Raw genomic sequence first — 144,179 nt, 5'->3', positions numbered from 1 at the left:
TTACCTTATTTTGGTTTTTCTTAAATTATAATACCATGGCACGTACAATATCCCTGTAAAACTGACGTACGGATGATTAAAATTACTATTGCTACTGCGTGCTTGCAGTGCTGAACTCAGTGTTTCATAGACGGAAAAAACAACGCAGTTGAAGGATGTATTAACAACAAAAGAACAGGTCGTGAAGTGATCGCTGAGAGATGATTATATTAAGAAGTAAAGAAACATGTTAAATCTGTAATTCAGGAAGACTTTGCCTGGAGGAACTACTGAGAATGTAAGGAAACTTTAAGTTCGAAGTAAAGATGTCCCTTCTGAAGGGGTCAAGGTTCGGTTACAGGCTAGGCAGGAGATTTTCTGTGCTCATGGATTGGGTACTGTGTTGTCCTCACGTTTGTATCGTCGTAGTTGATATTCCACTATTGAGGTAGAAGTATGGTCACGTTCCGAAAACAAAAAAAAATCCTACACATTACCAAACAATAATAATAACAAATATGGGCTGGTGGAAATATTTGTTACAGACGCAAATGTTGATAGGTTTTGTTTTTGGTGTCAGTTTCCTCCGCGAACGAGTGGACAGAGTGACAAAAACAATATGCCTCCTTTCAGAGGCACGGCTGTAAGAACTAGTTAGTTCCCTGACTCGCTTAAAGTGAATGGTGCTGGGGTGGTTCTTTTAAAGGACAGCACCTACCTCCTTCCTCGGTCTTCACTGACCCGTCCAGGTGCTCTCTTGGCAATGATTTCCAGACGTTCTGACTTAGTTTGTAATAAAACCATGATACAGCATGTGTAAGTAAAATTTTTTTATTAGCGCCTATAATCACAAAATTTTTTAGTTCTTTGGCCACCAGTTTCAGTCAGGGGTGACTATCTTCAGATCTGTTTTAAAACATGTAATATAATGAAGCCTTAGTGGGATCGTGAAAAAATGCGCACAATATCATCTCACCATCGTCCCACGTATTTAAAATATTGTGTAATAATGATCTCGTTGGCTATGTAAACTCTTATCCTCCATTTTTCGAATCGCTCTTCCTATTATTCGTCCCACCTGACTCATCTTTAGCACTTGCTCCAAGTTGCGTTGCTCATTTAGTTACACATATATTTATTCACATTTCCAAAAATTCCACTTCAGGCTGAAATACTTCGCTTGTTTTGTAGACTGAATTCGCATAATGTATTTTCTAAAATGTGCTTATTATACTACGAGCTGTCAGCCCACTTAGATGGTCACACGATGTGGAGCATGCAACGGGAAGAAGAGCAGATATTTCCTTCGGTGACTGAGGACGGGTTACAGGTCGACACTACACCTGTTTTTTCGTCACTTGCAAACTAATAACTGTAGCTGTTGCTAGTCGTATACTTTATGTTGGTTAGTATCTCCAGCCACGTATGGCAAGAGTTGGTCATTAATGCTTACTGAAATGTTGATGCGTGGACGCAAAACGGTTATTGTATACCGACAGACGAAGTCGAGATAGTGGTGCAGCTGCGACCATACAGAAAACATCAGGTCGTAAAGATGCTGACGTGTTTGTCGAAAGACTATTCAATGAAGAGAAAAAACGACCACCACACCAACAGCACCTTGTACAGTAACGCAATAAATGATCAAACTCTCATGAAAACGACGTGTTAGAAAAAATCAATATGTTGACCATTACAATATACACTAAAGAGCAGAGAAAACAGCTACGCCTGCCTAATATCGTGTAAGGTCCCCGCCAGAACGCAGGAATGCCGCATCACGACGTGGCATGGACTCGACAAACGTCTGATGTAGAGATGGAGAGAATTGACACCATGAATCCCGCACGGTTGTCCATAAATCCGTAACACTTGTTGATGGTCCAGCAAGGAAATCTGCAGTAATTTGCGGGAGGGTTGCACTTCGGTCATACTGAACGATTATCTTCAGTCAGCGTCTACTTCTTACAGGATCTTTATCCGGCCGCAGCGATGTCGGAGATTTGATGTTTTACCGGATTCCTGATATTCACGGTACACTCGTGAAATCTTCTTACGGAAAACCCCCTCTTCATCGCTACCTCGGAGATGCTGTGTCCCACACGACGTTCAAACCCACTTAAATCCTGATGACGTGCCATTGTAGCAACAGTAACCTATCTAAGAACTGCGTTAGGCACCAGTTATCTTATACAGGCGTTGCCGACGGCAACGCCGTATTATGCCTGTTTACATATCTCTGTATTTGAATACGCATGCCTGTACCAGTTTCTTTGCCGATCCAGTGTAGAAAGTACAAGGGTACCACATACTTAAGAATTTATTATGGCTACGGAGCCATACGAAAAAGCACCTGAAATTTATTTTATCATATTCTCCTGTTGAAAGCTTAAATACCTAAGTTTCTGCATCAAAGTGTACATTTATACCCAGGAATACATCGCAATGTATAGCGGGGAGAACTTTGTGTCCCATTTTCATTTACCCTCAATCCTTTTCCATACATACTGGAAATACATACTATCGCTACAGATCGGTGCAATCCTGAATTTCTTAGACTTTTTCCGTACTGGTCATTCAACGAGATAAGGATATGTATGGAGTAGGAAGTAACTTTATTTTTCTTTCAAAAGCGATATGTTTCGTCACAGATCCATCATTCGTGACTGCCATTCGTGATTACTGACTGTGGTTACTGACCAACCCCGATGAATTATACTAATTATATCTTGTAACTACACCCAAATAGCAATTACAAAATAAATTTTTCATTGGTAGTATAACGCATATAACTCGTAATGGGCCAAACTGGCATGTGAGTGCTTTCTCTTAACGCCAGGAATTTTGGTGTTTTCCGATACCGTTGAACCGTGAACCTCGTTCACGAACGCCACCGGTGCAGCTATTTGACATCGTAAAGCACCAAATGCGCAGAGATTCGTGTTTAGATCCAGTGTGCCGAAGATCACAGCAGCGAACAGGCCGCCTGATAAGCTCATCAATGGAGCATACATCGTAAAGGGGGCAATGATGGTCCGAAGGATATCCCATTAAACGCACCGGTGGCGCTTTATAATCTGCGTTTCTGACGCTGAATGTGACTCGTGAAGCGGCTGTTTCAGTGCTGCGTCGCCAAACACAGCAAACCGCTGCAGACTTACAGCTCAATTTGCGGCCTGGACAAGTTGCTGTGGGCGGATGTTACATCCCTCCCGCAACTCGGACGCATGGTAGGGATACGTATACACTGACTGCTGAAATTTATCCCCCAAATCAGAATCATCAGCCTTACATGTGACAGCTGTTGTAATTCGTCCTGAGAGAGAGAGAGATAGACAGCTTGATCACGATTTAAATCTGTAGAACGACTGGCACAGAATTATTTAGTCAATGAAATTTTCACTAGACACATTTGTGACAGAAGAACAGCATCGGAAGAATCCTTCAATACAAGTAACATTTATTTCGTACTCTGTAGTTCTTTGTTATCATGCGTGTTAGTTCTGCTTTCTGGTCTTAACACAGCTAGGCAGGGGACAAAGAATTTTACAGTTTTGTTCTATCAGTACTGCGAAAAGTACGACAACATGAGAGAAAAATTGAAAACAAATATATGTGGTTGGGAATGACGTTCTAGTGTTACCTGCTGGCACGTCGGTTTGAAGTTATTCTCTTCCTATTGAAGAATATCTTGCGTGATGAGTGAGTTCAACAAGGATAGCAACTACGTAGAATCTCATTCCACGGTTGTTTATAATGTAGAACCACGTAATGGAGCAGTCACCCTGGATGGTGTCTTCTGATTATGGTTCTTAAATAATAAATCACAGATAGTACTGTTTTATTTTATGTAAGTGAATTGATTATATGCAACCCCGTTGCTAGAAGAAATGTAAGCTAAGCCATTAGTATCTCCCACTCTGATTTGATAGTGGACAGGGAACAGTTGAATAATTTATGTAATACCTCGAACCATGATTATCTTCGGATCAAATCGGAGTCTGACACCTGAACTGGAAACGTTGGCTACAATGTATACGTTTCATCAGCCGGCCGCGGTGGCCGTGCGGTTCTAGGCACTTCAGTCCGGTACCGCGGGACTGCTACGGTCGCAGGTTCGAAGCCTGTTTCGGGCATGGATGTGTGTGATGTCCTTAGGTTGGTTAGGTTTAAGTAGTTCTAAGTTCTAGGGGACTGATGACCTCAGATGTTCAGTCCCATAGTGCTCAGAGCAATTTGAACCATTTTTATACGTTTCAGCCTTATCCGCGTGCCACGTATTGGCATTCAAAAACCATTGCACGAAGGCAACTAGAATTTTCACCGCCTGTTCAATTGTTTCGATAATTATGCAACACTCCTGATCAAGCCACTTGGAAAAGGCCTGTTTGTTAACGTGACCAGTTGAATACCTCACACGGCAAGAGCATACAGAGCTAATGAGATGATGAAACACTGTATATCAGTTTCACAGGCCCATTTGGAAATGGAGGCGATCCAACAGTGTGTATGGCCTTTTGGGATGCGATGTTGCCCGATGGGAAAGTCGACAAAATACGAATGAAATTTTCCTACGTCTTGACCGTTGTGATATGATCAAAGTTAATCACCAGTTTGTCAATAAACATTTTCCTTCGAGAAGGCGTTAGACAGGATTTTATAAAGCAACTACTGGGATACTAACTATTCAGAGAGAAGGGATCACCTTATTTGATAGCTGTCAAGTGGCCTCCGATCATGGTGATATGCCCAGGAACATTGCCGTTTAGCAAGAGCCACCCTTTGCTCTGGTAAACAACGAAACACATACGGTTGACACCTGACAGGAAATAACGTCTCATGTCACTGAGGTTCTTACCCCAGCCGTCTGTCTTTTGGGCACGAAATAAGATGGTAACGTGAAAGTGGAACAAGATGAAGAGCATCCTTTTGATCTTAGATTTCGTCACTTGTATAGCTTCCTCCATAGTCGTCCGCTAACTGCAGTGATTAGTGGAGGGAAGTTAATGAAACAAAAGAAAGGACAGCTTTAATCTATTTTTTACTGATCTGACCGGCAGAGACTTTCTCTCCTCTGTCAACTTCTTCGAGTAGCATCTGGATGCTTTGTCCTTTATTATTTGTTCCATTTTTTTTTCAGTCACTACCTTTCCCCACACTTTCTGCCTCTACATCGCCTCCCACTCTTGCATCACTGAAATTATTACCGATGTCTTAACACATATGCTGTCACCCTGTCCCTTGTTCTTGTCAGTGTTCTCCGTGTTTTCCTTCCCTCGCCGATTCTGCTGAAAACTTCCTCATTTCTTATCTTACCCGTCGATATAAGGTTCAACATCCTACCACAGCTCCATGTCTGAGACTCTTCGAATGTCTTGTTCTCCAATTTTCTCAAGAACCGTGATTCATTTCCATACAATGCTGTGCTCAAAACGTATGTCCACAATAATTTCCCCATCCAGTTGAGGCCAATGATTGATACGAATTGACTTCTGTTGGTCAGGAATACCCTCTTCGTCTACACCATTCTGATTTTTATGTCTTCCTTGCTTCATGCATCATGTTTTATTTGCTTGCAAAACACCAGAATTTCTTCATGGTCACCATTTTTTATTTCAAGTTAAGCACTGATATCATTTCTCAAACGCCTATTACTTTCGTCTATCAGTCCATATTCTGTCCTTGTTAGATTGTTGAATGAATTTTACTGGTCATCACTTTCATTGAGAATAGCAATGTGGCCGAGCGTGGTAGCCGCACTGTCTTAGGCACCCTGTCATGGTATGTGCGTCTCGCCACGTCTGAGGTTCGAGATTTCCGTCGCACATGTGTGAGTGTTGCGCATAGCGTAAGTCAGTTTATGTTAGATTATGTAGTCTGCAGGCTTAGGGACCAATGTACACAGCAGTTTGATCTAATAAGACTTTACCCTTACCACAAATATATATATATATATATATATATATATATATATATATATATATATATATATATACTCCTGGAAATTGAAATAAGAACATCGTGAATTCATTGTCCCAGGAAGGGGAAACTTTATTGACACATTCCTAGGGTCAGATACATCACATGATCACACTGACAGAACCACAGGCACATGGACACAGGCAACAGAGCATGCACAATGTCGGCACTAGTACAGTGTATATCCACCTTTCGCAGCAATGCAGGCTGCTATTCTCCCATTGAGACGATTGTAGAGATGCTGGATGTAGTCCTGTGGAACGGCTTGCCATGCCATTTCCACCTGGCGCCTCAGTTGGACCAGCGTTCGTGCTGGACGTGCAGACCGCGTGAGACGACGCTTCATCCAGTCCCAAACATGCTCAATGGGGGACAGATCCGGAGATCTTGCTGGCCAGGGTAGTTGACTTACACCTTCTAGAGCACGTTGGGTGGCACGGGATACATGCGGACGTGCATTGTCCTGTTGGAACAGCAAGTTCCCTTGCCGGTCTAGGAATGGTAGAACGATGGGTTCGATGACGGTTTGGATGTACCGTGCACTATTCAGTGTCCCCTCGACGATCACCAGTGGTGTACGGCCAGTGTAGGAGATCGCTCCCCACACCATGATGCCGGGTGTTGGCCCTGTGTGCCTCGGTCGTATGCAGTCCTGATTGTGGCGCTCACCTGCACGGCGCCAAACACGCATACGGCCATCATTGGCACCAAGGCAGAAGCGACTCTCATCGCTGAAGACGACACGTCTCCATTCGTCCCTCCATTCACGCCTGTCGCGACACCACTGGAGGCGGGCTGCACGATGTTGGGGCGTGAGCGGAAGACGGCCTAACGGTGTGCGGGACCGTAGCCCAGCTTCATGGAGACGGTTGCGAATGGTCCTCGCCGATACCCCAGGAGCAACAGTGTCCCTAATTTGCTGGGAAGTGGCGGTGCGGTCCCCTACGGCACTGCGTAGGATCCTACGGTCTTGGCGTGCATCCGTGCGTCGCTGCGGTCCGGTCCCAGGTCGACGGGCACGTGCACCTTCCGCCGACCACTGGCGACAACATCGATGTACTGTGGAGACCTCACGCCCCACGTGTTGAGCAATTCGGCGGTACGTCCACCCGGCCTCCCGCATGCCCATTATACGCCCTCGCTCAAAGTCCGTCAACTGCACATACGGTTCACGTCCACGCTGTCGCGGCATGCTACCAGTGTTAAAGACTGCGATGGAGCTCCGTATCCCACGGCAAACTGGCTGACACTGACGGCGGCGGTGCAAAAATGCTGCGCAGCTAGCGCCATTCGACGGCCAACACCTGGGTTCCTGGCGTGTCCGCTGTGCCGTGCGTGTGATCATTGCTTGTACAGCCCTCTCGCAGTGTCCGGAGCAAGTATGGAGGGTCTGACACACCGGTGTCAATGTGTTCTTTTTTCCATTTCCAGGAATATATATATATATATATATATATATATATATATATATATATATATATATATATATAGCAAGTCGAGCGCAATTACATGCTGCCAAACCCCGAAAGCGCGGCAACTCGCGGAAGCGTCACACAACACACCTGCTCCACCACCCTACTCCAGTGAGACTCCCTCTGCCCGCTCTCCATGCTTTGGTTCTCCACACGACCTGTCGATGTAATCGTTCGATAGCATAGTTTTCCCTAGGCAAGACCCGTCTACTGACTGGTTTGATGCGGCCCGTCACGAATTCCTTTCCTGTGCTAACCTCTTCATCTCAGAGTAGTACTTGCAACCTACGTCCTCGATTATTTGGTTGACATATTCCAATCTCTGTCTTTCTCTTCAGTTTTTGCCCTCTACAGCTCCCTCTAGTACCATGAAAGTCATTCTCTCATGTCTTTGCAGATGTCCTATCATCCTGTCCCTTCTCCTTCTCAGTGTTTTCCACATATTCCTTTCCTCTCCGATTCTGCGAAGAACCTTATCAGTCCACCTAATTTTCAACATTCGTCTATAGCACCACATCTCAAATGCTTCGATTCTCTTCTGTTCCGGTTTTCTCACAGTCCATGTTTCACTACCATACAATGCTGTACTCCAGACGTACATCCTCAGAAATTTCTTACTCAAATTAAGGCCAGTATTTGATATTAATAGACTTCTCTTGGGCAGAAATGCCTTTTTTGCCATAGCGAGTATGCTTTGGATGTCATCCTTGCTCCGTCCGTCATTGGTTATTTTACTGCCTAGGTAGCAGAATTCCTTAACTTCATTGACTTCGTGACCATCAATCCTGATGTTATGTTTCTTGCTGTTCTCATTTCTACTACTCCTCATTACCTTCGTCTTTCTCCGATTTACTCTCAAACCATACTGTGTACTCATTAGACTGTTCATTCCGTTCAGCAGATCATTTAACTCTTCTTCACTTTCACTCAGGATAGCAATGTCGTCAGCAAATCGTATCATTGATATCCTTTCACCTTGTATCTTAATTTCACTCCTGAACCTTTCTTTTATTTCCATCATTGCTTCTTCGATGTACAGATTGAAGAGGTGGGGCGAAAGGCTACAGCCATGTCTTACACCCTTCTTAATACGAGCACTTCGTTCTTCATCGTCCACTCTTATTATTCCCCCTTGGTTGTTGTACATATTGTATACGACCCGTCTCTCCCTATAGCTTACCCCTACATTTTTCAGAATATCGAACAGCTTGCACCATTTTATATTGTCGAACGCTTTTTCCAGGTCGACAAATCCTATGAAAGTGTCTAGATTTTTCTTTAGCCTTGCTTCCATTATTAGCCGTAACGTCAGAATTGCCTCTCTCGTCCCTTTACTTTTCCTAAAGCCAAACTGATCGTCACCTAGCGCAGTCTCAATTTTCTTTTCCATTCTTCTGTATATTATTCTTGTAAGCAGCTTCGATGCATGAGCTGTTAAGCTGATTGTGCGATAATTCTCGCACTTGTCAGCTCTCGCCGTCTTCGGAATTGTGTGAATGATGCTTTTGCGAAAGACAGATGGTATATCGCCAGGCTCATATACTCTACACACAAACGTGAATAGTCGTTTTGTTGCCACTTCCCCCAATGATTTTAGAAATTCTGACGGCATGTTATCTATCCCTTCTGCCTTATTTGACCGTAAGTCCTACAAAGCTCTTTTAAATTCCGATTCTAATACTGGATCCCCTATCTCTTCTAAATCGACTCTTGTTTCTTCTTCTATCACATCAGACAAATCTTCACCCTCATAGAGGCTTTCAATGTATTCTTTCCACCTATCTGCTCTCTCCTCAGCATTTAACAGTGGAATTCCCGTTGAACTCTTAATGTTACCACCGTTGCTTTTAATGTCACCAAAGGTTGTTTTTACTTTCCTGTATGCTGAGTCTGTCCATCCGACAATCATATCTTTTTCGATCTCTTCAAATTTTTCCTGCAACCATTTCATCTCAGCTTCCCTGCACTTCCTATTTAGTTCATTCCTCAGCGACTTGTATTTCTGTATTCCTGATTTTCCCGGAACATGTTTGTACTTCCTCCTTTCATCAATCAAATGAAGTATTTCTTCTGTTACCCATGGTTTCTTCGCAGTTACCTTCTTTGTACCTATGTTTTCCTTCCCAACTTCTGTGATGGCCCTTTTTAGAGATGTCCATTCCTCTTCAACTGTACTGCCTACTGCGCTATTCCTTATTGCTGTATCCATAGCGTTAGAGAACTTCAAACGTATCTCGTCATTCCTTAGCACTTCCGTATCCCACATCTTTGCGTATTGATTTTTCCTGACTAATGTCTTGAACTTCAGCCTACTCTTCATCACTACTATATTGTGACCTGAGTCTATATCTGCTCCTGGGTACGCCTTACAATCCAGTATCTGATTTCGGAATCTCTGTTTGACCATGATGTAATCTAATTGAAATGTTCCCGTATATCCCGGCCTTTTCCAAGTATACCTCCTCCTCATGTGATTCTTGAACAGGGTATTCGCTATTACTAGCTGGAACGTGTTACAGAACTCAATTAGTCTTTCTCCCCTTTCATCCCTTGTCCAAAGCCCATATTCTCCTGTAGCCTTTTCTTCTACTCCTTCCCCTACAATTGCATTCCAGTCGCCCATGACTGTTATATTTTCGTCCCCCTTTACATACTGCATTACCCTTCCAATATCCTCATACACTTTCTCTATCTGTTCATCTTCAGCTTGCGACGTCGGCATGTATACCTGAACTATCGTTGTCGGTGTTGGTCTGCTGTCGATTCTGATTAGAACAACCCGGTCACAGAACTGTTCACAGTAACACACCCTCTGCCCTACCTTCCTAATCATAACGAATCCTACACCTGTTATACCGTTTTCTGCTGCTGTTGATATTACCCGATGCTCATCTGACCAGAAATCCTTGTCTTCTTTCCACTTCACTTCACTGACCCCTACTATATCTAGATTGAGCCTTTGCTTTTCCCTTTTCAGATTTTCTAGTTTCCCTACCACGTTCAAGCTTCTGACATTCCACGGCCCGACTTGTAGAATGTTATCGTTTCGTTGATTATTCAATCTTTTTCTCATGGTAACCTCCCCCTTGGCAGTCCCCTCCCGGAGATCCGAATGGGGGACTATTCCGGAATCTTCTGCCAATGGAGAGATCATCATGACAGTTATTCAATTACAGGCCACATGTCCTGTGGATACGCGTTACGTGTCTTTAATGCAGTGGTTTCCATGGCCTTCTGCATCCTCGTGTCGTTGATCATTGCTGATTCTTCCGCCTTTAGGGGCAATTTCCCACCCCTAGGACAAGAGAGTGCCCTGAACCTCTATCCGCTCCTCTGCCCTCTTTGACAAGGGCGTTGGCAGAATGAGGCTGACTTCTTATGCCGGAAGTCTTCGGCCGCCAATGATGATTATTTATCAAAATTTAGGCAGTGGCGGGGATGGAACCCGGGACCGAAGACGTTTTGATTATGAATCAAAGACGCTACCCCTACACCCCGTGTATTTTTAAACGAATTATATATCGGCATAAATGCATATTATATATATACACACTTAGTAAAGCAATTACAATGTATAAAGACATAGAAACGTCATATCTTCAAGTAACAAAATAAGGAAAAAAAAATTAGAGTACAATAGATGGAAATAGGAGGATATGCAATTCCGGCGTTACACCTTTTTAATCAGAGCACTCCCTTTTTGATATCCAAGGTATAATAATGGAAAAAGATCAGCAGTCGACCGAAAAATCCGTCGTTTTCGTCGTATTTAGACATTAATCTAAAGTATTACGCACTAAACAGTATTGGTTGGTGTATTGTTTAGTGCGCGATATTTGGGCTAATGTCTCCTGTAATTATATGCCCCGAAGATGACTATGTAATAGTTTAAATCTAGATCCGTTGTCACAAAAGACAGTGATTGCTGCTCTTTTTTGCACAGTCCATTCCAAGATCGCTGCACACAACGGGGTCATATGGTTTCCGATCTGATTCGAGGTATAATATGTAGATGCGCTGACAAATATATTGTTAGTTCTTCCCCAGAAAAGCCTATCCAGATCCTTTGCAGATGGGCAGATGGCATTCGTAATACGCTTATATGAAGACACCGGCACTAAACATTTTGAAACTGCGTAACTAACTATCAAGACTTAACGTGAAGATCAAGTTGTTACACACTCAAAACACCTAAACACCTACTTTGCTTGGGATAGGTGGCAGGTAAGAATGTAACTTCTTCTGTTATGTGTGAACGTACTAATAATCCGATGTTTGGTGACAAAAACCGTGACCATAACGAGAGACGAGTGTAAGCTGAGATGTTCAGAGGGGCCGTCGCATTCCTGATGATGGAAAATTAAGTGGAATCGTAACTGGAGCCAGTCTGTAGAACACGTGTCCGTCCTCCTGTCCAGTCACTTCAACATTTTGGGTAAAAAAACGCCACTGGTAATAGTGGGCGGGACGCGGTGCTTTTGTGGGTGACATCTGATGAGGCGGTCCAGTCCGTTCTAATAAAGCCACGGCCGGGGAAGCCCCTGCAGTTCCGGAGGACGCAGTGCGCAGTAATTGGCAGTCCTGGCGGCGCACCGCCCAGCCACTGACTGCCGCGTCTCGGGTTCCCTCGTGTCCTCCGGTAGCCGGAGGCAGCCCGCCAGCCAGCCAACCGGCCAGGTGGGCCGGAGCGCAGAGGCAGCGCCCCTCTCCTCATATCCTGCCAGTGTGCAGCTAGTGGCGGGACGAACCTGGGAAGTCTTTGGCCATTATCCGTTGTGCGTTCAAAGAGCGATCCATGGTTATCAAAGAACTGAAAAGCGTACTACGTCACTGTATGCAAATTATTCCGTCGGCGACAACGTAAATAAGTCGATAACGTTAATCGTAACAAATGTGTGATAAAGTTCGTCGTAGCTAACGGAGCTTTCTCTAAGTCTACAAATGCTAGAAATGTAGGTTTGCCTTTCCTTAATCTGTTTTCTAAGATAAGCCGTAGGGTCAGTATTGCCTCAGGTGTTCCAATATTTTTACGGAATCCAATCTGATCTTCCCCGAGGTCGGCAGTTATAAGAGCCGAGGAACATGAAAGGGAAGCAGTGGTTGGGAAAGGAGTGACATAGAGTTGTAGCCTCTCCCCAATGTTATTCAGTCTGTATATTGAGCAAGCAGTAAAGGAAAGAAAACAAAAATTCGGTATAGGAATTAAAATACATGGAGCAGAAATAAAATCTTTGAGGTTCGCCGATGACATTGTTATTCTGTCAGTGACCTGGAAGAGACGTTGAAGGGTATGGACAGTGTCTTGAAAGGAAGATATAGGATGAACATCAACAAAAACAAAACGGGGATAATGGAACGCAGTCGAATTATATCAGTTGATGATGAGGAAATTGGATTAGGAAATGAGACACTTAAAGTAGTAAATGAGTTTTTCTATTTTGGGAGCAAAATAACTGATGATGGATAAAGTAGAGACGATATAAAATGTACACTATCGATGGCAAGGAAAGCGTTTCTGAAGAAGAGAAATTTGTTAACATCGAGTATAGATTTAAGTGTCCGGAGGTCGTTTCTGATAGTATATGTATGAAGTGTAGGCATGTACAGAAGTGAAACATGGGCGATAAATAGTTTGGAGAAAAAGAGAGTAGAAGCTTTCGAAATGTGGTACTACAGAAGGATGCTGAAGATTAGATGGGTAGGTCACATAACTAATGAGGAGGTATTGAATAGAATTGGGGAGAAGATGATTTTGTGGCACAACTTTAGTAGAAGAAGGGATCGGTTGGTAGGACATGTTTGAGGCATGAAGGGATCACGAATTTAGTATTGGAGGGCAGCGTGGAGGGTAAAAATCGTAGAGGGAGACCAAGAGATGAATACACTAATCAGATTGAGAAGGGTGTAGGTTGCGGTAGTTACTGGGAGATGAAGAAACTTGCACAGGACAGATTAGCATGCAGAGCTGCATGAAACCAGTCTCAGGACTGAAGACCACAACAACAACGGCTGACGGTTCTCTGTATGTCGAGTATTAATTTACATAAAATATCGGAAGCGAGCGTCCGCAGTACCTCAGTGTAGTTATCATTCAAGACATGTGAAAGACCTAGACTACAACGTCTCTAGTTGCATACGGCAGTTCGCTGACAACACAGCTCTGTGCAGAGGGATGATGTCGATTGGAAATTGTTTCGCATTGTAGGAAGACCTGGAGATTGCTCCGCACAGAGGTAGACAGCTCACGCAGGATAGAAACAAACATGGTTGGTTGGTTGATGTAGGGGCTGGGGGGGTGGGGGGGAGGGTGGCGTGGATGGGGAGGTGGGAGGGACCCAACAGCGAGGTCGTCGGTCCCATCGGACTAGGGAAGGATGGAGAAAGATGTCGACCGTGCCCATTTCGAAGGAACCATACCGGCATTTGCCTCAAGCGATTTAGGGAAACTACGGAAACCTAAATTTGGATGGGCTGACGCTTGTTTGAAACGTCGTCCTCCTGAGTGCGAGTCCAGAGTGCCCACTGCGTCACCGTGCTCAATGTAAACAATCATGACAGGCTCAAGTAATTGGCAAGTTGTCGTATATACAGAGTTGACCGAAGTCATGGGTTAACAAATGCAAGTCGACCTGATGATGGAGGTTTAAACCTTTGAAACGCGTCGTGGAGATAAATAAACATTGAGTGGTAATGTCAATAACAGTCACGGTAAAGCTTAACCTAAAATGTTCGCATTTAAAGTCATGGAATAGTATTACACACATACACAGATGGCAGTAGTATCACGTACTTTAGTTGTAAAAGGGCATTACGCTGCCAGGATTGTCATTTATAGTCAGGTGATACTTGTGAAAAGTTTTCCAACGTTATAATGATCGCACGACAGAATTAATAACTTCAAACGTGGAATGGCTTTTCATTGCAGAAATCGTTAGCGATTCAGTATTCCAAGATCCACAGTGTAAATAGTGAGCTGAGGTTTCTATATTTCGGGCAAAACCTTTCACCACGGACAATGCAGCGGCCGATGGCATTCACTTAACGACTAAGAGCAGCGGCGTTTGCGTAGAATTGTCAGTGCTAACAGGCAAGTAACACTGCGTGGAATATCAGCAGAAATCAATATGGAACTTACGACCAACGTATTCGTTAGAACAGTGCGCCGAAATGTGGCGTTAATGGCCTATGGGAGCAGACGACCGTCGCGAATGCCTTTGCTAACGGCGCGACATCGCCTGGACCGTCTTTAATGACCTCGTTGTCGTCGGGACGTTAAAGGCTAAACTCCTCTTTCCCTCCTTCTCCTCCTCCTCCTCGTCCGCAGCGTTTCTTCTCGGCTCGTGACCACAACGTGGGTTTGTCAGGTGATTCCCGATTTCAGCTGATAAGAGATGATGGTAGATTTTTATTGTGGCGCAGGCCCCACGATATCATGGATTCAAGTTGTCAAGGCACTGTGCGAGTTGGTGGTTGCTCCATAGTGGTGTGGCATATGTTTACATGAAATGCACGGTGTCCTCTGCTCCAACTGAAGCGATCATTGACTGGAAATTGTTATGTTGCGCTATTTTGAGGCCATTTACTGCCATTCGTGAACTTCATGTTCCATAAAGAGGACGAAATTTTTAAGGATGATAATACGCCATGTCAATGAGCCACAACGGTTCGCTATTTGTTAACATTCTGCGAATTTATCGTGACAGTTAGCTCGTAACCTTATCGTCTAAGTCATCAGGAGATCAAAACACATTGCAAAACGTTTTAGAAATGACATGTATACGGTGCAAAAATTGGCAACTGGCCCGAAATAATGAAAAGTTTGCGGTCATCCACATGGGTGCTAAAAGGAATCCGTTAAACTTCGATGACACGATAAATGAGTCGAATCTAAGCGCGGTAAGTCCAACTAAATACCTAGGAATTACAATTACGAATAACTTAAATTTGAGAAGAACACATGGAAATGTTCTGCGGTAGGCAAACCAAGGACTGCGTTGTATTAGAAAATGTAACAGATCTATGAAAGAGAATGTCTACACTACGCTTGTCTGTCCTCTTTTGCAGTACTGCAGCGTGCTGTGGGATCCTTTTGTATTATTGCGCAATAGGGGAGAATATGTCACTGACATGACACAGGATTCGGGACGGACGTCATGAAAACAAATGCGTTTTTCGTTGCAGTGGAATCTTCTCAAGAAATTTTAATCACCAACTTTCGCCTCCGAAAGTGAGAATATTTCAATGATGCCTTCCTACATAGCGAGTAAGATCATTATAATAAAACAAGGGGAACCAGAGCTCCCATGGAAAGATATAGGTGTTCGTTGTTCCTGCGCGCTTGGAATGATAGAGAATTATTGTGAAGGTGGTTCGCTGAACCCTCTACCAGGCACTTAAGTGTGATTTGCAGAGTATTCACACAGCTGTAGATGTAGATGTAGACCTGCTGCACCAACTCCGGCGGACTTAACTGCAGCCAGTTTTGTTGGACCATGGTACTTCTTGCGCAGTGGTTCTTTCTCCGAAGGCTATCTCTGTTTTCATTTGCCATGTCCTTTTCGTGCTTGCAGAGTGGCTGTGATATTCTGGATTTGAATTCCGATATATTGGTTTGTTTATTAAAACGAATTGTGAACTGTCACAGTCCCTCTCTGCAGATAGCACAAGAGTTTTGAAATTTCAGTTTGCATATTTTACAGCATACCTAATAAAATAAAAGCTTCAGAGTATTAGCATTTCAATGTAGCTCCCACATCGTAATGAAAGTGATATGCAAGCAGTCAAATTCGAAAATGTACATTATAATTGATCAATGAAGTATTCCGGTCAGCAACGTAAATATAAGCTTTTATGTCATAGGATTTAAACTTTGTCATGCAGTGACAAAGGGACAAAAATACACAAGTGGCTAATGATGCGTATCTTACACAAATAGTGTTTTCGAACTGACTTGGACGTGCAAGTAGTATATTGCATCGAAATGTGTTTTACATCACGTCACAGATACTATAGAACAAACAAATAATTTTCAGAACTGAACTTTGTTATCAAGTTGTAATTGTCCCAACAATGACGATAACTCTTCGTGTCTATGTGTCGTAAACGAAGATGCGAAGAGCAAGTCACTCTAAAACAATAGTAGTTGACCTGGTTCATGCCGTTCAGTAATGGACGTTTCTCCTTCCATGGTGGACGGTAGGCGGTAAGGTGTTATAAGAAGATTTTCTTTATTGTTAAATAAAATTTTGAAATAACAAATTTGGTAGGTAATTATTATTGTTTGCTTTAGCTCTGGTTAACAAATTTTATAAAGTCACTTCCCTACTTTATGAGCCACCATTGCGGTGGAACCGATGATGAGTTACAACATTATACTACTAACTGAAATAAAAAATAGGCTGCCCTAGAAGAACCCAAAAGGCTCAGGTGGTGAAATGAAGAGCTAGAGGCGTTGGCAGCTTTGTACTGAAAAAAAAAGATCAGGCCTCAACAGCAGCAATATATTTGCAGAAATCCATGATACACACAGTGCCGTCTAACAGTACATTTATACACTGCCGGTTTCGATGGTGGACCATCTATACCGTGGAAAAATATATATTGTTACAAGTAGTCGGAGGTTTCTTACTTAGCATATTATTTATTGAGCCTTTTTTGTGGTGTTGAAGTTTATACACCGGTATCCTCACGGGAGATTGTTAAGGATTGGGCTGGGTTCAGGTCCTGTGGTGGTATGCAACGAAATGGTTGCGATGCAGTGACGGTGTCGATTCAGCTACAGTGCTACTCCAGAACACTATTGTACGAGTGGTACGCCCAGAAGGGTAAATAGATTAATTCTGTTTGTTAATATCAAGTTGTTCTAGTTTAAGTGTTTCAAGTCACGTGATTGTTGTCCACGCCGAGTCGAGAGAATGGTTTGACATATGAATGAGTTGAATTCTCTGTTTTCGAATTGTATCGTGCTTGCAACTTGAAAGTAACGGAAGGTATTGTCCATAGAGATGTTTCTGGATAGCGTGGCACTACTTGCAAATTGGGCTACCCAAGCTGCGGTGTCTGAGGTCTACGTTGTAGGTACCGTCCTTCAAGGACAAACGTATCTGTTAAATGGCTTGGTCTTGCTATACTACATTCAAGAAAATTCAGGAAGAGAGATTTCATGGTATTGACATATGTACCAAGTGTAAATTGAAGAAGTGGGTTAGTGTTACGCCATTCAGTATGAGTACTTAAAATTGTCCTATTGCATTTAAGCAATCAAATTACTTTATCATGAGAGCTCATTTATTCGCTGTTAAGTTTCATTGTGAATTTGGTGGCTACAGCTATTATTGGCTATGGGGCTTTGGTCGTTAGCCAATCTAGTTAAACTGATGTCTGGAACGTCCATTTGGGGCATAAGTTACAGTGCTGAGTTTTTTAATAGTTTATTGAAATTTATGAGCGTTATGAGGGGAACTAAGTAAGAATTTCTAACACTGTAATTATTTTACCTCTGTTTTGCTGGATTGTAATGACTTACTTTACAAAACAAGAGATTCATGTTATTGCTGAAAATTTTGAAAGATGTATTCCTGTGTAAGCATGTAGGTAAAATAAATGATATGTAATTACCTTCCAATCTACACCAAAATGCTGGATTCAAGTCTGACCTACTAAAAGGGTCAGACTCCTGTATCCCGATTTTGTGAAAGAGGGGCTTCAAACTGCAGTCGTCGTGCATAAAGAAAAGAGTGTTGAAACATCAACTTTGTTTTGAAAATACACTGTAAAGAGGTCTACAACCAGTGATTATTCAGTCGATACGGAAACGTTATAAAGTACGTTTGATCATTTGCAAACTTATACAGGTTGTTACAAAAAGGTACGGCCAAACTTTCAGGAAACATTCCTCACAGACAAATAAAGAAAAGATGTTATGTGGACATGTGTCCGGAAACGCTTAGTTTCAATGTTAGAGTTCATTTTTGTTTCGTCAGTATGTACTGTACTTCTTCGGTTCACCGCCATGATTTCGTACGTGATACACTACCTGTGCTGCTAGAACATGTGCCTTTACAAGTACGACACAACATGTGGTTCATGCACGATGGAGCTACTGCACATTTCAGTCGAAGTGTTCGTACGCTTCTCAACAACAGATTCGGTGACCGATGGATTGGTAGAGGCGGACCAATTTCATGGCCTCCACGCTCTCCTGACCTCAACCCTCTGGACTTTCATTTATGGGGGCATTTGAAAGCTCTGGTCTACGCAACCCCGGTACCAAATGTAGAGACTCTTCGTGCTCGTTTTGTGGACGGCTGTGATACAGTACGCCATTCTCCAGGGCTGCATCAGCGCATCAGGGATTCCATGCGACGGAGGGTGGATTCATGTCTCCTCGCTAACGGAGGACATTTTGAACATTTCCTGTAACAAAGTGATTGAAGTCACGCTGGTAAGTTCTGTTGCTGTGTGTTTCCATTCATGATTAATGTGATTTGAAGAGAAGTAATAAAATGAGCTCTAACATGGAAAGTAAGCGTTTCCGGACGCGTGTCCACATGCTCCCTGCCGCCATTGGATAAACAGCTGCAGCAGAAAGTCGTATACCCCTAGCTTACTTAATCGTTACATAGTTTAATTCTTAATTTCTTTGCGTGTTTTTGGGTTCTTGCATTGTTTAATTCATAAATTTTGGGCGTATTATAGTATTTGAGAGTTGCAGCATCGCGCTTTAGTGTTTACTTCGTAGATTCTTACTTTAATTGCGTGTGAGTTTCGTATAGGAGGTGTAATTTCTAGTTTTAGTTTCAGTAATCGTAAATTCAGGCAGATTGTAGCGCAGTCGTTAGGCATTTGCACAGATTAGTTAATACATTCTTTGCGTGTATCCCTTGCGTTATCTAGGCACGGACTCGTGTTTCAGTAACGTTCAACATCGATTAGAATGGACAGGGACTGTGATTGCTTTGTTCGGATGAGGGCTGAGTTGGCATCCCTTCGCTCACAGCTGCAAGCGGCGCTGACTTCGGTTGCGCAGCTTGAGGCTGTTGCCAATGGGCACCACTGTGGGGAGCCGGACTTAAGTATCACGGGGATGTCAACCTCGTCCGGTCTGTCCCCAGATCGGTCTCCCGCTGTGGTTGCCCCGGTTGCTGCCCGCAGTGGGGCTGAGCAATCGCCTGTGGTTGTTTGGGAGGTCGTTCCACAGCGTGGCAGGCAGCGAAAGACGTCCCCGGAGGCTGATCAGAAAGCCTCCCCGGTGCGTCTGACAAACAGGTTTCAGGCACTGTCTCTGGCTGAGCCAGATGCAGCTGCCTGCCCTGTTTCAGAGGATGATTCTCAGCTTTCAAAGTCCGGGCAATCACAGACAGTGGGCTTATTGGTAGTTGGGAGCACCAATGTTAGGCGCGTAATGGGGCCCCTTAGGGATATGGCGGCTAAGGAGGGGAAGAAATCCAGTGTGCACTCCGTGAGCATTCCGGGTGGAGTTATTCCTGATGTGGAAAGGGTCATTCCGGATGCCTTGAAGAGCACAGGGTGCAGCCAGCTGCAGGTGGTGGCACAAGTCGACACTAATGACGTGTGTCGCTTTGGATCTGAGGAAACTCTCTCTGGATTCCAGCGGCTATCTGATTTGGTGAAGGCTGGCGCTCTTGCTTACGAGATGAAGGCGGAGCTCACCATCTGCAGCATCGTTGACAGAACCGACTGCGGACCTTTGGCGCACAGCCGGGTGGAGGGTCTGCATCAGAGGCTCAGACGGTTTTGCGACCGTGTTGGCTGCAGATTCCTTGACTTGCGCCATAGGGTGGTGGGGTTTCGGGTCCGCTGAATAGGTCAGGAGTTCACTACACTCAGCTGGCGGCTTCACGGGTAGCGTAGGCTGTGTGGCGTGGACTGGGCGTTTTTTTTTTTTTTTTTAGGTTAGAAGGCCTCGGGAAAGTACGGGGTGGGCTGCAATCTCAGTGAGTGCATGGCAAATGCAGGACGTGCTTGGATCAAGGAACAGTCGGAATTGTAGTTGTAAATTGTTGTAGTTGTACTGGGAGAGTCCCTGAGCTTCAAGCGCTAATTGAAAGCACAGAAGCTGAAATCGTTATAGGTACAGAAAGCTGGCTAAAGCCTGCAGTAAGTTCTGCAGAAATTTTTACGAAGTCTCAGACGGTGTTCAGGAAAGATAAATTAGACAGAATTGGTGGTGGAGTATTTGTGTCTGTCAGTAGTGGTTTATCTTGTAGTGAAGTCGAAGTAGATACTCCGTGTGAATTGGTATGGGTAGAGGTTATACTTAACAGCCGAACTAAGTTAATAATTGGCTCCTTCTACCGACCCCCAGACTCCGATGATATAGTTGCTGAACATTTCAGAGAATTTTTGGGCCTCGTAACAAATAAATACCCCACTCATACGGCTATAGTTGATGGGGACTTTAACCTTCCCTCAATATGTTGGCGAAAATACTTGTTCAAAACCGGTGGGAGGCAGAAAACATCTTCCGAGATTGTCTTAATTGCTTTCTCCGAAAATTATTTCAAGCAGTTAGTCCACGAACCCACGCGAATTGTAAATGGTTGCGAAAACACACTTGACCTCTTAGCCACAAACAATCCAGAGCTGATAGAGAGCATCATGACTGATACAGGGATTAGTGATCACAAGGTCGTTGTAGCTAGGCTCAATACCGTTTCTTCCAAATCCACCAGAAACAAACGCAAAATAATTTTATTTTGAAAAACGTATAAAGTGTCACTAGAAGCCTTCCTAAGAGACAATCTCCATTCCTTCCGGACTGACTATGCAAATGTAGACGAGATGTGACTCAGATTCAAAGATGTAGTAGCAACAGCAATTGATAGATTCATACCTCATAAATTGGTAAGAGATGGAACTGATCCCCCGTGGTACACAAAACAGGTCCGAACGCTGTTGCAGAGGCAACGGAAAAAGCATGCGAAGTTCAGAAGACCGCGAGATCCCGAAGACTGGCTAAAATTTACAGACGCGCGAAATTTGGCACGGACTTCAATGCGAGATGCCTTTAATAGATTCCACAACGAAACATTGTCTCGAAATTTGGTAGAAAATCCGAAGAAATTCTGGTCGTATGTAAAGTACACAAGCGGCAAGACGCAGTCAATGCCTCCGCTGCGCAGTGCCGATGGTACTGTTACCGACGACTGTGCCGCTAAAGCGGAAATATTGAACGCAGTTTTCCGAAATTCCATCACCAGGGAAGACGAATGGAATATTCCAGAATTTGAAACACGAACAGCTGCTAGCATGAGTTTCTTAGAGGTAGATACCTTAGGCTAGGCGCAAATTGAGACGCGTATAGCGCGTGTGGCGCGAAGCAGAGCAGCGCGCGTTTTTGTAACATCACAGGGTCAAATGGGACCGCGCAAATTGCGACGCGACGCGACTGGGACGCGACACGCGCCTGTGCCAGGTCGCGCGGCGTTGTGGTTGAGGCACAGTTTCTCGCGCAGCTCGTCGCGCGTGCCTCGCTAGCACCGTGAGAAATTTGAGGAGGGGAGCGGAAAAGAAGCCAGGCCATATGTTCACATCGGAACGACGCATATGAGCAGTGGTAGTATTGCCCATAGGATAAATTTTGCCTTACTGTGTGCTAAATTTTATTGCCTTTGGGTAGTGTTTAGCTTTTCGCCATTTAAACGCTCCAGCTTTCTACATTATACTTTACTGTTGTTTATATCTGTATAGTTTTGTTTTGTTTTTCTTCTGTCAAGAAAAATGCATACTTCAGTTACTGATGAGCAATTGGCCGCTGGAATTGAACCATATGCGTCCGCGATGTTTTAAAAAAAAATGGTTCAAATGGCTCTGAGCACTATGGGACTTAACATCTGAGGTCATCAGTCCCCTAGAACTTAGAACTACTTAAACCTAACAAGGGAACCTCCCGATCGCACCCACCTCAGATTTAGTTATAAGTTGGCACAATGGATAGGCCTTGAAAAACTGAACACAGATCAATCGAGAAAACAGGATGAAGTTGTGTGGAACCGTGAAAAAAACTAGTAAAATATACAAATTGAGTAGTCCATGCGAAATATAGGCAACATCAAGGCAAATGCGAGCTTACAAGCGCTGTGGTCCCGTGGTTAGCGTGAGTAGCTACAGAAGGAGAGGTCCTTGGTTCAAGTCTTCCCTCAACTGAAAATTTACTTTCTTTATTTTCGCAAAGTTATGATCTGTCCATTCGTTCATTAACGTCTCTGTTCACTGCAATAAGTTTAGTGTCTGTGTTTTGCGACCGCACGGCAAAACCGTGCGATTAGTAGACGAAAGGGCGTGCCTCTCCAATGGGAACCGAAAACATTTGATCGCAAGGTCATAGGTCAACCGATTCCTCCACGGGAAAACACGTCTGATATGTTCTATACGACACTGGTGACGGCATGTGCGTCACATGACAGGAATATGTTGTCGACCCACCTAACTTGTACACTTGGCGAATGGGTAAAATGATTCTTCTACCTTGCCCGATTTAGGTTTCCTTGTGGATGTGATAATCACTCCCAAAACAGTGATGAAAACATAAGAGTTTGTCACATAAACTGAAAATGAAAAATTAAAATTTACACTTGAGGGAAGACTTGAACGAAGGACCTCATGATCCACAGCTGCTAATGTTAACCACGGGACCACTGCGCTCCTGAGCTCACATTGTACTTGATGTTGCATATCTTGCACATGGACTAATCAGTTTGTATATTTTGCTTATTGTTTCATAGTTCCAGACAACTTCTTCCTGTTTTCTCGATTGATCGTGTTCAGTTTTTCAAGGCCTATCCACTGTGCCAACGTATAACTAAATCTGAGGGGGGTTCGAAGGGGAGGTTCCCTTGTAAGTAACCTAAGGACAGCACACACATCCGTGCCCGAGGCAGGATTCGAACCTGCGACCGTAGCAGTCGCGCGGTTCCTGACTGAAGCGCCTAGAACCGCTCGGCCACAGCGGCCGGCGGATGTTTTCAGATCGCAAGAAGGGACAGAGGGTGGTGAATAAGGAAGAAAGGAATATTATAAAATCATGTGATTAAGAATCAAGGCAGGAAAGCAAAACAAGGTTATCTTCTCGCTGCCTAGTATGCTGGCTTATCTGTACGATCTGTTACAAGAATTTAGAAAGGGATAATCTCCACAGTTGTGATCTCTTTCTGCTTGTGGTGAAAAGCGTCCAAGAAGTATAGAAGTCTCACTGTAATTACTCTGATATGGATGTAATAATGTAATACGACACACTGTATTACATTCATGTGAACATCACATTTCCACTGCAACCTAGAAATAATCGAAGAGCAGTCACAAAAAACAATGTTTTAATTGGTTCGGCATGATGAGAAAAAGCATTTCAGTTGTTGCATGCACATTATCAGCATTAATAAACTAATTATACAACAGGCTACACAAATGAAGAAAATGATCGGTATATTTACGAAAGTAGGAATATCCTAAAAGAGTGTCATGATTAGATATATTTAATTTGTTGAAATGTACACATGACAAAGGCAGATCTACTTTCAAGACAATGTTTTTCGAACTCCATCTCACAAGGCACACATGGCTAGCTTGTGCATTCCTGTCGCGCGCATTATCCTTCGCTGCTGACAATACACTGACCATTGTGTTGTGCGACAGACCAATTGTTTATTTTTGTCAATAACAACTATTTTATTCGCGATCACGCATTGTCAGTTTGACAAGCCCTAGGTGAGTAAACAGTATCTGGAATGTGCGAATCATCCCGCCCGAAGGAACGCTCGTCATTATTTTAATACTGCTCAGATCAAGAGAAGGAATAAAATCCTTTGATAAATTTCCATTCCAGTCGCTCAGTGTTAAAAATACGATGGGTTACGGGGATTCCACCAAAATTTCAACATAACTGCGAATTTGTTCTTGTGTGAGTTGTTAACGTTTTCTCATTCGAAGAAGCATCACCATTTATGAGTAAAGGCCACATTTCCCTTGGTGACTGGTTTAATTGTACTTCCTTTGTCACAACGTAATTTGTCCAACTCATCTCACAGCAGGTATTGAGACAGAATTCCGAAACGGAAGGTCTCATTAAACAAGTAATTGGCAATCACAGAGCTCAATAGCTTACGAAAAACCTCGTAGTATCGGTTTGCAGTAACATAAAAGAAGAAATTTCATGTCTATTTTCCTACTAGGAAGCTCTTGTTTCGCTAGCTGTCGATAACTCTTAAAAAATTACAGTCACTGGAGTGAAATAAATAAAAAAAGAGGTATAAGTAGTGATCTATCGCCATAGATAATGAAGTTCCGTGTGTTTAATAATTGGCAAAACACTCTCCTCCTTGTGTGCTATCATTCGCCAAACTTTCGATGTCTCGAGCGGTTTAGGAGATACGAGAGATGATGCGAGTATTTCATTATCGCGGGCGTGACATCGGAAGTGAGCGCGCTACATGGGATCCATTTTCTCGAAATCGGAGGCAGATAAAGATCTCCTCCCAAGTCTAAACAAAAATTCAGCATGTCACCTAAATTCCATACGCAGCGACATATGGTGTAATACGCACCAAACGCAAAATCATACCTACCTCTAATTTTCGTTGCAAACTTTTTGAGTTTTGCGCAGTGTCTTACTAAAATGTGTACATCACAGTAAGAATGGTCATTAGCGAGGTGATCGGCACTTCGTCACGTAGATGACGTATAACGCTACAAGTAAGGCAAAATCAAATATTTTCAGAGAATAGTTTCTGTAAAATCGTTTGAGAAAGAGAAGAGGTTGCGCACGCAACGGTTCAGTCAACGCAGAGCGTCGCCAGTCGGCGCGTGCCAAGTATGGAGTACGCGTCGTAAAAATGTGCGCTGGACCTGCGCTACCCGTGCGGCAAGTGCGGGTCGCGCTGTAGTGTTGTGTCACGTCACACGTGCTATACGCTTCTCAATTTGCGCCTAGCCTTAGGGGTTGCGAAACAACTCACATCGCTTGATACGGGCAGGTCCCGATTGTATACCGATTAGGTTCCTTTCAGATTACGCTGATACAATAGCTCCCTACTTAGCAATCATATACAACCGCTCGCTCACCGACAGATCTGTACCTACAGATTGGAAAATTGAGCAGGTCGCACCAGTGTTTAAGAGGGGTAGTAGGAGTAATCCATCGAACTACAGACCTATATCATTGACGTCGGTTTGCAGTAGGGTTTTTGAGCATATACTGTATTCAAACGTTATGAATCATCTCGAAGGGAACGATCTATTGATACGTAATCAGCATGGTTTCAGAAAACATCGTTCTTGGGCAACGCAGCTAGCTCTTTATTCGCACGAAGTAATGGCCGCTATCGACAGGGGATCTCAAGTTGATTCCGTATTTCTAGATTTCCGGAAAGCTTTTGACACCGTTCCTCACAAGCGACTTCTAATCAAGCTGCGGGCCTATGGGGTAGCGTCTCAGTTGTGCGACTGGATTCGTGATTTCCCAGGAAGGTCGCAGTTCGTAAAAATAGACGGCAAATCATCGAGTAAAACTGAAGTGATATCAGGTGTTCCCCAGGGAAGCGTCCTGAGGCCTCTGCTGTTCCTGATCTATATAAATGACCTGGGTGACAATCTGAGCAGTTCTATTAGGTTGTTCGCAGATTATGCTGTAATTTACCGTCTAGTAAGGTCATCCGAAGACCAGTATCAATTGCAAAGTGATTTAGAAAAGATTGCTGTATAGTGTGGCAGGTGACAGTTGACGCTAAATAACGAAAAGTGTGAGGTGATCCACATGAGTTCCAAAAGAAATCCGTTGGAATTCGATTACTCGATAAATAATATAATTCTCAAGGCTGTCAATTCAACTAAGTACCTGGGTGTTAAAATTACGAACAACTTCAGTTGGAAAGACCACAGATAATATTGTGGGGAAGGCGAGCCAAAGGTTGCGTTTCATTGGCAGGACACTTAGAAGATGCAACAAGTCCACTAAAGAGACAGCTTACACTACACTCGTTCCTCCTCTGTTAGAATATTGCTGCGCGGTGTGGGATCCTTACCAGGTGGGATTGACGGAGGACATCGAAAGGGTGCAAAAAAGGGCAGCCCGTTTTGTATTATCACATAATAGGGGAGAGAGTGTGGCAGATATGATACGCGAGTTGGGATGGAAGTCATTAAAGCAAAGACGTTTTTCGTCGCGGAGAGATCTATTGACGAAATTTCAGTCACCAACTTTCTCTTCCGAATGCGAAAGTATTTTGTTGAGTCCAACCTACATAGGTAGGAATGATCATCAAAATAAAATAAGAGAAATCAGAGCTCGAACAGAGAGGTTTAGGTGTTCGTTTTTCCCGCGGGCTGTTCGGGAGTGTCATGGTAGAGAGATAGCATGAGTGTGGTTCGATGAGCCCTCTGCCAAGCACTTAAATGTGAATTGCAGAGTATTCATGTAGATGTAGAACATATTTTCTTCCTTTGTGTGTGAGGAATGTTTCCTGAAAATTTGGCCGTACCTTTTTGTAACACCCTGTATAGCTTCTATGCTTCCCATTCCCGATGAAAGAAAAGTTTATGATGCCATTGCCAATTGTAGTTCCACAAATCACATTAGTCTATAGTTTAGGTTAGTCTGCAATCCGAAGTTTTTGGGTCTGCACTTTCGTGACGAGGTATGAGAGTAACTTCATTTTTACGCGCATTGACTGTTGACACAAGAAGGGTCAGTTAAGATGAAAATGCGCTATGAAAAATTCCAGACACATATTTCTGCACCCCTTGATTCTTTGATATCCCCCCCCCCTTCCGTTCCAACGCATTAGTTGCCTGGAATCAGAAGTAGATTTAATTTATATGTGCTCTAGCGTTGACTGTCATCTGTGGCTTACTTCCATGACAGCAGTTACATTATCTAAACATGGTTTTTCGGTTCCTTCATAATCGTCGGCTCTTGAATGAACAGATAATTAGCACCAAAAGTTCTTCCTTCATACGTTTGTTTGACCAAAAATTTTATTAAAATATGACGGAAAAGGTGTTTGTCAGGAAAGAGTTTCGTTCCACGCAGGTGTCAAGACTAACAACATTGTCGGAGCTTTCCAATTCATGCTCACAACACGCATATGACATGTACAAAGAAATGTACGCTAAATTTGTTCGATGACTCTCACCATGAATGACTCTCAGCGAATCCCAGATGGGGCGCGCTCCTATGTTACATGCCATATAGCCTGCTTCGCTGCTCAAATATCTTTCATTTGGCGACCAACCTGCTCCGTTTGGACGAAGCAGGTCACTGAAATCTTTCTAACGCCCCTATTTCACCTATTACTTTGTCTAATTTCTATTATCTTCCAACGCCCTGTCTGCTAGCTACAAATGAATAGCGATAGCTCCGTAATCGTTGTCTTGTGTGACAAGCAGTACATTAATTTTCGATTCCTTTCAGCACTATATGTTTGTCGCTTAGTTTCCTGTACGAATGAAGATCTGTTCATGTATGAAAGGAAACTACTTCTCACGAGTAAGAAATTTCCTGTAAATTTTTTAACTGCAGAGACATGTGAAATTAGCACTTTCCGTATATAATAAAAGCGTAAATCTAGAGTTTTAAGGAAATGTTCGCAACAGAGAGTGTGGATATTAGAAAGAACGCACCATTTGCACTCCCAGACGTTACAAGGGTAAGAGGTATAGTTGGTGCCCTGTCAACTGCCAGAAGTCACAGATGTGTTTATCGGCATTAAAGCACCCATCATCTGAGTACTGTCCACGTATTGACACTGTCTAATTTTCCCCACGACAATGCATTGGTCTTCGTTTACGAAGTCGGGCAGCGCCTACCGTGAACATCGGTGGAAAATCTCACTCAGTACCTGTACTCAGATGTGAATCTTATCCAATGACGCAGAGAAAATTTAAAACTTATGCTTTTTAAAAATTGTGTCTTTCAACTGTTCCTGGCGGAAACCATGATTGAGCTATTTCGGTGCTGGATCAGTAGATTAACAACAAAACATACTAAAACCTTTTATTGCCAGTGTATAAATATGCACAATTCTCGTCGAGAATTTAATCAAATTTACACTGTGCCTTAAATGCATTCCATCTGAGTTTCCGCCATCGAACAATGTAATTTTCATTATAGCCTGAAATTTCGTGACAGTGGCTCAATTATTGAAGTGAAAATATACCTGTTTACACCTCTGTAGAATTATCTTCATGTAAATGAATTAAAGGTTTTGGTAACATAAATGCATGAATATTACCCTATTTTATTTCTGCTTCCTAGTTTCTGTGATTCATCTACCTTGCGAATGTGGGATTGTGTTACATGTTCATTGCAACCGTGCTGACGAGTAATTTATACTTTGATGTACCTGTGTTTTAATTTGTGGAACAATGTTTCTGCACTTCTTTATTGTGATAGTTGTCATGCACTAAGTTTGATGGGAAATTTACCTCAGTTGGCCCACAAATGGTATGTGGTAAGGAGTATACTGTCCTATTACACCGTTGTTAATCTCAGCCGTATTCAGTCCGATTGCTGTTTGATTAGAGTATTAGGTTTACTTAGCGGCGAGATCAATGCTAATGCGTGTCCCTGCACTGCAGTTGCTGCACAGCAACTAAATAAAGCGGCGCAGCTACGGAATCAGGAGCAGTTTGGTGTTTACACTGGCGGGTGGATAACGCCATGCTCCGTTCCTAGGCACAAAACTATAGCTTCGGGATGACATTGTACTTTTCTGTTGTACTTTCGGAAGAGAGTGATGTGGCAATTGCACGACGAGCCTTCTCGTCGAATGCACCACCGAGACACTGTTCGCCGATCTACATCTCCAGTGTATATTGTGAGTGAACACTTCGATTATATATTGTGTACATTATGAGGTTGACGAAGTGGTGATGGTTTGTTGTTATTATAATTCTATTATATATATATATATATATATATATATATATATATATATATATATATATATATATATATATATGATGCTGGAAAAAGTTAATAAACTCTAACAGAGGTTTCCACTTCACTCAAGATGAATTTTTGCAACAGGGTATGTGGAGTACATGGATATATTACATTTACAGATCAGTAGCACAAGCGGTTCTGAAGTACTAGGTATTAACCCATACTAAAACAGCAATATTATCCATTTGATCGTACACATGGTGAATACTACCTTGGGATACGTTATTGCAGGCATGATCGGCATATTTACGTAGTCCTGTAAGAGTTGTTGGTTGATTAGTTGCAGGAGTCAAAATGGTTCAAATGGCTCTGAGCACTATGGAACTTAACTTCTGAGGTCATCAGTCCCCTAGAACTTAGAACTGCTTAAACATAACTAACCTAAGGACATCACACACATCCATGCCCGAGGCAGGATTCGAACCTGCGACCGTTGCGGCCGCTCGGCTCCAGAGCAGGAGTCACATCTCGTCCCATAGTATCATATATGTGCTCGATTGGAAACGAGTCAGGAGGTCATGCTGGCCAGAGAAGTTATAGACGTCCTGTAGAGCACGTTTAGTTTCACGGGAATTGTGTGGGCGACCATTATCCCGTTGGAACACCACATCATCTTCTTTTAGCTGAAACGGCAAAAGAACAGGTCTAACGAGATTCTTTGTGCACTGAGCGCCGGTTAGTGTTGCATCCATAAACTCCAAAGGTGAATGAGAATTGTCGCTTCTTGCACTGCAGACCATAAGGAGGAGGCAGTGTGTATTTGACCAATGCAGTCCATGGGACAGCGCTCACCAGGTTTACGTCGTACGCACAAATGACCATAAATTGTGTGCAGTCACAATCTGCTTTCATCTCTGAAGACCACGGGTCGCCACTCTGTCTTCGGACTGATCCTCTGACGGCACCATTCGAGACGTGCTGCACATCGATGCTGTGGTGTGAGTGGCAGACGGACTAGAGCTGTGCGTGCCAGTAATCCCTGTGATCTCAGTGCTAATACCTGCTTTGCCGCAGTTCACGTTGACACGTGTGGGCCCACATGGCCTCGTGCCTATGCTATGATAGCTGTACGATCTGCCACCGCTTTCTTTACAATACGACGGCTCTGTCGGACGTGTGAGCTGCGTGGACGTCTGGAACCTCGTCCATGGATGTGAGAAAGGTCACGTGATCACTGATACCAGCATCGATGCACAACTGACGCTGCACGTTCATCTTGTGTGGCAGTTCCGCCATTCCGAAGGCCTCAGCTTGACGTCTTTCAAACTGCCTCAGTTGGCTGTAGAAAGCAAGAGCGTGTCTCCATGGCGTCGTTGCCTGCTTGCTTCACCCGTTTGCACCGGACAGGGCGTTCTGTCAATGTGCATTCCTTACTAAAGTTCAGTCTGGTACAGATTGTACTTTGGTAGCAATGCCGCTATGCTGTCTGTTGGCAGAAGACGTGGAAATAATTATCAGTACATCTACAGTCCCCAAGGTGGCATTCCTGACAATGGAGCAAGTTGGACGTCGTCTTTCCAAGTGTACTACTTTTTTCCAGTAGTATATTTTTCTGAGTTACAATTTCATGGACGTGATGCTGAAGCATTACACTATACATTGAGGTAACCAAATTATACTATTCCATTATACATTTTATGTACGTTCAACAATCTATTATTACTACACAAAACGATTGTACGTATATTTCGGTGTCATTATGTTAGAATGTTAACCGTTCACATCTGTGACACGTTGAAAAAAGGACTGATGGCGATTTATATTTGTCGACGGGGGAAGGAGGTGGTATGTGGAAGAGACAGAAACAGTAACAAACTTTGCCATCCCTCCCCCTTCCCCACAATCAAACCCAGGATCCGCAAATGTATTTGAGGAGATATTCTATGTTGGGCCAATCTAGTCCTATGTAAGGAGTCGCCTTTGCAGACTGATGGCATTTTCCAATATTCTACTAATTTGCTGAAAGCTGCCACCTAGTGACAAACGACTGAGCCTAGGTTATCATTCTATTTCATACACCTACATAAATTGTACCGAGTTATTTCTATAAGTTTACAGATCTTGTGAATCTTAAAAATATTTCATGTAAAAGCTCTGCTGAAGGTCACACACTGGACACTGAACAACTCAGGGCTTAAGGCCTGGATAACAAGAATTTCAGATAGAACAACTTTCAAAATTTAGTTTTAAAACAAATCAGTCATCAAAATTTAATTTATGTTGGCTGAAGGCCTTATTTTAAAATTAAAACAAACTAAATTAATCGATGGCTGAAGGCCACACACAGTACATCACACTAAAACGAAAATTAAAATCTAAAACCAACAGAACATTGGTGCTCAGAAGTGTTCCAAGGGTGGGCCTGAGGAGGTAGCTCTAACATACGGTGAGGTAAGACAGGCAGCCAAGAGTAAGGTTAAACAATGGGATGGCAACCCGACCCAGGGACAGCTGAAGGACCGACCAACAACCCAATCAATTCCCTTCCGCCCGACCAATGGTACGACAACAGAAAGTATCAGCTGAGGACGAAGATACCAGCTGCAGTACGTCTTCAAAATAGTCATCTAAAAAAAAAGTGAAGCCACAATATCCACTCTCAAGAAAAAGTATGAACGAACAACTAAAAGGCTGTCGAACTACGCGCAGTGCCAGACAACATCAACACCGGGAGGAAAAATATACCTCCTGAAAACTACGCTAACGACCATGGCAGGTAACTGGGGCGTTAACGGCCACAAGGCAGTAAATACCGCTGGTGCACTTCACTGATAAGTAACATCCAATTTAATAGTTAAAGATCATACAGGAAGATGGCTGCCAAATTTCACCAACTCCAACACACCATATGTTGCTGCTAGCCGGAATGGCCCAGGAAGCAAATACCGGCATTGAAAAAATAGATGTCATAGCAGTTGAGGTTTCGTGACAGATTAACTGATCACTCCAGGCCAGCCGCTGTGGCCGAGCGGTTCTAGTCGCTTCGCTCTGGGCCCTCGCTGCTGCTATGGTCGCAGGTTCGAATCCTGCCTCGGGATTGGATGTGTGTCATGTCCTTATGATACTTAGGTTTAAATTGTTTTAATATAGGGGACTGATGACCTCAGATGTTAAGTCCGATAGTGCTTAGAGACATTTGAATTTGATCACTCCAGGTTCGGTGGGCAACGAACCTTGTAGCTCTTGCAGCTAGCGCCTCATAATCGGACCGCGCGTGCAGGCAGCCAGCAGTCCTGGCCTGACCCCACGCCGTGGAGACTTACACACTGCTCTGTCACAACCGACCGACTGCCACACACACCACCACACTGAAATATAGCGATCACACCAAAGATGGCACAGCAGTACTAGTATCGATAAGCGCTGCTGCTCCCACTGACGGAAGCAAGTCAGCAACTTGTTATGGTAGTAACTCTGGGAGAAATAAGACGCCCTTCGATTGTGACAAAATGCCAAAGTACAAACAGCATCAACGCAAGCCTGCCACGGCTCACCTTTGACACTCTGCTTTTTGTGATCTAAGATGAGTCAAATTCGAGACGGGTTACACTAATTGCATTGCTTACTATCAACAATTGTTGACGTTAAGAAATGTAGATAGTGATCCTTTCGTGACACTAGCATAAAATATCCGATCTCACGCCTCACAGCCAGTTCTGTTCTTGTAGTGGGCGGACCTGCTTAGACGACTGTTTTTCTACTCTACATCCAGATGTGGCACATATGGGTCTGTGCTGTGTACACATGCTAAGCCTGCTTTAGTGCGTGTAAGATACCTAACAGGTCTAGTACTTTATCTTTTTTAGATTTCCACCCATTATTAATATTAGTTGGTTTTACCTGTCTATTTTTACTTCCCGTGTAGACCCTATTAATTTTTTTTCTGCTGTCTCCAGATGATCCGATGCCGCCTCACAATAACGGAACGCGAAATTTTTATTAACAAAAATTGTTTAAAAACCCTGTCTATTTTCATTCAGGGAAGCAATTACTCCGTAACTAGCCACCAGAAACCACAAGTTCCTTCTATCAAAATATTCACAAAATATTTGTGGCTGGAGTTCTGGTTCACAGTGTATATACCTTGGAAGTTTTCACCCATCATAAACGTAAATACGGTGATTCTTATTAAAGTTTGAAAATCCTGAAGGTGATGTAGATGACGCTGAGACAAGTATTTTAAGACAGGTGGGGATGTAAATGACAAGAAATACCCCAAAACTTGGACTTTTTACGTCACCAGATGAAGTACCTCGCAGCCCGTGCAGAGATTTAGCTTGTCGAGCCTGCCCTCGTCGGTAGGGGCAATGCTACACATCGCTCCACTAGGCTACTCGTTTTGGAACGCCTTCTGTAAACGTGATCTGTTTTAAGCTTTGGAGGTCCAAGATCATTGTCCACGCTGTAACCGAGCAAAAGCAGCTCTTATTGCCGGCCGAAGTGGCCGTGCGGTTAAAGGCGGTGCAGTCTGGAACCGCAAAACCGCTACGGTCGCAGGTTCGAATCCTGCCTCGGGCATGGGTGTTTGTGCTGTCCTTAGGTTAGTTACGTTTAACTAGTTCTAAGTTCTAGGGGACTAATGACCTCAGCAGTTGAGTCCCATAGTGCTCAGAGCCAGAGCAGCTCTTATTTGTGATCTTGTGTTTCTTAACTTTTGTCCTCTTTTCTTTTTACATACTTACTTTGGTAATGTACAGGTAAGTCATTGGTCATTTACTGGCCGCAATGCACTTCGGAAACATAAACATATTATTTACTTGACTTATGACACACTACGGTAGGCTTTTGTTGTACTGTACTTTTCACTTCACCAGCGGAGACGACGATGCCGGTAAATAAAATAATAAATCTTATATATGAGGGTCACTCCAAAAGAAATGCAGACTATTTTTTTTAATCTATCTTTTATTCTACATGTTTGAAAGTTTTACAGTGTGTAGATACATCTTTTAGGAACAATATTTTCATTTCTCCACATTATTTCCATCCATGTCAACTGCCTTACGCCATCTTGGAACCACTGCCTGTATACCCGTACGATAAAATTCTGGACCAACCTATTGGAGCCACTGTTTGGCAGCGTACACAAGGGAATCATCATCTTCAAACCTTGTTCCACGAAGATAGTCTTTCAGTATCCCAAAGAGATGATTGTAACATGGAGCCAGGTCAGGACTTTAAGGCGGGTGTTTCAGTGTTGTCCATCCGAGTTTTGAGATCGCTTCCATGGTTTTTTTACTGACATGTGGCCGTGCATTGTCGTGCAACAGCAAAACACCCTGGTTTTTCCGATGTGGTCGAACACGACTTAGTCGAGCTTGAAGTTTCTTCAGTGTCGTCACATGTGCATCAGAATTTATGGTGATTCCACTTGGCATGATGTCCACAAGCAAGAGTCCTTCGGAATCGAAAAACACCGTAGCCATAACATTTCCAGCAGAAGGTGTGGTTTTAAATATTTTTTTCTTGGGTGAATTTGCATGATGCCACTCCATTGATTGCCTCTTCGTCCCTGGTGAAAAAAGATGGAGCCATGTTTCATCACCTGTCACAATTCTTCCAAGAAATTCATTTCCACCATTCTCGTACTGTTCCAAATTTCGCTGCATACCGTTTTTCTTGTTTCTTTGTGAGCCACTGTCAACATCATGGGAACCCACCTGGCACAAATATTTTTTAACGCCAACACTTCCAGTATTCTGCAAGGACTTAGTTCCCCCATCCCAACGTAGCGTGACAATTCGTTCACCGTGATGCGTCTGACAGCATTCACCAGTTCGTTAACTCTCTGCACATTGTCTGGAGTGTGTGCAGTACGAGGCCTGCCACTGTGAGGACAATCCTCAATATTGCCGTGCCCGCTTTCATCACGTAACCTGCTTGCCCACCGACTAACTGTACTGCGATCGACAACAGCATCTCCATACACCTTTTTCAATCGCTTGTGGATGTTTCCCACTGTCTCGTTTTTACAGCACAGGAATTCTATGACAGCACGTTGCTTCTTATGAACTTCAAGTGTAGGAGCCATCTTGAAGACATGTTGTGACGACGCCACTCACGGGAACAGGTTGAACTAAGTTTGAAAACAAGCGGGAAGGATGTATTTACACAATGTAAGACTTTCACACATGCAGAATGAAAACTGTATTTTTACAAAAATAGTGTGCCTTACACACAATAGTGTGCCGTACTCATAACTGTCTAGCGCAGCGCAAAAGAACACTGCCTGCTACACGCAAGACTAGAACCCTGAGCCCCACGCTCTGAAATCGTGAATTGAGCCCCGCAGCCCTACCGATGTGAATACATGACTTGCTTTAAAATGACCAGGTGCGACAGATCCGTAGGCTCCACAGACGCACGTGCTGCGAGGAACGTCATCTTGTCACGTCACACGTTCAACATTTGTCATCCACTTTTGGGGTATTTCCGTGCACTTGAGGCCGCATGTATCTCATATTAAATTACTTGTGTCAGCGTCATCTACGTCGGGAGATCTTAAACGTTACTAAGAATCACTCCCTATATCCAGTATATATGTATCCAGTATTTGTCAACAGTTCCCTTAAATTTAAGAAACAGCTCCATTGTATGTTCATATCCAGATATAAGAGCTTTGAGTTCCTCACTGAGATGTAGCACTGTACAATTTAATTAATTTTGCGTAGCCGGCTATTTTAATAACTAGTAGAGCTCATACATGTCAGTCGTATTCACTCCAACAAACAAGCCTTAACCACACACGCCGTAACAAAAATTACCTCAGCTAACTCCATTATTAAGGATTGATACTGTTAATAACTGGGGAAGTATTGAATAATAACAGTTTACTTTTGGAATTTATTATCATATGTGGTCGTTGCGATTTCTACCTCTTACACACTCAGTGGAAATCACAATCCCACATCAAATACACGTAAGTCCATTAGCAGAGATATTTCTCCCGGCTATTTGCTGCAATTAGTGTAAGATATTATTGCGCCAAATAATTCGATATATAGTTTCGTGTCTCCCCCGTTAACTAATTGTATTGTATCTCTTTATTCGTAGCAATAACGCTAAAACCAGCCTCTCGCCCGTGCTCCTGTCTCGACTCGACAGTCTCGCATAGGCCTCATTAGCCGTGCTAAAATTCAAGAAGAACCGACAGAGGGAGAAAGTGTCGGCTGCCGCTGGCTAACGTGTTTGATACGCCTACAACACAACGCCTCTTTTTCTCAATAGCGAAAATTTAAGTCTTTCTACTTCTTTTATTTCCTGTGTTTACCTGCGTAATCACACTTTGTTGTATCCACTACTCTGTCACAGGCACCATTTTCAACATGGACATCCTCGCAGACGCCAGGTCTCTCTAATATTATTAGATGTATTTGCATCGCGAGCGCGCTTAAGAAATATCTCTGCAGGGAACAGATTTAGTACTCTTTCACAGAATCTCTTGTTGGGTTCACGACTTAAAAACTTTAACACTTCCAATTATTTTCTGGATCATTAGCGCCTCTTCATTTGATTTCAGTTTGCTTTGGGAACATAAAATTAGATACTTGCGAGGTGACGAGTTTTTAAAAGTTTTCGGTTACGTCTGAGAGTGAGTCCGGTGGTCGATACATGGATCCAGTTAAAATTTCATGTACACGTTATGTACTGAATCTAGCCCAAGCGGTCTTGCATGCAGCTTCAGTTTCTGTGTCGTTGGATTTGAGATTCCTATCTACTGCAACAAATATACGTCTCCTTTTCAAGTTTGTCTGAGCTTTCGGTACATACTCATACTTACTGAAAAATGTCACAGGTGTCAGTTTCAGATTTTATCTAGGTTTCTGCATTTACTATTATCTTATGTACTTGCTTTTTAATAGCGCTTAGAACTTTGGCCCTCTGTTGCAAATGCCTAGGCAGGTGATGAACTGAACTATAATAGTCTTGTCGTTGGTATTTACACCGATACGTCAGGGTTTACTACACGTATCTTTATCTGGACGGGATGGAAAAAAATCTTAAAAATGCTTTTGTTCACTCCACACACGTTGAGACAACTGCGCGACAACATTTGAGTACAGCGTACTCCATACCATTTACATTTTATTTCTGTCTGTTACCGTAATTAGATTGAGTTAACGGGAAAGAGAAAAAGAAAACAGCAAAGATGACCAGCACCATTCCTCTCGTGTTTGTTCAGTCAGCCCGACGGTATGTCGGAAACGCCGAAAGAAACACAGTGAGACAAACCACAAGAAGGGCAATATGAATCTCGCAAAGGATTCCACAATTCCGGTACCTCACAGCCGAAATAGAATGAAGATATAAATTTCTTCCTCGAAAATTTATTTTGAGTAATTACCACGACGCTAATATTAGAATACTTTAAGTGCAGACAGTAGAGCACAAACAGTATTTTGTTTCGCTGTACCACCCACAAATGCAATGGGAAGAGGAAACAAACTGATGCGACGGACATAAAAGTAATTTCCGGAGTACGCCAAAACATTGTGACAGGGCCTTACTGTTTACTATGCATGTAAATGATCTAGTACAAAACGTCAGAAGTTCATTGAGAGTGAAACTTCCTGGCTGATTAAAACTGTGTGCCCGACAGAGACTCGATCTCGGGACCTTTGCCTTTCGCGGGCAAGTGCTCTACCGTCTGAGCTACCGAAGCACGACTCACGCCCAGCCCTCACAGCTTTACTTCTGCCATTATCTCGTCTCCTACCTTCCAAACTTTACAGAAGCTCTCCTGTAAAGTTTGGAAGGTAGGAGACGAGATACTGGCAGAAGTAAAGCTGTGAGGGCCGGGCGTGAGTCGTGCTTCGGTAGCTCAGATGGTAGAGCACTTGCCCGCGAAAGGCAAAGGTCCCGAGTCTCGGTCGGGCACACAGTTTTAATCTACCAGGAAGTTTTATATCAGCGCACACTCTGCTGCAGAGTGAATATCTCATTCTGTATTCATTGAGAGTGTTCGCATATGATACGGTCGTCTATAAGGAAGCAGCCAAATCAGAAGCAGAACAGATGTGCAGAATGACCTGCAGAGGATTAATGAATACTCCATGTTCTCGAAGTTGACAGTCAACTTAGATAAACGTAACGTTTTGGGGGTACATCAAAAAGGAATTCCGCTACTGTACAACTACATTATTGTTGAAAAATTGTTGGAAGTAGTACCTACCGTAATATATACAGGAATATCTATCCAGAGGGACCTTCAGTGGAATGACAACGTATAAGACAGAGTAGTGAAAGAAGATGCCACACTACGATTCACAGGAAGGATCTTAAAAACATGTGACTTATTCACGAAGGATTTTATTTACAAGGCCCTTGTCCGTCCGATTATTGTGTATTGGTCAATGGTGGATCCCTACCGGTTAGGAGTGATTGAAGAGATAGAATAGATCAAACGAAGAGAGGTGCGTTTCGTCACGGGCTTGTTTAGTCGCCGAGAGAACGTTGCTGAGATACTCAGTAAACTCCAGTGACAGAAGTTGCAGGAAAGGAGAGCATTACACTTTAATTTCCGGTTCAGCACTTTCCAGGAACAGTTGGAGAACGTATTAATTCCTCCCACATACATCTCGCGATATGACTACGACTAAACTATTCGAGAAATTAGAGCTGTAACAGAGGCTTCCCAACAATCGTTCTTCCCACCTACCATTCACCAGTGGAACCCGGAAGGGAGAATCAGTTAGTGGTGCTAGAGGTACCCTGCGCCACTCTCCATTAGGTGGCTTGCGGTGTAGGATGTAGATGCACATTAGCGTCCGCCTCACACCGTATGATGGCATCGCAGTGATGCAGTCTGTGTTGCCGAGATAGGTGGCGAAATATCAGTAGGACAAAGTCACTGCCTAGTCAGGAAATGTTGTGCTTACTGGGCCATCATATCGATCAGTGTACGACGCATTTGATCGCTGCTAACGGAGTTTGAATACCATGAGATTCTGCTTCGGTTTTGCTGTCTTGAAGGGGCACTGCGAATACCCGCGGTACAGCCACGGCTGCAGGGTGGCCATTTCGGCAGACGCAAACAGCGCACCCACACAAACTTTCATCACAGTGGAGCTCATAGAAGGCGGTAACTCTGCCGGAGTGTGCCATTACGGCCACACTACTTTGTAAAGCCAGTCACTTGCACTGAGCTGGAGTTTCTACTCGTCGGGTATTTACGCGGCTGTACTGCCCAACGACAAATAGTTATCTTCGTGTAGTCTTCAAATATCTTCGAACGTCCATGAGTTTGTATAGCTGTCACCGAGAGCTCTTCAGAGGTCCATGAGTGTACACGTCCTGAACGACACCCCGTGATCCAGTATCCCCCGAATGGATTTAGATTCTTGGACGAATGACCAACTTGGTCCAAGACTTCGTTAGTGAACATTAGTGTTCATTTATGTTTTAAGTTGATACTCTTCACATTAGAGCTCTTTTGCTGTACTTGTTATAGATACAATGGACTTCAATTCAGTTCTGTCGCTGAGTAATTGTGTAGCTACCTTTATAAACGGAGTCTAAAACTTTGTGTCTAATTCAACACGTGGTAAAGACGGTAGCAGCAGGTCTGATAGTTCCTCAATTGTGTTGGACTATTTGTTTCGGCCACAGACTTTTCTATATGACCTTCTCACACGAATTAAAACCCATCGGAGATGGGCACACAGTGATTGTTTCCTCATTCTGTCACTGTGAAAGAAGTGAAAGTATAGACACGTCAAAAGGGAAAAGCATGATGCTGGAAGAAGCACTGAAGGAATGCCAGAAGTTATTGGACACACAGGTGAATACCGAAGATTTCATTTGTACAGTTGAACAACATCCGGCAATTTCAGACACCAGTTCCGAACCTTACAGTAATAAACAGTTAAAACGAAATACAATTTATCGGTTTACTTACCTCAAAGTGACTACGAGTTTTTCTTCTGGTGAGATACACTTTCTCATTTTCGTTCCTTTCCCGGTAATATCAGCCTTTATTAACGGCAATAACTCAAAGAAAGACGATTTAAACATTCGTAGGTAATCAGAAAACTCGTAGTCTGAACACAGTTCATCAAAAAGAGTATGATACAACACTTCAGATTCTCTTAACGAAACCATACGCAGCACATGCATCTTCCTCTCCTACGCTTCTCCTTTTCATTAAATGTGCTAGGAAGTGCACGTATGTATAGTTGTTGTCCGACATGTTCCCTGGTCACTAGTGCACAGCAAACTAACGATCTGGTGGCAAAACCGAGTGACGGTGGCAGGACTGGCGACTCAGTGTAGCAGGCTCCGTTTGAAACGTCAAGCGAAGACTCCCCGCGACCAGTGGCGGGGCAAGGCAGCCACTCGGCAGCCAGCTTCTGGCGGCATCACTGGCTGCCCTAGTCTGATAAGGTCCATAACAATCCATTCCCAATGACGAGCAGCGCCACCGGCGGCGTAGCTGGCTGCGCCGCCTGGCGGCCTGGTGTAGCAACGGCCTAAGTACCAGTGTTCGATTAAGACAACTACGTTTGATGGAGTTCATAAGCAGGGATGAGGACCATTACACATGAGCTATGAAGAGTTGTTTCAGTCACAGAAGACAAGGCGATACACGGAATATTTGAGGAAACGCTAAACAACAATTTCGAAATTTTGTCAACTCCGACAAATCAAAAATTACAATTACAAAATCAGCAAATGATTACAGAACTGCTCACGCCACGGCCACAACAACACTTGAGAGAAACTCGTGGCGAGCCCCAATAAATATCACGGAAGACTGAAATGAGGTTTCACTGCCGGCACCAGTGTAATCTCTGGCTGCAGTAGGCGCTACACCACTGACGCCTATACACAAAAGCCGAAATGTTACGACCACTGCGTATTGCGGGACTGAATGCTTCCTGCTGTGGTCGTAGGCGCGTGACGCAATAAGGAAAGCAGGCTGGCTGGGGAAGTTTTGTACTATGGTGGGGAAAATTCATCTGGGCTACCGTGGGACTGGTGGCACATAGCGAAGACATTATGTGAACATTACTGCGAACCACCTGCTTCCCCTCACACGTGAAATATTCCAAATCCGTGATGTCTTATCCCGGTAGGATAACTCTCCGCGTTTCAAGGGCAGAATGTTGCTACAGTTGTATGAGAAGAATAATAGTAAACACACATTGATTGTAAACGCACATAGATTGCTTGGCCACGAAATTCGTTTGATAGAAACTCTATGAAACACGTCCTGGACACTGTCAGGTGCTGAATGAAATACCACGAACCACTGGACTATAATTTATAGGAAGTGAGTAACTTGTTCGTAGAAATATGCTGCAACATACCTCCGAAAAACTTCAAAATAGCAGTCGAGTGCACACCTACCTGAATCACTCCGCACTGCGTTCCGCAGTTCCGCTGTCACGAAATTAAGCAGGTCGTCGCAGTGTCTTTCTTCATCAGGGTATATAACAAAGTACACGTATAACACTCTGAGACCCAAGAATGTGTAAGAATACTTCAAAGTTTTTCGCAATATTTACCTTTATCATCACAAAATGGCTGAAATGGCTGTGAGCACTATGGCACTTAACATCTGATGTCATCAGTCGCCTAGAACTTAGAACTAGTCAAACCTAACTAACCTAAGGACATCACACACATCAATGCCGAGGCAGGATTCGAACACGCGACCGTACTAGTTGCGTGATTGCGGACTGAAGCGCCTAGAACCGCTCGGTCACCGCGGCCGTCTTTTCATCATAATAAGCAACGATTATAAGAAGAAATTGGCAAATAGTAAGTAGCCAGTTGTTTCAACATAGTGATTTCACTTTGGAACCACAGTGACATACACATTTCAACTACCCAGCACTTCATGTGACATATTTGAAGGCAATTCCGCTCTTTTCCTAGACACAGGCTCACATCTCGAAATTTCCACGAACTCATAATGTCTAGACAAATTATACTCTCCAATTACAAGAAAAAACGGGCCTAAAATCTAATAAAATTATATAAAAAGTACATAGCCCCCCAATGGTCTCATTATGAAGCCAGTCGTAAAATTAAGATATTGTAGTGTCTGTGTTGTTCACAATTACGATTCAGCGCGATATACTGAGCGAGGTTGCACAGTGGTTAGCACACTGGACTCGCGTTCTGAAGGACGACGGTTCAAATCCGCGTCCGGCAATCGTGATTAAAATTTTCCGTGATATCTCTAAATCGCTGCAGGCAAATTCCGGGATGGTTGCTTTCAAAGGGCACGGCCGACTTTTGTCCCCAGCCTCCGCCAATTCGATGGTACCGATGACCTCGCTGCTTTGTCCCGTCCCCCAAACAAGAGCCAACCAATCCAGCACTGCGGCGACTGCAGCCGCTATGTAATACATGAGATGTATTGGCACTTGCGAGTAGGGACAACCATCAGCTGTGTAATGGAATGATGACAATGAGAATTTGTCCGCAGCTCGTGGTCGTGCGGTAGCGTTCTTGCTTCCCGCGTCCGGGTTCCCGGGTTTGATTCCCGGCGGAGTCAGGGATTTTCTCTGCCTCATGATGACTGGGTGTTGTGTGCTGTCCTTAGGTTAGTTAGGTTTAAGTAGTTCTAGGTTCTAGGGGACTGATGACCATAGATTTTAAGTCCCATAGTGCTCAGAGCCATTTCAACCATTTTTGAACAATGAGAATTTGTGCCGGACTGGGACTCGAACTCGGACATCCCACCCGGTCCAGCACAGTTCTTCACTGCGGTCATTCCATTATAGAGCTGATGGTTGTCAACATTTGCAATTACGAATACATTTTATGTACCCATACAAGCAGTATTACAAACACAAATTTACATTACAGTAAGGAAAAAAAAGAAAAATTAGGAGTAGGAATTAAAATCCATGGAGATGAAATAAAAACCTTGAGGTTCACCGATGACATTGTGATTATGTCAGAGCCGGCAAAGGACCTGGAAGAGCAGCTGAACGGAATGGACAGTGTCTTGAAAGGAAGATGTAAGATGAACATCAACAAAAGTAAAACGAGGATAATGGAATGTATTGTAATTAAATCGGTTGAAGCTGCGTGAATCAGATTAGGAAATGAGACCCTTAAAACGAGTTTTGCTATTTGGGGAGCAAAATAACTGATGGTGGTCGAAGTAGAGAGGATATAAAATGTAGGCTGGCAATGGCAAGGAAAGCGTTTCTGAAGAAGAGAAATTTGTTAAGGTCGAGTATAGATTTAAGTGTCAGGAAGTGGTTTCTGAAAGTATTTCTATGGAGTGTAGCCATGTATGGAAGTGAAACGTGGACGATAAATAGTTTACACAAAAAGAGGATAGAAGCTTCCGAAATGTGATGCTACAGAAGAATGCTGAAGGTTAGATGGGTAGATCACATGACTAATGAGGGGGTATTGAATAGAACTGGAGAGAAGAAAAAATTTGTGGCACAACTTGACTAGAAGAAGGGATTGGTTCGTAGGTCATGTTCTCAGGCATCAAGGGGTCACCAATTTTCGTAGAGGGAGACCAAGAGATGAATACACTAAACAGATTCAGAAGGATGTACGTTGCAGTAAGTACTGCGAGATGAAGAACCTTGCACAGGATAGAGTAGCATGGACAGCTGCATCAAACCAGTCTCTGGACTCAAGACCACAACAACAACGAAAACTTCAGGTACAATTACTTTCACTGCCAGTGATCTCCTCTGCAGAATCACGACAGACGAAAACCCTAGTACACCCTCTTCTAGTAACTTACAAGACATTTCCCCCAGCTGTTTCTTTGAACGCTGTAAATGACTACTACGGTGCACTCCATTTGTAGACCTTGGTGTACCACTAGATGTTTCTGTCTCGTCGTAGCATCGTTGGTGCGATGCGAAAGGCACTGGCACAAAAGATATTAATGAATATGTGGGCTGAGGCAGAAACCGCTGGCGCAAACGGGTTTACACAAGAGCGCTGAGAATATTAAATGCTACATATCCGTTGTAAAGACTTGGGGACGGGTCAAATATTCGAAAGTGACAGTGGCGGCCCGTTGCTGGGGCAAGCAGCTGGCAGAGGGCGTGGGTGTCAGGAACAGCGGCTGCAGATGCACGTGCAGCTGGGGCCGCAGCTGCAGCGAGCGGCCGCCTCGCCCGCAGGCAGCAGGCGTTTCATTATTTGGCGTAATGGCGCAGCGTGTGCGTGTGGGTGCGCGTGGGTGGGTGCGCGCACGTGTGTGTACACACACGGCACAATGCGCTGCTCGTTTCGCGCTGCCTCAAAGCACCACGGCAGCTATTTGCGAGTGCCTCGTGGCTCGTAAAAACCAAAACACGCGAAAATTTCCTTTTTTTAGAAATTTCGGCCAACACAACAAACATGCAAGTTCACTGCGTCTGAACGAAGGAGTAGTTCTCCCCCTTCCTCCCCCCCTCCCCCCAGCTATTTCGACGTTACCTTTGTTCTGTCTTGTGGTCTCTCGAGCAGTATTTGTTGCTGCGTGCGTTACTCACACTGAGTGCTCGGAAACAAGTAACGTACTGTCCTCATTATTAGACTACTGTGATTCTGGGTAGTGATGGTGGATTTACGTCAGTCTCGCTGGAGCAGAAGTACGTCCGATATCATGCATTCATTTTCATCAGTGAAGCCCTATGATGGAACAACATAGAGTACCAATAAAAATTTTAGATAATCGTAATTTAACACTCAACTTTATGAGCATGATCGTATCGTTAAGAATAACACTGTTCGGCATACAAATTTTTGTAAAGATGAAATATGATTTCATTGTTTAGCTCATATTGAATCGCTTTAGTCTTCAAATTATGGCCACATTTATCATAATGCTATTTCATTTAAAATCGAGTCCTACGAGTAAGCAGATAGCAGCACTCACAGGGCTTGTAATTCTCACTGATAGATTATATGCCCTGCTCGTGTTCATAGGTGATTAGTAGCGATGTGGCCGGATAATAGTCTTCTGCTGTTGAGAACTGTCAAAATAATGCGGTCGTGTTTCGACGCTTCTTAAGTGCTTTCGTGAGAGCAGAATTGTGATGTACGTACAGATGGCAATTTACTAGTAACAGGTACTAACAACAACTTCTCGTAATTATGTTAAGATTGCACACTACTTCGATAATCGCGGTGAAGTAACATTTGCTTTGTAGGAATGCTTTGTTATGCTTTTTTATAATAAAGCACATTTCTTGTATTTTGGCTGTGAAGCTGGAGCAAAAGAAAGAAATGTACATGACGCGTACACTGGACTACGTTTCCGTACATCCGTCTTTTAATGGATAGTGGGACAGCACTTATTTCCTTTTATGTGTAGCAAGAATATCAATATCAACTGGGTGTAATAGGTCTATTTAGTTACACGTATACAGGTGTCATTGTCGTACACATAAACTGTAGTAGGCGCTCGTCCAGCCTAGTGAAGGAATGGGAAACTATGTCGTATGCCATTTGAACTGCTGCTGAGTTGCCTTCCCAGCCACGCTAATGATGCTTTTCTGTATGGTCTCGTCCGCTGGCAATAGTGCTCGCACAAAGAAAAACAAACCCAGGAATTGTGTACACTAATACGAATATGGCATCTGGAATTCGCCATGGAGATTGCGACAGGGAGCATCCTCTTTCTTACTGTACAGAGTAGGGGTTTGTGAGAGCTAGTGATTCTTGAAATGATCACTTAGTTCGGGAGGTGAACACTTTTCTCCAGGCTCCTTCTCCTCTGCCCACAAGATGACAAGAGGAGCTCAGTGACCTTGTCGGTGATGTAAAACTTCCTAAAAATAAGCTGTAGCTTTTGGCATCACTTTTTAATCAGTAGAGGTGTTTTCATGACTCCGTGAAGATATCCGCATTTTTCAATAGAATACCTAGATTTGACGTTTTATTTGAAACACACGAGTAACGTTACATACTGGTGTCATACATACACAGATCTTATCAATTACGACTGTGCAATAACGCTACGAAGACAAGAGCTAGCAGTAATTCTACATGATAAATAGGTTTCTTTCTTTTCCTGTGGAAAATGCCACCAACACAAAATAAAATATCGAAAAGACAAAGTCAGCCTAACATGGGTAGGCAGTGTGAGAGAGTAATGAAACCCTTGTGATGATTTTTAAACTACCCCCTATTACTACTCCTGCAATCTGTTTACACTAGGTGCTGTTGTTACCTGTACGGGCAGGAAAGCCCTGTTATGAACAGACGCTATTCGCAGAAACGTTGATGTAACCACGAATGTCATTATCACGTGGATCAAAAAATGTTCTAAAACAACCATTTCTACAACAAAGCGAACATTTGCTTCCGCTACTACACTTGAAGTACGGACAAAATAAGAATTTTATAAAAGCTTTAGATGAAACTGGCTCTAGATTCAATTACAACAAAAATTCTCTAGGCTCTCTTAAGGACACACTGAATTAATGCCACAGTATAATTAAAAAGACATTGCGAATGTTTCGGCTAGTTTCCTAGGAATCAAGGCATTTGCTTTACATAGTTTAGAGAAAGCAGGGAAAACCTAAACCTAGATGGCCGGACATTGACAAAAAAATCACCGTTCAGTCGCATATGAGTCTTGTCGCTTGCAACTCCGCTACATCGCCTGATAATAAACAGAAAAGCAATGTTAATAAATGGAAACGCGTTTCCAGAGTCACGTATTCATCTTATCGCTGTCCACGTTTAAATCATGTCAGACGAAATGTACACAACCTGATAAGTTGCAGTCATACGTACATCTTGACCATAAGTGTGACTCTGGAAACACGTTGTTGTGTTTTAATATAGCTTCAGCTATGCTTTTTTCAGAACAAATATGACGACTGGCTTGTAAAACACCAGTTCCTCTGCAAGTGGCGTCGCTGTAATTGTTTTGTACTATGGTCTTCTTATTATTATTCTGCATCTTCTGCACATCATAGAGAAGGGAAAATTGACTTTTCCTTCCCCTAAACATATCCGACCATTGTTTCCTCGGTCTTTCCCGAAGTCTTATTCGGTTAGATTTGTGGTACCACACTGTTCTCTGTAGTTTAATATTTTTGTCGAAAGAATTTATTCCTAGTTAACCCCTTATTTATTCATTTGCCATTTCATCTGAAAGGGTGCATCTTTTAACTGTTCTTAAGAAACAAGCCTTTATCTTGGTTTCATCAGATTTTGAGAACATTTATGTTTTTAGATCCGTAGAGATAAGCAGGCACAGCTATTACTTTACGGAATTTCATTTGTATAGCTCTTCTGGTTTTAGTTATTGAATTGTATTTTTTGTACTCTATTTTCACTACAACGTAGCTAATATGTTTAGAAAATTCATTTCGTATTTATAACTCACACGTGTTCGTAATTAACGTAAGGTCACTGCAGCTCGTCCTCAGCTTTTTATAATAATCTCATCGTCAATGGATAGAACTGTGTTAAACGTAAATTTGGTGAAATACAAATGCCTCTATTGATTTTGTACGTCCATTCTCTAATCAGAACATCTACATATGAATTGCAAACAAAACAGGCGAAAAGCTGCAACTCTGTCTTACACTTTTCTTCATACATATATTTTTACTATACCTCGCTTTCCGCGCGGGGTTGCCTGTGGTCTAAGGGCACCTTGCCACGGTTCGCGCGGCTTCCCCCGTCGGAGGGTCAAGTTCTCCCTCGGGCATGAGTGTGTGTGTGTTGTCCTTAGCGAAAGTTATTTTAAGTTAGGTTAAGTAGTGTGCAAGCCTATGGACCGATGACCTCAGCAATCTGGTCCCATAGGAACATACCACCGCCACCACCACCACCACCAACACCACCACAACCACCACTATACCTCCCATTTACAACATGTATGCTGATCGTTGTAACATTAGATACACCTTTTAGTACTTTAAAGTGGTTACTCTAGTATCCTCTTTGAACCATGATTTCCCAATTTTTTTCCTACTTACTCAGTAGAATGCTTTTTATTATCAGTGAAAGCTGTATGAGTTTCTAGGCTACATGCCATTTCTCTTCTGTGATCCGCTTGACTGTGAAAGTGACATCTTCTCAGGGTCCAACATTTCCAGAGCAGTTTCGTACTCTTATTACTAAATAGTCTATGATGACTCATACTATTTGCCTTAATGTGTTTACAAATACTTTATATCCTGTACTCAAAGCATTTACTTCCCTATTATCACACCCATGAGTTCTAACACCTTTTTTTATTATTTAGGTGTAACTAGGGAACACGACAACGATCTGGATATCTGATATCCATTCGAGCATCTATTAACTAAATTCATAAACCTTCTGAGTAAGAACTTGGCCACCTATTTCCATATTTCAGAATTTGTGCCCTTTTTCTGCTGTATTCGTGCTGTTCCTCACTTATTTTTATGCCATTTCTAATTCATCTTAGGTAATGTGATAAAAATGCTCATAGTACCATGGTATTTGTCATACATTGCTGCTTTCCGTTGTTAGAGAGCTGTGGGAAAAGATGTAATGATTTCGCGAGTCGCAATGAGTCTTTGATACACGGTCTTGTGTTCAGTAATTATTTATCGCAAGTCTCTAAGCTCACGATTCGAACAAAAATATTTCCGTATACAGCAGTCGAAAGAATTATGTTGGTTGCAGTATGAAATCATTTCATTGTATCCTAAAATGTGTTGTTTACGTAGGACATGCTTTCTACCATATGTGCACCAATTTAGAGACTCGTGTTTTGCATACGTCTTCATCACCCCATTGGGTAAATTGCTTCCCGGCCCCTTTCGCCAGAGGTTCGAGTTCTCCCTCGGCCGTGGGTGTGTGTTTTGTTCTTAGCGTAAGTCAGTTTAACTTAGATTCAGTAGTGTAAGCCTAGGGACCGTTGACCTCAGAAGTTTAGTCCCATAGGAACTTACCACAGGTAGTCTCTAAACGGTAATGAGTACACAGTTCCTGATTTCCGCGCAGACAGTGATAGGCAGCTACGTTTCTATATATGTGTATGAGAAGACCAAATACGTACAAGTGCGCTTTTAACTGATTTATAACGGCGGATGCAAGTAATCTTATATATGAGATGCCTAATTATAATATCCACAGATTTCTTATGAGGTGTATGGGCCTGAAAGTCTAGAGGCGTCCAAAACACCCACAAGCAGTACCATAACTCAGCCACAGTCAGTCCTCCGGACAACGCTCCTGCTGATACTACAGTTCAGCAGACGCCGACACTTCCGTAACACCTAGCCCACAGGCTATTAACCTGGGAGTGGAAACAGAATTTAGGAGCTTCGGCAGCTTGGTGACTGCCGCTTTAACGACAACCGGGCGCAGGTTACTGGCCTCGGTCCCATACGCCTGCGAGCGACTTGCCCGTGCAGTCCTGCTAGGCTCCCCTGACAAGCCCTGGTAGCTACAGAAGCTGCAATCCGTGATCAAAAGTATCCGAACACCCCTAGAAACATACGTTATTCATACACTACTGGCCATTAAAATTGCTACAGCAAGATGAAATTCAGATGATAAACACATTTTCATTGGACAAGTATAACATACTAGAACTGACATGTGATTACGTTTTCACGAAATTTGGATGCATAGATCCTGAGAAATCAGTACCCAGTACAAACACCTCTGGCCGTAATAACGACCTCGATAAGCCTGGGCATTGAGTCAATCAGAGCTTGGATGGCGTGTACAGGTACAGCTGCCCATGCAGCTTCAACACGATACCACAGTTCATCACGAGTAGTGACTGGCGTATTGTGAAGAGCCAGTTGCTCGGCCACCATTGACCAGACGTTTTTAATTGGCGAGAGATCTTCAGAATGGACTGGCCAGGGCAGCAGTCGAACTCTTCCTGTATCCTGAAAGGCCCGTACAGGACCTGCAACATTATCCTGCTGAAATGTAAGCTCCCGCAGTGATCGAATGCAGGGTAGAGCCACGGGTCGTAACACATCTGAAACGTAACGTCCATTATTCAAAGTGCCGTCTATGCGGACAAGCGGTGACGGAGACGTGTAACCAATGATACCGCATACCATCACGCCGGGTGATACGCCAGTATGGCGATGACGAATACACGCTTCCAATGTGCGTTCACCGCGATGTCACCAAACACGGATGCCACCATCATGATGCTGTAAACTGAACCCGGATTCATGCGAAATAATGACATTTTGCCATTCGTGCACTCAGGTTGGACGTTGAGTTCACCATCGCAGGCGCTCCTGTCTGTGATGCAGCGTCAGCGGTAACCGCAGCCACGATCTGAATGGTGATAGCCCATGCTGCTGCAAACGTCGTCGAACTGTTCGTGCCGATTGTTGTTGTCTTGCAAACGCCCATATTCTGCTAACAGTTATTGGATCTCGACCAACGCGAGCAGCAGCGTCGCGATACGATAAACTGCAATCGCCATAGGCTACAATCCGACGTCGGAAACTTGATGGTACGCATTTCTCCTCCTTATACGAGGCATAACAACGTTTCACCAGGCAACGCCGGTCAACTGCTGTTTGTGGATGAGAACTCGGTTGGAAACTTTGCTCATGTCAGCACTTTGTAGGTGTCACCATCTGCGCCAACCTTGTGTGAATGCTCTGGAAAGCTAATGATTTGCATATCAAGGTGTCTTCTTCCTTTAGGTTAAATTTCGCGTCTGTAGCTAGTCATCTTCGTGGTGGGGCAATTTTAATGGCTAGTAGTGTATTAGGTGCATTGCGCTGCCACCTAATGCCAATCTACTCCCTATCAGTGACGTCAGTAGTCAATAGACACCGTGAGAGAGCACAATGGAACGTTCCGAGGAACTCACTGATTTCGAACGTGGTCAGGCGATTGGGTTTCACTTGTGACATACGTTTGTACGTGAGATTTCCACACTCCTAAATTTCCCTACGTCCACTGTTTCCGATGTGATAGTGAAGTGGAAACGAGAAGGGTCACGTGCAGCACACAAGCGTACTGGCCGACCTCGTCTGTTGACATACAGAGACCACCGACAGTTGAAGAGGGTCGTAATGTGTAATAGGCAAACATCTATCCAGACCATCACACAGGAATTTCAAACTGCATCAGGATCCACTGCAAGTACTGTGACAGTTAGGCGGGAGGTGAGAAAACTTGGATTTCATGGTCGAGTGGCTGCTCTTAAGCCACAAATCACGCCGATAAATGCAAAACGACGCCTCGCTTGGTATAAGGAGCGTAAACATTGGACCATTGGACAATGGAAATACGTTGTGTTGAGTAACGAATCACAGCACACAATGTCGTTGTCCGATGGCAGGCTGTGGGCATGGCGAATGGCCGGTGAACGTCATCTGCCAGGGTGTGTAGAGCCAACAGTAAAATTCAGAGGCAGGCATATTATGTTGTGGTTGTGTTTTTCAAGGAGGGGGCTTGCACCCCTTGTTGTTTTGTATGGCACTATCACAGCACAGGCCTACATTGATGTTTTAAGCACCATCTCTCTTCCCATTGCTGAAGAACAATTCGGGGATGGTGACTGAATCATTCAACACGGTCGCACACCTTTTCACAATGCACGGCCTGTGGCCGAGTGCTTACACGGCAATAACATCCTTCTAATGGAGTGGCGTGCACAGAGTCCTGACCTGAATCCTACACAACCCTTTTGGGATGTTTTGGAACGCCGACTTCGTGCCAGGCCTCACCGACCGACATCGATACCTCTCCTCAGTGCACCACTCCTTGAAGTATGGGCTCCCATTCCCCCAGAAACCTTCCAGCACCTGACTGAACGTATGCCTGCGAGAGTGGAAGCTGTCATCAAGACTAGGGGTTGGCCAACATCATATTGACGGAATGAATACACAGGGTGCCCCATTTATCTTGACCATCCTAAATAATTGTTAATACAGATGCAAATTACAAAATATTCCAAGCAAATGTTCTTTAGCCGTCAGGAGGACATCAGTCAGCACGATTACATTCGTTCTAACTTCCTTTTTACTATTTCATGAACAGTGGTATGAATTTTTTAAATGGCACCCTGTATTTTTTATTCAGTAATTCATTTCCTCTCTTAAAGACCTATTTAGAAATGTATCACAGCGTACCATTCAATGAAACACAATGTTATTAATTACGTAACACAACATTGACTTTCAGCCCAGGATCACAAACTCATAAACTTGCTGGAGTTGTCAGAAAACAAATGAAATTCAAATAAAAACATAACACAAAGTAGACTTTGGCTCCCCTACACAATTGCCCAGGAGTAGAAAATTCAAAGGTGCTCGAAGTGGTGACCGTGGACACCGATACACTGGTGCACTCGTTGCTGATTCCAGCATTGCATGCTGAAGAGAATTACAAGCGAGCTAGTTACGTTCCTTCATGTCCTCTGGAGTTATTAGAATCCTCCAAAAACAAAAAACAAAAAAAACAAAAAAAAAAAGAATCCAGAGGATTTAAATCAGGACAACTAGCAGACCAAGTAACTGTTCCTCCTCGACCAATCGATCTGGCAGGATACCTTCGGCTCAGAACAACTGGCTCTGAGCACTATGGGACTTAACATCTGCGGTCATCCGTCCCCTAGAACTTAGAACTACATACACCTAACAAACCTATGGACATCACACACATCCATGCCCGTGGCAGGATTCGAACCTGCAACCGTAGTGGTCGCGCGGTTACAGACTGTAGCGCCAAGAACCACTCGGCCACACCGGCCGGCGGTTCAGAACACGACGTACACGAAAGGCATTATGTACTGGACATCCATCGTGTTGACACCAGATAAGTAGTCTGGTTACTAGCGGCACGTCATCCGAAAGAGGAGGAAGAATTCGTCTGAGGAAGTTGACATACGCTGTGCCGTTTAGACTGGCGTTGATGAAATAATGACCAACAATTTTAGTACCAAGCATCCCACACCAGACGTTTGCTCTCCATTGACGCTGATGTTCAACCTGTCTAAGCCATCGTGGTTTTCGCTGGACCAATAACGCATGTTCCTTGAATTTACCCGTCCTTTCTTTGAGAACATTCATCGGTAAATAGAACATTGCAGAAGAAGTTCGCGTTGGCGAGCATTTGTTGCTGTGCTCACTGATAGAACTGTACACGATTCTGTAAATCATTCCCATGCAATTTTTGATGTTGGTGTACATGCTATGGACTGAACCGGTGACGTGTAAGAATACGATGTACACTGATTGTAGGAATGCCAATCTCGTGTTCAAGCTGTCGTGTGCTCGTATGTGGATTCATAGCAACAGAAGCGAGAACGGTAACTTCGGTAGTTTCGTCTGTGCGAGTTCTACGAAACTGCATTGTCGTGGGTTGAAACTTCCCGTTTCCTGAAGCGTGACGACAAGACGAGAAAACATCTGTCGTGAAGGTGGGTTCTTGTTAGGATATCGCTGTCGGTACAGTTCCGCTACTTGCGTAGTAGCATTTCGCCTAAGTTCAACAACAACAACAACAACAACAACAACAAAAGAAGCGTTATGTCTATGCAGTTTGTAGGAAGGACACCCTTTACTGTATGCCTACTCTATACAACTGTACTTAAAAGCACTAAACTACTGTACTAAATGTACCCGTACATAAAAAAATTGTATTGCAATTACTGTTCTGCTAACTTACATTCCCCATAGATGAGTAGCATTTACACCTTCGTTGGTGTACATTCTACTCACACAACTCTTCAACTGACGATGGATGACGGAATGACGGGTGTGCATTCTACTTATGTTTACATTTGCCCTCTGTCACGTGGAGGTGTTACATTAACCAGAGTACCTGCAATAAGCAATAGGAGCGTCAAGGTCAATGTTGTGTTATGTAATTAATAACGTTGTGTTGATACACTGTGATACATTTTTGAATAGGTCTTTAGGAAAGGAGATGAATTACTGAATAAAAAATATAGGATCCCATTTAAAAAATTCATACCGCTGTTCATATCTTTGTAAGAAATCAAAGCTACATAGAAGGCAATAATGCTGACTGACGTCCGCCTGACGGCTAAAGAACATTTGCCTGAAACATTTAGTAACTTCCATCTGAGCAAACAGTTATTTAGGGTGGTCAAGATAAATGAAACACCCTGTATAATCCATGTATTCCACATATTCTGTTGTTACAACGGTCAGTTCTATCTCTAGTTTTGTTTCTATATCAACTTCCATACTTAATGCACCTTCAAGCTTTTCTTCAGTACTTTCTCCATTCAAATCTCGTTTCATTGGGACTGTTGATTTTTTTTTTTTAAATTGTCGATATAAGGGGCCCTGTTATCGTAAAGCAAAACGTGTTTCAGCCCCTTGCGCCACCAGCGGTTACTATTCTTTAGTCAGTTCTGTAAAATGTAAGCCTATCTTAACTAACTATTATACTAATGAAAGTTATTGATAAAACAACTTATGTATGAAGTTGTCTTATAGTATTGGGTTATGTGCGACATCTTCTGTGTTGTTGGATACTCGTAACTTCTACTCTGCTTTTAAATGATGTTACTGTGAGCTATCGAAAATCCTTTCACCTGCATTCTTAAGTACTGTTAATATGCGCACACATAAACGCTACACATATTATTAAGTTTAGAGATCAAATGATTTGTCAGCTCGCCTACTAAACTCAGAGTAACAACATTTAATGGCAGATGGCATTATACCAACACACGACAACGTATAGAGGTTCCCATGCCAACCAGTAATTTAAACATTAAGAAAAACTACTTTTCGGCGTAATTTGTGTTACTATACTTATGACTTAAACATTTTAAATTTTACGGAACTGAGTACAGAATACCCACTGACGATGGCGCAAAGGTACGTTTGGCATTGATTGCAGAAAGGAACTGTCCGTATACCAGGCGGACAGTCAGCTGTAGCGACAATTTTGTCTGCAAACTACAAGAACTGCGAAATAAAATCATGATTAATTTAAAATGCGACACAGGCACTGGTTTTCCTGCCTGCTCCGTTTATTTTTATTTACTGTTTAACATTTTAGTTACATTACCAGTACCTCGTAAAATATGACCTCCTTATTTGTATCCGACTCTCAGTGAATGCTTTTCACAAATATTGCACCCCGCATGACGACGATAGTCTGTTAAAGTTTGTGATTGTCATATAAGCAGAAAAATTTTTCAAAAACAAAGTAATACTGTAGAACATACACAATATAGTGCTTCTCATCTATAATCGTAGGAAAAATGCCATATGAATCAAATCTCTTGGTCGCACTATATGTGGGGTAGGACGACCTCTTTCGATCCAACGATGAAGGTATCTGTTTTTCAGGTGTCCACGGACATCAATATCTACTTGAGACGGCACACCTTCGTCTTGAAAGATCTTGACGTGGACACCAACATCCAGAGCCTGTATAAGTTGCAGTAGCAAGTGGCGTATGGCTACCAAATGACGTAAAGCTCACAAATTGGATAAAGCAAGTAAGGCTTTGTCAGTGGCGTGTCTCGTGTTATTTGAAACATTAATTTCAGATGATTGTTTTCACTTCTCAAAATACTCTTTATAGGATCTTCTGACGTCTGAGCCAGTTGGCAGTTAAAGGATTTTAGACGCCATGTTCACACTATTTTCTAGTCTGACAGTCTATATATAGCAAGTGTGAGAGAGAAATTAGTAAGTGAGTTCTCACTTCCCTGCATCGTTCCTCTCTCTTGGGTAATCAACAACGTCAAATTTAGAACGGTTCACCAGTTTCGCTACCATCCCACTTCCTTTCGAGCTCTGTTCCAGCGGCCAGTTTTCGTGATCTTTTGCAGTCGGCCGTGTCGTTAGCAACGTTAGATGGCCAATCAGCGGGATCTCCTCGGCAGACGGGCTGGTTCGGGAGATGGCCTGCGGCCGCAGCCAATCACATCGCCCGGTGGCACATCAAAGCGCGGCCGCGCAGCTTACACACAGGGCTGCGCGCCCGTCACACGAGCGGCCAATAGCTGGCTGCACGCCGCACAGTCCCACACCCCGGGGCCCCTCGGCTCGCCATAGTCTCTGAGCCTCGGATCGGAGCAGCCAGGCGTGGCTCCCTTACGGGGCTGCCTCGCCACACGCACGCGTGTGAATTCTAGCACCGCCGGGTTACCTATTACGCCCCACCGCTAGTCAGCGGTAACGTGTCACTCTCTATATCACTAGTGATGCAGGTTTTACTATCAAATACTCTCCCGTTTCTTTTTCCCAGACATACTGAGACTGCCGAGTTCCACCTCCTTTTACAAAAGAGGCAGTCTTTCTTTCTACGTTCGCGGATACAAGTTTCGGCATTCTGATTCCATCATCAGACATATCTCGATATTAATGAAATGATAATTAAATGGACACCTAGCTGCAGCCGGCCGAAGTGGCCGTGCGGTTAAAGGCGCTGCAGTCTGGAACCGCAAGACCGCTACGGTCGCAGGTTCGAATCCTGCCTCGGGCATGGATGTTTGTGATGTCCTTAAGTTAGTTAGGTTTAACTAGTTCTAAGTTCTAGGGGACTAATGGCCTCAGCAGTTGAGTCCCATAGTGCTCAGAGCCATTTGAACCCTAGCTGCAAACAGGCACAATATCCACTCTACCTATGGGCAAATTGGCTCGGCTACCTAAAAATGATGCATCGGCCGGGAATCGAACCCGGGCCGCCCGCGTGGCAGGCGAGTATTCTACCGCTTTTTTTTTGCTTTAGAGCGCTCTTTTTGCCTTAGAGCGCTCTTTTTTTTGCCCCATCATCTAAATGATGACTATTTTTTTTCATTCATTGGGTTTTTTAATGTCAGGCTTACCACATTTCCTGACATACATGTTGTTGTACTACCGCATAAATTGTGTCTACAATGTCCATATGTTGACAAATATTAGCTAAGTAGAAAATTAATTAACTAAGGAAATGAAGAAAACTGAAAATGCCCAAATGAATGACAGGAAGACATTGCGGATAGTACAGATACAAAAGAAACATGCTCCTGTAGCAATGAAATGAAATTCGTGTCGGGGGCGACACCAGCTCACGACCCGACGTTCGATAGAGCAAGAGAGCCATCTATCGACTCGTTCCCCAGACGTTGGGGTAAGACTGGGTCGTCTTCTCGAAATTAACTAAGGGTCCGTAAGTGTGATCGATGTCTATCTCGGCTTCTTCGTCTATCTCATCTCTCACCAGTCACACCCCATCTGGCCGGCGGGTCGGTAAATGTAAGTCGCAAGTAATTAGCGAAGTCTTGCCTATATCTCTTATGCTGTTGGAACTTCGTGTGTCCATCCAGGAGAAAATGCCAAAAATCAATTTTATCCTTTTCCGATTCGTTATACACGTAGCCCACCACCATTCCCCGTACCCACGTCACTGCATTGTTTTTTTGGACCGGAAAATAAGATTCTTGGGGGAAAAAAAGTGTGTCTGACGAAATTGTGTGAGGGGCGGAGCGTAACAGGAACGCCAATATCTGTCGTGCCAAGTGCCACACTGGAGCCGTCCCACTACACGCTAAACGATGTTCATCAGTGTCCACTGTTGCGCAGCCTAGACATAATGGAGTGTCTGCCAAATGAATCGCGTGCCGCCGTAGATTCGTTGCGAACTTCCTATTTACCACCACATACCATGTTGAGCGTACCGACGGTGGGAGGTAAACGTTCCGTATAACGCGCCATATCTGTCGCCAGTTCTTGTCTGGGTACTTCTTTTCCAGGGTATTCCTGGGGCACCGGCGCAGTAAGAGTTGGTACCATCTGAGCCACCGAGGGCACAGAGGATAGTGCGCCTGCAGGGACTTATCCCTTGCACGCTCCCCGTGAGATCCACATTCACAACATGTCTAGCAGAGCTGCATGGTCGTCCACGGTAACTGTTCTTTCGCGAACAGATACTACCGTCATATACAGTTAAAATATGGCTTCCCGGGCATTGACCTTCTTGTGCGAACGCACACGCTACGCCCGAACTCGTACGGGACTTGGTAGATTAATCTGCCACGAGTAATGAGTATGATGGGCAAACAACTATTAGGTGCACTACGAATATAGTGGTGTAGACATGTTGGGAATGTGGATCTCACGGGGAGCGTGCAAGGGATAAGTCCCTGCAGACGCATTATCCTCTGTGCCCGCAGTAGCTCAGATGGATAGAGCGTCTGCCATGTAAGCAGGAGATCCCGGGTTCGAGTCCCGGTCGGGGCACACATTTTCAACACGTCCCCAATGAAGTACATCACTGCCTGTTTACAGCTAGGGTATCCATTTAATTATCATTTCATTTCTAGCAGAGCTGCATGGTCATCCACGGTAACCGTTCTTTCGGGAACAGGTACTACCGTCATATATATCTCGATATTATTTAACATCTGCAAAGCTGTACTCAAAGTTCACTAATAACGATTTTGATGTGATGAACAGACCCAACTGGAATGCTGGCTTTTGTTTATGTCTTAATTGCTACACTGGTGTGCAAAAACCTAAGGATGAAAGTAGCTTCCATATCCAGTATCACTCCCAAGAAACATAGCTCGATGGAACTTGGGCCAGAGCAAGAGTGTACTACTGCAGTATAACACACAGTATAACGTACGCACTGAGATGAAGAGAAATGACAGTTTTATTCAGAGACAATAATTACACTGAGGTCACCATGATTCAAGAGACATGGTCCATACAAAAGAGTGTGTGATCGCCACGCACAGCAGTGCACGCTCTGCAACGTGCTCCCATCCTGGCTGCGAGGTTGCTAAGGAGTTCTTATGGAACGGTGTCCCATTCCTCCGCCAACTACTGGATCGTCACTGGTGCATGCGGATCTGCTGCAATACGTCTCCTCAACGCGTCCCACACTTGCTAGATGAGATTAAGTTGGGCGGGGAACGAGAAGAGTGGTGCATTCGCCGAATATTCTCTCGTTCCAAGAGCTCCTTCGTCTCTGATGTTCGATACGGTCATCTACACTGTCATCCATCAAAAGGAAGTCAGACTGCAGCCCTGGGAAGATAAACCCGGGAAGCAGTACATCACCACAATAACGTCCACCAACGAGCGTACCGTATTAAAATATTTGGAGGTCAGTACGCTGATGAAACATGACTCTTCCCCACACCATAACAGCTGGATCACTAAAGCGATGATTTTCGGCAATGTTGGATGATGATGATGATGTTTGGTTTGTGGGGCGCTCAACTGCGCGGTCATCAGCGCCCATACAGTGTCTCAATTGGTACGCAGTCCAATTTTGCCACTGTCACGAATGATGATCATGAAATGATGAGGACAGCCCAGTTCCTGGGCAGAGAAAGTCCTCAAACAGGGCGGGAATCGAACCGTGGACCGCGTGATCCAGAGGCAGCAGCGCTAGCCACAGACGACGAACTGCGGATGGCAATGTTGGACCTACCCTCATATGGCGAATGGGAACAAGTAATGTACTCACAAACGTTGTCGAATATGATCGTCTTGGTGGTCCAGCTATTATGGCGGTGGGAGGTGTAATTTCCACGTGAGTATTGACCACCAAGTTATTTTCAACAGGGTATGCTCTTCATTTCATGATACTGTCGCACTGCACTCCATTCTCGTGTGCTTCTTTTCAAGCCTGCATTTGGTCCTGACGCGACTGATAGATGACATAACGCGACGGCATCGAACAGAGTGGCTTGAGGTCTTTTACTGAGAGGTACACGGTGAATGGACTGGCCTGTCCTTCCCTTCGACTAAATCCTATCGAGGGCGTTTAGGATGCGTCGGAGAGACGAACTGCAGCACGCTCACATGCACCAAAGATTATCCAACATTGGTCAATCGCGTTGGTGGAGCAATGGAATGCACTACCGCAAGACCACCTTAACAACCTTGTGGCCATCATGGAAGCATATTGCACGGTAAACGCTGTCGACCGTGGTGAACAGACACCCTATTAAAAGCCTAGTCCCACCGTTTTTGTAATTTCCAAGGCACTTTCATAACTCCCAGTGAATCCAGTGGAGTTGTTGTCTTTGAATAACTGTGGCATTTTTGTTCCTCTCACTGCGTATATTTTTCACTTACTGTCTGTGTTGTACTGTACCAGTGCTGTCTTATTATGACCCAAGTTTCATCAACCTATGTTTCTTGGGAGTGAAACTGGATGCGAAAGCTACTTTCGTCCTTAAATTTTGCGCACCAGTGTAGCAACTGAGAGATAAACAAAACAATGAATTCCAGCTGAAATGCAAAATATTAGGTATATGTTTGACCCAACATATTTGTTAATCCTGAAATTTGTGCTCTGTTAACTTCCGTATTATACCCTAGCAGTTCGGTCTATGTATGGTTGAAGCTTCGTCGAGCTACGTTGCATGTTTGTGACACATCATAGGTATGTTACTTCCGCCCATAAATTTTGCATTCTATTCTATTACTTCCCTGCTGTACAGCCTTACGTGATAGTTTGTTATCTGCAACGACGTAAGTATAAAAGTAGCTCGGTTTCCTTACACAATCTGTAGGTATTGTACTGTCCGAAACTTTTGTCGGTGCTTACAGCATTTCCCTTTGTTGCAGTAATCACTTACAGTTTGACCATGATAAAAAGATCGCCGCGCTCGAGCTTCCGGTAGCTACTAACGTAGGATGACTTCAGACGATATTTGCTTACATTTCCGGTTATCTCGAAGGCTATCTAGCATATACACCGTAGTAAAACGGATGTAGCTAACGTGTACTTAGTTTGCAGGGTGTTGTGTAACACTGAGTCAACAAGCTTATATGATAGGTCGCTGGAGTTTACTACCACGCCACAGACTAATAAAGGGATAGAAAAACTGTACGTATCCTTTCAAAGAAGCGCAAACCTCTGGTAATGCTGCAGCAACTGCAAGTGGGTGTCAATCAGTAATGCTTCAAGCCTAGAGTTTCTCACTTCGCTTTATACTACATAGTTCCAAATAATGAATTTTGTCAGTGTGAACCATGATCTATGGTCTATGCAGAAACTAAAGAGGTTAGTAACTCTGTCACTCATGAACAAGTTATACCTAACCAATACATTTTGTGTTTCCGTATAAGCAAATGTAATTTAATGGTGTCAATGAAACCTGGACAATTGGGAAAAACCATTATTATATTAAGAAATATTCTTCTCAACAGCGCTGCTCCGTATGAATCAGCTGAAGGAAAACATTCCAGAACTGCCACTTCCGTTTATTCTCTAGGTGAGGATCATATTTCTCATGAACAGCAGTTGTGACTGAAATCGCGTGAAAGTTGCAGCTTTCATTCCACTGCTACTTTGCGATATTTTGCCGTTTCTATGCTACGACAGTTTATCATTTACTCAGAAAGAATGAGAAAATAAGCAATAGATGCAATGTATGGCAGCTTTTTTGAATGCTGATCGCGTTAAGAAAATGTAGATTATAAAGAAAAACATCCCGACAATATTAAATTATCAGAATATTGGTGAACATCTAAGTCTCTTGTCATCATTGTAATGTGTCGGATAAAACTAAATAGTGACACAAAATCGCAGAAATAAGTTACATCAGTTGTAGGACAGGAACGTCTTAGATTTGTTGGGAAGGAAAGGAAATCCTAAACAAGATTCTCTTATTTTCTATTCTGTAGTATTATTCCAGCGGTTGGAGTTCTTATCAAGCAGACAACAGACTTCGAAATAACGAAGAGATGCTCAGCTATCTCGCAAAACTTTGGTTTAGTCCTTACGACAGAATAACAGAGATGTCCAGGGAACTTAAATGCGATAACCGGAGAATGGCAATGCTTTACAGCGAAACAATGTTGTATAAATGTACCTGCGTTGACTTCCACTGCCAAAGTCAGTTTACGTACAAGTTTTCAATCGGGTAAAGCGTAATAATGTAAGAAACTGCAATAGACAAACCAGTGTTCCGGCCACTGTTACAGTCGCCTTCGCCTAGGTCTTACTGATCCAATAGACCCAGAAAAGCAACCGTGGCCGAAAGGTTGGTTTCTGTAGTCTAGTCTCTTACATTACGTCGCGGTACGATATTCAGAAAACCCTTATGTAAACGTTGGATAAAGATAAAGAGCTGGTGATCGCGTTGACTGTGCAGTAGTTTGGCTGCTCGGATCGTTTATCCCGCTTAGGACCATGTGCATAAGATTAAATAAATTAAGGCGACTGCCGGGACATGTAGACGGTGATTTTTACTTTGTTCAACACGAAAATGGTACTAAAAGTCATACTAGTATGTTGAAATCACGACCACACTCTTCACTCTGACTTGCCGGGATATGTACACTATTTGATTAAAGGTATACTGCCAACTATTTGTGGAAATTAATTTGGTGTTCGCCAGCCTTAGCCTTTGTGGTGCTTTAACCCTATTAAGGACACTATCAGTGATATATTTGAATGTCCATGCACGAATGGCAGCCCATGCTTCCTCAAGTGACGAAAACAAGGAAGATAGTGAAGATGAACGCTAGGGTTCAAGCCGGAGTCAACGTTCTAACTCATCCCACAGGTGCTGTGTTCGGTTCAGGCCGGGAATCCGGGCGTGCTGGTTCGTTTTATGAATGTTGTTGTCCATTTCCTCCATGTGTAAGTAGGCTGTTTATGTTCTCTTATTGGCAACGTTACGTAGCGCTCTGTATGAAAATCACTGGCTGTGCTGTGTGCAGTCTGTGGCTAGTTTGCATTGTTGTCTGCCATTGTAGTGTTGGGCAGCGGCAGCTGGATGTGAACAGCGCGTAGCGTTGCGCAGTTGGAGGTGAGCCGCCAGCAGTGGTGGATGTGGGGAGAGAAATGGCGGAGTTTTGAAATTTGTAAGACTGGATGTCATAAACTACTATATATATTATGACTTTTGATGACTATTAAGGTAAATTCATTGTTTGTTCTCTATTAAAATATTTCATTTGCTCACTATGCCTATCAGTGGCTAGTGCCTTCCGTAGTTTGAATCTTTTATTTAGCTAGCAGTAGTGGCGCTCGCTGTATTGCAGTAGTTCGAGTAACGAAGATTTTTGTGAGGTAAGTGATTTGTGAAAGGTATAGGTTAATGTTAGTAAGGGCCATTCTTTTGTAGGGATTTTTGAAAGTCAGATTGCGTTGCGCAAAAAATATTGTGTGTCAGTTTAAGCACAGTCATGTATAATTTTTCTAAAGGGATGGTTCATATGTCGACCCTTAGCCGAGGATACCTCACTGGAATCTTCTGATTTTTTCTTGTAGTTTGTGTAATTAGTGAACGTTTGCTTATTGCTAGCGCGTAATTGTAGAGGGAATCTCCTGTGTAGTTGCAGTCTTTCGCTGTTGTACAGTAAAATAGTTGTGGCATGCATGCAGATTTGCACCAAGTATTTCGCAGCTGCGCTTGCAATTAACTAGATATTATTTTCAGCGCTATTTTAATGTGTTCTCTTAATTTTGCTCTTCGCATTGTGCTTTTCTGTGTTATCGTGTGAAATATTGTGACACTAATGGCGTGTGAAAAACGTAACACTAGGCTCCAAAGTAAACTGAGAAATAATAGTGACGACGAGCTTAGCTTACCAGCACCACTGTGTAATGAATTAACAGACATTGTAAGTAGTAATTTGGTAACTGTGCATAGGGAAATGGAGCGGGCGTCAAATAATGGTGTAGACAGTGAAACAATTAGTGAACAGGGAAGCATTATCGATCGATCTGTCGGCAACAGCCCGCCTCAAGAATCGGGAATGACAGGACACAATTTTGCAAATACTGCAGATTCAGGTTTTGGGTCCTCACCGTTTTTTCAAATGAGTCAAGACACATTTTCTGCTTGTCAAAATGTGAATGTTGCCGGTGCAACTTCACTGCCGAAAAGCACTGAGGAACATGTTTCAGACACCAGTGCATTGTTATTACCGTTGCTGCAACAAATGGGACAAAGGTTACAAAAGTTAGACACAATGGAACAACACCAGAGACAAACACAGCAACAGTTAGACACAATGGAACAAAATCAAAGACAAACACAGAAAAAGCTTCAAAAGTTAGACACAATGGAACAAAATCAGAGACAAACACAGCAAAAGCTTCAAAAGTTAGACACCACACTTGAACAAACACGTGAAGATATAACTAATGAGCCGGCCGCGGTGGCCGTGCGGTTCTGGCGCTGCAGTCCGGAACCGCGGGACTGCTACGGTCGCAGGTTCGAATCCTGCCCCGGGCATGGGTGGTTGTGATGTCCTTAGGTTAGTTAGGTTTAAGTAGTTCTAAGTTATAGGGGCTTATGACCTAAGATGTTGAGTCCCATACTGCTCAGAGCCGTTTTGAACCATTTAACTAATGAGTTACATAACATTGAATCGAAATGTCGAAAAGTCTGTAATGACGTAAAAACACAAATTTGTAAGCATTTTCAACCTATTTTTTCGCGGCATGAAAATGCATTACAGAATCACGAAGCAGCCATAAAACAACTGCAAACCATTGTTCATGAAAAACACGACACCTTGCAAGCTAAAATTGACTCAGTTGCATCTACCGATTCGGTTACGCAACTTGCAAAAACTCAGGAAAATTTAAAGGACACAGTGGACACTTTGAAACTTGGTGCAGAAAAACACACTGAGGAAATAAGTACACTATCGGAGAAAGGAGCCAAACTTTCGGATCAGTTCACTAACTTATCTACAAAGGTAGATGATGATCTGAATGACAGAAGACCTGTAGCCATCACTGACACAGAAAAGTATGAACAAATTAAGAAATCCAAACAAAATTTAGAATCAAATTAATACGCAATACAAAAGAGAAATCGGGGAAGTACAAGATCAGTTGGCACAAGTAATACAAAAATTTCATATTTCAGAGGACACTCACGCTCCAACACGGGAAGAGGGACTTAGAAATACGGAACACCCACAAAATAATAACACAAGACAGATCGGAAATTATGAAAGAAATTGGCAAGGTACACCGAATTTTGAGATGGAACCGCCGAAACGACGTAACAATGACCCACATGCGACTCGCCGACATTATGATTTTGACTATAAGCTGTTCATTACTACACGTAAATTCTAAACATTTAATAATTCTGGCAACGAAATTCATCCACAAGCATGGCTCCATCAATTCTCTCATTGTTTTCCTCCCAACTGGTCGTTAGAACACAGATTAGAATTTATGTGTGGCTACTTAGAGAATGAACCAGCTGTAAGAATGCGATCGGTCATTCACGATTGTTACAGTGAAGGAGAATTTTATCATGCCTTCCTCTCAGTATATAGGTCTCAAGCTACACAAGACAGAGTAGAACATAGCGTCATAATGATGAAACATTTCGAACAATCTGAATTCTCCAGTCTTGTGAAATATTTTGAAGACATGTTGCACAAGAATCAGTACCTGTCAAACCCATACAGCCCCTCAGAACTCATCCGCATTTGCTTAATCAAATTACCTAAACATTTACGACACATTATTTTAGCAGGACGTTGCAAAGACCACATAGAAGCTTTTCAGGGACTCCTACAAGAATTAGAAATTGACACTGACAATCGCGGAACGCGAAAACAGGAACACAACAATTACAAGTCACATCCGTCGCAATTCCGCGATGAACAAAATAATAACTGGACACAACAAGACTATTCTCACAACACAAATCGTGACCAAAACAGACACCACCCGTATGACAACCGTTGGCAGAGTAGTAATAATTACAGGGAAAGATCACCTCTCCACGGTAATGACTATCACAGAGACAATCAGAGAAACAGACAATATGGGAGCCAAAATAAATATTATCAAGGGAGACAGAATAACTTTAGACGCAACGGTCCAGCACGCAGTTACGATTCCGGGAGAAACTCTTCACCACATGACCGACAAACAAGAAACTATGTAAACTACCGACAAAACAACAGACCTGAATTCCATCAGAACTGGTGGGATTCAAACAGAGCAGGGCACTCTCGACAAGGTGAATTTGTAGAAGCTAGGTCTCCAAATCCCAATAACGACGTGCGCCATCAAAGAGACAATAGGCAATGACTCGCACCGCAGGCAGCCACATGCGCCGGCTGGCTCAGCGAAAAATAACATAGACGCTAACCTTGAAAATAATTTTAGCATTGCTTACCGATGTACACAACATGATAATTGCTTTGATGTTAACTCTGAGCACTATGAAGAGTAAAGGCTTGCACAACATTTCACATGTAAAACCGTTTATTGAAAGATAATCTGCTTTTTAGCTTAGTCTTTGCCCTAAAATTTTTCACTTCACGTTACTAGTATGCTTTGTCAGACTTAGAAACTATTAACATGCAACAATGTTTGAAGTTAAATATCCAGTCAAGAACCAAGAGAATATATTTAAACAGAAATTACGAATGCACTGTTATGGTGAACAGATGACACAGTGTTATTGTGTGTGTACATTCTTGCTTGTTAGTTGCACGATTATGTAATGGCTATAAGACTTACATACTTGGAACATATACTGGTACTGCTAATGAGATTTTAATGCAGCATTTTGGTTTACTTGACAATACATTCTGGATATAAAGTACTTTCTGTGAGATACCAGATGACACAGTGGTTCGTTTATGTGACAGTTTCACGATTTTATCACGACGCTACTAATGAGAGACAATTTACAATGTTGCTTTTGCGGTGTTTCTGTTTTATGTCTGCACAGTTTTATGTATTATTCTGGAAAGCAAAACATGTTTTAGTAGTAACTTTTGCGGTATAGCTACAATGAGACAGCCTTTTCCGTAGCACAAATATGCGTTACATTATAGTACTTTCTTGATCACGGTAAGATATGTAATTACCACGATATCTATACGCAAGGCATTTCACTTTCGTTTATGAAGAGGTAAATACATTGACTTCAGCAGAACTTTGCTTACAGAGGACGATAACTACGACACTTTCGCAGAATTATCTTACAGCAAGATGCACATTTAGCGCTACAGGACACGCATTTGGGTGATTAATTTTGTACTTAAACCATTTACTTTTCAATATTTTTCAATTACAAAGAAAGTTTTCTGTGATATATTTCATTCCATTACTGTAATCTGTAACACGTGAGGGTATAATTACATTAATCCTCAGGGGGGTACACGCTTACTTTGTGTACCATGTGTTTGGCGAGCACAAGGATCCCTAGCTAATATGGTAATTCCTTATACAACTTTACACATCGGTACCATATTTCTCTAACACCCAAATTACACAGCTATCTGATCATTTAACTGAGAGAGACAAACATGTTTCGATACTACATCAGGGGATAACTTCACACTTATGAAACTGTATTTTGTCTGTACTTTGCGAATTGTTCATATTTTTTTGGACCCATTGTGATATTATGAGAGCTTTGAATGATATATTTGGTATGGGATCACGATTTTTAAAGTATGTTTGAGACAGATGACATTTTTGACATGAGCAGAGAATTTTTTTTAGGTTTTGAAATTATTGGAGGAAGCTACGAAGATTTTGAGAGTTGACTGAGGTGTTATGATGTTATTATTACGATGACTATGTGTATTATGCTGTTGCGGTATGTTTATGATCAATAAGCTGATGCTATATGAGTTATTTGATTATGCTACATATCTGTTATGATGAAATATCGAAGAAGTGTCGAAGAATAAGGTAAGGAATAACGAATAGTGGTTAGGAACTCTGGTTTGTGAAAAAGGTTGTTGGAAACCAAGAATCGTACTTTAAGAGTTATGAAATGTATGTTAATGCGTGAATGTATTACAATGCCGACGAAAATTTTTTGGACACTGTTATATCAATAGGATTTTGGTTCTACAGATTTGTAACGCAAATTCTTGACCTGTGAAATATTTTTATATGAGACTGTCACTGTAGCGGAAACTGCTGTCGTAAATATTTCAGTAAGAAAGTTAAGTGACCTTCACGTAATGCGTCGTGGGCACGATGCAATACGTGGGCAGCTGCGCGACAATCGACTGGAAAAAAGCCATTAGGTGAAAAAAAAGAGACCATTAACCTCGCTATTGAGATTTCTGTAGCGAAAGCATCGCAAATACGACACGCTCAAACTTGAAAACATATGATTACACTGTGGAGCTCGTAATTTATGATGTTTACTAAAATGCCTAATGAAATGATGAGAAACATTTCACATCTATTGCCTTGCTAGTTGAAAGATTGCTTACTACATTATGAAATGCCTTATGGCTAGTGAATGACATTTCACGCCTTGCTTTGCCTATTTTGTTTAATATCTAATTTCTAGCTACACTGCAGCATTGGTTAAAATAAAATTTAATAGATGTACTAGTATAGTTACTTTATGCCTACAGATCCAGTCAATAAGAAATTTATAATCTACTTCAAAAAATATGAAGGAGTACAAAAAGACATTTACCTTCACAGGGACTGCATTCATGATTTTCTTTTCAAGTACTTGGTAATTTAATTTGTAGAATAAGTTGTGGTGCACCACTTTAATTACATAGACATTAAGATGTGAATAGACATTTCCCTTATCTGAATTGTTGTCTTTAGTTTACTACTTTTTCTGCTTGAGCTATGTCATGTTTAGGTATAAGTTATTGCATTTGCTGCTGCTTGCCAGGCCCAGTGCTATTAAATTTCACTTTGTATTACTCTGTTAATCTAGTTTTACTATTGATTTATTTTTCTTGTTGGTGCACATTGGCTCATATTAGTTGTAATGTTGCATTGCTTGGTAATTTAGATTTACTGCAGCTTCCTTTGACAATTTCCATTTTTTTCATTGCTGTTTGTATTAATTGTTTTATGCTGCTGCATTGCCTCGTCCCTTGGTTTAGCATCTGAGCTCAGTAGATTTAAGTTAGCTTAAGAGGGGATAGACTATATAAGAGAATGAGTTGCGATGAATTGGAAGAAATGCATTGAGAAGTTATACAAAAAAAGTACAGAAAGCAGGTATAGATAGGACTTTTTGGGAGTAATGATGAACGAAGGGTGATCTCCAAGACAAAAAAGGTTTTGTTTGCAAAATACTGCAGTACCAAATGTTACACTGAAAACAAACCCTGTCCTTTCCCCCTGTGTTATTCTGCTATGTGTTTGTGTACTCTTGTATATTTGTGTTTTTCCTGTCTTTATATGTTTAGCGAATAAGATTTATGTTGTAAAATTTTTCAAATACTATGTTACTTTCTTCGTAAAGATGTTTACACATTATTTATTCTGTTTTGTTTTAATGGTCATGTCTGAAATTGATGTTTCAAAAGTTATTCTGATCTTTTATGAATTTACTTATGTCATAATTCCTGTAACACTGATGTATATGTTATTTCGATTCTTTTGTAAAGCCTGTGTTACTACAAATGTTATCCGTATTGTTATGTTCTTTAATGATGTATTTTGTACCTTTGTAATTGTATTCTTATGTTATAACATTGTAATTGACACCAGTTCATTATATTATTAACTTGTAAGTTCCATTTCATTGCACATGTTTCTGTTGGTCATAGTATATGGACAATATGTGAGAAGTTGGCACTGTTAGTGTTTGCACGTGTGTTGATAATTCAGCAAGGGACTGGTTAACAGCACTGCTGGTTCTAAGGACATTTAAAACAAATTTTTTGTGAGTGGACAAGTGGCGGTTTATGGACTTGCTATATTCTCCGCAACACTCTTCGATGGTGATTGTGCACCTGCACAGTCGCAACAGATGGCTGCTGGCCGTCTCTACAAGGACTACAGTGGGTCTGCCCCTTTGATGACCCACCAATACCATTATTTCTACAAGGACTGCCGCGGGTCTGCACATTTGATGACTCACCAATACCATTATATCTATAAGGACTGCAATGGGTCTGCACCTCTGGTGGCCCACCAATACCATACTCTCTACCAGAACTACAGTGTGTCTCCTCTGTGATGAGCTACCTACCAATATTCTTCAAAACTTCGACTGACTCTGCTGTGGGTTTGCTCTGTTGTGGCCCATTACCTGTCTGCATGTCAAGAGTCAGCACTGTCTTTTCGTTGGAAGGACAACTCCATTTCTTCAAGACTGCATGGAAATTCACTACTTCCGTGTGCAATTTCTTCTACTGCTCAGACTTTGAGAAAAACACTGCTATTTTACTGCGATGAACGATCAGGACTGTCTTTATGGACTGTGAGAAATTTTTAGCTTTTGACCAACATTGTATCAATAAGAGTGTGAATTTGATTTCTTTGTTATTGTAATTATGAAAAATTTTATCAAATGATTATTGGCCACTGCCCAAAACAATTTGTAAAATTTTTTGTGGGGGGCATGGGGGATATGTAAGTAGGCTGCTTATGTTCTCTTATTGGCAACGTTACGTAGCGCTCTGTATGAAAATCACTGGCTGTGCTGTGTGCAGTCTGTGGCTAGTTTGCATTGTTGTCTGCCATTGTAGTGTTGGGCAGCGGCAGCTGGATGTGAACAGCGCGTAGCGTTGCGCAGTTGGAGGTGAGCCGCCAGCAGTGGTGGATGTGGGGAGAGAAATGGCGGAGTTTTGAAATTTGTAAGACTGTATTTCATGAACTACTTTATATATTATGACTTTTGATGACTATGAAGGAAAATACATTGTCTGTTCTCTATTAAAATATTTCATTTGATCACAATGCCTATCAGTAGTTAGTGCCTTCCGTAGTTTGAATCTTTTATTTAGCTGGCAGTAGTGGCGCTCGCTGTATTGCAGTAGTTCGAGTAACGAAGATTTTTGTGAGGTAAGTGATTTGTGAAAGGTATAGGTTAATGTTAGTCAGAGCCATTCTTTTGTAGGGATTTATGAAAGGCAAATTGTGTTGCGCTAAAAATATTGTGTGTTAGTTTAAGCACAGTCATGTATAATTTTTCTAAGGGGACGTTTCACATGATGTTGCTTTATGATACAGTGCATTGTCATACTGATACAAATAAATATCGTCTCCAACTGTTCCTCCACAAAGGAGGAACAATACACAGTGCAGTGAAGTGTGTCCTTATCCTTCCGCATTTAACGCATTCTTAAGCGTAGCAAGGGGCCCACATCCCAACCACGAGAAACATTCCCATACCGTAACACCACCTCTTTCGAACTTCACTATTGGCATTAAACATCTTGCCCGGTAGCGTTCTCCAGTCATTGGCGAAAATCCAAACCCTATCACAGCACTGTCAAGCGGTACAACTTGATTTTTCCCTCCATATCACTCCTTTCTCGTTATTCTTACACAACCAGAGGTGTTGATTAGCATTTGCAAATGTATTTATGCCTTATGAGAGCCTGGTCGACCGTTTTGTGCCGTTAATATTAACTACAGACTCACATTCCGCTAGCTGAACTGGTAGCAGCGCTCACAATTGACTCCTTCCGCTCATTTCATGCAGTTTCCTATAAGCACCCTCCACATTGCTCGGTGGTCCCCATCCGTCTGTAAATGAGGCCCATCAAGTCCGTCAGGTCTTGGTCTGGCCGTGGTTGTTTCTTCAATTTTCCACTTCACAGTAACATAACCACCAATCCGTGTCGGCAGCTATAAATGGTCTGAAATATCCCTGGAAGATTTCTTACTCAGGTGACATCCAATGATTAGTTCACGCTCTAAGTCACTGGCGTTAGAATTCACTGAGCTCTCCGAGTCACTCTTCTACTATTGCTTCTCCATTGCAAAATGTATACTCCCCTCATTTTACACGGGAGGATGAGCATCTCGTAACACCTAGTTGTAAACTCCACATTGCATGAGGGTGGTCTGGTGCTTTCCATCAGTTAGTGTATGTAGAAGTAGGTGTGAGGACACTTGGACAAGTATGTAGGTAAAGTCGTGGCTAGTTTGAATAAATACTGGCACGACGACATGTAATAGGCTCTGAGCACTATGGGACTTAACTGCTGAGGTTATTAGTCCCCTAGAACTTAGAACTAGTTAAACCCAACTAACCTAAGGACATCACAAACATCCATGCCCGAGGCAGGATTCGAACCTGCGACCGCAGCGGTCTTGCGGTTCCAGACTGCAGCGCCTTTAACCGCACGGCCACTTCGGCCGGCGACGACATGTAATAAGATATGACCTCTTCATTCCATAAAAAAAACGGGAGAACTGCCGTAAGTCAGTAACATAGTAACATCTTGCCACGATATTTCGGCACAAAGTCTTTTGTTCATCTTCAGGTGAATACAGCTGTAAAAGTACTGGCGAATACGGGCTGACCTCTGCTATTTAAAGCCAAAGGGGGCTGCATTGCGCATGCGCTGCGCATGTACGAGGGCTGTCCAGAAAGTAAGTTACGATCAGTCGCAAAATGGAAACGACTATGAAAATCCGATAAAGCTTTGCAAAGATGTGTTGGGCAGTGTCTCTAGTACGACTCTAGGTAGGATTATGTCGCTCTTTTCATTCCTGAGCTCTTAGTGAGCGCGTAAAGATGTTATAGAAAATAGTGTCTCCCGCCAAGTACGAGGGCCTGGTGAGAATTTTCCCCTGCAGCTATGCAACCAACATTACATAACTGTCGTGCGTTTTCTTCTTCAAGACAATTCTCAGCCTCATTCTGCAGGGGCAATGAAGATGTTCCTGCATCGTTTCAATTGGAAATGTTTGGTTATCCACAATACAGCCCGTAATTGTCTCCCACTGAGTTTCATCTCTGCTCAAACGAACCGCTGGCTATGAAGACAACATTTTGGCACAGACAACGAGCTTTAGGCCACCGTAGAGAATGAGCGGAAAGCAGTGGCGGCTGCCTTCTATGATGAGGGTATTGGAAAGTTGGTACAACGCTGCGACGAATGTCTGAGTCAGAACGGCGACTATGTAGAGAAGTAGCTGAAAGGTGTAGCTAACTGTTACAAATGAAACTTTTTCGATTTTCACTGTGATTTTCATTTCGAGACCAATCGTAACTTACTTTCTGGACAGCCCTCGTACTGTTTAGCGTGCGCGTTCACAACTCCGTGCGCTGCGACTGGCGCACTCTGCGGTGAAAACTTGGCATTTCGATATCAGATCGATCTTTATACCGATAACTACGTTGACTACGAAGTTTCTCTACAACAGGATTCCAAGCGGAATTTAACTGGTAACCGCTATCTCGATTGATAAGAGTCTCGCTCTCTGACAATTTTATTTCTATGGTTTCATTTATAATTGAACTCCAGAAATTTGATGATTGAGCCACAACTTTTGTATCATTGTAATTCATAGAGTGGCCAGTAGAAATACAATGTTCAGCGATTGCGGACTTGGTGGGTTGGAGGAGGCGAGTATGCCACTGGTGTTCCACAATACGTTCATGCACCGTTCTTGTTGTCTGCCCTATATATGACTTGCCGCAATCACACGGAATCTTGCAGACATCTGATTTACGTAGTCCCAGGTCATCCTTAACGGATCCCACCAGTGATGGTATTTTAGGAGGAGGGCGAAAGATGACTCTAACTTGATGCTTCCTCAATACTCTACCTGTCTGTGGCGAGATGTTGCCAATAACAGGTAGATAAGCCGTTGACCTGAAGTCCTGTTCTTCTTCCTTTTTGCGTCGTTTGTAGGACTGCATAGCTCTGTCCACTTGCTTAGTTGAAAAGCCATTCATCAGGAATACATTTTGCAGATGTTTCAGCTCCGCTTGAAGACTGTCGACGTCTGAAATAGTATGGGCACGATGGATTAAAGTTTTAAGGACACCCATTGTTTGTGCTGTTTGGTGGCAACTGGTAGCTTGCAGATACAAATTTGTACGGGTCGGTTTCCTATGCACCGAATGACCAAGTGTGCCATCATTCTTGCGCCGTACCAGAACATCTAAAAATGGCATACAACCATCTTTTTCAGTTTCCATAGTGAACTCAATATTTTCATGTATGGAATTCATATGATGTAAAAATTCCTGGAGACGGTCCACGCCATGAGGCCATACTGTAAGGTGTCATCCACGTAACGCCAAAACACTGTCGGTTTAAAAGTGGCAGAGTTGAGAGCTCTCTCTTCAAAATCTTCCATAAAAAGATTTGCCACCAGGGGAGACAAAGGACTCCCCATGGCAACACCATCAGATTGTTCATAAAATTCATTGTCGAATGTAAAATATGTAGAAGACAGAGTATGCTCAAACAACGTTGTAATATCTGCACCAAACATATTACTCAGGTGTAATGAATCTACAAGAGGCACCTTGGTAAAGAGAGAAACTACGTCAAGGCTGACCAGCAAGTCGTTACTTTGCAGCTGTAAGGACTGAATACTGCTGATAAAATCACTAGAGTATTTTATGTGATGAGGGTATTTGCCTATAACTGGTTTAAGCAGTGATGCCAGAAATTTTGCTAGGTCGTAGGCGGCTGACATAATGTTGCTCACGATCGCACGTAATGGTACATTTTCCTTATCGATCTTAGGCAGTCCATATAGCCTGGGAGGAACCGCGCTGTTTGGTTTCAATCTCTTGATGACCTCCTTCGATAGATAACTATTTGACAAGAGTTATGCTGTTTTTCGCAAAACTCGGCTCGTGGGGTTCTTATCAATTTTGTGATAGGTGGAATCACATAATACAACATTGATATTATTGACGTAATCATCCTTTGTCGTAAGAACCGTAGAATTTCCTTTGTCCGATTTTAAGACAACTGTATCCACATCTGCTCTTAAATTATTGAGAGCTCTCCTTTCCATAGGTGAGATATTACTCTTCATAGGTGCACCTCTAGTCAGCACACGACAAGACTCACGTCGGACAACGGAGTTCGAACACCAGCGGCATACTCACCTCCTCCAACCCACCAAGTCCGCAATCGCTGAACATTTTATTTCTACTGGCCACTCTATGAATTACAATGATACAAAAGTTGTGGCTCAAACATCAAATTTCTGGAGTTCAATTATAAATGAATCCACAGAAATAAAATTGTCACACAGCGAGACTCTTATCAATCGAGATAGCGGTTACCAGTTAAATTCCGCTTGGAATCCTGTTGTAGAGAAACTTCGTAGTCAACGTAGTTACCGGTATAAACATCGATCTGATATCGAAATGCCAAGTTTTCACCGCGGAGTGCGCCAGGCGCAGCGCACGGAGTTGTGAACGCGCACGCTAAGCAGTACATGCGCAGCGCATGAGCAATGTAGCCTCATCTGGCTTTAAATAGCAGAGCTCAGCGCGTATTCGCCAGTACTTTTGCAGCTGTACTCACACGAAGATGGCCAAAAGACTTTGTGCCGAAATATCGCGGCAAGATGTTACTGACTTACGGCAGTTCTCCCGTGTTTTTATGGAACAATCAGTACGCCGTGAAAGTTTCAAACATCACATATGATCTCTTCATTTACAGCTATACTCTGCAAACACTTAGAAGTACATGGCAGAGGGTAATTGCCATGGGACAGCATAGTAGGACTTTATCGTTCCATTCTCTTAAGGAACGAGTTATGAACAATTACTGAAACTTCTCTGTGCACTCTGTAGTCAGTCTAATGTTGACTTGTCGATCCTTACGGTAACAACGCACCGTGTATTGTAGTGTATCCTTAGATGCCCCAGGTTGCTGCTGAAACTCTGTAAGTATGCTTCCGCAGTACAGTTAGCGTTTTCCTTCAAGCACTGCCAGTTCTATCTCTTCAGCAACTCTACCATGGGTCTGACAAACCTGTCACCATTTGTTCACCCCTTTGTTGTATATGTTCAGTATCCCCTGTTAGTCCTATCAGGTACAGGTTCCTTACGCTTGACAAATATTCTGTTATGTGTCGCAAAAGTCATTTGCAGCCATTCTCCTTGGTAGACTGTATTTTCGCAGTACCCTATCAATTAACCGAAGTCTGCCATCTACTCTAGCTTCGACCGAGCCTATGTGACTTGCATTTCAATTTTCTACAAGTTGTCAAATCAAGGTTTACTGATTTCAGTTGTGACTCACTGCTATTATACGTAATGAATACTTAGTCCATTAAGGGGCTCCGGAACGCCCTATACTTGCAATGTTAAAATAACGCTTATAAATTACATCTTTCCTCACAAAGTACTTGAGGTAGGAAGTTGACCTTTTTACAGATTATTTATTGGAATATGGGCTACAATTTAACACAGGGATTTTACAAAATTTTAGTTTAGTTATTAAAGACGATTTTTTTTCAATTGTAATGAAAATTCACAACATTTTTTCCAATTTTTTCTTTATATATTCAAAAATATACAGTTTTTTGGAAAAGGGCTGTGTTAAATTATGCAGAAGGTACTGTGTAACATTTACTGAAAGTTTGAAACAAATATGTTTGGAAGATCCTTAGAAAACATGTAATTAGCATGAGAAAATAAAAGTTTTGGGAATTGAGCGACTAAGATTGGAATAACTTTTTAGTCCATTCCAGGTCCATAGGACGGATTATCTTCATCCTCTGCAAACTCCTCCTCCAGCTTCCTCTTGTTCCTCCTCCTGTTTACTCTTGCTTGTATTTCTGGACTCTTTACAGCCCTGTCTGCAGCGTGAAGGCGTTCCTTGTCTAAAGCAAGCATCGCTCGTTGTTGTGTTCGTAGATTTTGCTACCATTTTCTTCAGTTGCAGTTACTGCAACACTGTTCCAAAAGGTGGTCATGTATGAACACTTATCACATTTCAGTTGTATTTCACTAGCAAGTCCTACGTGCTTTATTATGGAGAGTTCCAGACCAACTTCACTACAATGAATACATCTTACACAGTTTGAAAAAATTCCTTTGAGAACCGACATATCAAATATTTCATTCACATCCAATTCGCCCATAAAACATTCATAGTTTTCACTCATTGAACCAAGCTTCTTCTGTGAAGTATTTTCTTTCCCACTTTGACTGCTATGGGCAGGTGTACTTGAGAGGTTAGGTTCACTCACTTGGTTATCGTCTTTATTGTTTACAGTAATAACACATACCTTTGGCTTTCCAACATTTCTCCATTTCTTAAAAGCCTTCAGAGGATTTCTAATAACTTTACTTTTACTCATTATTATACTTCAACAAAACAGAGACTCAAGAAACAGAATTAATTACGAATATTTTCGAGATAACGACAAGGTAAATAAACATGAAACAATCGACAATCACACCAGCGATATATATTGAACCATCACAGGTTAGCCACAACACATACTTTACCTCACATCACCAAAATGTACCTGATGAACACGGACGTTAATAATAACACCATTTGACAGCAGTTTAACAGCGCCACAGTGGGTCACGCCCATGTAGAACACATTTCAAAAAAAATTTAAAAATAGTTGTAGTCTTCGCAATTGAATAAATTATATACCTATTAAAAGGTAATAGTCTGCAGATTCAGAAAACGCAAGAAAGTAAAAATTGAACTTTTCATGATTTTGAGCCTTTCCGGAGCCCCTTAAATTTCGGTCATGCAACCGAACAAATAAAATTTCTTCCACTGATACTCGTATTTAAGCTGCATATCGTCCGGGCATTCTGAGAGTAAGTAGCGAAAGGTTGAAGTGCACAACGAATACCGTGTTTTTGTTTCATTTCGTACAGATCACGACCTTGCGATTCCGAGTATTTAAAGAAAACTGCCAGTATTTGCAACAAAACGTATCAAGATTTCACTGCATATTCGTGCAGTTTTTCTACAGACAGCCATCATTACAGATAGCTGCATTACCTGTGTTTAGTCTGAGGTTACTATTAATATTGTCTACAAAGCCATTAATATACAACACCAGCAGCAGGGGCTCCATAACAGGTTCCTGGGGCAAGTATTGGGTTACTCCATTTTAAATAACATGCTACACCGTCCCTACCAAGAGATTTTCAACTCTCAAGCCACTGGCAAATCTCCCTTATGCCGCACATGACTGTACTTTAATAAGCATGTCTGATTCAAATGCTTATCTGAAATCTGAGACTACATGACTACCACGATTAATGACTGTCAAGTTGTTACCGAGGAAAACAAGTTCGATGTTGCAGGTCTGCCCTTTTCGGAATATATGCTGGTTAACATGGAGAATATGAACATGTTAGCTATGTTTGCACTGGGAATACTTTCTAACATTCTAGAACGAATGAATATCAAGGATACTAGATGGTAGTTCTGTGGATTACTGCTGCTGCCCTTTTTGTAGACGAGAGTGATCTCTGTCTACTTGATGCTAGTGGATACAGTTTTCATTCGAAAGACCTACAGTGTATTATAGATGAAACAGGGAGTAACCTAGCAGCAATTTCTGTTTATTTACCGAGGAGAATCGCCAAACAGCCGTAGGTTATGAGAAGTTGTTTTATTTTATTTTGACAGCCAGTTTCGGCATTTCAGTAAGCCGTCCTCAAGCCCCTGCATATTAAAATGAGTATACACGTAGTGTATAGTGAGGTATACCGCAGATGACTTAACAGAAAATGAAGTGTAATAATAAAAGTTCTTAAAACCTACTGAGCCGTGGTAAAATTAGCTGTTTTGAAGAGCGCGCAGCAGCGCGTAGTGCAAAGCAGTCGCCTTCCGTTTCTGGCGGTGGCGCCACTGTGGCAAAGGCAGCTTTGGTGTCTCCCTCCGGTGGGAAAGGGGAAAGGTTGCCTGTTCACGTGCATTTAAGGGGCGCTATGAACTCATCAGGGGTTCAGTCAGTCGGAGGCAGTTGGTCAGTCAGGGCAGTCTGCCAGTCGGAGTGAGGCTAGGTCAGTCTCGCGTCACCAGTTGCTGGTCTGTTTCTCGTTTGCATTTGTGCGGCAGTTAGTGTCTGTCTGTCGTCGGAATGTTAGTATGTCTGTCGTTTGGATCAAACTTTAAATCCAGAAAATGAGAGTCTTGGCACTCCGCCAGTAACAGAACTCAGCTAGTGGTCGCCCGGTCGGGGCTGAGTTCCTGCATCTGAGTCTGCGCGTTAGGCCGCCAGTCTGCTAGAGTTGCTCGGGTAACGGTCATTGGCGGTTGCATCAGTCGGTTGGCCGGTCGCGCACCGAGACACGAGATGACTTGTCCGCCTTGAGCGTCGGCGCATGTGAGGTCCCCACGTGAGTCCAGTGGACAGCGCCGTATAGAAAGGGGTAGTGGCTTTGCGGTTCACACGAGAGCACCAGGAGCGAAACCACGACGTCGCGCTGGCCGGGGCGAGCTGCGACGCCGTGAGACGGGAGATCGGCGCGCCTTGCTGCGTCCGTTGAAGCGGCTGGCAGCGGACGGTTCGGGAGAGCGCTGGGGGTGCTGCGTCAGGTCTTCGCCAGTAACCGTAGTTTATTTGAAGTTAAGTGACTGGAGATATGTTGTTTCACTTACTACTTGTTTTCTTGGTGAGGTCACTAGCCGCTTTGTTTTGGGGTCGTCTCACCATTTTTCTCCGTTTGCCCACCCGCGGGAAGGTGGTTATTTGTGAATTGGGTGGCACGTTTTTCCCTTGTGGAACTGGGGAGGTTTAGAGCAATCTGCGGTACAGGTTGTTTAGTAACCCCGCCCCCGTCAATCTGCCACACGTTAATAGCTGCCTCTGTCATGTTTGTCGGATTCGGTGTTAACGAATTTATTGCTTACAGGTCGAATTCTTGAAATTTTGCCTATCATCTTGCGAGGTGGTATATGTGTAATGTAGAGCATGTTGCACATTATATGTAAGTCTGCATTATATGGGTTTTATTTAAATAGTCATTTTAGGTTATAAGATTGCCGCCCTTCCACCGTACGAGTCCTTTATTAAAAAAATTGCACTTTCGGTGGCAAATAATTTGAGTGTTGTACCATTTCCATTCCTCTTACGGGGTGCATAGTTCACAATTTTGTGTGAGTTGTTAAAAATTTTTTAGTTTAAAGTAATCTGGTGTGTTGCAGATTTGCACCAGTGTACTCTTTCAGAGGTTGTTGTGAGCGGTCATGACTAGGGCCGTGTTGAAAGGGAGCAGGCAAGTTTCTCATCCCGTAGGCTCCTACTGTTAATATTGTTCTCTCTGCCTCTAAATAAAATTGTAACTTGATATTTCGAGGGTGCTTTTCTGCTTATAATTTTTAAATCTGTTTTTGAAAAAGCTCTTAGGAATAACATTCACATTTGTTAAAGGTAATTTCATTTTCCATCGTTACTTTCTGGCAACTATTTCCACGCTCACCGTATGTGAACAAATGTGTTAATGTTCATTGTGAATCGCTAGTAAATAAAGCAAATTCTTTAAGAAACGATTTAGAAAGTTAAATTACGGTTCACCTACAAAATGCAGTTAGCAGCGTTAAGACAAGTACCTCGGCACATATATGATAACAAAGTAGAATATGTGCACGTACTGGCTAGGAATGAAACTACTTTAACATCTTAGAGTTGTAACATAACATGCAAAACATTACAAAAAAACAAAAATACACATTATACAATTAGAAGCACAAACAAACAAAGGTTGTCTAGATGTTTATTTTTTTAAAAAAAACCTACTTCATTCTTGTAGAAGAGAAACACCGTAGTTCATATGAAGAACTATCCTCATTCAAGGTAAAACGTTGCTAGATAATCTGCGAAGTATAAGTACAAAATAGTGTGCATGTATATCGCTGGAGTATTTGAATTACTGGTGATACATCACAATCAGTTGTCAAAACATTCTGATGTTGTGACAACTGATTTTGACATGTCAGCTATCACCGATATCAGTATAACTCATCTTTCCCATGGTATGAGAATTATACTGTGGGAAAACTCGGAGTTTCCTTTGTAGAGGAACCTTTGAACAGGCACAAAGGACAGTAAATAATAAAAGGAACTAATTGATATAGAAATGAAACAATTGAAAGGAGTAGAATTCTACTTTCAAGACACTAGTAAGGCGTCACTGGGATGACCTGAGAAGCGCTGACGGATAAAACTTGTTATTTTATAATCTCGGTACTCCATTTAACGACGGTTTGTCTGGCTGAAGTTTCCGCATTTGTAGAACCACGTTCAGTGATCCGTGTTTTTGATTTCTGAAGTTGGGAAACCGTGTAAAATGCTTTCTCCAAAGATTTTACAGTATGATAAAAGTTATACGAACAGCATAAATTTTGTAAGTAGATGGAACAGTTCAAAAACAGTTGAAGCTCAGTGACACGAGCATCGTTTGCGCCGGCCAGTTCGTTAGAAACCCGTATTGCTCTACATCTACGTGATTACTCTGCTATTCATAATAAAGTGCCTGGCAGAGGGTTCAATGAGCTGTCTCTCTACCGTTCCACTTTCGAATGGCGCGCAGGGAAAACGAGCACTTAAATTATTCTGTGTGAACCCTGATTTCTCTTATTTTATCGTGGTGATCATTTATCCCTACGTAGGTGGGTGCAAACAGAATATTTTCGCAATCGGAGGAGAAAACTGATGATAGAAATTTCATGAGAAGACCCCTTCGCAACGGAAAACGCCTTTGTTTTAATGATTGCCCCTCCAATTCACGTATCATTTGTGGCACTGATAGAAATTTCATGAGAAGACCCCTTCGCAATGAAATACGCCTTTGTTTTAAAATTGCCCCTCCAATTCACGTATCATTCGTGGCACTACTTCGCCATAACACAAAACGAGCAGCCCTTATATGAATTTTTTCTGTGACATCTGCCAGTCCCACCTGATGTGGATCCCACAATGCACAGCAATACTCCAGAATAGGGCGGACACGCGTGGTGTAAGCAGTCTCTTTGGTAGACCAGCTGCACCTTCAAAGAGTTCTGCCAATGAAGCGCAGTGTTTGGTTTGCTCTACCCACAACATTTTCTATGTGATGATTCCTATTCAGGTTATTTGTAATTTTGATCCCTAAGTACTTAGTTGAATTTACAGCCATCAGATTTGTATGACTTTTCACGTAATCTAAATTTAGCGGGTTTCTTTTAGCACTCATATGAATAATTTCACACCTTTCTCTATCGAGGGTCAATTACCACTTTTCGAACAATAAAGATATTTTACCTAAGTCATGTCGTTAATATATATCAGGAACTATAGAGGACCTATAACTGTTTCTTGGGGAACGCCGGATATTATTCCGTTTTACGCGATGATTTTCCATCTGGTACTGGAACTGTGACCTTTCTGACAGGAAAACATGAATCCAGTTGCGTAAGTGAGACGATATCCCGTAGGCTGTAACGTCCCTCTTACTAATCGGCCTATGCTGGTTGTGACATAAAATATGAGTATGGATCGCGTGTATGCCTAATGGATTTTTAGTAATTGGATAAGGCTATCTTTCCCGAAGAAATAATACCGGTAAGTAGGAGGAGAGTATACAACAGACGCTTCTGATGGAAAAGTCTACTAAAATTAAAAGTAATTAAACCAAATAGGGTTATGATTTGGAAAAATGAAAGTTATTTTGTGCATTCACTCATGAGCAACACTGGACAGAAAAGGGGTACCACTGATCATGAATCCCAAAGTTACGCTTATGAACGAAAAGGAAATACACTCCTGGAAATTGAAATAAGAACACCGTGAATTCATTGTCCCAGGAATGGGAAACTTTATTGACACATTCCTGGGGTCAGATACATCACATGATCACACTGACAGAACCACAGGCACATAGACACAGGCAACAGAGCATGCACAATGTCGGCACTAGTACAGTGTATATCCACCTTTCGCAGCAATGCAGGCTGCTATTCTCCCATGGAGATGATCGTAGAGATGCTGGATGTAGTCCTGTGGAACGGCTTGCCATGCCATTTCCACCTGGCGCCTCAGTTGGACCAGCGTTCTTGCTGGACGTGCAGACCGCGTGAGACGACGCTTCATCCAGTCCCAAACATGCTCAATGGGGGACAGATCCGGAGATCTTGCTGGCCAGGGTAGTTGGCTTACACCTTCTAGAGCACGTTGGGTGGCACGGGATACATGCAGACGTGCATTGTCCTGTTGGAACAGCAAGTTCCCTTGCCGGTCTAGGAATGGTTGAACGATGGGTTCGATGACGGTTTGGATGTACCGTGCACTATTCAGTGTCCCCTCGACGATCACCAGTGGTGTACGGCCAGTGAAGGAGATCGCTCCCCACACCATGATGCCAGGTGTTGGCCCAGTGTGCCTCGGTCGTATGCAGTCCTGATTGTGGCGCTCACCTGCACGGCGCCAAACACGCATACGACCATCATTGGCAGCAAGGCAGAAGCGACTCTCATCGCTGAGGACGACACGTCTCCATTCGTCCCTCCATTCACGCCTGTCGCGAAACCACTGGAGGCGGGCTGCACGATGTTGGGGCGTGAGCGGAAGACGGCCTAACGGTGTGCGGGACCGTAGCCCAGCTTCATGGAGACGGTTGCGAATGGTCCTCGCCGATACCCCAGGAGCAACAGTGTCCCTAATTTGCTGGGAAGTGGCGGTGCGGTCCCCTACGGCACTGCGTAGGATCCTACGGTCTTGGCGTGCATCCGTGCGTCGCTGCGGTCCGGTCCCTGGTCGACGGGCACGTGCACCTTCCGCCGACCACTGGCGACAACATCGATGTACTGTGGAGACCTCACGCCCCACGTGTTGAGCAATTCGGCGGTACGTCCACCCGGCCTCCCGCATGCCCACTATACGCCCTCGCTCAAAGTCCGTCAACTGCACATACGGTTCACGTCCACGCTGTCGCGGAATGCTACCAGTGTTAAAGACTGCGATGGAGCTCCGTATGCCACGGCAAACTGGCTGACACTGATGGCGGCGGTGCACAAATGCTGCGCAGCTAGCGCCATTCGACGGCCAACACCGCGGTTCCTGGTGTGTCCGCTGTGCCGTGCGTGTGATCATTGCTTGTACAGCCCTCTCGCAGTGTCCGGAGCAAGTATGGTGGGTCTGACACACCAGTGTCAATGTGTTCTTTTTTCCATTTCCAGGAGTGTAATTAACGGTCGCCAGCCCACTAGGGTAATTTACATCCTAAATCCTGTACGAGATGATGGGAAAGAAAAACGTATTATTAAACACTGGCGTGGCACTGAAGGTTGCACTTTTACTTTGCAGGTCCTTGTTTTGCAAATTGGATTTCAAATTATCATCTGAACAACTGAGCCTTTTTCCTTTACTGACTTGAACAGAAATAAATAATAGAATATGTACTAAACCAAACAGCCATGTGCTCCATGCTATATGAAAAATAAATAATTCTGCACTCTTAATTTGTGCATTTCTTTAGACTTGCATTTTTTCCAGTGATTGTGGCTGTAACTATTCAATTTGTTTATTATGACACTCGGTTAGCACATAAGGAAAGAAAGGAAAAAGGTGTCTGAGGACAATGAAGACACAGTCACCCTGAGTTTAACTGATTATTATTTAAATAAATTTTATCAATCAAATCACATTCAGTTGTGCTGCTGGGTTAGCTGTCAATACTTTCTACCATTGAACAGTCTTACTTCAGTGCTGTGCATACGACGATACTTGGAGACGACGACGAATCTGAGTCGCTGGAATTGCTGCTGTTGTTGAAGGCGGTAGCATGTTGTGGAGCACGGCTAATTACAGGAACGTGCAGTCGTAATTAATACAGCCTCTTCTGCCCGTCCACTGTCCTTATTCCTGCTACTAGTCATCTGGCCGGCGCGCGTACATGATGTCTCCGAAAATGGTACTCTCTCCTGCGAGAGCGTTAACACCAAACTTCCACACACTACAAGCGCTGGAACCCGTCTCTCTCGCTTAGCGCGCTCCGCGCAAAAACTTTACACCATAAGATTTTACAACGCACAAGCACTGCTATTATCGTTGTTAGTCGATGCAAATAACAATTCCTTTGGCTTTTCCTCAGAGGTTACAAGTTTCACAGTAAGACACAGATAAATACAATGAAATGTCAACAGACTTCCACCTAAATTTACACATACAGTGAAGCAATGTCCTTACTTATTAAAAGAAAGCATTTAAATTACAAATATTTACATATAATTGAGCAAAATAATTTATATATCTGTAGCAGGTGCCATGCATCCTTTATTTTCGGTGTTACAAGGCACGCAATTTGAATAGAAGTTGCTCATGAGGAATAGTGTTGAAAGCCTTCTGGAAATCTATAAACATGAAATCAATTTGACACCCCTGTCGATAGCACTCATTACTTCATGAGCATAAAGAGCTAGTTGTGATTCACAAGAACGATATTTTCTGTATCCGTGCTGGCTATGTGTCGATAAATCGTTTCCTTCGAGGTACGCCGTAATGTTCCAAAATCCTACTGGAAATCGACGTTAGTGATAGAGGTCTGTAATTCAGCGGATTACTCATACTTACCTTTTTGGGTATTCGTGTGACTTGAGCAATTTTGCAGTCCTTAGGTATGGATCGTTTGTGAGCGAGAGGTTGTGATGCACTATTGATGACGACCGATGCGTTACAGCTGAACATGTAGCAGGAAGATTTGTATGAAACTGTGATATAGTTCATAACAATATCAGCATCACGCTCAAATACGACAAAACAAGTGCAATGTGGGTCCCGAATGAGTTGACGTAACAACATAAGGAAATGAGACTGATAGTGCCTACAGCCATGAAAGGAAGTGCTGATAGGGTGATGACCTTTTTCTAAATAAGACTTTAACATGTGGTGGAACTTGGGTTCACCGCTTCGAATCACGCTCCAGAAGTCAAAGCATGGAATGGATCTACACAAACTCACCTGTTCGAAAGAAATTCAGAATGCAAGCATCAGTGGGTAAAACCAAGTTGACTGTTGGGATGCCCAAAGTGTCATCTCTTGTGATTATTTGGAGGGTCCGCGTACAATAAAGTCTGACTACTACTGAGACTTGCTGATGAACGAAACAAAGCCAACAGTGCCAGAAAAACGTGGTGGATCTCTCAGAGTATAGGTGTAATAGTGATACACAACGCTTGCCTTTGCACCATCTAGCTGATCCAAGAAACCATTCATAGGATGCGGTGGGAGATGCTACCTCATCCTCCCTGCAGCTCAGATTTGTCTCCCTCGGCTTTTACCTTTTTGGTTTGGCCCACTCGAGGAAGCATTATGTGAACAAAAGTTCAGCAACAACTAGAAGGTCAATGAAACTGTGGTAAAATTGCTCAAACAAAGACTTCTTAGTATCTGGTATAAGCAAGAAGTATTTCGTAGGGACAAATGTATTGCAATGTCCAGTGACATCAATGTGACCATCTGTGAAAAGCCTCAACAGCCACTGTGTGCAGGATGGTCCGCTGCGAGGCGTACAGGAAGAGAGTCAATGAAGCTCCTCGAAGGTACCAACAGGGATGTGGTGGAACCGTGCCGTGACCAGCTGCCCTAAGTTTCTCGGCTTACGATCCATGGTGTGAACAACGACGTGATCCCATGGATTCTCAATTGGCCTTAAATACGGGGAGTTTGTTGATCAGAGAGTACGGTAAACTCATCCCAGTGCTCTTCGTAACATCCACAAACATTGAGAGTGGTGCGACATGTTGCATTGTCCCGGTAGACGCCATCGCCCCAGGAAAAATAGTATCTAGGGCTGCGAATGGTCGCCAACGATAGATGATCACTTGTCTTGATCCATTGTACCTTCCAGAATGACTAGATCCCCCGGGGAAAGCCACCGCAACATTTCCCACGAAATATTTGAATTTCTTCTCGTCCCCATTGTTAGGAGAACACAAAGTTCTCTGACATTGGTTAGCGGTGGTGAACAGGAGACCTGCAAACTAAGTGCAATTTCAGGAAAAACTTAGTGTACAAGCAAATGGAACTCAACCCATTTACTGTGTTTTCCTACCCGCAAAACAGGAGAGCTCAGGCCACCTATTGAAGTACCGACAGCAGTTATGCTGTACCGATGATCTGCTCTTTGGGGCGTTGTCCAATGTGCAGATAATGTACGGGGCATACGAGCAGTAACCAGCCTACACAGGTATCCCAATATGCCGTCCGCAGTTTTCTAGGGCTGAAAGTATCCCAGTGAAACACAGAACACGGGTCAAGATTCCTCCTTGCTCACTAAGCAGGAACAGATATTCGACTCAAATATTCTGCCGTACAGAAGCAGTTCGTTGTATGTCAGACTCCACAGGGAGCTCCAAGCAGACTTGTAAGCAGTTCCATGTAAGTCCGACTCCACAGAGAGCTCCACGGAGACTTGTTCGCAGTGAAACGACTTTACACCCTCTCTATGTCGAAAGAAACACTTTTTAAAATCCAGCTACCTGATTTTCCACTGTGGCTCTGGTAAGCGTGCTCTCTAGTTCGAACCTCAGGAGTAAGTGTCCTCAATTGATCCTGGAGGGTAAGTGCCCTGGACTGATCCCTGAAGGAAAGTGCCTCTCCACACCACCGCCTGCTGCTTTCTGGATGCGTAACATCTACTTTTGCACGCAGGCGACAAATCTCAGTGGTCGTTGCAAGACATAATCTGCCGCTATATAAATTATGAGTCGGTCAACCTACCCCCTGAAGCTGACACTCCGTTCAGAAAATATTCTGGAAGTTTCCATTTCGCTTCTAACATCCTTAGCATTCCGCCAGTGAAATACACATTTCTGATTTCAAGCGGGAATCATGGCCCGGAGCTTCCAATGAGATGATATCCCAGTGGTCAATTCGCGTCCATTGTGATTTCACACGTTCCTTCACAATTTTTTTAGGTCATCAGTCTACTGACTGGTTTGATGCGGCCCGCCACGAATTCCTCTCCGGTGCTAACCTCTTCATCTCAGAGTAGCACTTGCAACCCACGTCCTCTATTATTTGCTTGACGTATTCCAATCTCTGTCTTCCTCTACAGTTTTTGCCCTCTACAGCTCCCTCTAGTACCATGGAAGTCATTCCCTCATGTCTTAGCAGATGTCCTATCATCCTGTCCCTTCTCCTTATCAGTGTTATCCACATATTCCTTTCCTCTCCGATTCTCCGTAGAACCTCCTCATTCCTTACCTTATCAGTCCACCTAATTTTCAACATTCGTCAATAGCACCACATCTCAAATGCTTCGATTCTCTTCTGTTCCGGTTTTCCCACAGTCCATGTTTCACTACCATACAATGCTGTACTCCAGACGTATATCCTCAGAAATTTCTTCCTAAAATTAAGGCCGGTATTTGATATTAGTAGACTTCTCTTGGACAGAAATGCCTTTTTTGCCATAGCGAGTCTGCTTTTGATGTCCTCCTTGCTCCGTCCGTCATTGGTTATTTTACTGCCTAGGTAGCAGAATTCCTTAACTTCATTGACTTCGTGACCATCAATCCTGATGTTAAGTTTCTCGCTGTTCTTATTTCTACTACTTCTCATTACCTTCGTCTTGCTCGGATTTACTCTCAAACCATACTGTGTACTCATTAGACTGTTCATTCCGTTCAGCAGATCATTTAATTCTTCTTCACTTTCACTCAGGATAGCAATGTCATCAGCGAATCGTATCATTGATATCCTTTCACCTTGTATATTAATTCCACTCCTCAACCTTTCTTTTATTTCCATCATTGCTTCCTCGATATACAGGATGAAGAGTAGGGGCGAAAGGCTACAGCCTTGTCTTACACCCTTCTTAATACGAGCACTTGGTTCTTGATCGTCCACTCTTATTATACCCTCTTGGATGTTGTACATATTGTATATGACCCGTCTCTCCCTATAGCTTACCCCTACTTTTTTCAGACTCTCGAAAATCTTGGACCATTTTATATTGTCGAACGCTTTTTCCAGGTCGACAAATTCTATGAAAGTGTCTTGATTTTTCTATAGCCTTGCTTCCATTATTAGCCGTAACGTCAGAATTGCCCGTCTCGACCCTTTACCTTTCCTAAAGCCAAACTGATCGTCACCTAGCGCATTCTCAGTTTTCTTTTCCATTCTTCTGTATATTACTCTTGTAAGCAGCTTCGATGCATGAGCTGTTAAGCTGATTGAGCGATAATTCTCGCACTTGTCAGCTCTTGCCGTCTTCGGAATCGTGTGGATGATGCTTTTCCGAAAGTCAGATGGTATATCGCCAGACTCATATATTCTACACACCAACGTGAATAGTCGTTTTGTTGCCACTTCCTTCACAATAAAAGGATGTATTTTCGCCTTGTTCTCTAACCCCCCCCCCCTTCCACAGTGCTCTTCTATTTACATTACCCTATTCTGAAATTTTTCACAAGCCACCCGAATGCAGCCACCAATCCGCGCCGTCCACCACATGGGATTTATGCGATCTGCAGCTCTGTAAGCTGCCGCCTCCTCACTCCGCTCTCTCACAGGGCAGTAAATGTCCGGCCCTGCAGAAAATGACACTCTCTTTCCAGCCCCTCTTTAGACGATAGTGGCTTCTGAGGTATGTGTGGCCCACAAGCCCAGTGCTCAGCTCCAATTAACTGTCAGACATACAATGTCAGAGGAACAGTTACTATGTGGTGCTAGCCAGCATCAGTCAATGAAATCATTAATATTTCTACTGTGCATTGTAAACAGCAATATAATACAAATTCAATTAGAGAAGTATTTGCAGAGTATTAAGGGAATGGTGGCAAAATCCTTCCCCTTACCGCATGGCTGGAGCATGTGGTATTGAAGGGATTATGTTGTGGCGTAGTTAAAGTCTCATTTTGTAAATATGAATTTCCTATGCATCAGTTTATCTCTTCAATAACTGAATGCCTCTCATACTCAGAATTTCTGATTTAGCTTTGTTGCCCATAAAATTAGTTTCTGTGTCATCTGTGCGCTTTGGACACTAATATCGGGGGCACTAACAGTTGAAAAATACATTTGTGTATCATTTACAATCGAAGAACCAAAATACGTGTTGGTGGCACCGAACTGCAAGTACTGAGCGTCACGTAATTGTGAAGCGATGAACTGCGCCGGGAGTTGGCAAAACAAAAGCTTCAGCCTGGTCCCCGATGCGTGGCGCCCTGGCTGCACGTTTATTCCGGAGCCTCGCTGCGGCAGCTGCACGTTATGGTCCGAGTCGCTGCTCGCCCCAGGCGCACACCAGTCCACCAGCGTGCTCGGCTGCCGCCGTATAAAAACCCCGTAACTCGCTGCCACCTGCAGCCCCCCGTAACGCTGCGAACCTCCGTCCGGGAGTACGGACGCGCAACTCAGCCTTCTCTCTTTAATTGACGTCGCCTTTCTACTGTCTTGTCGCCAGAATATCCTCTAAGCAACGGTACGGTTAGGGACATGTTACATATTCGTCCGTGTACACTACAGGCTATTAAAATTGCTACACCAAGAAGAAATGATAAACGAGCATGCGTTGGACAAGTATATCATACTAGAACTGACATGTGATTACATTTTCACAGAAGTTGAGTGCATAAATCATGAGAAATCAGTACCCAGAACAACCGTCTTGATACGCCTGGGCATTGAGTCAAACAGAGCTTGGATGGCGTGTACAGGTACAGCTGCCGATTCAGCTTTAACACGATACCACAGTTCATCAAGAGTAGTGACTGGTGTATTGTGACGAGCCAGTTGCTCGGCCACCATTGACCAGACATTTTCAGTTGGTGAGAGATCTGGAGAATGTGCTGGCCAGGGCAGTAGTCGAACGTTTTCTGTATCCAGAAAGGCATGTACAGTACCAGCAACATGGGGTCGTGCACTATCCTGCTGAAATGTAGGGTTTAAAAGGGATGGAATGAAGGGTAGAGCCACGGGTCAACACATCTGAAATGTAAGATCCACTGTTAAAAGTGCCGTCAATGCGAACAAGAGGTGACCGAGACGTGTAACCAATGTCACCCCATACCGTCACGACGGGTGATACGCCAGTATGGCGATGACGAATACACGCTTCCAACGTGCGTTCACCGCGATGTCACCAAACGCGGATGCGACCATCATGATGCTGTAAACAGAACCTGGATTCATCCGAAAAAATTACGTTTTGCCATTCGTGCACCCAGGTTCGTCGTTGAGAACACCATCGCAGCCGCTCCTGTCTGTGATGCAGCGTCAAGGGTAACCGCAGCCATGGTCTCCGAGCTGATAGTCCATGCTGCTGCAAATGTCGTCGAACTGTTTGTGCTGATGGTTGTTGTCTTGCAAATGTCCCCATCTGTTGACTCAGGGATCGAGGTGTGGCTGCACGATCCGTTACAGCCATTCGGATAAGATGCCTGTCATCTCAACTGCTAGTGATACGAGGCCGTTGGGATCCAGCACGGCGTTCCGTATTACCCTCCTGAACCCACCGATTCTATATTCTTCTAACAGTCATCGGTCCTCGACCAAAGCGAGCAGCAATGTCGCGATACGATAAATCTTAATCGCGATAGGCTATCATCCGACTTTTCTCGAAGTCAGAAACGTGATGGTACGCCTTTCTCCTCCTTACACGAGCCATTACAGCAATGTTTCACCAGGCAACGACGGTCAACTGTTGTTTGTGTATGAGAAATCGGTTGGAAACTTTCCTCATGTCAGGACGTTGCAGGTGTGGCCACCGGCGCCAACCGTGAGTGAATGCTCTGAAAAGTTGATCATTTGGATAATGCATCATCTTTTTCCTGTCGGCTAAATTTGGCGTCTGTAGCACGTAATCTTCGAGGTGTAGCTATTTTAATGGCCAGTAGTGTATTTTAGTCGTCTGAACTGGAGCTGAGCGGCTGATCTCTTTGACTCTGAACGAGGGTAAATTGTCGCACGGCTGCTGGAGACTGACATGAAGAAAGGTATACGTCCGTTAATGCGCACTTGGGAAGGAAGAATGTGGCACTATTTGTAGTCTCGGGGAATGAACACTGGAATACCGTGTAGACCATTTTAAAGTAGGTCATATTAGCGTTCATTTAACGGTATTGATAGGAGAACAAAGATGTCTACGAAGAACTTAGGTAATGAAAAAAATATTATTATTTACACCCCACATCATCACATTGACTATGTCATTATAATCTCTATCGAGTCATTCTAAGTTACCACTTCAGTCCTGTAACAAGAAAACCACAAGCACCGAAATAAAAGAAATGTTGGTACTACCACACCACACACTATCGCTTCTCGCAGAAATACTCCACACCACGCCACCACGGCCTTGTATTCCAAGAATTGACAGACAGTAGCGACCGGCCCCCGTGTAGTCCTCAGTCGATGTCGTCAAGAGGTGTACATTTTTGCTTTTAACCACACATAGTCCGCTGGACGGGGACGCTGATATACTCCGCTCCAAGCCATGCCCAAGTCAAATAGGCTAAAGGTGTCTTGGCTTCGTTGCCCGTTTTCCCGCTATGCTGCGCTTCCTAGTAGTTTATTCTCTACGCTTTCATTGTAGTATTATGAGTAGGGTTCGGAAGTTGATCAAAAGCCGTTTTTGACCGAGTGCCACAAGACGAGGCTCAACGAAATGTACAAGGTGAAGCGAAATTCGCGCACTCGGGCTTCGCAGCGCAACACCTCAAATACCAGCGATAAAAAAAGGTCTGTCACAAAATTTCGACGGGCGAATACATCCAGGAAAAATGGGCATTAAAAAGTGGCAATCTGGCAACACTGTAACCACATGTATGGTAACTATTTCTGTCAGTACCCACACCTTGTGCTGCATAATTAGTGCACTGAATAGAGTTTTGGGTTAGTATGCAGCAGGTCGATGGTTAGATTCTTGCTTCAGGCATTTGTTTTTTATTTGGTAAATGTAGTACAGGGTTTCTGGCATCTTAATCGTGAACAGCGATTGCAGCGGCTCCTCTAGAAAACACTTGCACATGCATACTACAATCTTAGAATTGGAAGATTGGTCAGCTTTCAGAGAAGTCCTTTTCATGTCATGGAATTTCACCATTACCTCATCCACGAGTATGAGTATGAAATGTCAGAATGAAATCACCAAATAAAAATATGTTCCCCAACCCACAACCTCCTTCACGCTAACCCAATACTCTGTCCCCTGCACCAGCTGTGCAGCACAACTAACATGTGCTGTCTGAGATAGTTACCATACATGTGGTTACGGTGTTGCCAAACTGCCACTCTTTAACGTCCATTTTCTGCCGGATGCACTCGCCGGAAGAAATTTTGCGACAGACATTTTTTTACCGCTGGGATGTGAGGAGTCACGCTGCGAAGCCCGAGTGCGCGAAATTCGCTTCACCCTGTATATTCATTTTGGGTCATTGTAGGCCAGAAACTGGAGGATTTCATTTGTGTTTTCATCTTCTTTGCAGCGTATGTCTGGCTTATTTATTTGTTTCCCTGAAATGTCACACTCTTTCCTCTAGTACTAGCTTCTTTCAATTTGCACCTTCAGCATGATACCTCTAATGCATGTATCCTGTAATGATCAAAACCATTTCTATGTAAAAATCAAAAGACATCATCTATAGGGAACGCCAACTAAACTAAGGTTTGGAAATCTAAAATCTGTAACATTAGCGTGTTCCAGCCAAATATGACCCCAGTTACACCAGCTTTAGTTACTTTTTCCATGAAGTCTATTGGGGATTCGCTGAATTCGTTCTATGTGGCCAAAACAATATAGTCTGAATTCCCCTAATGGATTTTAGCAAATATGAAGTTCGTTTTTCATATTTGTCTGAAAGAAACAGCTTTCCTTTCGTATTAAGCTTCCTTCGTGCTACTTTCCATATCACCAGAATCTGGTTTTTTTTGCATCAACTGAACCATGTTTTTTTCCCTGTTTCTATAAATGTTTGCTCTAAATTTAGAAAGCGTATAGACTCGTAAATAACCTCAATCTCTCAGGACGCATTTCCACACATTTGCCAGCCACTAAGTCTCTGTCCGCTTTGAAAATATTTATGAAATTCATAAAATGCTGGCTGAATTTACAAACATATCGAAACATACTCGAGGTTCTCGAACGAGTGTTAAGTAACTTATAAATAATTTGTTTTGTGATAGACGTACCGATATGTTTGAAACTGCCTCGTAAACACACCAAAACCATGCTGCACCTGGGCTAGGTTCCGTGAGTGGTATACATCCCCAGTTCTTAATTTCTCCTCATAAATTTGGTTTTTCCATTTTGCTACTTCCAGCGTTAAGATGGCTCATCTGCAGTGAAACTACCTGCACAAACATATAAGTAGACAGTCATCTTGGATTGAATGCGCTACCTTTTGTCAGGTGCAGCCGGCTTCGGTTCCCATGAAACTAGGCGGGCGTGGAGATATACAAATTGGCCTGCTACATCACTTTTCTTCAGTACACGTCTACTCTTGTGTATACGTTGCGGCAGGCTGATCTGCTTTAATGGTTGCAATAGGGACAGGCGGCTGGATAGAGGATTTGTCAATCTCTGGTTCAGATGTGGTACCGAGGGTCATGGAATCAGCACATCGATCTCCTGGCCGTTATCAGCTTTCTCCACCTCAGCCTCTACTTCTCACACAAGTTATTCTTCAGTTGACGTTACGAGTTTGAGTGTAACGCGTTTCAGTCCTCAGAAGAAAGTAATTGAGCCGTATGCAGCTCTCGTTCTTGCCGTTCATAACTGCACGTCGTGTACTAGTGGTAGTGGCGTCTCGATTCCTTCTTGTATTATTGGTGCCACTGAGTTGCTAGTATTGTTTGTCCGCGAGTGGCAGCAGCAGCGGTTATCGATCGCCAGTACTTGTAGTAGTATCTTTGGTGCCATGGCTAGAATTCTGGGTCGTCGTGTCTGTCAGGCAGTTCGGCTTCGGACAGAGCAGCGAGGACGTCCGCAGCGCAAGGGCAGGCCAGGACTGCTGGCGGCGTGCTGGCACTGTCGGACCAAGGGGCTGTAGCCGACGACGCAAAACAGGACGTTGGAAGCTGAGTGAACCGCGTCCAGGACTGAAACCTCCACTGTTTGAGATCTCGCTGTTGTTTTGTGGCTCCCAGGGACGGTGAGACCAACTGCAGCAAGTGGAGTCTGTCACGTTGGCGGAAGCTATTAGCTGCCTTCTACTCCCTGATGTTGGTTTGGATTTAGTATTATTGTTATTAGTGAAGTTCAACCAGCGGTAGTTTCTGGCTAGTGGCCGCTAACGCCCCAGTTATCTCCCCTGGAGGTTAGCGTACTTTTCCAGCGATGTACCTTCCCTCATTGTGTTGATGCTGTCCGACACAGCGTGTAGTTCGACAGCTTCTTGAGTTGTACTGCGCATATGTATTCGGTAGGTCTACCTTGGTTCTAGAGTTTTCTTCGGCCTTCGGTATTTTTCTGAACACGTAGTGCCGACCGTCTCTTCGCCCTTGCCTAAAAATATTCCATCGTTGTACCAGTTATCGGTTGCTAGTCGGATTGGTTAGTCGGTCGGTCGGCGCTCAAGCTACCACTAGTGTCAGTTGCCATCCTGTTACATGAGTACAACTTTTGGCTGCCTGCCTCACCACTTGCACAGCTACAGTCACCTTCCTCAGGTGGATATAGAGAGTACTGTCTGTGTATCACTCCGTCTTATTTGGACAAGTTGTCATAATTGTTTAAAATTTACCCTAATGTTTTAACATGTTTTAGCCTTCCCCACTTGTAACTCCGGCCTTCAGCTGTTAATTGTTTGTAACACTGCTTGTGGCATTCAGCCGACAAATTATTTTCAATTTTCTCTTAATAAGGCCTGCAGCCGTCACTGTAGCTTCGTTAAGATTGTTTTAGAAAGGTTTTAGTATTTTAACATGAAACTGCCTTCCTTATTTGTAATTCAGGCTTCAGCCCTTGTGTATTCTGAAATTGCTTGTGGCCTTCAGCCCACGAATAATTTTCAACCTTCTTAATCGGGCCTTCAGATATTGATTGTATGTAACGTTGTTTGTGGCCTTCAGCCGACCAATAATTTTCAATATTCTCTTAATGAGGCCTTCAGCCCTTAATATACCTTGTTATCGTTTGTTAAGAAGAAAATATCTTAGTATTTGTTAATGTGTAACTGCCTTCCTCACTTGTAATTCGGGCCTTGCACCGTGGTGTACTCTGAAATAGTTGCTGGCCTGCAGCTTCAAAAAGTTTCAATTCTGTCTTGATAAGGTCTTCAGCCATTACTATAACTTGATACAGTTATTAATATTGTTAAAACGGATTTGGGTATTTTTAACGTGTAATTGTCCACGTTACTGGTAATTCACGCCTTCAGCCGTTGTGTATTTTCGAAATTGCTTCTGGCCTTCAGCTAACGTATAATTTTGAACCTTCTTAATCAGTCCTTCAGCCGTTGATTGTGTGTAACATTGCTTGTGGCCTTCAACCGACAATAACTTGCAATTCTTCTAATAAGGCTTTCAGCCACCAGTGTAGTAAAATCTTAAAAATGATTGTTGATAGCTTTGTTTTCATAAAATAAAGTGTATGTGTTCTCTGTCCAACCAGCTGTAACTGATTAGGCCCCGTCCACACCTTTCCTTCTTTTCCAAAGTGCCACGTCTCAGCAATATTCCTCCCATTACCGGCAATTTAACGCGGGTCCTCTGCAAGGCACATTATAAATGTTAAGACAGTCGATCTAATTACGTTCTGTACAGGTTAACATATACGCCCTTTTCCTCAGCTATACATTTTATTTCACTTTACTAGTAAATTCAAGGTCAGGAGTTTAACTTCGTCTTGTCCCAACAAGTAACTATCATACAGTTTATGCGCAGGCGCAAGGTATTATGTCCGCCTAGGCGGGCCTCATGACTCTACGGTCAGTTCCAGTACAGCACTCGTGCCTGCCGCATCGCGGTCGCGAAATGGGGCCGAGGCAGTTCCAAATACGTTTTTACAGTCTGACGATAATTTATGGATCTGTAGTTTTAGCTTGACGATGTCCACTATGGAAAGACGGTTGTTACTGTTATGCTGAAGAAGCTTGGGTTATCCCGACTGGATCCTAGGTAAATGCTAGGAAAACAGCAACTGAGGCTGTTAATTATTAAAATTAAAATTAATGTTTACACAGTTGGTGACAGGGCCGCGAAATGTTGAAGATATTGATGTTATTTCCCAACAAACTGACACTATAAACACCTCTGTAGGTACTATGAATTTATATGAATTTTCAAATCTGTGAAGTACTTTTTGAGACACCCTGTATGTATCATGGCAGCTAAATCCATTGCCATCGCACGGTGGTATCAATTTGATACTTGGCCCGCTTAACATACAGTCTGTGTGACAGACATCCCAGTTTCTAGATAAACAAATCGGTTCAAATGGCTCTAAGCACTATGGGACTTAACATACGAGGTCATCAGTCCCCTATACATAGAACTACTTAAACCTAACTAACCGAAGAACATTACACACATCCATGTCCGAGGCTGAATTCTAACCTGCGACCATAGCAGCAGCGCGGTTCCGAACTGAAGCGCCTAGAACCGCTCGGCCACAACGGCCGGTTGTGGATAAGCTCCATAATACTTTCCCCATCAGTATTCGCTCATCATCAGTCCTTTTCAACTTGGTGTTCAGCATGTGACCCTTAGAAGACATGATGCGGATCGGTATAACATCTAGGTAGTTGGGAGTTTCTCGATATTTCAGTATTTTTAGCTCCAGGAGTGGTACGGGCTGGTTTAAACGTATGTTTGCATTTTAGTTGCCGTCAGTTAGTGTCTTTCAAGCCTAAGACACCGATGGAAAAGTCATCAGCACAGATGACGCTTCGTGTCCCTTCGTGAAGGAGTTGACGATTTTCATAGGTATGAAAGAGATATGGCGCTAACACACTTTCTTCAGGTAAGCCATATCACCCTCCAGCGGATTCAGATGTGATTCTCATCGATTACATAGATCACGGACATACTATGAGCAGCCTAAAGAAAGGGTGAAGGAAGAGATGACATAGTTCTGAAAGTGACTTTAAACCACAAATACAATGTCCAACTGCCAACCTCTTTTTTGTGAAAAATGTAATATTTACTTTTTTGGAGACCACCCTTATTAATATAATGTTTTTTCTTTGTGCAGTCAGCAATAACACCTTTCATCCGCAATGTGGGCAATTATCTTTAGATCATGGACTACAAAATGGTTCAAATGGCTCTGAGCACTATGGGACTTAACCTCAGAGGTCATCAGTCCCCTTGAACTTAGAACTACCTAAACCGAACTAACCTAAGGACGTCACACACATCCATTCCCGAGGGAAGATTCGAACCTGCGACCGTAGCGGTTCTGCGGTTCCCGACTGTAGCGCCTAGAACCGCTCGGCCACCCCGGCCGGCACATGTACTACAGATTAATGTACAACGCATGCGCCTCAGTGACCCGAAACACCATACGCCACATGATATTATGACACCAATTCACTATAGTGGAAGTCGGTACGCGTAACTGCATAAATAAAAAGTGTGTTTCGTCTGCATAAATAAAAAATATACCTATTTAGCACAACATCCAGTGGTCGGAGAATTATAGTCCTCGGCCGTGTCTGGCTTAACATAGTGTCCTGATCCGGTAACTTCAAGTTTTCGTCTGCTCTACTGACACCGTTTTCGCCGAAATACGCTGACTGCTACGGCAGAAGTGAAAATGATCCTAAGGATAGAACTCGAGAATAAGGTTCAACGACAGAGCACATTGTGAATAGTAACTTTTAAATCAGATAGTTATTTCACTTTCATGCACTACTTGGATGGTCTAAGTCAACTAACAATGAAGTGATGGCTAGTTTTCCATACTTTCCGTGCAGGTAAGATTTTCATAGAATTTATTTACTAAATGCATGACCGCCTTCAGAACATTACATCTGCAGGTACTAAAAACCGGATAGACAAAATGTGTATCAGGGACTGAAAATCACCTTCAGATGCCAGAGACCAGAAGGGCAAAATTCCTATCCAACATCCAGATACTGAAAGCGTTGTAGTTTTTACTGCCTTACACAGAGGAGGTCGTGAGCTTGTCTTCCCATACTGATTAGAACTACAGCCGTTCTTCCATGATTGTTTTTAATTGAGTGATAATGACGACGTTTTGTGCATTCTTGCGTTTTTTCCTAACTCTTCCATTGACTCTATAGCTAGCGTTCTCCTCTAGTCTTTACAGTTGTTGGCCCCTGAGAACGCAGCTGTAATGCTCTGAAGGCGGTCGTGGGATCAGTTAATAAATTGTTATTATAATCGAGCTGATTCTTAATTTACAAATGTGCTAATCAGTTGCGGATGTCCACCACATCAAATCCTTACTAAAATCTCAAGTAGTGGCAGACACATTGTAGATTTAGCTAGCAGTCAAACTACTGTGTTAAGATGATTCACCGACAGCAACTGTTATGAGAAATTTTGTTGATGAATACTTTCACCTGGCTTATTTCTTCTTCGATGAGTCCTCGGGTGTTCTGCTGGTTCATAGTGTCTACATACGACCGATGAGCGCTACGAACCTGCAGTATGCCTGTGGACTGTTCAGTCATGAGCATTATTGTTTGGAAAATATTTTTCACTGCTTGAGCAAGTGTATGCCAATAAATACGGCAATGCGACAGAAAGTCCGTAAGGAGGGCTTCAGTTATTTCGAATAACCTGCTCCTGGAAATTCGAAACGAGTTTCACAACATCACACGTCGACAAGCAAATCGTCTTGTTGGCTTTCTGTTCAGCAGTACTGAAACGTGTTTGCAAACAGCTGTGCATTTACATCTCACGACGTGAGTAAGTCCTACTCCACGTCAATGTTGAGTCCCCCAAGGCGCATCAGGCATGACGGAACGCGGAATGGAATCGCTCATCTGATGGAGCGGACAGATAACTTTGGAAGCAATTTCCACGTAATCCCGCGGCTGAGCGAACGCCGGAAGATGTCGCCCGCATCTCACCTCGCCCCGGCACGGACGTCTTCCAGACTTCTCACCTTGCCTCCCTGCTGTACTCCTTCAAACTAGCAGCCGGAGTCCTCAGGCAACTCACGGCATAGAGAAGCGCGATGGTTCCCCTTTGCACACAGATACTGAAGTGGACAGGTAAATTCTAAATTAAACGAGTGTTCCATCACTTTTCTGCTACATAGTTGCACCTCAGCGATCTTCGTATCAAAATTCTTCTGGTACCCTTTACGCGAGTATTTGCATGTTAAACCTAATTCAAACTACTTTACCCGTGCTTTTCTAAGGAACAAATAAAACGTGAACTGGCATTGAGAAGGAAGTCTCTGGCTCGCGTTGACAATAGTTGAACGGCGTGTAGTTTGGGCTGTCACTGAGAGTGCGTAAAATAACTACAGAATAACATCCAAACGGCAATTTTTAACAGATACAAAAGGAATTATCTCTGATAATTGCGAACGAAAAACTAATATTCTTTGGCTTTCTGGAAGTTTTAGAAACCTTTTCATCCTCCTTCTTCACTCCAAGTAGAGATTTGCCTCTTATTGTGTCCATCTCTTCTTTGGTCTTCTCAGAAATCTTTCACCTAGAATGAGATATTCACTCTGCAGTGGAGTGCGCGGTGATATGAAACTTCGTGGCAGATTAAAACTGTGTGCCAGACCGAGACCCGAACTTGTTACCTTTGCCTATTGCAGGCAAGTGCTCTAAGCTACCCAAGCGCGACTGACGCCTGGTTCTCACAGCTTCACTTTTGCCAGTAACTCGTCCCACACCGTCCAAGCTTCACAGAAGCTCTGTGATGGTTGAAGTTTGGAAGGTAGGAGACGAGTTACTGTCGGATGTGAAGCTGTGAGAAGGCGGCGTGAGTTGTGCTTGGGTAGCTCAGATGGTAGAGCACTTGCCTGTGAAAGTCAAAGGTCTCGAGTTCAAGTCTCGGTGTGTATAAAATTTTAATCTGCCAGGAAGTTTCATCTTTGAGCTACTTTATTATAGCTTTGCCTTTGTTTGTCGTGAGAAGTTCACTCCATTTTGGTATGTTATCTCTCATTCTGTTTCTTATGTTAATTCTATCCCAACATCACTCTTTCTTAACATTTTTTCTGGTAGAAACGATTATTTGTGTCACGATCACAAGACTAAGACACGATCTAAGAAATTCATTTTCGAATTTTAGTGTGTTTAAGTATGAATTTTTGTGCGTTTAAGTATTCTTTTCCTGTAGAAAACATGTAATATATGCAAAAATGCGCTTTTCAAAACCGTGACCTTACACTGAGGCGTAAGTTTAATGCTACAGTTCCCACCAATATGCACGCGACTAACAAAAAAACCATTATTCCTCACCATTAACCATTACGTAGGTACAACACGATCCATTTCATATGAACATACAATGTGAATTCTTTCCGATCGAAACCACCAAATTCGTTGCTGCGATAGACTGCAAAGAATTCACACTTCATGCTCATACGCAGTTTACCAAGTCAGATCTATATAATTGTTAATGGCGAGGAACGTAGCGTATCTGGGTACTCACATGTAGACCTAGATTAGTGGGAACTATATGATTACATTTACGTCTAAGGACATGGTTCGAAAATGGGCGTAATTGTCAAAACTAGACGCCACAAAGAAGTGACTATTACTGCAACTGTGACGGATATTAAATGAAAACCGAAGTTGCTGGTCCTCTCCTCCACCAGTACCCTTTTGCTTAAAAGTGTGTCATTCCACAACTCTGGTACCGAGCGCCGTGGTTTCGAATCCGTGCCAGACGGCATGACCCTCGATTACTAATAGAGGTCTCTGCAACCGTCGCGCCGTAAGCCGTGGCTGCGTGCGCTCCTGGCCTGCGTATAATGTGAGGGCGCCACAGTGGAGCACGTAGTCAGAGCGACCAATAGCGACCTACCCAATCATGTATTTAAGCGCCTGCCTCTCACTCAGCGAGAGGATACGGATCCTGTACACCTGCCGTAAACTCGATCCTCCTCACCCGCTTGTCTCACCCATCCTCTCCCACCCCTGCCCGCTGCCGCGCCTGTATTCCCACGTCCCAACCAGTCTCCATCTCTCCACCCTCCTTACCCTCGCCCAAGGTGGCTTCCGCCAGCTCCCCCTCCTGGATGATGTCCTCCTCCCCTCCATCTACCCCTCCTATCAACTTTGATCCTCCCCTCCCACTTCCTGTGTCTTTTCCTTTGGGCACCCTCCCTCCCTTCTCTCTCCTTTTCCCCCAATCCCCCTTCCTCCACCCCACTTCCCCCGGGCTTCCCCTCCCCCTTCCTCTGTTCCCCCTCTCTCCCCTGCCCATGGCATCTCTGCTCTCCCCTCTCTCTCTCCCCCGCCCCTCCTCATCTCTTGGCAGGTCCCTTGACTCGCACACGCTCAGTGAACATTCGCGCACTGGAGATCATCGCCATCAGTGTCTCGTGTGTGTGCCTTCGTTTTGTGCTTAGTGTTCTTTCGCCGTCACGCCACCACTGTTCACGTGTGCCGTCGCTGTCATCCGTGTTATGTGCGCCGTGTCAACTAGTTAGTGTTTTTTCTCCCCCAGCGTGAACGGCTCCATGTTTATTGTTTTTCGTGTCTACAGTTTTTGCCCGCCGTTTTTATTGTATTACCTTTGCCACCTATATGTAACACTTATTGTACCACTCGCGGCTGAAGAGCAGCGTCATATGCTGCTGCCAGCCCGCCTTTGTATAAGGTGATCAAAATAACAATAAAGAAAAAAAAAGAAAAACTCAGCGAGGCAGCCTGATATTCCCGTGATTCTCTCGATATGTCGCTTACAGACATCGCGTTTACTTTGATTATTACCGTGTACTAGTGGACGTTGTCGGTTTCGTGAGGTTTTCGCTTGTGACCCCATTGCTCCTTGGGTGTTGTTGTACTTGGGGTGTAGCTCGGGGGTCAGTCGTTGTGACTGTCCATCCGTTCCCGTTCGTCTGTCTTGTTTGTTCGTGGACCACTCCCATTCGGTCCCGCCACACTTTCGTTCACGGCCACCCCGCGACCGGAACGGTAGTGGTTACAACAAACAACAATACGAAGAGAATAATCAGAAAGAAATGTTCCCCACACATTTTGTTTTTATTTCAATAGTAAACAACGTAGACTCAGCATCCATCGTTTTGGTTACGCTCTTCAATGCAGCTGACCACACTAGCCTGCCATGTGAATTCGTAGTGCGAAATTAATTGTGTGGTACAACTATCAAACACCTTGCCGCAGGTTCGAATCCTGCCTCGGGCATGGATGTGTGTGATGTCCTTAGGTTAGTTAGGATTAAGTAGTTCTAAGTTCTAGGGGACTCATGACCTCAGATGTTAAGTCCCATAGTGCTCAGAGACATCTGAATAATTTTTTGAAACACCTAGCCTACCATTAATTAAGGATCGGATACAAAACGAGCCAAGCACTCGGAGAATAACCCATGCGACGGTGCGTTTCCTTCCCCACATGGAATTAATACTTGCAATGTATATTTCGCTCCCAGATAAAATTCTAATATTCGTTTTATTGTTGCTTTAGTGCACACATTGATAAGCCAAACACATGGCAGGTGTGACCCCGATAACAAGGTATATAGCAACTATTAATTACGTCTGTTGAAAACCCATAAGTGAGTTTCCTCGCTTATACTCGGCTACAGAATAACCCCGCCAAGAATAACTTACATTAAGTAACGAATTGTTACCCTGTACACGTCAAGCAGGTGAGTAACTCTACTATTGAACCCTTGCTAGGAACTCATATTTGCGTCTGGGCATAATTGTAGCAGAAATAAACTGAAGATAGGTCCAATCAGCTGGTGGTGTCCGAGGTTTCACTTGGCTGCAGTGCAAATGCTAGCACTAGCAATTTCTTCCCGAGTATTGGTAACTAGGATTCCCTTTGCCCATATAGTAGTGCTCCTGATATTCCACCGAAAATAAAGCGCTGGATCTCGTAAATACCGATCGACCCACCGATTTAAAGAAAATAGTGTACTAAAAGAAATACAGGTTATTAAGTTAGTGCATTAAGTTCTTAGCCTTTTTGTACTGCATGTTGGTATTCCAGTTGCTATCGGTTTATTTATCGATCGTCATCTTTATTTGTAGTTCAGTGTAGGTATTTGAATTACCATATTGTCCTTTTGTCATTTGGAGACAGAGATGTGTACGCTAGAAAATGGAGTGCCAAGTGCATGAATCAGAACATTTCCGACGTATTCCTCTGTAGAGGCGCGACACCAGACGAGGCAGCCATAGACATTTACGTCGTGAATGGGCATAATGTCACTGGAAAGCGCACTGCAAAAGTATTGGTTGTCGCTTTTTGACATTACTGACCCTCCACGTTCAGGGTCACATGAACATCGTTTAAACGCATTAATTCACAACGATTTATGTCAGTGTACTCGAGAACTGCCAAATGTGATGAACTGTGATCATTTCACCATCATGCGATATTTGCATGCAGTGGGGAAGGTTATGAAATCGGATGTATGGATGTGGCATGCTCTGAACCGAAATCACGTGAGCGAGTGGCTATATGTACAGTCAGTCATACTCAAAAGTATCCGAACGAACTGAATTGCATTTCGCCGGATTCGCATGCAACCCACATAACGCAACTGTCTAGCAGGTACTTTAATCGCTCCTTGGTACAGTCATTTGACTATTGAAAATGGTTCCAACAAGTCACCATTAGAAAACACTGCTCCGTATCGCAATAACTCAAGACGTAAAGTAATGCTACGATAATACAAATATCAGGGAACACCTTATCACAGATAAGACTGTCCTTAAGGATTGTAAGCTCACATTTATTACAATAAATGACATATCTGAAATGTTACCACTCTAATTATTACATCAGATAGGTAATGCACGTAGTAAGTTCATCGTATTCATGATTTCCTCTTCAAAGTAACATACAGTACTTATTACTTAACACAAAATGACACTAAAAATTTAAGTAATTCACGAGCAACTAGTTGAGAATATGTATGAACTTCAAATGACACGACGAACTGTCTCGTTCTGCATATGGATTCAAACCGAGGTCATGCAGACTAAGCAAAGGTTTCATGACTGACGGAAACTAACAGTCATTCCTGATTAGGCATACAGAGAGTGATATAGTCTCAATTAGCAAATACCAACTTTAAATTACATAATGCAAACAGTTTTAACGGACGCGAATTCCTACCCAGCACCTATTGTCCCTGTTAACGAACTACGAGAGATGTTAAATATTGCTTCTTAACAAGTAACTTACTTGAAATGTCGTTAGGTAAACCTTTGTGTTGGACAGGGATTGGAACCCAGAGCCTAATAAGATAGACATGGAAGCACAATCAACTGTGACATATTGCATTTTCTTGGCAGTAGCTAGATGGTTTCACTGAAATGACGAGACGCAACATTAGTTTTTCCCTTCTCAGGACTCCAAATCGGCACCTATCGTTGTTATATTCGCGAGAAACAAACGTTAAATATTGGTTTATTGTACCAGCAGCGACATTTGAGCATGTTTGAACTATTAATATTATGACAAAGAGTTCAGTGTTGACTGGGAATAGAGTTCCACACATTTCGTTGTTGACCACACACAAAGAGACATCAATACCAAATTTTTCTCCACCAGCAGCTCGGAGTAACATCTTGAACTTACAGTGATCTCGCAAATAGTTCTGTGTCTCATTAGGAGTCAAAGACGTCAATTATCGTTAGTGTGGACAACGAATGAAAATACATTAAACATCGAAATCAGTATTCACCAGCAAATAGGTGTTCTGATGGTAGATCTTGATCATACATAGTGAAATCTTTAGTGCCGGGCCAGGATTCGAACCCATTCGCGCGCAATATGTGGAGATGTTGAGGAATCTGTAGTTTTGAGCAAACAACAAATTGTAGCCGAGCTGTATTGTCACGAAGGGAACAAATTTCGCCTTAAGGGCGGTAGCATTCCCTGTTCAGAATCAATTTTATCGACATACAGAAGCTCAGATAAAAGATGGAATATGTGTCCTGTGACCCTACATAGCGTCTGTTTCGTTACTAGATATAAATAACTAGTATAAGAATAGTTACTAGTGATAGAGTTTCTATATGTTGCCAATCCAGACTTTATTGTGGCTCAACCTAACGTCTACTTGGTAGAGAACGAATATCATTTCTAAAGTGAATTTCAGACCACATTGCCATTATATCTTCTTCATTTGGTGTAGGCAGAAGAGAATGGACTCTGTCTCTCCCTATCTAAAATCACTGACCGAAGTTGGGATCGAACCCAGACCATAGACATATGAACCTATCATCAGCCCAACAGACCACCAAATCCTCTCCTCAGTGGCTCATTTTTCTATCATAACGCCATTGTGCCATACTGGCTGAGAATTATGACACACTGCCTCCCTGTATCAATTTGCAGCATGTTCAGTAAATTCATTTACTTGGTTGACCGAATCACCATGAACTAGATGCCTCGGCTACCCATTGCATACATTCAACTTTATTTTGTGATCACCGAAATAAAATCACGTAACTGCCACCCACACGGAACTGCCAACAGTGTAGGATGCAGAAATTTAAATAGGAAGTGTTCCTTTCCACTTGAGCTACTGAGCGCTATCTGTTTCTTGAAAACGTCGTGCAGTGCAAAAGAAGAGATATAACTGTTTGTCTCTCATAAGTATTGACGTGGCATATGCATTATCTCACAGCGCTGTGAAATGCAGAAGGTCTGGAGGAATGGTTGTGACTTCTGGAGCTGTTATAGCTACGTGTCAGCTAGTAGCGTAATGCTACGTATCGCGTGCGGTAGATAATATGTCTGGAGTTCGAGTACATTCACTGCTATATTTTTTAAAACGCAATTCTGCTGTCTGCTAAAGTTATCACTCTAATGGAACTTGTAACATAATTCTCTTCACTTCTCAACCCAAAATAGTCGCATGTGGGAATAGGGCTAACTTCTGCGACATTTTATTCTATTCAGGTTTAATAGACAACCAGGCAGCAGACGCATCTCGAAACATTTGTATTACGTATGGAGAGAGCGCATCGTGCCAAAATGCGTCGGAATAGTTTTTCTACATTAGCTGTCGTCTGGTAATGGAATTTTATTCTTCTTCAAACCTTGTTTGACAGCTTTAACTCTGAACAAGTTTTCTACATGCATGTAATCAATAAACCGCATGTGCATTTTCAGACTGTTATAGATAACATCAGAGAATTCGCATATATCGTTGATTATTAATTTCTATCTCATGTTTACTATTGTTTTAACAACACTAAAGGAAACCTTACGAAAATTGTGAGCTGTATTATAAGAAACATAGTAAAACTACCCACAATAACCTTACGACGAAAGTCTGTTTTTATAAAACTGAGTATCTGTACACGAGCGTGCCTCTATCTACACGAATTGGTAAAATACTACTCACTAAGATATTGATTGGGTCTGTGTTTAACTGGTATGCTGTGTCATTCTCAAGAGGTATGCAAATGTGGCATTTCATAAATAAAGTTCTGTATTCCTAAAAATTCAAAATTTGCTTGTCAACAGTGGAAAGAGGCGTTACCTGTTGTGCAGCATTGTAGGTTTTTCACCATTGCACTATGAGCCGAAAGTATTTTCTTGCGATTTCCTTATCGATGTTTGATCTGACTGTTTGTAGCTCTTTCACAGAAGGGATAGAAACGCTACACTCAGTGAGACTGAAACTGCGAACCATAACAGACGCTTTTTCACAGGTCAGGACGTTACCACAGAGCTGGCGGAGAAGTATGTGGCTTAGCTTCCTCTTACGAGACCAATAGTGGCTAGAACTCGTAAACCGCTATTTGAAGGACGAGATTAGTTGCGATATCCACGTGCAATGACTTTCCTGGGCTGAAAACCCTAAATTTACAGTCTTTTGTTACACCTCAAGCGATATTAACTCTGATTATTCAATGGAAATGACAGGAAAATCCAAGTGAACTGAGGCTTAATACCGTGCACACCAGGAAGTAACTCGTCGATCACAGAGTTGCCAAAACATACATTGCCTTGTTGCCAAATCTCAGTTACAATACCAGCAGGAAGAAGACGAACCGATGTGATCTTATAGCGGGCTGGGAAGTGACCATAGCTGGTGTCTCCAAGTCGCGGCTGCTAAAAGCTGGAATACGTAATGCGTGTGATTCGCATTTCTGTAACTAGGTTTAGGGACTGGAGCGTAGTTACTAATAATACTCAGAACTGACTGCAAACTAATCATCATAAATCAGTAACTCTCATAGTTGTTTTTATATTTCTTTCGTAAGTGTACTCAAAACTAAGAAACTCATTCACAGACGTTTTCGGGCCTCACCGATGGACGAGCACAACAAACTAATAAAAATGAAAATAAGAATGTGTGTGTGACAGAGAGTGAGAGAGAGAGAGAGAGAGAGAAATCAAAAAGAATGAGAGAGTTATAGAGTTAAAAACTGTAAAGAAATTGAATCATGGTACGTAAAGAAATCATTCATTAAAAAGACATGTTCCACATCATTACGAAATATCGTATTCATGATCTATGAAACAAGAATTAATCTAATGTAATCTAATCAAATCATATCATATTGATGACTAGCCATGAAGAGTTTTTGCCAGTACCAGTAACCAAATCTAAACTTCTAAATAAAAGTCGACAATTTTTGTAATAAACCGGGATTTCTGTCAAGACCCTTTCGTCCCTGTTCATTAACCACGAAAGATGCCTGATATGCCTCTATTCTGAAGTAACAAAGTGTGCATGCATTTGAAGATGAAGTGCATGATGTGAAGTTCTGTGACGGAGATACGAACCCAACCCGTAATCGGATTGTTAACAAAGTAAAATGAAATGTTTCGTATCTGTTTTTCTTACCAGCTGCTAGGTGTTTGAATCTAAAATTAGGATACAAACTTTTGTGGCTGAGCGACAATCGAACAGTACATCTACCTTGCATCCACGAATATAGCTTAAGTATCAGTTGCTTATTCACCAATAGTAAGATGTGTGCGTGTTTGACAAGAAATATCGAACCCTATTGCGATTCTTGGCAACACATGAACAGAAATTAAAAATGTACGTTAATTTTCACAAACAGGCCGGTGTATACGTGATAGGGCTTGAAATGAAATTATGAATATTTTTGTACTCGATCAGAATTCGGAGCCCCATACCTACCTTTGGAGGAGACCTATAAAAGACTGGAGTCTTGAGTAAAGGAACGAAATGATTGAACTATACTGTTCCAAGAGATTCATATCCTCGAAAGAGGAGATACGAATTCGAATCACAGTCCAGCACGAAATTTTTCAACGTCTCTAGTTCAATCAAGTACAAGTAATGTAAGAGCCCTGTTACTTTAAATGGCTATCGGTTCATCAAATAAAATAAAATTTTCTAATGTAAGTAAGTTTACTGTCGACTGTATTTCTGTTTACCATGACTTCCGCTATGTCTTTTCCCAACTTAAACCGGCTCTGCCCAGTTGGTAATGGAGAAACGTGACGTTTAATGCGGATTCTGGATTAAAACGTCTTTCTCTTTATGTTACCAGGGGTAACGTAAATCTGTTTGTGCCTCTTATAAGTAAATGCCTGAACCCACGCATTGCACCAGTAATAGTTCGTTCCGCCAGACCATTGTGGCCACATTTCCCAGCCGCAGGAGTGTGTTGTAACGAATGATGTGCTTAGCTTACAAAATGTGTCACCGTGGAAAAAAACGCGAGTATATTAAATGGTTAAGTAGAAGCAAGCTTCTGAAGCGGAGATTATGCTATTCCCATGTCAGCAGGTTGTAAAGACTCTTCTAGGAATCATTGGCTCGATGTGAAGCCATTTTGATATTTTCACAAATTCATGAAATTTCTTAGTTCGAGAAAATCCACTGGGAAGTGTGAACTTACCGGATAATTCGATTATTACCGTCATTATTACTATCATTTTCTTCATGCTGCTGCTGGAACACTGTACTTGAAGATCATTTGATGCCTTTGGTCACTTTAGAAGTAATTTCTCAAGAACAGGTTCTTTCCCTGTCTACGGAATCCTTTTCATGTTAATATCAAACATCAGCAATTACTCGTAGATTACATTAAAACTAAAGTAATTGATGAAGACGTTACTTGATAACAAAAACGCGGTGCCTTTCTTCATTTACTTGCGCCTAGAAATGGCTATCGAGTACCGCCAAACCAAAAGGCAACAGATCTTGCTGCCTTCCGATATACGTCGCTGTCAGTTCTTCCATATGATTTGTTCGACACGACCTGTTTCAAGTTGTGTATGACAGACAATGTTTTAGAAAATCAATTGTTTTCCTTTGCAATAAACAGAAATATTTTCATTCTAAGCTATCCAAGTACAAAATTTTCGCAATATTAGATCAAATTTAAAATTGGCTTCTATAATGTAGGAAAGTATTTCACAGTTGCAAAACCCGCATCCGACCCATTGACCTTACACTTAGTCGCTGACCATTAATTCTAGCTCAGAGTGACACCAGATTAAGTAACGTAATGTAGCGAAGACTGTTTGCCAGTGCTCTTTCTCACCGGAAAATACGCAATTCACTCATTGGGCTCCACAAGTACACTGTAACAGTAATTTCTGTTTGTATGCAATGCATACGGGTCAGAATTTAGTGGTGCTCTCTCTTCCACTACTGTGTACAATATGCCTGACCTAAACGGGTCCTTAATCATTACAGGCCCTGGGCAGTGCAACATAATACTGACAACAGTAATGTGCTTATACTGACAACTGGACTGTTCGTTTTACCTGATTTTGTAATCATTTAAATAAAACAACATGACCTTCCAGTGGGAGACATTTTGTCCCATTTCTCCTTATGTGAAATTTGTCAGTAACCTTTTGCCTCCCAACCAGTGAAATGCGGCAGAGTACGGCCGGTAAACGATTCACAAACCAAGATTTAGTGCAGTTAAAACGATTTATTTAAACTTCACAAGACTGCACATAGATGCAATCGATTTCGAGGTGCAAAATGTTTGTTATCTTACTTTTGTGACAGGTGGGCATAAGTGATTTCCAAATACTTTTCAGTGTACTGAAATAATCTTTTATCGCAAAGTAACAAGGTAAGTGTTTTATTCGTATATATTATTTAGGAATCTGTAATCGTGATGGAAGATTATACACCTGAATGTTTGACACAATTGGTAGGAGAAAACGCTCCATATTAACCAAACCCCGCGCCTACTCTCCGTACCCTCCTATGACACGAGCACAGGATTCTCCTCGCATACTGCTATAGAGCTGTTCCTAGCACAGCTGCGAATTGGCAACATCGTCACAAACGTTAGGCAACACTGTGACAGTGCAATCACTTCCGCGTATGGTACTAAACTGACTCGCTAAATTCACTTGATATTCCCTTTCCATTTGAATGACTCGTACTATATAATCCTCAGGTAAACTAAGACACTGAGAGAGAAAATTCAATTTTTTGCCTAAAGAAATGCTATTCTTCACATAAGTTACAACTTTTATTATCTTTCACGATGCGTTATGAGGTTGAGTGACAAATACCATGATGAGAGTGGCGTACAGGCAGTAGTGCGACCGTAGCCCGGTGGTACCACCCGTGTCTAGGGTCAGAACGGCTCAATCAGTCGCCAGTTCTAACCGTGGTAGGGGCTAGCTTGTGCGAGCCTATTTTTCTGATATATTTTATGGTGCTGCTAATTTCCAGAAAAAATACTGTATCGAAATCGGAAGAAAACCTTTTCGCATTAAATCCTCTTGGTAGCTCGACTTAGTAAGTTGTGTTAATGGTCACAGATCTTGGCTTTCTGACTGCCAAGCTGCTTCGCAATACCAGAGTCTCTGGAGAAATTCGAATCGACCATCAGCGATACGAATTTCATTATTGTTCTTCACTTAAGACTCACATGCCAGGGTAATAAGTATGAAGGAAATGAACTTCTTGATTACTATAGGGCCTCTATGCTAAATTTCCACAGTAGCAATTAGGAACTCCCTGCAGACATTTGCTAACAGCGGCTCTAGCAACTTACTTTTTCTCTGGGTAGCTTCAAATATGGGCAATTTTGTCGCCTTAAAACCAATTGAATATTTTAAATATCACTTGTAAACAGCGTTCACTTCTGCGTTAATTAATGTATGGACCTCAAAACAAAAAATGTGCTGGAGTAGCTATAGAGCACGTTCTGATAGGTATTGACACAATCTTTTGCATCCATTCACCATAGAGATTCATGGAAAGAAATCAAACACATTACATTGCATTTGCTCTCTGTGCCTTGACTAACTCATATGAATCCATGACAATTATAAATTATTTGAGGAACCTCCCGTGAAAGGAAAAAGAACAGAATGTGACGTTTTAATTGTAGTGCACTGGATCAGAAACAATGAAATTAATTCTGTGCCACATTGATGTATTGCACTCTAGTGTAATAAAATAATCATCAAATAAAAACGGTTTTGTGCCGCCTTTGCTATCAAGAGTGAAACACAAATCGTAGACAAATTTTATGGGTCACCACTCAACATTATTAACGCATTTCACATGGTCGAGAGTGCAGAGTGGAGCAGACGTTGTCGGCAGAATGCGAGACAACGCAGTGTCTCAGCCCCAGCCGGTAGGCAGTAAACGGGTCCCAGAGAACGCAGACGCATGCGGTATTCAGAGGCAGGTGGTCGGCAAAGAAATCTTTCGCTAAAACATTGTTGGACCAAACTGTTATTACCAGTGTCACAGAAAGCGAAATCTATTGAAGATTAGCTTGAATTACACTCATACCTTCAGCACCGAGAGGAAAGGGGCGTTGAAAACTTTGTCGATGTGTGCTTTTAGTTACCAGACGTCGTATTGGCTAGTCTTGCGTTTTACCTCAAGACTACGGTAGTACTTAAGAATAAAGTACTAAGACTGAAGTCAAGACTTCCTCTGGGTAGTGCCGCAGTCTACAGTGTTGCCAGATCGAGCATATTGCCGGACATAGGATTCTGAGAGGAGCACGACTGTATTTCCCATCTTGCGTGAACGACTCGGTAGTCAATTGTTTGCCATAAGACTGTATCTACAACACATATTGCTCGCTGAAGACCCAGAAGAACTAAAAAACAAAGTCAGTTTATGAGAGCAAAGTTAACTATAGCGTTCGAAGTATTCTTAGTATTGTATAGGTGTGTGTAAACGCCATCCAATGCCCACTCACGGAAGACAAGGATACACAGTCTAGCTTCAATATTATAAATTGGCCTCAGTTTGTGGATGAACTCAGACTTAGGTTCATAATCATTTTGAATATTTAGCAGCACTGTATACATTGGTGTTAAATTCGTTTTCAACCAATGATTCCCAGAGCTACAGGAACACTACTTGTGATACATCATAGACAAAATACTTACGCAGTGCTATCAGACCGAAAGATCAACCTGACACAGACTGTGGGAAGTTTGTTTTACAACGTTCGTACCTTGATAATGAGCTTATTCCTATTTAAGATGTATGTGAACATTGCTGCTTGAGACGATTTAAGACGAAACTAAACTCCTTCAGATACGACAATGTTTAAAGAAATCGTCTTAACGGCACTAAATCGTGGATTGTGAATCGTTTACCGGGCGTAATCTGCAGCATTTCGCTGGCCGGACGGAAAAAAGCTTACTGACAAATTTCACAGAAGGAAAAGAGGGATGTAATGTCTCCCACTGGAAGGTCACGTTGTTTTATTTAAATAATCACAAAATCAGGTAAAACGAACAGTCAGGTTGTCAGTATAAGCACATTACTGTTGTCAGTATGATGTTGCACTGCCCAGGGCCTGTTATGACAAAGGATTCATTTAGGTCAGGCATATTGTATACAGAAGTGGAAGAGAAAACAATTGCTTTTCTAAAACATTGTCTGTGATACACAACTTGAAACAGGTCATATCGACGTAATCATACGGAAGAACTGATAGCGATGTATTTCAGATGGCAGTAAGATATGTTGCCTTTTGGTCTGGCAGTACTCGATAGCCATATCTAGGCGCAAGTAAATGAAGAAAGGCACCGCGTTTTTGTTATCAAGTAACGTCTTCATCAATTACTTTAGTTTTAATGTAACCTACAAGTAATTGCTGATGTTTGATATTAACATGAAAAGGATTCCGTGGATAGGGAAACAACCGTGTTGGGTTCGTATCTCCGTCACAGAACTTCACATCATGCACTTCATCTTCAAATGCATGCACACTTTGTTACTTCAGAATAGAGGCATGTCAGACATCTTTCGTGGCTAATTAACAGGGACGAAAGGGTCTTGACAGAAGTCCCGGTTTATTACAAAAATTGTCGACTTTTATTTAGAAGTTTAGATTTGGTTACTGGTATTAACAAAAACTCTTCATGGCTAGTCATCAATATGATATGATTAGATTAGATTACATTAGATTAATTCTTAATCAAAATATCCACGGGTATGCTGCCGGTCTATAGTGTCCAACGGGCACAATATTTCGGCGATCAAACATGTCGCCATCATCAGGTGAACTGACGGACTGAGCTCCTGTGAACGTGCCGGCACGGAGCTCCGTACGCTATGGCTGCTCAGAGGGAACTGGGTTCGGTCGCGGCGGCGGCCGATTTAAATACCCTCCGCCCGCGGCGCGCTCCCTCCGCCGTCCGCGCCCAGCGCCACGGTCGCGCGGTGGAACAGATTGCGACGGCGTCTGAGATGACGTCGGTGTGATGGCTCTGTCCGCCGTGGTCGTCACAACTATACGTCTGCTCGATTTACTCTTGATTAACCCGATCGCTGGTTCCCAAGCCTTGCTAAGATTATAGCCACAGTCACGGTTTATGAGGTCGTCATTGGTGCGAATTTCGATGGCCTCTCTAACAACGCTGTCCCAGTATCTCGACGTCTGTACCAGAATCCTCGTGCGGTCATACTCCATGGCGTGATTTTCCGACAAACAATGTTCAGCGACCGCCGACTTGCTCGGATACATCAGTCGAGTGTGCCTCTGGTGTTCACGGCATCGATCCTCGACGGTACGCATCGTCTGACCAATATACGACTTGCCACATTGACACGGAATCTGGTACACGCCGGCCTTCCTCAAACCGAGGTCATCTTTGGCGCTCCCCACCAGTGCACGAGTTTTATTTGGAGGACAAAACACAGTTCCGACCCGGTGTTTCTTCAGAATGCGGGCGATTTTCCCCGAGAGTGCGCCTGTGTATGGAATAAATGCAGTGCCTACCTCCTCCCTCGTGACTTCATCCATCTCAACAGGTTGTGCTGCAGTGGTTGGGCGGAGAGCACGTTGAATCTGCCACTCTGAGTACCCATTTTTTCGAAATACAGTTCTCAGATGTTCCAATTCCTGGGGTAGACTCTCTGCGTGAGAGATCTCTGACGCAGAGAGTCTACCCCAGGAATTGGAACATCTGAGAACTGTATTTCGAAAAAATGGGTACTCAGAGTGGCAGATTCAACGAGCTCTCCGCGAAACCACTGCAGCACAACCTGTTGAGATGGATGAAGTCACGAGGGAGGAGGTAGGCACTGCATTTATTCCATACACAGGCGCACTCTCGGGGAAAATCGCCCGCATTCTGAAGAAACACCGGGTCGGAACTGTGTTTTGTCCTCCAAATAAAACTCGTGCACTGGTGGGGAGCGCCAAAGATGACCTCGGTTTGAGGAAGGCCGGCGTGTACCAGATTCCGTGTCAATGTGGCAAGTCGTATATTGGTCAGACGATGCGTACCGTCGAGGATCGATGCCGTGAACACCAGAGGCACACTCGACTGATGTATTCTAGCAAGTCGGCGGTCGCTGAACATTGTTTGTCGGAAAATCACGCCATGGAGTATGACCGCACGAGGATTCTGGTACAGACGTCGAGATACTGGGACAGCGTTGTTAGAGAGGCCATCGAAATTCGCATCAATGACGACCTCATAAACCGTGACTGTGGCTATAATCTTAGCAAGGCTTGGGAACCAGCGATCGGGTTAATCAAGAGTAAATCGAGCAGACGTATAGTTGTGACGACCACGGCGGACAGAGCCATCACACCGACGTCACCTCAGACGCCGTCGCAATCTGTTCCACCGCGCGACCGTGGCGCTGGGCGCGGACGGCGGAGGGAGCGCGCCGCGGGCGGAGGGTATTTAAATCGGCCGCCGCCGCGACCGAACCCAGTTCCCTCTGAGCAGCCATAGCGTACGGAGCTCCGTGCCGGCACGTTCACAGGAGCTCAGTCCGTCAGTTCACCTGATGATGGCGACATGTTTGATCGCCGAAATATTGTTCCCGTTGGACACTATAGACCGGCAGCATACCCGTAGATATTTTGATTATCAAATACGCCGGGAGAAACTCAAGAATCACAGATTAATTCTTGTTTCATAGATCATGAATACGATATTTCGTAATGATGTAGAACGTGTCATTTTAATCAATGATTTCTTTACATACCATGATTCAATTTCTTTAAAATATTTTACTCTCTCACTCTCTCACTCTTTTTTATTTTTATCTCTCTCTCTCTCTCTCTCTCTCTCTCTCTCTCTCTCCCTCTCTGTCACACACACTCATTCTTTTTTTTTTATTAGTTTGTTGTGCTCGACCATCGGCGAGGCCCGAAAACGTCTGTCAATGAGTTTCTTAGTTTTGAGTACAGTTACGAAAGAAATATAAAAACAACTGTGAGAGTTACTGATTTATGATGCTTAGTTTGCAGTCAGTTCTGAGTATTATTAGTAACTACGCTCCAGTCCCTAAACCTAGTTACAGAAATGCGAATCAGACGCATTACGTATTCCAGGCCTTAGCAGCCGTGACTTGGAGACACCAGCTATGGTCACTTCCCAGCCCGCTATAAGATCACATCGGTTCGTCTTCTTCCTGCTGGTATTGTAACTGAGATTTGGCAACAAGGCAATGTATGTTTTGGCAACTCTGTGATCGACGAGTTACTTCCTGGTGTGCACGGAATTAAGCCTCAAAGTTCACTTGGTTTTTCCTGTCATTTCCATTGGATAATCTGAGTTACTATCGCTTGAGGTGTAACAAACGACTGTAAATTTAGGGTTTTCAGCCCAGGAAAGTCGTTGCACGTGGAAATCGCAAACAATCTCGTCCTTCAAATAGCGGTTTACGAGTTCTAGCCACTATTGGTCTCGTAAGAGGAAGCTAGGCCACATACTTCTCCGCCAGCTCTGTGCTAACGTCCTGACCTGTGAAAAAGCGTCTGTTATGGTTCGCAGTTCCAGTCTCACAGAGTGTAGCGTTTCTATCCCTTCTGTGATAGAGCTACAAACAGTCAGATCAAACACCGATAAGGAAATCGCAAGAAAATACTTTCGGCTCATAGTGCAATGGTGAAAAACCTACAATGCTGCACAACAGGTAACGCCTCTTTCCGCTGCTGACAAGCAAATTTTGGGTTTTTAGGAATACAGAACTTTCTTTATGAAATGCCACATTTGCATACCTCTTGAGTATGACACAGCATACCAGTTAAACACAGACCCAATCAATATCTTAGTGAGTAGTATTTTACCAATTCGTGTAGATAGAGGCACGCTCGTGTACAGATACTCAGTTTTATAAAAACAGACTTTCGTCGTAAGGTTATTGTGGGTAGTTTTATTATGTTTCTTATAATACAGCTCACAATTTTCGTAAGGTTTCCTTTTGTGTTGATAAAACAATAGTAAACACGAGAGAGAAATTAATAATCAACGATATATGCGAATTCTCTGATGTTATCTATAACAGTCTGAAAATGCACATGCGGTTTATTGATTACATGCATGTAGAAAACTTGTTCAGAGTTAAAGCTGTTAAACAAAGTTTGAAGAAGAATAAAATTCCACTACCAGACGACAGCTAATGTAGAAAATACCATTCCGACGAATTTTGGCACGATGCGCTCTCTCCATACATAATACAAAAGTTTCGAGATGAGTCTGCTGCCTGGTTGTCTATTAAACCTGAATAGAATAAAATGTCGCAGAAGTTAGCCCTTTTCCCACATGCGACTATTTTGGGTTGAGAAGTGAAGAGAATTATGTTACAAGTTCCATTAGATTGATAACTTTAGCAGACAGCAGAATTGCGTTTTAAAAAATATAGCAGTGAATGTACTCGAACTCGAGACATATTATCTACCGCACGCGATACGTAGCATTACACTACTAGCTGACCCGTAGCTATAACAGCTCCAGAAGTCACAACAATTCCTCCAGACCTTCTGCATTTCACAGCGCTGTGAGATAATGCATATGCCACGTCAATACTTATGAGAGACAAACAGTTATATCATTTCTTTTGCGCTGCACGACGTTTTCAAGAAACAGATAGCGCTCAGTGGCTCAAGTGGAAAGGAACACTTCCTAGTTAAAGTTCTGCATCCTACACTGTTGGCAGTTCCGTGTAGGTGGCAGTTACGTGATTTTATTTCGGTGATTACAAGATAAAGTAGAATGTATGCAATGGGTAGCCGAGGCATCTAGTTCATGGTGATTCGGTCAACCAAGTAAATGAATTTACTGAACATGCTGCAAATTGATACAGGGAGGCTGTGTGTCATAATTCTCAGCCAGTGTGGCACAATGGCGTTATGATAGAAAAATGAGCCACTGAGGAGAAGATTTGGTCTGTTGGGCTGATGATAGGTTCATATGTCTATGGTCTGGGTTCGATCCCAACTTCAGTCAGTGATTTTAGATAGGAAGAGACAGATTCCATTCTCTTCTGCCTACACCAAATGAGGAAGATATAATGGCAATGTGGTCTGAAATTCACTTTGAAATGAGATTCCTTCTCTACCAAGTAGACGCTAGGTAGAGCCACAATAAAGTCTGAATTGGCAACATATAGAAACTCTATCACTAGTAACCATTCTTATACTAGTTATTTATTTCTAGTAACGAAACAGACGCTATGTAGGATCACAGGACACATATTCCATCTTTTATCTGAGCTTCTGTATGTCGATAAAATTGATTCTGAACAGGGAATGCTACCACCCTTAACGCGAAATTTTTTCCCTTCGTGTCAATACAGCTCGGCTACAATTTGTTGTTTGCTCAAAACTGCAGATTCCTCAACATCTCCACATATTGCGCGTGAATGGGTTCGAATCCTGGCCCGGCACTAAAGATTTCGCAATGTATTATCAAGTTCTACCATCAGAACACCTATCTGCTGGTGAATACTGATTTCGATGTTTAATGTATTTTCATTCGTTGACCACACTAACGATATTTGACGTCTTTGACTCCCAATGAGACACAGAACTATTTGCGAGATCGCTGTAAGTTCAAGATGTTACTCCGAGCTGCTAGTGGAGAAGAATTCGGTATCTGACGTCTCTTTGTGTGTAGTCAACAACGATATGTGTGGGGCTGTATTCCTAGTGAGCACTGAACTGTTTCAAAATGGTTCAAATGGCTCTGAGCACTATGGGACTTAACTTCTGCGGTCATCAGTTCCCTAGAACTTAGATCTACTTAAACCTAAGTAACCTAAGGACATCACACACATCCATGCCCGTGGCAGGATTCGAACCTGCGACCGTAGCGGTCACGCGGTTCCAGACTGCAGCGCCTAGAACCGCACGGCCACTCCGGCCGGCTGCAACCAATCCTATCCTGTGTAAGTAGGCTGTTTAGGTTTTTTTATTGGTAACGCCACCTGTGTGCAGTCTGTGGCTAGTTTGCATTATTGTCTGCCATTGTAGTGTTTGGCAGCGGCAGCTGGATGTGAACAGCGCGTAGCGTTGGCAGTTGGAGGTGAGCCGCCAGCAGTGGTGGATGTGGGGAGAGAGATGGCGGAGGTTTGTAATTTGTCATGAACTGCTATATTTATATATGATGATATCAAGGTAAATACATTGTTCGTTCTCTATTAATATCTTTCATTTGCTAACTATCCCTATCAGTAGTTAGTGCCTTCCATAGTTTGAATCTTTTATTTAGCTGGCAGTAGTGGCGCTCGCTGTATTGCAGTAGCTTGAGCAGCGAAGATTTTTGTGAGGTAAGTGATTTGTGAAAGGTATAGTTTAATGTTAGTCAGGGCCATTCTTTTGTAGGGAATTTTGAAAGTCAGATTGCGTTGCGCTAACAAAATATTGTGTGTCAGTTTAAGCACAGTCATGTATAATTGTTGAAAGGGGACGTTTCATATGTCGACCCTTAGCCTAGGATACCTCATTGGAATCTTCTGATTTTTTCTTGTAGTTTGTGTATTTAGTGTAGCTTTTGTTTATTGCTAGCGCGTAATTGTAGAGAGAATCCCCTTTGTAGTTGTAGCCTTTCATTGTTGTACAGTAAAACAGTTGTGGCATGCATATAGATTTGCACCAACTATTTCGCAGCTACGCTTGCAATTAACTAGATATTATTTTCAGTGCTATGTTAATGTGTTCTCCTATTTTTGCACTTCAAATTGCGCTTTTCTGTGTTATTGTGTGAAATATTGTGACAATTATGGCGTGTGAAAAACGTAACACTAGGCTCCAAAGTAAATTGAGAAATGATAGTGACGACGAGCGTAGCTTGCCAGCACCACTGGGTAATGAATTAACTAATGTTCAAAGTAGTAATTTGGTAATTGCGCATAGGGAAATGGAGCGGGCGGCAAACAATGGTGTAGACAGTGAAACAGGTAGTGAACAGGGAAGCGTTATCGATCGATTGGTCGGCAACAGCTCGCCTCAGGAATCGGGAATGACAGAACACAATATTGCAAATACTACAGACTCAGGTTTTGGGTTCTCACCGTTTTCTCAAATGGGTCAAGACACATTTTCCGCTTGTCAAAATGTGAATGTTGCCGGTGCAAATTCACTGCCGAAAAGCACTGAGGAACATGTTTCAGACACTAGTGCATTGTTATTACAATTAATGCAACAAATGGGACAAAAGCTTGAAAAGTTAGACACATTGGAACAAAATCAGAGACAAACACAGCAAAAGTTAGACACAGTGGAACTAAATCTTCAAAAGTTAGACACAATGGAACAACGCCAGAGACAAACACAGCAACAGTTAGACGCAATGGGACAAAATCTTCAAAAGTTAGACACCACACTTGAACAAACACGTGAAGATTTAACTAGTGAGTTACATAACATTGAATCGAAATGTCAAAAAGTCTGTAATGACATAAAAACACAAATTTGTGAGCATTTTCAACCCATTTTTTCGCGGCATGAAAATGTATTACAGAATCACGAAGCAGCCATAAAAGAACTGCAAACCATTGTTCATGAAAATCACAACACCTTGCAAGCTAAAATTGACTCAGTTGCATCTACCGATTCGGTTACGCAACTTGCAAAAACTCAAGAAAACTTAAAGGACACAGTAGATACGATTTCAACACAAATGGACACACTGAAACTTGGTTCAGAAAAACACGCTGAGGAAATGTGTTCACTATCGGAGAAAGTAGCCGAACTTTCGGATAAGGTCACTAACTTATCTACAAAGGTAGATGATGATCTGAATGACACAAGACCTGTAGCCTTCACTGACACAGAAGAGTATGAACAAATTAGAAAATTCAAACAGAATCAAAATCAAATCAATACACAGTACAAAAGAGAAATCCGAGAAGTACAAGATCAGCTGACACAGGTAATACAAGAATTACGTATTTCAGAGGATACTCGCGCCCCAATACTGGAAGAGGGACACAGAAATACGGAACAGCCACAAAATAATAACACAGGGCATTTCGGAAGTTATGAAAGAAATTGGCAAGGTGCACCGAATTTTGAAATGGAACCGCCGAAACGACGTAACAATGACCGATATGCGACTCGCCGACATGATGACTTTGACTATAAGCTGTTCATTACTACACGTAAATTCAAAACATTTAAGAATTCTGGCAACGACATTCATCCACAAGCATGGCTCCATCAATTCTCTCATTGTTTTCCTCCCAACTGGTCATTAGAGCACAGATTAGAATTTATGTGTGGCTACTTGGAGAATGAACCAGCTGTAAGAATGCGATCGGTAATTCACGATTGCCACAGTGAAGGAGAGTTTTACCATGCCTTCCTCTCAGCATATTGGTCTCAAGCCACACAAGATCGAGTAAAACATAGCATCATAATGATGAAACGTTTCGAACAATCTTTCAAACCCATACAGCCCCTCAGAACTCATCCGCATTTGCTTAATCAAACTGCCTGAACATTTACGACATATTATTTTGGCAGGACGTTGCAAAGACGACATTGAAGCATTTCAGGGACAGTTACAAGAACTGGAAATCGACACTGACAATCGCGGAACGCAGGAGCGCAACAATTACAGATCACATCCGTCGCAATTCCGCGATGAAAGAAATAATAACTGGACACGACAAAGCTATTCTCACAACACATATCGTGACCAAAACAGACACCACCCGTACGACAACCGTTGGCAGAGTATTAATAATTACAGGGAAAGATCACCTCTCCGCGGTAGTGACTATCACAGAGACAATCAGAGAAACAGACAATATGGGAACCAAAATAATTATTATTACGGGAGACAGAATAACTTTAGACGCAACGGTCCAGCGCGCAGTTACGATTCAGGGAGAAATTCTCCACCACTTAACCGACAAGAAAGAAACTACAGGAACTACCGACATGATGACAGACGATGTGATCGTAACGACAGACCTGAATTGCATCAGAACTGGCGGGACTTAAACAGGGCAGGGCCCTCTCGTCACGGTGAATTTGTAGAAGTTAGGTCTCCAAATCCCAATAACGACGCGCGCCAACAAAGAGACAATAGGCAATGACTCACACCGCTGGCAGCCACAAAACGTTCTTATGACACTAACGACGCAGCTGCCGTAGCTAGTAATTACGTAAAAATGGAAGATATTAGGGACATCTTACTCCAAGAACACGACGTAAAACATAACAACGTTGCATATCCTCTGATTTGCATTACAGTAAATGACGTAAAATTTACGGCAGTACTTGACTCTGGCAGTCCCATTTCAGTAATCAGTGAAACAGCCTTTAGCAAATGCAACAAATCGAACGATTGCCCCACACTTCCGTTACGTAAGATTAAATTACAAGGTGCAATCTTTGGAAAAAGTGTAGATGTACGCCAACAAACCAACTTAGAATTCTTTTGTCAAAGCCACAGCTTCTCTATGAACTTTCTTATTGTTCCATTATTGTCGACGGAAATTATACTGCGAGTAGACTTTTTGAATGAATACAAAGCAATCTTAAACTTTCACGATGCTGAAATAACTTTAGAAAAAGAGGGTAAGTCAGTAGCTTTGAAATTTGAAGATTGGGTCTCAAACCATGACGAAGAAATTAATCGGCTTTACCTCCTGTTAGACAACAGTTCGGAATTTTCGACGGAACTTGACGCTAACAATCATTCTACAAGTACTGACTGGGATGATATCGACGGCGCATTTGGCACTAATAAGTTAATTCAGAATAAAATTCAAACAATTGAGAATTGTAATGACACTGATAGGCAGGACCTTTTTGAGATTTTACAAGCACATTCCACAGTTTTTACTCACAAAACAGGAACAATCAAGGGATTTCAATACCAATTTCGTGTTCGTGAGCATACTAAATTTTGTGTTAGACCATATGTAATTCTAACACATTATAGGGACCGTGTTAGAACAGAAATACAATCTATGCTCGACGAGGGCATTATTGAGCCTGCAGTAAGCTCATACAACAATCCATTACATGTTGTTGAGAAGAAAAATGGATCGATCAGGCTTGTCTTAGATTCGAGACAAATCAATACGATCATTATTCCTGAAACAGACAGGCCGCAAACGTTGGAAGAACTTCTTCAAAATTTTAATGGTGTAAAAGTGTTGTCTTCCATTGATCTCAGATCCAGCTTTTATCAGATCGAACTTCATCCAGAATGTAGAAAATACACAGCTTTCCTTTGTTTCGGCGTTTGTTATCAGTTTCGGAAACTTCACTTTGGTTTGAACATTTCTTCAGCAGCATTCATTCGCGGGCTAAATTCCATATTACCTGAGTTCTTAAAACGTCACATCACCTTATATGTGGACGATATTCTAATAGCAGAAGCTTCATGGGAACTACATAATCGCATCCTCAACAGTTTGGTACGTATTTTTGCAGAATCTGGAATTACAGTTAACTTGGAAAAGTCTGAATTCGGTAGGTCAAAGGTGAGGTTTTTGGGACATATTATTTCTTCTGAAGGCATTCAGCCGGATCCTGAAAAGTTAGAAGCAATCAGAGCCATTCCAGTTCCATCCACAAAAAAACAAGTCCGCAGTTTTCTAGGTCTCGTAAATTTTTGCCGTCGTTTTCTGAATATGCAAATTCTAGTTACACCAAAACTTTGTTCTCTCACTGGAAAAAATACTATTTGGAACTGGGACAAACAAGCACAGTTGGAATTCAGTTCTTTGAAAGAAGCGTTACTTAACGCGCCAATACTAGCTCATCCAGATCTGTCACAAGATTTCTGCCTTAGCACGGATTCTTCCAAAGTCGGTCTTGGTGCCCATTTATTTCAAGAAGCCATAGAAGATGACATTACTGTTCAGAAAACCATTGCTTTTGCTAGCCGAGTGCTAACAAAATCTGAAAAAAATCATTCCGTTACTGAATTAGAAGCTTTAGCTATCGTTTGGGCATTTAACAAATTCCGTTTCTTTCTTTCTGGTAAGCAAGTAAAAGTATACAGTGATCATCGTGCATTACAATTTCTTATGTCTTCAAAATTAAATCATTACAGGTTAAAACGTTGGGCATTGTTTCTGCAAGAATTCCACTTTACAATAGTCTACATTCCCGGCAAGGAGAACATTGTTGCGGACGCGCTGTCACGCGCACCGGCTGGGCTTGAGAAAAGTAACACACAAGGCAACCTCGAGAAAAATTTCAGTATTCTTTACATTCAGAAAGTCGCCTTTGAAAACTTCATCACCACATCTTTAAAGGACATTGCTCATGAACAAGATAAAGATCCGATTTGGAAAGACATCAAAAATAAATGGCATGAAAAGACATACACTCAGATTCGGCATTATTACCTGGTTAGAAACAACATACTCTTCAAACGCTGCACTTTTGATGACAAGCTATGGGTACTTTGCATTCCAGACGATTTTGTTAATAAGCTCATTTGGTACATTCATTTCAGCTACGCACATTTTGGTCCACGAAAATGTTATCATATTCTTCGAACGACTTGTTATTTTAACAATATGGAAAAGAGAATTCGAAGAGTCTTGTCTATTTGTAAACTTTGTCAAAAGGCGAAACCATCTACTGTCTCACATCGTGCTCCGTTATTTCCTATTATTCCTTCTAAATTAAAAGAATTTGCTGCTGTTGATCTCTTGGGACCGCTTGTCAGAACATCTAATGGATTTTCGTACGTTTTAGTCGCTGTTGAACTTACTTGAAAATTTGTTTCTTTCACTCCGTTACGTAAAGCCACTGGACGATCTGTATCCAACGCCTTTGTTAAAAATTTCTTACGTGAAGTTGGACACGTTAGCAAAGTCATTTCAGACAACGGACCTCAATTCAGATCTGCTGTTTGGTCACGCATGCTTTGCAACCATAAAATCAAACCTGTTTTTATTTCATTGTACTCACCACATTGTAACCCGTCTGAACGGATTATGAAAGAAATCAATAAGCTTTGCAGACTTTATTGTCATAGAAAGCATCAGCATTGGGACAGATATTTACACTTATTTCAAAATGTGCTGAATGAAATGCCTCATGATTCCACTGCTTTACCACCTACTCTTGAACTAAAGAATGAAGAACCACCGAACAGAATCAGAGAGCTTGTACCTTTCCCAAATACACGTAAACTTCGACACAAAGACATAATTGATTTGGCTCTTAAAAATATAAAATCTGCAGCAGACAAAAGGAGAAAACTACACGGTAAAGCAAATGCAAAGAAATTGTATATTGGTCAGAAAGTTCTCATTAAAGCTCACTCATTGTCACATAAGAAGAAACACTTGAGTCACAAATTCTTTCTAGTTTACAATGGACCTTACAGAATCCGACGTATACCACATGATAATTGCGTTGAAGTTGAAACTCTGCGTACTAGGAAGAGTAAAGGTTTACACCCCATTTCACATGTAAAACCGTTTATTGAAAGATAATCTGCTTTTTAACTTTGTCTTTGCCATATAACTTTTCACTTTACATTACTAGTATGCTGTGTTAGACTTAAGAAACTGCTAACATACAACAATGTTTGAAGTTAAATATCCAGTCTAGAACCTAGGGAACATTTTTAAACAGAAATTACGAATGCATTGTTATAGTGAACAGATGACACAGTGTTGTATTTGTACATTCTTGCTTGTTAGTTGCACGATTACGTAACGACTATCAGGCTTACATACTTAGAACATTTACCAGTACTGCTAATGAGATTTTAATGCAACATTTTGGTTACCTGAAAATACATTCTGTATTTAAAGTACTTTCTGTGAGATACCAGATGACACAGTGGTTAGTTTATGGGACAGCTACACGATTTATATCACGACGTTACTAATGTGTGACAATTTACATTGTTGCTTTTGCGGAGTATCTGTTTTATATCTGCACAGTTTTTCTGTTTTATTCTGGAAAGTAAAATATGTTTTAATAGTAACTTTTGTGATATAGCTACAATGAGACAGCCTTTTCCGTAGCACAACAATACGTTACAGCACAGTAATTTCTTCATCACAACAATAAGCGTAATAACCAAGATATCTATACGCAAAGCATTTCACTTTTGTTTATCATGAGGTAAGTACATTGGCTTCTGCAGAACTTAGCTTTTGGAGGACGATAACTATGACACTTCCACAGAGATTATCTTACAACAAGATGCACATTTAGCGCTGCAGGACACGCATTTCAGTGATTAATGTTGTACTTAAAACATTTATTTTTAAAGATTTTTGAATTACAAAGAAAGTTTTCTGTGATACATTTCATTCCATTGCTGTAATCTGTAACACCTGAGGGTATAATTACATTAATCCTCAGGGGGGTACACGCTTACTTTGTGTACCATGTGTTTGGCAAACACAAGGAGCCCTAGCTAATATGGTATTTGCTTATACAAATTTACACATCGGTACCATATTTCTCTAACACACAAATTACACAGCTATCTGATAATTTAACTGAGAGATAAACATTTTTTTTACTACATCAGTGACAGATGTTTACGCAATTACACTTATGAAATTGTATTTTGTCTGTACTTTGTAAACTGTTCATATTTTTTTTGGAACCATTGTGATACTATGAGAGCTTTGAATGATGTATTTGGTATGAGATCATGATTTTTAAAGTACGTTTGAGGCAGCTGACACTTTTGACATGAGCAGAGAATTTTTTTTGATTCTTGGAGGAAGCTACGACGATTTTGAGATTTGACTGAGGTGTTATGATGTTATTTTTACGACGACGATGTGTATTATGCTGCTGAGGTATGTTTATGATTAATAGGCTGATGCTATATGAGTTATTTGATTATGATACTTATCTGTTATGATGCAATATTGAAGAAGTGTCGACGAATAAGGTAAGGAGTAATGAATAGTGGTTAGGGACGCTGACTTGTGAAAAAGGATGTTGGAAACCGAGAATCGTACTTTAAGAGTTATGAAATGTGTGTGTAAATGCGTGACTGTATCACAATGCCGGCGAAAATTTTTTTGGACACTTATATTTATAGGATTTTCTTTCTACAGATTTGCAACGCTAATTCTTGACCTGTGAAATATTTTTATGTGAGACTGTCACTGTAGCGGAAACTGGTGTCATAAATTTTTCCGTAAGAAAGTTAAGTGACCACCTGCACGTAATGCGTCGCGGGCACCCACCTGGGCGACAGCCGCCCGAAAAAAAAAAAAAAAAAAAAAAAAAAGCCATTAGCCTTTCAGCGGCACAGGTAGAAAAAAAAGGGAGGCCATTATCCTGGCTATTGACGTTCCTTTGTAGAAAGCATCGCAAATATTACACGCTCATTACCTGAAAACATATGATTACTCGTACTTTGTGCTAATTACTGCAATGCTTATGAATTGATGGGAAATATTCGTACATCTGCACACCTGATTATGACAAGTGTCTTTCTATGAGAGTTGAGAGCTACTGACTTACGAAATGCCACATGACTATTGAATGATGTTTTTATGCTTTGGTTTGCGTAATTGCTTATTTCATTTGACATCTGATTTACAGCTGTGTTGCAGCATTGGTTTCATAAAATAAAATTAAATGCATTTGCTAATGTGAACACTTTCTGTCAACAGATCTATTAAATAATAATTTTGTGATCCACATTCTTCAAAAAAGGAGCACTTGGAAAGGAAAGAACAATAAGAAGGGACTACTAACAGTAACACATAATTTTCTTTTCAAGTACATGGTAATATTTCTTTTTACAATCAGTTGTTGTGGTGCACCACTTTAATTACATAGATATTAAGATGTGAATATACATTTCCCTTATCTGCATTGTTGTTTTCACTGTAATATTTTTTCTGCTTGAGCTCTGTCATGTATAGATATAAGTTTTATATTTTTTATATTTGCTGCTGCTGTTTGCCAGGCATAGTGCTACTGAATGTTAAATTGTGTTACTCTGTTAAGCTAATTTTACTACTGACTTATTTTTCTTGCTACTGTACATTGGCTCATGTTAGTTGTAATGTTGCATTGCTTGGTAATTTATATTTACTGTAGCTTGCTTTGCAATTTTCCATTTTTTTGCATTGCTGTTTGTATTAATTTGTTATGTGCTGCTGCATTGCCTCGTCCCTTAGTTTAGTATCTGAGCTCAGTAGATTTAAGTTAGCTTAAGAGGAGACTATATAAGAAACTAACTATTATAAATTTATAAGAAATGCATTGAGAAGCTATCAGAAAATGGTCTGGCAAAATAAAAAGGATACTGTACAGTGGAGAAAAACTATTATTGACAGAGGATGTGAACAGAATACAGAAAGCAGAGAGAAAAACTATTTTTGACAGAGGATGTGAACGAAATACAGAAGGCAGGCTTAGATAGGACTTTTGGGAATAATGATGAATGAAGGGAGATCTCCAAGAAGCAAAGAAAGTTTTGTTTGCAAAATACTGCAATGAAACAAACCCTGTCCTTTCCTTTTGTGTTATCCCACTATGTGTTTGGGTACCCTTGTGTATATATGTTCTTCCTGTCTTTATATGTTTACCTCATCAGACTTTTGTTGTAGAATTTTTCTCATACTCAGCTACATGAACTATGATGAGGAATACTGTTATCCTCAAATATAATTTGCGTTAATAATATGTTATTTACTTTGTAAAGATGTTAGACAATATTAATTCTGTTTTGTTTTAATGCTCATGTGTAAAGTTGATGTTTCAGAAGTTATTCTGATCTTTTATGTATTTACTTATGTCATAATTCCTGTAACACTGATGTATATGTTTATTTCTATTCTTTTGTAAAGCCCCTATTACTACAAACGTTATCTGTATTATTATGTTTTTAATGATGTGTTTTGTACCTTTGTTATTGTATTCTTATGTTATAAAATTGTAATTGTCACCAGTTCATGATATTATTAACTTGTAAGTTACATTTCACTGCATACGTTTCTGTTGGTCATAGTATATGGACAATATGTGAGAAGTAGGGACTGTTAGTGTTTGCACGTGTGTTAATAATTCAGCAAGGGACTGGATAACAGCATTGCTGGTTCTAAGGACAGTTTCAAAAACTTTGTGAGTGCACAAGTGGTGGTTTATGGACTTGCTATATTATCCGCAAAACTCTTCAACGGTGATTGTGCACCTGCACAGTCACAACAGATGGCTGCTGGCTATCTCTCCAAGGACTACGGCCGGCTGCAACCAGTCCTATCCTGTAACCTTATTTGTGACAAGAAATGGTGTCGTTATACTAACGTAAGGAAAAGGAAGGAGCGGTTGAGCCAAAACAATTCCCAGTATGAAGACCTGCGCGAATGCACAATGGAATATGTTATCCATCTGGTGGCACAGTGACGGGTTGGTGTACTTGCTTCCTGAAGGTGAAGCATCGCTACTGAGACGTCTCGTACGCACAGTTGAACGTCGGCCGCAAGGACTGCGTGTTGTGATGCTTCTCCACGGTAGCGTCCGACTGCATTCTACTGGACTGACAAAAACGATATACACGAGTTGGGTTGGGTTGTCACTTCGCACCCACCTTATTCACATTATCTAGCGTCTTCAGATTTCAACTTTTCTGCTCTCTATCGAATAACCTTCAAGGTACCTATGTTCCTGCTCTAGGGAACACTAAACAACACGGCCCAGCTTCCCCAGGCAGGCTCTCGCTGCTCTCGTGATTTCAGACAACTAGTCTCCTCGTCTTGCTGCTCTCCTTGTTTATGCTGCTGCCCATTTGCAGCAGTTGGCGTCTTGTGTAACTGCGGTGCTGTTAATGCGAGGGAGAAGAGTTCCGGAGCGGGACGCACCGCACTTCGTTTCGTCCCACAGCGGTGCCTCCACTTTCAGGAGCTCGTGTTGGTGCTTATGCAGCTTGGCGTGTTGTGGTCTCTAACTAATGCTCTGAGTTCACCTGTCCTGTCTACCTCGTCAGTTAATTTCCCTAGACGAAACAAGTGCGCTATTAGCTAATTACTGCAAGCGCACACAGACGCACGCAGCTTCCAACACCGTAGTAGCACACTCAGCACGGTTTTACCTCTATGAATGCCAATGTGCAGGTTAGACATTTCACAAGCATGCAATCAGAAAAGCACTTCGCTATGTAGCTAACCCGTAGACGTTATTATTGTTGCTGTTTCTAAAACGTACCGTAGAAACAACAGAGTACCGGATACAGCACCACACAATCAAATTTCTAAAATGTGGCGTAGAAGCAGTAGAATATCATTAATATTACCTACAACTAACCACCGTATGTTGTAAACCTGCAGCTACGTCTGTGCCATGTAAGGTGGATAGGGAATGGATGGCTATGTTTTACTGAATGGTAGACGGTAGAGGCTAATGTTTCTTTAACTTTTAACTCTAATAGCAAGTAAGTCCGCCTGCGTATTGAAGACGTCTGCTTCCTGCTTCCCAGCATCTAGCGACCTCCGACGACATTACTGCAGACGTGGAAAGCAAACAGACACGAAACTCAGCTTGAAACAGATCTGTGTAAATAATATCACCTTTCTAGCTGACACTCTCCTTACGTCAAGGCTACCACCATAGGAGACTCCAAACCTTAAATATTAAATAGCCCCAAACATGAGGAAACATTAATGATGTGGAACAACTCCATAAGCCTTAATAAAATTTGGCAGTATCGTTGAAATCCATACATTCTCTAAAACACTAAAACCATCTGGCATCAGTAAAGTAATTGAAACTGTGAGAGCATCTTTAAATTATAATTTTTCAGAATGTTACCGATCGGCACGCACCACTGCGCACAAAACGAGAAAACATTAAAAGGTAATCAGCACGTGTCAACGCTGGAGGGAAAGAAGTGACTACTGGCCAGTATTAACGAGTAGGTTAGTTACTTCACGTGCCATGGTTTCACTATGCTTATACTAATTATAGTTCTAGTAACACTACTCCAGCACCAACAACCTTCTGCTTCGTTATGATGCAGCTAGACCCTATTATATACCACACTTAAGGTAGTTCTTAATCTTAAATTAATACTAAGTCCCCCCAACCCCATGAACCACGGACCTTGCCGTTGGTGGGCAGGCTTGCGTGCCTCAGCGATACAGATGGCCGTACCGTAGGTGCAACCACAACGGAGGAGTATCTGTTGAGAGGCCAGACAAACGTGTGGTTCCTGAGGAGTAGCAGCAGCCTTTTCAGTAGTTGCAGGGGCAAAACTCTGGATGATTGACTGATCTGGCCTTGTAACACTAACCAAAAAAGCCTTGCTGTGCTGGTACTGCGAACGGCTGAAAGCAAGGGGAAACTACAGCCGTAATTTTTCCCGGGGCATGCAGCTTTACTGTATGGTTAAATTATGATGCCGTCCTCTTGGGTAAAATTCTCCGAGGTAAAATAGTCCCCATTCGGATTTCCGAGCGGGAACAACTCAGGGGGACGTCGTTATCAGGAGAAAGAAAACTGCCGTTCTACGGATCGGAGTGTGGAATGTCAGATCCCTTAATCGGGCAGGTAGGTTAGAAAATTTAAAAAGGGAAATGGATAGGTTAAAGTTAGATACAGTGGGAATTAGTGAAGTTCTGTGACCGGTGAACACAGGGTTATAAATACAAAATCAAATAAGGGTACTGCAGGAGTGGGTTGAACGATGAAAGAAAATAGGAGTGAGGGTAAGCTACTACAAACAGCGTAGTGAACGCATTATTTTGCCCAAGATACACACGAAGCCCATACCTACTACAGTAGTACGATTTTATATGCCAACTAGCTCTGCACATGATGAAGAGATTGATAAAATGTATGATGAGATAAAAGACATAATTCAGGTAGTGAAGGGAGACGAAAATTTAATAGTCATGGGTGACTGGAATTCGAGAGTTGGAAAAGGGAAAGAAGGAAACATAGTAGGTGAATATGGCTTGGGGGTAAGAAATGAAAGAGGAAGCCGTCTGGTAGAATTTTGCACAGAGCTTAACTTAATCATAGCTAACACTTGATTCAAGAATCATAAAATAAGTTTGTACTCATGGGAGAATTCTGGAGATACTAGAAGGTATCAGATAAATTATATAATGGTAAGGCAGAGATTTAGAAACCAGGTTTTAAATTCTAAGACATTTCCAGGGGCAGATGTGGACTCGGACGACAGTCTATTGTTTATGAACTGTAGATTAAAACTGAAGAAACTGCAAAAAAGTGGGAATTTAAGGAGATGGGATATGGGTAAACTGGAAAAACCAGAGGTTGTACAGAGTTTCAGGGAGAGCATAAGGGAACAATTGACAGGAATGGGGGAAAGAAATACAGTAGAAGAAGAATGGGTAGCTCTGAGGGAAGAAGTAGTGAGGGCAGCAGAGGATCAAGTAGGTAAAAAGACGAGGGCTAGTAGAAATGCTAGGGTAACAAAAGGAATATTGAATTCAATGGATGAAAGGTGAAAATAAAAAACTGCAGGAAATGAAGCAGGCAAAAAGGAATACAAACGTCTCAAAATTGAGATCGACAGGAAGTGCAAAATGGCTAAGCAGGGATGGCTAGAGGACCAATGTAAGGATGTACAGTCTTATCTCACTAGGGGTAAGATAGATACTGCCTACAGGAAAATTAAAGAGACCTTTGGAGAAAAGAGAACCACTTGTATGAATATCAAGAGCTCGGATGGGGACCCAGTTCTAAGCAAAGAAGGGAAAGCAAAAAGGTGGAAGGAGTATATAGAGGGTCTATACATGGGCGATGTACTTGAGGACAATAATATGGAAATGGAAGAGGATGCAGATGAAGATGAAATGAGAGATATGATACTACGTGAAGCGTTTGACAGGTCACTGAAAGACCTAAGACGAAACAAGGCCCCAGGAGTAGACAACATTCCATTAAAACTACTGACGGCCTTGGGAGAGCCCGTCCTGACAAAACTCTTTCATCTGGTGAGCAAGAAGTATGAGACAGGCGAATATCCTCAGACTATAATAATTCCAATCCCAAAGAAAGCAGGTTTTGACAGATGTGAAAATTACTGATCTACCAGTTTAATAAGTCACAGCTGCAAGGTACTAACGCGAATGATTTACACACGAATGGAAAAACTGGTAGAAGCCGACCTCGGGGAAGATCAGTTTGGATTCCGTAGAAATATTTGAACACGTGAGGCAATACTGACCCTACGAATTATCTTAGAAAATAGATTAAGGAAAGTCAAACCTACGTTCCTAGCATTTGTAGACTTAGAGAAAGATTTGAAAATGTTGACTGGAGTACTCTCTTTCAAATTCTGAAGGTGCCAGGGGTAAAATACAGATTGCAGCTATAAGAGTCGAGGGACCTGAAAGGGATGCAGTGGTTGGGAAGGGAGTGAGACAGGGTTGTAGCCTCTCCCCGATGTTATTCAATCTGTATATTGAGCAAGCAGTAAAGGAAACAAAAGAAACATTCTGAGTAGGTATTAAAACCCATGGAGAAGAAATAAAATCTTTGACGTTCGCGCATGATATTGTAATTCTGTCAGAGACAGCAAAGGACTTGGAAGAGCAGATGAACGGAAAGGACAATGTCTTGTAAGGAGGATATAAGATGAATATCAACAAAAGCAAAACGAGGAGAATGGAATGTAGTCGAAATAAATCGTGTGATGGTGAGGAAATTAGATTACGAAATGAGACACTTAAAGTAGTAAAGGAGTTTTGCTATTTGCGGAGCAAAGTAACTGATGATGGTGGAAGTAGACAGGTTGTAAAATGTAGACTGGCAATGGCAAGGAAAGGGTTTCTGAAGAAGAAAAATTCATTAACATCGTGTATAGATTTAAGTGTCAGGAAGTCGTTTCTGAAAGTATTTGTATGGTGTGTAGTCATGTATGGAAGTGAAACATGGACGATAAATAGTTTGGACAAGAAGAGAATAGTAGCTTTCGAAATGTGGAGCTACAGAAAAATGCTGAAGATTAGATGTGTAGATCACGTAACTAATGAGGAGGTATTGAATAGAATTGAGGAGAATAGGAGTTTGTGGCACAACTTGACAAGACGAAGGGACTGGTTGGTAGGACATGTTCTGAGGGATCAAGGGATCACAAATGTAGCATTGGAGGGCAGCGTGGAGAGTAAATATGGTAGAGGGAGACCAACAGATGAATACGCTAAGCAGATTCAGAAGGATGTAGGTTGCAGTAAGTACTGGGAGATGTTGAAGCTTGCACTGCATAGAGTAGCATGGAGAGCTGCATCAAACCAGTCTCAGGACTGAAGGCCACAACAATAACAACAACAACAGTACTAAGTATCGCTAAGTAGACGGCAATAGCCGGCCGAAGTGGCCGTGCGGTTAAAGGCGCTGCAGTATGGAACCGCAAGACCGCTACGGTCGCAGGTTCGAATCCTGCCTCGGGGATGGATGTTTGTGATGTCCTTAGGTTAGTTAGGTTTAACTAGTTCTAAGTTCTAGGGGACTAATGACCTCAGCAGTTGAGTCCCATAGTGCTCAGAGCCATTTGAACCATTTTTTTAGACGGCAATAATCATTATTAGTAACTTCTTACACCATCAGTCACTAGCCCGTTTATTCTAAGGCGGAAATAGCCTGCGGTGCCACGTTTACTTTCTACTCGGCTTAGCGGAGATGAATGAAATGGTTGGAAAATACAGGGTGTTTCAAAAATGACCGGTATATTTGAAACGGCAATAAAAACTAAACGGGCAGCGATAGAAATGCACCGTTTGTTGCAATATGCTTGGGACAACAGTACATTTTCAGGCGGACAAACTTTCGAGATTACAGTAGTTACAATTTTCAACAACAGATGGCGCTGCAAGTGAGGTGAAAGATATAGAAGACAACGCAGTCTGTGGGTGCGCCATTCTGTACGTCATCTTTCTGCTGTAAACGTGTGCTGTTCACAACGTGCAAGTGTGCTGTAGACAACATGGTTTATTCCTTAGAACAGAGGATATTTCCGGTGTTGGAATTCCACCGTCTAGAACACAGTGTTGTTGCAACAAGACGAAGTTTTCAACGGAGGTTTAATGTAACCAAAGGACCGAAAAGCGATTCAATAAAGGATCTATTTGAAAATTTCAACGGACTGGGAACGTGACGGATGAACGTGCTGCAAAGGTAGGGCGACCGTGTACGGCAACCACAGAGGGCAACGCGCAGCTAGTGCAGCAGGTGATCCAACAGCGGCCTCGGGTTTCCGTTCGCCGTGTTGCAGCTGCGGTCCAAATGACGCCAACGTCCACGTATCGTCTCATGCGCCAGAGTTTACACCTCTATCCATACAAAATTCAAACGCGGCAACCCCTCAGCGCCGCTACCATTGCTGCACGAGAGACATTCGCTAACGATATAGTGCACAGGATTGATGACGGCGATATGCATGTGGGCAGCATTTGGTTTACTGACGAAGCTTATTTTTACCTGGACGGCTTCGTCAATAAACAGAACTGGCGCATATGGGGAACCGAAAAGCCCCATGTTGCAGTCCCATCGTCCCTGCATCCCCAAAAGGTACTGGTCTGGGCCGCCATTTCTTCCAAAGGAATCATTGGCCCATTTTTCAGATCCGAAACGATTACTGCATCACGCTCTCTGGACATTCTTTGTGAATTTGTGGCGGTACAAACTGCCTTAGACGACACTGCGAACACCTCGTGGTTTATGCAAGATGGTGCCCGGCCACATCGCACGGCCGACCTCTTTAATTTCCTGAATGAATATTTCGATGATCGTGTGATTGCTTTGGGCTATCCGAAACATACAGGAGGCGGCGTGGATTGGCCTCCCTATTCGCCAGACATGAACCCCTGTGACTTCTTTCTGTGGGGACACTTGAAAGATCAGGTGTACCGCCAGAATCCAGAAACAATTGAACAGCTGAAGCAATACATCTCATCTGCATGTGAAGCCATTCCGCCAGACACGTTGTCAAAGATTTCGAGTAATTTCATTCAGAGACTACGCCATATTATTGCTACGCATGGTGGATATGTGGAAAATATCGTACTATAGAGTTTCCCAGACCGCAGCGCCATCTGTTGTTGAAAATTGTAACTACTGTAATTTCGAAAGTTTGTCTGCTTGAAAATGTACTGTTGTCCCAAGCATATTGCAACAAACAGTGTATTTCTATCGCTGCTCGTTTAGTTTTTATTGCCGTTTCAAATTTACCGGTCATTTTTGAAACACCCTGTAGTTTATTAGTTGAACTATGACGTCTCCTTTGTTTATTTTATTGGACCATTGATATATAAAGGACACTTCATAACGCAGCTTACGATCGTATTCCATCATTTATTTAATTAAGTTTACTTTCGTTAACTGTGCGAATTAGTAGTCCTCTTCCCACACACATGCTAGTGTAGGTCAAACACAATGGTGTCCCAGATTAAAGCAACGAACCGCTTTTTCCCCAACCTGTGTCTAACTCACTACATAATCTAACTATCAACGGGATGTCCGTACGATCGTGTTTAGCATGGAAGATGGCATTACGGTCAGCGGACAACCACGCCAACATTGACCGTCAGGCCTTGCTTGAAACGAAAGCTGTGTATACACCTACAGACGATGCAGTATAGCACAGAGAATATGCCTACCAGAGTCTCTGCGGTGGAGGGCCGGAGGAAAAAGGCAAGCAAGGCAGTCGCAAACTGATGTGGCCTGATGGCTTTCGTGCGAATCGTTTTTTGTTTCTCGGATGTGGTGACAATGTATAGAGACGGAGACTGTATCCAGAATACCAGAGCAGGGCACCCCATGTGTGACTGCTGAAGAGAGGACCGGTATTTGGACGTAAGGGCACGGCAGCATCGCCTTGGTACTGCACAGCCACTGGCATGTGAGCTCGCAGCATCCTCTGTACACGTTGTATTGAGGCAAACGGTACGCAAGAAGACTTCGGCAGAGTGGCCTTTATTGTCGCAGACCTGCTGTATCTCTATCTCTGACGCGTCTTCACAGAAGGGAACGTCTAGAGTGGATTCATCAGCATGCCACCTAGGCGGGCGAACGGTAGAACAATGTTCTTTCTACAGATGAGTTCCCACTTGGTCCTCACGGTTATTATCAACGGATTCGCATCTGGAGGGTGCTTGGAACACGATTTCTGGACCCAAACATTATGGAGAAGACCGATATCGGGGGGGATCCCTGATGGTGTGGGCAGCTATTACTCTGACCACTCGAATGTTTATTCCTGAAACTGTACGGGAGAATCGGAAACTTTTAACTGCTTTGGACCTCATTTGCAGTTGTCGCGAGGAGCTGTGGGCCCAGCCTTTGTATTCATGGACGCTATTTCTTGACCTCGTAGAACACGGGCGGTTTATGTTTTCTTTGAAAAGGAAGATATCGCACGCATGGCGTGGCCCGCTCGTTCTCCCGATTTGAATCCTACAGAGCATGTCTGGGATGCGCTGGGGAGACGGCTTGTATCACGACAGTATCCATCAACCACTCGCCTAGACTTGCGAGCAGCTCTGCAGGAAGAACGGGCGTTATTGCCTCAACTTGAGATGGATGAAATCATTCACAGCATGCCCCGTCGTTGTCAGGCCTGAACTAGTGACAGAGATACTCACAGCCCGCACTGAGCACATTAACCAGTTGTCAGAGTCTGTGTGCAAATCCGTTAAGTTGGAGAAAATGAAAAACATTTATGTCTACCGTTATGCATGTTGCAGTTGTTTACGTTCTGTATTCTGTACATTGTTCCTACTTTACTATCCCTTGTTTATATGTTTTATGGCAAAATATGCGCAACCTTGCAAAATTTCCGTTTGTTGTTTTAATTTTGTACACGAGTGTAATTCTCAAAATGTAATTTCCATCATAGCTAACTGGTGGTCATTATATTAACGGCTGGAGTGGCCGTGCGGTTCTGGGCGCTACAGTCTTGAGCCGAGTGATCGCTCCAGTCACAGGTTCGACACAAACTCACATAATTATGGAAAAAAAACATGAAACAAACTCGATTTCGCTAAACATAATGACATGTCACTGGGAAAACGTATCCACCCACTCATTGATTTGCATGCGGCCATAAAGTACAGACCTGAAACACCAAACTCAAGCAATAGTGGAAATTACGACGTCAAACAAACGCTACTTCCTAAAACGTGATGACACCGTGGTACGGAAAACGCACTCTGGAACCGCCTTCGCATGGTGGCCAGCTAATCCGTTCCTATAGCAGAGGCAAGCTCTTAACAAGGTAGGTTTTTTTTTTTTTTTTCTTTATTGAATTTCAATTCCCCATATGGAGCGATCTGGCAGCAGCATATGCGCTGCTCTTCAGCCAAAAGACAATAACAATACAACAGAAGACATTTAAAATTGCATAGGAGAAAATATGGCGGACAAAAAATATAAAAAAGAGGGAACATAATGGACGATAACATACAAAAAGAGTACGACTGTAAAATGGGGACCAAAATCTTAGAAAGTATTGAGCACAAAAAACCACACACTGGGACAATTAAAAGAACACAATGCGAAGCATGGCTGCAGCATAAAAGTGTAGATGGACAGCGTAGGACAGAACGATCACTGACAGCAACACTATGTACAAGTCCAGCGCACAAGTAAAATCACAGCTCTTGATGCACAGGTGAACAGCACCAAACACAACACTGATGTAGCACACTGATGATGATGAGCAAAACACAGGATATGCCAGGGGCATGGAGATGAGGGAGAAGGGGAAGTAGAGGGGGGTGACTGGTGGGAGCGCGACGAAGAGGTCTGGGGAGGGAAGGATATGGGAGGGACACAGTTGAGGAGGGGGTGAAGGGACTCAGGAGGGTGGAAAGGAGGAAAATACGCTCTGGGAGAAGGAAGTGACAGGAAAAGAGCGGCCTTGGGGAGGGAACAAGGCCAGGTTACATTTGGAAGGAAGGGGAACATGTCATGGCGAAGTTCAACATCCAGGAGGAGGAGGTGCTGGAAATGGCCTTGATGATGGAGATAGAGGGTGTGGAGGTGTAGAGATTGAGGGTACAGTGATAGAGCCACGGCAATGGGCAGCGAGTGGAGATGACGGAGCAAACCAGGGTGAACCAGGGGGTGTAAAGGATGCAGAGATGTTGGAGAAAGAGGAGGAGGTAGGGGAAGGGAATGAGGTCGTACAGTAGCTGTGTGGGGGAAGGAAGGTGGATAAAGAAGGCAAGGCTGCGAGCATGGCGTTCGAGGATTTGGAGGGCCTCGTAAAAGCAGGAGGTCTAGAAAACGCTGACATAACAGAGGATTGGACGGATGAGAGCTTTCTAGGTGTCGAGGATGGTGGAAGGATGTAATCCCCATGTCTGGTCATACAGGAGTTTCAGGAGATGGACGCAGGAATGGGCTTTCTGCTGTATGGGAAGGAGGTGAGGGGTCCAAGTGAGGTGACCGTCGAGGGTGACACCAAGGTATCTCAGGATGGGGGTGAGCTGGATGGAATGACCAAAAAGGGTGAAGTAGAAGTCAGGGAGATGGAAGGAGTGAGTGGTGCGGCCTTTGATGATTGCCTGGGTTTTTGAAGGGTTAACACGAAGGAACCACTGGTGACACAAAGTGGTGAACTGGTCAAGATGGGTTTGGAGCGTGCATTAGGACCATTGAAGGGTAGGATAGAGAGTAAGGAAGGCAGTGTCTTCAGCATATTGGTGAAGGTGGACAGGTGGGGATGGCATGGGCATATCAGCAGTGTACAGGAGATAGAGAGGATGGAGTCCTGAGGGATGCCAGCAGTGGGATAAAAGATGCCGGAGTTGGTGTTGTGGAGGGTGACATAGAAAGGAAGCGACCAGATGGACAAAATTTATAGGTAGGGCTTAGGTTTAGAGTTTAAAGAAGAGACTGGGATGCCATACACGCTCATAGGTATTTTGGAAGTCGAGGGAAACAAAACTGGCAGAGCGACGAGAGTTAGCCGGAGGGAGAGAAGGTGAACAAGGTTAAGGAGTTGGTCTTCAGTAGAGAAGGAGTGTTGGAAGCCACACTGGGTAAGGGGGAGCCGATGGTGTTGATTGAGGTGCTGATGGATACAACAGGAGAGGATTCATTCGAAGACTTTACTGAAGATGGAGGGGAGGCAGATGAGACGATAGGAAGAAGAAACAGAAGGGGGATTGTTGGGTTTGAGGAATAAGAGGATGTGGGAAGTCTTCCACAGGTAGGGGTAAAAGCCGGTAGAGAGGATGACATCATAGAGATAGGCAAGAACAGTCAGGAAGGAGAAGGGGCTTTCTCTAAGGTGGCAGCAGGTGGCACAGTCATGACCAGGGGCTGTGTTGTGCGTGGACTGGAGGATACCACCCTTAAGGTAGTTCTTAATCTTAAATTAATACTAAGTCCCCACAACCCCATGAACCACGGACCTTGCCGTTGGTGGGCAGGCTTGCATACCTCAGATATACAGATGGCCGTACCGTAGGTGCAACCACAACGGAGGAGTATCTGTTGAGAGGCCAGACAAACGTGTGGCTCCTGAAGAGTAGCAGCAGCCTTTTCAGTAGTTGCAGGGGCAAAACTCTGGATGATTGACTGATCTGGCCTTGTAACGCTAACCAAAACTGCCTTGCTGTGCTGGTACTGTGAATGGCTGAAAGCAAGGGGAAACTACAGCCGTAATTTTTCCCGGGGCATGTAGCTTTACTGTATGGTTAAATTATGATGGCGTCCTCATGGGTAAAATACTCCGAAGGTAAAATAGTCCCCATTCGGATCTCCGGGCGGGAACAACTCAGGAGGTCGTCGTTATCAGGAGAAAGAAAACTGGCGTTCTACGGATCGGAGTGTGGAATGTCAGATCCCTTAATCGGGCAGGTAGGTTAGAAAATTTAAAAAGGGAAATGGATAGGTTAAAGTTAGGTATAGTGGGAATTAGTGAAGTTCTGTGACAGGTGAACACAGGGTTATAAATACAAAATAAAATAAGGGTACTGCAGGAGTAGGTTTAACAATGAAAAATAAACAGGAGTGCGGGTAAGCTACTACAAACAGCATAGTGAACGCATTATTGTGGCCAAGATACACACGAAGCCCACACCTACTACAGTAGTACGATTTTATATGCCAACTAGCTCTGCACATGATGAAGAGATTGATGAAGTGTATGATGAGATAAAAGACATTATTCAGGTAGTGAAGGGAGACGAAAATTTAATAGTCATGGGTGACTGGAATTCGAGAGTAGGAAAAGGGAAAGAAGGAAACATAGTAGGTGAATATGGTTTGGGGGTAAGAAATGAAAGAGGAAGCCATCAGGTAGAATTTTGCACAAAGCATAACTTAATCATAGCTAACACTTGATTCAAGAATCATAAAAGAAGTTTGTACACATGGGAGAATTCTGAAGATACTAGAAGGTATCAGATAAATTATATAATGGTAAGACAGAGATTTAGAAACCAGGTTTTAAATTGTAAGACATTTCCAGGGGCAGATGTGGACTGGGACCACAGTCTATTGTTTATGAACTGTAGATTAAAACTGAAGAAACTGCAAAAAAGTGGGAATTTAAGGAGATGGGATATGGATAAACTGGGAAAACCAGAGGTTGTACAGAGTTTCAGGGAGAGTATAAGGGAACAATTGGCAGGAATGGGGGAAAGAAATACAGTAGAAGAAGAATGGGTAGCTCAAAGGGAAGAAGTAGTGAAGGCAGCAGAGGATCAAGTAGATAAAAAGACGAGGGCTAGTAGAAATCCTAGGGTAACAAAAGGAATATTGAATTCAAAGGATGAAAGGTGAAAATAAAAAACCGCAGGAAATGAAGCAGGGAAAAAGGAATACAAACATCTCAAAATTGAGATCGACAGGTACTGCAAAATGGCTAAGCAGGGATGGCTAGAGGACCAATGTCAGGATGTACAGGCTTATCTCACTAGGGGTAAGTTGGTCTTCAGTAGAGAAGGAGTGTTGGAAGCCACACTGGGTAAGGGGGAGGCGATGGTGTTGATTGAGGTGCTGATGGATACAACAGGAGAGGATTCATTCGAAGACTTTACTGAAGATGGAGGGGAGGCAGATGAGACGATAGGAAGAAGAAACAGAAGGGGGTTTGTTGGGTTTGAGGAATAAGTGGATGTGGGAAGTCTTCCACAGGTAGGGGTAAAAGCCGGTAGAGAGGATGACATCATAGAGATAGGCAAGAACAGTCAGGAAGGAGAAGGGGCTTTCTCTAACGTGGCAGCAGGTGGCACAGTCATGACCAGGGGCTGTGTTGTGCGTGGACTGGAGGATAAGCTTAATGTCTTGTGCTGTAAATGGAGTGTTGATGTTGGATGGGGGTAACTGTCCCTGGTACTGGAGACTAGGAGTTAGTCGAGCGACTGAGGTATCGGCACATTCCATGATGGTGGGGAAAAGAGAATGATCAAAGTGGGGATCATCAGGGATGGAGAAGACTTCGGAAAGGTGGGAAGCCAAGTGGTTGGCATTACTGAGGTTGTTGGGAAGGGGGTGGTCGTTATGGAGAAGGGGGTAATGCGGTGCAGAATGGAAACTAATAAGGTCATGGCAGGAGGACAGTACTTGGAGGAGCTGATAGGGAGGGTGGCGTTGAGTCGTGTACATGTCTGGCGCCAGTCCCGGCGTTTCTCGGCGGTAATAAGATTACATATGAGTTACTGCATTTGCCGGTGGCGGAGTATATCCCTGCCACTACTCACAGGAAGAAGTGATAGAGGCTGCGGGATTCATGGAGGAGGACAGCCCACAGATGGAGAGTGGAACGGTGGGGGTGGATGGTTTTAGTAGGGACATGGGCCTCCACTGCGTTAGTAATTTCCTTCTGAAGGAAGGATGAGGTGTGGATGATGCTGTTGGGATGGAGATAGGTAAGAAGCTGGCTTCGACCTGCGTGGCGATGGGTTCCCAGTAGGCATCCCAGTTGGCATGATGGTAATCATGGATGACCTTGGGAGGGAGTGTAGGGTGGGGAGCCAGTGGGGTGTGGTGAGCAGACGTTATGGTGAGAAGGATGGTGAGGTGGTCACTACCTGTGGTGTCAAGGATCTTGACGGCTATAGGCCCAAGGAGGTTGGAGGAGGTAATGAGAAGTGGTGTCACTTTCAAGGACAAGTGTGGTGGGGAAGGGGAACAAGGTCACCTTGAATTGCAGAGAGGAACTGATGCCACCACAGAAGGCCGGCAGGGGAGTGGCTATGGATGTTGATGTCAGTGGCAAACACATAGGTGGAGAAGATGCGGTCGGTGTGGGAGATGAAGTCATGAGGAAGAGGAGCAGTGGAGCGGACACAGATGGTGGCGAAGGTAATGGTGAGGGAGGTGAAGAAGACAACTAGAATAATGAGTTCGGTGGGGTTATTGAGGAGGGTTTGTGGCTGGACGGGGATATTTTCAAGGTGGCCAATTGCGACTCCACCCTGAGCTCGAGCACCAGGAGTGTCAGTGCAGTGGAGGATATATGGAGAGGTGTGCATAGAATGGTGGGGCAGGAGAAAGGTTTTGTTGAAGAGGAAGGTGTCGACCTGGTGTTAGGAGAGGGTGTTTATGAGTTTGTGAGGCAAACTGAAGGTATACTTGAGTGAGAAGTAGCGGCTCTGGTCTCATAAACTGATAT

This window comes from Schistocerca americana, chromosome 7 (assembly GCF_021461395.2).
Source record: "Schistocerca americana isolate TAMUIC-IGC-003095 chromosome 7, iqSchAmer2.1, whole genome shotgun sequence".
Lineage (NCBI taxonomy): Eukaryota > Metazoa > Arthropoda > Insecta > Orthoptera > Acrididae > Schistocerca > Schistocerca americana.
The sequence above is the reverse complement of the archived record's forward strand: the minus strand, read 5'-3'. Positions refer to the sequence as shown.